The sequence below is a fragment of the Netta rufina genome, assembly GCF_964035555.1.
Source record: "Netta rufina genome assembly, chromosome: Z".
In the NCBI taxonomy this organism is placed as follows: domain Eukaryota; kingdom Metazoa; phylum Chordata; class Aves; order Anseriformes; family Anatidae; genus Netta; species Netta rufina.
This window is the reverse complement of record NC_140126.1, coordinates 64,457,389-64,571,090: the sequence shown is the minus strand read 5'-3', so window position 1 is coordinate 64,571,090 and position 113,702 is coordinate 64,457,389. Positions and strand designations below refer to the sequence as shown.

The 113,702-nt window shown below is 41.7% G+C and overlaps 1 protein-coding gene across 3 annotated transcripts; it reads right to left on the bottom strand.

The window, feature by feature from the left end:
- Positions 1-7,323: 7,323 nt before the first annotated feature.
- Positions 7,324-96,556, bottom strand: DGKQ (diacylglycerol kinase theta). 3 transcript variants are annotated; one of them, XM_084305471.1, is made up of 23 exons: positions 96,326-96,556; positions 74,770-74,849; positions 66,942-67,041; positions 62,633-62,718; positions 61,774-61,899; positions 60,253-60,406; positions 56,757-56,825; positions 44,995-45,095; positions 43,268-43,491; positions 42,348-42,438; positions 40,520-40,574; positions 40,133-40,194; positions 39,724-39,874; positions 38,846-38,884; positions 37,569-37,684; positions 29,481-29,632; positions 27,966-28,114; positions 26,601-26,782; positions 24,640-24,740; positions 19,435-19,581; positions 18,324-18,435; positions 16,344-16,496; positions 7,324-15,184 (listed from the first exon to the last, which is right to left on the bottom strand). In XM_084305471.1, the coding sequence occupies exons 1-23, from the start codon at positions 96,525-96,527 to the stop codon at positions 15,086-15,088; spliced, it is 2,751 nt and encodes a 916-aa protein (XP_084161597.1). In that variant the 5' UTR covers positions 96,528-96,556; the 3' UTR covers positions 7,324-15,085. The 3 variants fall into 3 exon arrangements, with proteins under 3 accessions (XP_084161597.1, XP_084161598.1, XP_084161599.1); XM_084305472.1 differs by lacking the exon at positions 38,846-38,884; XM_084305473.1 differs by lacking the exon at positions 61,774-61,899.
- Positions 96,557-113,702: the final 17,146 nt, after the last annotated feature.

The window sequence follows — 113,702 nt, the reverse complement described above, 5'->3', positions numbered from 1 at the left end:
TAGCCCTGGAATTCTCCGGTGTTTGTAATCAAGAAAAGGAATGGAAAATTGAGACTTTTATATGATCCGAGAGAAATTAATGAAGTCATGGAAGATATGAGAGCACTTCAACCAGGATTACCAACTCCAACTATGCTCCTCCAGTCATGGACATTAATAGTAATAGACTTTAAGGGTTGTTTGTTAAACACTTGCCAGAATTCGGAAAACTTTGCCATGTTTCTGTTTCAATTGATACCTTTTCTGATTGTACATATGTATAGGTGTACTTGGGTTTAGTATGTAAAAGCAATGTTCTGTATGTTTAGGAAGTTCGATGTTCGCGTGTGTGTGTTTGTACAGACTCCCCGTGCACCCAGCACTGTTTACTTGCCTTTTATAAATATTACTAAATTCAGATTGAGTTGTATCTTCATTTATAACAGTACGATGATTCAGCAATCACAATATAAATTCACATTACACTTCACAGACTACTGCAATTCCAGTGTGTTGTCAAATTGCAGTGTAACTGTAAATCTCATTATTCATCTCCAGAATATGCATTTGGTCACATTACTGACTGGCCCTAATTGCAAAGAAGACATATGCGGGTTGCCACCAATTCAAGCCTGGAGTTCACTTTTTATAAGTCCTTTGTTCATTGTTTTTGAGGTATTTTGAAGTACTTGCTATTATACTTGCTAAATTGTACCCTATTATACTTGTTAAATTACTATCATAAGGCGAAGAGAGAGAATCTGTGCTGCTAAAGACAACTAACAGTCCCACAGGTGACAAGTGGGTGAGCATATTTTTTCCTTCCTCACCCTCTGGGTCTGAAGGAGTGAACTGTGCATACCTGCAGCTTGAGGCCGTAGCCACTGCAGAGCAAGGTCGTTCTTGCAGGGTGTGTATCTCAGCTCCTTGGGCTTCATGGTGCTTGTAGTGCAACTTCACCAGCTCCCAGGCAAAGGCAGAGTCACCGCAGGCAAAGTCGCTTCCTGAGAGATGACAGGGCTCTACAGAAAAGTAAAACAATAAGCTGAATACTGGCTGCAGTTACCTGTGTAATGAATAAATAAATATTGATTAGTCATAGCATCATAGCATTTAGCATTTATTACATACACAAGCCACATTATGTATCTGTATATGTATACATTATGCGTACACACAGCAGTATGCACACCCCCTAAAACTAGTGTTGCTCTGCTCTAAGTCTGCATTTCTTGAAGTCAGAGACAGCCAGTTACACAACTGGTTTTTATGGTTAGCTGATTCCAACTGTCTAAAACAAAGGCACCCTCTGGTTCCCTCTGGTATTGAGATGTGTTTGGCTGTTTTTCCAGCAATTGCGGTCAATCACTCCATTATTCTCCCTGAAGCCTCGAGGACATTCAGCCTCTCTGTATCTCCTCAGCGCATTCCTCCCCTGCCTGTGTGTGGTGGGTGATGAAGGGGTTCCTGAATCGGTCATGATCCTCTGGCTGTGGTGGGAACTGAGTGCCTCTTTGGAGCTCACCAGGTACTGGCAGCTTTTGTGAAGCTTGTCCTGATGAATGTGTGGAGATACAGCCGAGACAGGCAGCCCATTGCTGGGGACATACAGCGTCTTCTTGCCAAGGTGCACCAAGCAGCTCCTCCAGGAGCTTATCAGCTTTTTGGTCCTTGCACAGCCTGGAGGCCTACAAACATGTGTGGCTGCTGTGCTCCTGGCAAGCATGAAGGAAACCCCTCAACCTCACCAAGCCTGGCTGCTGCCACAGAGGTGGCTGCATCTCAGTGCCAGCCCTGGTCCATTTTAGACTGGTAGCCCTCAAGTCCCTGGGCATAAGGAGCTTCCCAGCACCGCGGCTGCCAAGGAGGAGGAGAACAAGCAGCCCCCTAGGTTTATTTCCACCACAGCAATACATGGTCATGGCTCCAGCACTGGGAAGGAGTCTGGGAGCAAAGCCATAGTGCTAGGGAGATGGTCAGAAAGCAGACAGGAGCAGGCAGAGGAGACAAAGAAAAGGGCAGAAGAAGAGGTCAGGACACTTGCAAGTCACAAAATAGCCAAAGAGGCTTTGAAAGTTGTGAGAGAGGCCAGCAGGTCCCAAAGCTGCAGAAAGACTTCATCGGGAGCAGCTAAAGGAACAAATGCAGGAATTGTTTGTCTGGAAGAAACAGTACTCAAACCAAGACTAGAAGCTGGGGGGTGAGGGAACACACTGATGGGTATGGGACACTCAGGGCGTGGGGTCAGGGACAGCAGACTTAGACACAAAGGGAAGGGTGAAGGAGCATCCATTGCTTTGATTCCCCAGGCAGTAAGAAAGAAAACACTTATTTCTCAGAGACTTCATTGTACTGTGCTCCTCAAAACGTCTGTGGACGGGAACAGGGCTGAACGAGGTGTGTGCAGCATGAAGCTTGTCTCTACCCTTATCAGTCCAGCCAGGCCTTTCTCTCTGTTGTGCAACCTGTTCAAAGTCCAGATAAAACGTTATGGAAAGATGGGAACAGAATCATTCTCAATGTGTTTCTTAAATGAGAAACAATCGTTTTCTGTTCTACTTTTTGGCATGTCTACACAGCTGTGACAGTGAAGGCCTGGGTGTGGAACAAAAACTTACCAACCTGTGCCCAGGTAGTGCTTTGCTGTGAGATGACCACACGATGGAGAGGTACCCAGGCAGACTGCTGAGGATTCCTGCAGCACACAAACTGGAAGGCCGGAGAAGCAGTTCAGGAAGCTGCTCGTAGATGTTTCTCAGCTCTTGGTTAGCAAGCCCTGGAGCTGGGAAGGTTTACCTTCAGCCTGACTGTGCCCTGACGGCTGGGATTGTGCAGGGTGAGCAGAAGCGGCTTCATGAGCTCCCTCGCTCTGCTCAACCCGGGCAGCATGTCTGTTTGTGTGAGTCCCCCAGCTATGCAGCGTGGTCTTGCTGCAGACCGAGCATAATGCGAGGAGCAAAGACATCCACATGTCTGCCTACAAGCTTTTAATTAACACTTGGTGAGTTCCTTGGCCCTGTGCAGGTAGCAGAGGAGCAGTGGAGCCCTGCAGGAGGCCTCATCATGTGGGTAATTTCAAGCACTTATTACACAGGCGGCTCTGTGTTTGCCCACAACTTTTAAAGGCTCGAGCCTTCCCAATAAACACACAGAAATCAATAAATGTACAACAGGTCCAGGTGGGGTTTGGCTTGTGCTGGCTGAGGCTGGCCCTGGGCCAGGCAGAGGAAGTGAAGGGACGTGTCCCTGGCAGAGCTGCATTTCTGGGCCTGACGGGCAGAGACCCAGACCAAATGACCTTCACAGCCTGGTGATCGGCTGTGCCACCACCACCACCACCACCTCATGCCAACACCACCGCCTCAGATGGGGCACTTCCACCAGCGCCTCCTCTGCCTCTTCAGGGCATGCACTGCCCTGTGGGTGTGTGCAGGTGTGTACACATATAGACGTGTACCCGAACACACACAGACTGCTCACGGAGTGGGCACACAACAGGACACAGCTGGGTGTCTTCGCCGCCCAGCACCTGAGGCAAGCCCGGCCATTTTGTGGGCGGCAGCTGCCATTTTGTCCAGTGCCACAAGGCCGCCTCCGGCACCAGGAAGTGCTGTGGTAGGAAAGCACACAGCATGTGCACACCGTGCGTGCTCGGATAGGAACATGCCTGTAACGGAGGGCATACCTGTGTAAAAATACATTTGTTTTATTTACTTATCCATAGGTGCAGTAGTTAGATACGTGTATAAACCCACATTTACGGAGAAGGACACATTGAATACGTATAAACGTGAAGGCATAGGTTTAAAGTGGATGAGATTCTTTAGCCAGAGATAATGGAATGAATAATTACATATTCATAAAAAAAGTAATTAAATAAAAGCAGAAGAGGGCCTGTGTGTAGGTGATGGCTGACGCCGAATGCCAACACTACTGGCTCTCTGTGGGGACAGCATCCCCTGCACCCCTTGCCTGGGTGAGCTGGGGCAGCGCTGGCACCCCATGAGCCGGAGGAGCCGTTCTGCTGGGCTGGCACTCCCCACACGAGCATCCGCGGCGCGGGCGGCTTAGGGAGCTGCTGGGCCGTCGTTTCTCTTTGTGCGCTGCTCGCTGACGGTGCAGGGCAGCGTTTGCCATCCCCATTGTGGCCCCGATTGTGCCACTAATCCTCCGCAGGCCCCGGGGCTGGTCAGCAGCCTGGCTGGCGCGGCCGTGAGCGGCACGGGGCAGAGCGATGGCCTAATCCCACCGTGGCACCGCTCCCTGGGGACAATGTTGGGCTCAGAGCACCTCACTTTCCAGCAAGACCCACGGGTAATGCACGCTTCAGCAGCAGGAGGCTCTTTGGGGAGCTCTGCTGTGGGAAAAGGCTCAGCTTTCTCTCTCCACCAAGCACGGCACCAACACTCAGTTTCTCCTCCAGGTGGGAACAGCAGCTGCTGGCCCGTGCTCTCCACGCTGCACATGGGGTGGCACCAGCTCTGCTCCCAGCACTGGTGATGGGTGTCCAGGATCAACAACACGTCCTGGTGCAGGGAATCGCCCCATAGGAAGGACAGGGACAGGGACAGGCACCATGGGGAAGGCAGCGTGAGGGACTATCAAAAAAAGCTGTGGAGTTGCCCAGGAGAACCTGCACCCTCATCACCTCCCTTTCTGCCTTTTTATTTCCTTCCCCAAAATGTTGGTTGTTTTGGAGGAGGAGGACTTTAGAAAAATAAGTAAATAAATAAATAAAATAAATAGATTAAGTTACACACCCACAGACCGAATAGTTACGTTATAGGCATTTTTGCATAACTACAGTCCACCATTGCTCTTACAGTGTTTTCGACCAGCAGCAGTGGCTCACCCGGTGGGCCAGGCAGGGTTTCCCGAAAGCCTCCAATAAACCACTGTAAGGTCTGGCTATCCTCAGTCGGAAAGCAAGAGGGCAGCAAGCTCCAGTGTAACAGCAAGCGCAGTTAGCTGGGCAGCCAGCTCACAAAGCTGTGCCCAGCACAAGAGCGGCTTTGTTTATGCCTAAGAAAGAATTGTCAGAATTAAGGTCCGTGCTTTGGTGTCACGGTACTTCATTGACACTCCTTCGTTTTGTGCCAGCACTCAGCTGAACACTTGGCAGACAGCTGGCAAGTAGTTATAATTAACAGAAACTAACCCCGTCGGCAGGCAGGTGCAACTGAGACTTTGGACAGGTTATAGCAGGCTGGGGTTTAAAGTTTATGACCAGATCTGCTGACACACCACGGTTACAAATTTAAAGACACTGAAAAAAAAAAAAATCCACATCGTGTTCACCTAAAACCTGAGGAAGCCTGAAAAACTGTTAGCTCTTTGAAAAGGAGAGCAAGTACAGCAAGCCACTGTACAGAGCTCTCCCTAGGACTGAGAAGGGGAGAGGAATGGCTAACGCGGATTTGTGAGTAGGGTGGAGATACCAGGAGGAGACAAAGGCTGATGGAGAGAAGGGCCAAGCTGTCCCATTTTGCTGGTGAGGTGTGGGAGCATGGCCTTCACTGTGAGCTGGTTTGTGGCTTGTGGCTGGGTTAATTCTTCCAGGTTGGCCAGCTTGAAGCAGGAGCAGCAAGCTCCACATCTGATGTCCTTGCTGCTGGGGATGTTTGTGCCTCCGGAGCTGCTGTGGTTGCTTGCGTGGGCTTTGGGGATTGCAGGAGGGAGGAAAGCTGCTTGGAGCCAGGAGGTGCTGGTCTCCAGCCAGTTTGCAAGTGAGCAGAGGAGTGACCAGCACGCCCAGAAACCTTGGCTCTGAGCAGGCTCTTCAGCAGCAGGCACAGACTGAGCAGCACTGTCCTCACAGCAGTGCCAGCACTTGCCACGACAGCCCTGGAGGCACAGAGCTGGTCCATGCCCCGTGCTGCCCTGGGGTGAGGGGCTGTCCTTGCGCAGTTCCTCAGCACAGGTTTTCTGACCCCCACTCTACTCTCCCCTCTTTTTATTCACTGGAAAGGAGTCCATGGCAAAAACACCCACAAATGACAGTGAATTTCTGGGTCACCTGGAAGCTCCTCCACTCACATTTCTTTCCTGCCCCTCCTCTAGCCCTTTGCCACTCTGGTTTGGGTTTGGGTGAAGGTTCAGAGACCTCCCTGCATGTGGCTGGCACTGAGCATTGCCCTCAGCTCCTGGGAGATATCTGCAGGTGTGATGCCAGAGCCTCTAGCAGTGCTTTGCTGAGGAGGAGGAGCACATTCTCATCACTGCCTGCTTCTTCCCCATTACTGGAGGGTTAAATTGATGTCTCTTTCTTTTCCAGGGCTATGCACAAGGATGGATTTTGGGTCGTGGCTCCTGAAGAAAGTTCACCAGCTCACTGCATGTTGGCCACAAGCCCACCTGCAGCATTTGGAAGGACGGCCCCACACTGAGCACCCACAGAGAGCTCCCTGGTCCTCGAGGTACATGTGTTCTACCTGCTGGACACCCCAGCTAGCTCCCACAATTGCATATTTGAAATAAGTGCTGGGTTGCAGCTGTAAACATACGTGTAAAAGCTGAAGTGGATAGAATTTGAAAATCAATGTTTTAGTGTGCCACACCACCACTTGAACCTGAATAATTGGAAGATGTGTCTTTGCTTTTCCCAGTAGAAGAGACAGGAGCATTTCCCTTCCATTGTTAAAGCAAGCTGGTAGGCATGCAGCTTGATTATGTCATGAGAATGTCTTTCTTTCTTTTTTCTTTTTTTTTATTTATTTTTATTTTTTTAATTCTTTTTTTCCCCCACAGTATTCTGTTTGCTTGTCATCTTTTCCCGGGACAGTAGTCCTGAATCAAGTTATACTATACATGCTTTTTAGATGTGATTGTAGCTACTTTGAAGCTTCTTGGCTTGCACGAACAAGGTGCACCCTGAGACGCTAGGGCAAGCACAATCCCCCCCCTATTTTTCAATAAATTGGGAAGAAACAATTCCCTCGTGCCAGGGAAAGGGCTGATGGAGCAGGGACCTCCGAAGTGGAGATGCCAACGTGATGGACACCACGAGAGGCAGGCCAGGAGCTGCAGGGAAGGCTGGGGCTGTCCCGCCACAGTGCTTCCCTTAGAAGTAACAGCTCCAGAAGTGCTCGACCCTTGCTGAGTGTGTGCATGTAGCAGTGTGGGCATCATTGTAGCAACTAAAACCTAAGAAAGGAACCAGGCTGCTACAACGCAGCCACCCTCCCGACACCCAGCCTGGAGCACGACCCGGCCTCACACAGCGAGGCTGCAGAATGCTTAACCCAAGCAGCGCCCGCTGGAAACCAGGCACGTTTCCCTCCTGCCAAGTGTACTTCACCATCTTCAAAGAAGCACAGCTACTCCACAGACAACCAGGGTGGAACAGATACTGTATTTTTTCACAGACAAATCCTAGTTATAGATCTCTGGAACTTGTAAATAATACTTAGAATACAGAATTTCAAATCAGTGCAAAATGTACAGTCAAATTAAACACAAACATATTGCCAAATATATACAGAATTGTTCTCCAAACACAACCCAAGGACAAACAGATGTTTAAATATACGAGGAAGGTCCATCTTCTATAAATTACTTTTTTTTTTTTTTTTTTTTTTTTAACCAATTAGTAGATTAGGTATGCTATTTGTAGACAAATTACCACAGCATAGTGATTTGCAAGGCAGACACTGAGAAACAAGTTACATCATCAAAACCCTGTTTCTTGAACCAATGCACAAGTAAATGTGAAAATGCATTACTAGTTTGAGGCACACAATGTGGAAGGCTTTCGAGCACTTGAATGCTTATGCTTACACTTTGTTTTCTCAGTATTATTAGGCAGGTGCACAAAGAATAGGCACGAGACAACAGCTAAACTGTTTGGTGGTCAGCTTACCTTAGCTTGATGGGCCAAGTTGATTTATTAACAATGTATTAGAAGATTCACAAAAACGCTGTAAAACATCTTAGAGTATCTTGATATTAAAACACTCATTGAAAAACTGCTTGAAGTTGGCTTATTTAACCAGAGGTGAAAACCACAGTTACTTAAGCTGTAGTTTGAGAAGAGTTAACACGTGATGAGTGGTTTATAAGTAGGAGGGACACTGAAATCTACACTACATGACAACCTCTGTGATGCTTTGCATTCAAAGCAGAGATACTCCTATTAATTAGAACTTGCAGCTTATTCAAGGTATTGATTGCTACTATCTACACCATTGATAATTAAACTATCTCAAGGATTACTTGCTTTTGGCATGTTCAGAAAGCTGGAGTTATACAGCTATTGCTATGATACAGATCCCCACAATTTTCTTTTAAAATAGCAGTGAAGGCATCATAAGCACCTAAAAGTACACAATAAATACTCAGTAATTCTTCAAGCACCTCTTGCTACCCAATTTGGCAAGGTCAGCAGCACAAAGAAAGGGATGCCACGGCAAGGCAAGCTGTAACTGTTTGACACAGGGACGGGCCTGATTTATGCCTTATTTCCTTCAGAAAGCAAAAGGACCAAATTGTGGCATATCCTGTGGACAGCGAGAGATGTCTCGAAGGGCCAGACAGTCACCAGACATGTAGCATTCCTGCTGTCAAGCACAAGGGCAGGCTCTCTACTCCTTATCTGACAGTGGTTTGTATCGGGAAAAGTTCAGCCTTCGATAGCTGGTGTTTACGTTTGGAGTTGCTGCCAGAAGTGTGATACGGGATACACACAACGTACATGAAGCCACATCTTCCGAAATCAAGTCTTCTCCTAAATAACACACTTGAGCCACAGTGACATGTTAAAAGGGTGTGTTGCGAGAAGAGCTCAGAGGAGTAACTACACCAGTAAGTGTCCTACTAAAAATACTTTGCTTTGGGATACATCTTTGATATCTACATACATTTATTTCAAGACTTCAGAACAACCTTTTAACAACACTGAATTGCTTATAAAACACTCTGATAAATTATCTTCACAAAAAATAAAGTCAATCTTTTCGAAAACACATTCAGTAACAACACCTGTGTCAGTACAAAGTCTGCCCTACGAATCAATGGCAGAAAAGTCATAATCCACATTTAAATTTTTCTACAGGGACATAGCTAGGAGGCTAAACCGGAAGGCAACTATTTTATTAATTGTCATGGGAAGCAGAAACAGCGCTTCCAGAATGCAGGAAGGGAATGCACTGTTTCAACTGACATGTACAGGTTTACAATCAATAGTCACTGTCCTGTAAACATTGAAACTGCTGGTCTAACTGCGTGTTAAGACTAATACATTGCATTTGTTTCACTGCATTCCATACTTACAATGGCTACTCTGTTCAAGAATACAGTAAGTAGCAAAGGAACAAAGGCTTTGAGCTGGACTTCTCCTACAAGCCAGGTGTCAAGTCAGTAAATGTTGACATTATAAATAAACTTTAACATTACTCTAAAGCATTATAAAATCAGACTAAGAAGCCTAAATCTTAGAATAGCAGCCAATTCGTAATTGTTTAAAAATATATGTGAACTTTCAGTCAGTCAGATATAAATACATACTGCGATGTGGGGAAGACACCACCTCCCATTCCCAAGCAGAGCTTTTGAAAACACAGTATCAGAGCTGGGGATCAAGGAACACTGCAAGTCAGAGAAACTCTTGAAACGTTAAACAGTTGCATTCTACAAACTTGTGTTCATCATTACCTGAAAGTGCATTTTTATATCTGTAGAATCATCCCCATATTTACAAAAAAAGTACAAACACTGCAATTTTGCCACACCCTAAAACTATCCAACCTGCTTTTACTGTTAAGTGCAAAAAGTCTGTGAAGTGATACATGCACTGATGAATACAAGGTCAAGGGCTGAAAATGGAGGCAGTGCTGCCACCACGAATCCCAGGCATGTCAGTAGTTGCTGAATGTTTGCCGCACAGCTGCAAAAATGGCTGAAGTAGAAGCTGAAGCAGAAATCAATGAACAGCTTAAAGGCCAATAGCTAGAGTGGAGTTTTAGACCAGGATCTCCATTCCCTGCCCTCTGCACAACCTCACCAGCCTTTTTTTTTTTTTTTTTTCTTTAACCAGCTCACTCACGCCTTTGTTACCAGTGTCAGTATAAAGGTTGGGCCCAAAGGGCAGGAAGGCAGCCTAGCAGGAGAGGAAAATGCAGAGTTCACGCCAAGGCAGCAAGGGAGAGGTACGTGGTGCAGATCGAGAGACACCTATCTCCTGGCAGCTTCCTCAAGGGCACAACGCCAGCGCACCCTCAAGTTTCAGTGCTGGAGCACGGGTAGGTGGCCATGCAACACACACCGTACCTGCACACACAGTCAGAGCACACTACAAAACACCCATGCAGCTGCATCTGTTCTGTCTCCAACGTAAGTCCTTTTTAGGTGTTGCAGAAGTTCATCTTACATTCTCCTCCCTCAGAACGAGGCTTCATTTGGAAATGAGGTGGTTACATGCCAGCAGGCTGCTGCAAGGTAACGCGCACGCCTGGCTGCTCAGCGATTCCACAGAGCTGATAATCAGACCATTATTGACACAGTACATTATTTGCTCTTTAAAGAACTGTAATCTGCACAATACTTTGAAGAGGGTAACTGTGAAGATTAATGAGCAATTGTCTGGAACAGTTCATTTAGTTTTGTTCCTTATCTAAGTCTTGAAGTTGACTATGCTGCAGCTTCTAGTTTTTAGAACATTGCAACAGGCATTGCCATTGATTTTAAACACACTAAGACTTGATTAAAACCTAGAAAAAGTAAGAGGGGCTCAAAGTGTACACATGCAGATACTATAAACACAGTTGTGCTTTGACTATATTGCTATCATGTCGGGAAGTACACATCCCTCAGAAATGTGGGCTGAGAGCCTCGGTGGGACCAGCAAGAAAGCAAGCCCTGCCTTCTGACCACGACTGGTGAGAGAAAGATCCAGAAGTGAGTGCTCTTTGCAAAAGCCACAAAACCACACACCATTTCCTTTCATGGAAATACAAGGAAGACTATTTTAAGGGTGTGTGCATATACACGCATATGCATATATGTACACACACAGATACGAATGTATAGAAATAAAGTGTTTTTGGTAATATAACCCAGTTTCATACAAAAATCAATGCAATGAAAGCATCAGCAATTTAAACTACTCCAATCAAGTCTAAAAGTCACGGGAGAAAAAACAGAAAGTTTTCTGAAGTAGTGTTTTTATCTCAGGGATAAGCTTTTGAACTTAGGTTTAAATTCAAGACAGAGGTGATGTATTCACCCATCAAAGCAGATTTTAACCAACTGACCACCTTCTTCCTTGTTTGTGACAGTGGGGTATTTGAAATGAACCTTGGCTTTCAGGACCCCTCTTCTCCCCATGCTAGGAAAGTGTAGTAAGACGCCAAATAAAAAGCCAGGAGCTCATCAGGAAAGAGGCTAGTGCTGCTCTGTGTGCCTGCCACCGTCTGCAGGTGAGCTGAGAAGGCAGGGCAGGATGAAGGTGATAGCAGCGAGCCTGCGTCTTGCCCTGTCAGTGGGTTATGCTTTCTGATTCTGTGTCCCAGATGTTGATTAACAGCTGTCTGTTCAGAACTGAGCCTCCTTCCCAGTACTTTTCTTACTGCCTTATTTAAAGCACTTGGCCGTGTGAACACCAGCTACCCACACAGTGCTCCTCTCTCCACTCAGTGCTGAGAATCATCTATCAGCCCGCAGTGATGTCAAGTATACTGCATTGTTTTATGTTCAACGTGAAGGCTAAATCAAAATGTTTCCTAATAACTGCGGGGAGTTTTATCACCTCTCTTCAAGGAAATCTCACTCCTGTGGAAGAAAATACTAGGCCTTTGCAGATAATCAGTGTGAGAAAAATGCCAGAAAAACAAACAAACAAGCAAAAAAACAAACACCAAAAAAACAGGTATGATCCCCTTGATATACTGGCCTCTACAGTACCAAGAAACTGGAATGTCTTGATAGAGACATTCAACAGAGAGTTTCTTCTTTTAAAAACTTTACAAGAGCTTTCCTATCTCCGCCACCCAGGAATCTGTTTTGTCTTCAAAACGTACTAAAAATCACTCTATGATGTGGAGAGACCTTAAATGCCAAGTGTGTTTTTCTTAAGATGTATTTTCATTCCAGTGTGGCACTCATCTACTCAAACAACATGTGGGAGTCAGTTTATGGAAAAAGGGAAAGAGAATAGAAAACTAAAAGCCTCCATATCTTCCACTAGGATCTCCTTGGACAGTTGCAAGGAGAATGTGTTTATATTTCTGTGTTGCCTTACTAACACACTGCTACCCTGAGACAGGCTCCTACAGCGCTCCAGGTATGGAAAATCCCCATGGAAGGAAGGGCATGTCACAGTGAGGGGCCCTGTGATTAAAATACTCTGGCCCAAGAGTTTCATGTGATTTGAGAGAACAGATTCTGAGCAACAGAGACAGACAGCCAGGCCTTTAACGAGCCAAGAACATGAACACTGTCAGTTACATGCTGCAGGATGATGTCTGTCTGAAAAACAGAGTCAGACAGGCTTATTTACTCGGGCTGTAGAAGATAGCCAGTACCAACAAGCTTGAAAGTTTATGCATGTTATCTGTAATAAAGAGTTAGCAGTTTTCCTCTCCATCTTTGAGTCAGCAACCATACAGGAGACCACTCAGTTTTTCAACTACCCCAAGGACAAAAAGCAGTTTCTCTGGCTTTCTGGACAACTACAAACAGCGATGTATTTAAGATTTCTTCTCTAATTTGTGAGCTTCATCCTGAGAAGGCATAGCCTGAAATACAGCACACCCTTCCTCCTTGCAACGCTGGTACCAGGATGCCAGAGGAGCTCCAGTTAATCCTTGCTGCCCAGGTTCTGAAGCTGAGACAATGCCATGGTTAATGACCAGGTGAGTGTCCACACTACCTCCTCCTGTACTGTCCATGCTACTTCCTTCACAGCACGAATCTAGTTTGCATGGTGAATAATGGTAAGTTGTAGTCCATGTGGTAGTACATGAAGATAATTCCTAAAAATTAGACTTACAATTGAAATAACAAGCTCCAGTGGAAAGAGGAGTCCTCCAAATGCATGTCTACAACAACAGTAGGCACCTGTTAACAGAAGGAATCACTGGGCAGCAAGGAGAGACTGCAGGCAGCTGCCCTTTTTCCATCTCTGTTACGTCTCTGTTTATAGCCTTAGCTGCGTAGCTCTGTCTGATGCTACAGATGAATGTTTTATAGTACCCACATTCACACCCATGTCTGTACCGTAACTGGAAAATATAAAGCACAGGTAATGACCAGATGTTGCTGGAGATGGCACAGTGCTCAGAGTACAGACTGATGTCAACAAACCCAGCAAGAACTATCTAACCACATAATGGTCTCCAACACAGGACAATGGCTTTTGCATGTTTCAAAGGTATAGTGAAGTTTCCTGAAGCAGCTGGAGATGTTTTTCTAGACATGCTAACAAGAGGAACCTTCCTGAAGCTGCCACTTGAGTGACAAATCCACGTCATTCACAGCCAGGTTCGTTACTACCATGCAACAGAGGACAAGTTATCACCCTGGCTAGCTAAGTGGACTCTGATCCATGCCAGCAGAGCTGAAGTAGCTCCAGGGAGCCAATGCACACACGTGGCAAAAACACACAGCCAACTGTGCTCAGAGGGCATCCCGTTATGATGTTGACCTGCAGTGAAAGGTTAGTCACTGGAGGACCAAAGCAAGACAAAACCAGCACTGATGTCAGTAAAGATGTCAGATGTCAGTGAAGACCAACATGACCGCAGCCACGGGGAGCAGATGCATGTAGCACATTACAGGACCACCACATCAGCCCTAGTGCCAGTCTCCAGCAGGTAGCTTGAAAACTACTGGATCCCTGTGTCTTCAGCAGGTGGGTAAGCACAGAGAAGTGATCTCAGTCTCACAGGAGACGAGAGAGGAAACCTCTGAGGAGCAAACACACATCCCAGTGAGATGAAATAGTCAGCTGGGTCCACAGCTGCTAGCACCACCCACAGGAGACCCAAGAAGGCTGGCTAGATCAGTGAGTTTTCATGACTGCTATCACATCCCCAGTTTTCTGAAGCCTACAGAACATTAGATGCATGGTACAACATCTCCTCAGTCTTCTCAGCGAAGTTACTCTTCAGTATGTCAGTTCAGCTCTACTGTATCACTGTGCAAATTCACTTTACTGAACACTAAATGGTACCTGTTTTACACTAATTAGTGACAATTCTTTTAGTCTTTGAACTTGCTGTTAAGTAACAGTCCAACTCTGACAAATACCGAAAATGAGATAACACAAGTAAAGGCAAGCAAAGCCTGGTGTCAAAGATAATGGTCTCAGCAATAGAAAACAGTCAGTATAATGTAATACTGCCTCAGGTATTTTTGTTCATTTTTTAGAGTGGTAGCTGCTGAAATTCAAATGTTCTTTAAAACAGGCTATTATCAACTTCAGTTGACAACTTGCTCTAAAAGCTGTTTCCCCTTCACTCACACAGTCTAAATGCTGTAGAAATAAACTCTCTGAAATATTTTGACTCAACTGTTCTAGTACTTTCTTTCTTCCCAGTGCACGGGGCTCCTTTTATAGAAATCATCTCTCCTGTGTTTTGTATTTTTTCTCTTCTACGGTAGTACTGTTTCAGCTATGTTATTTGGACTTATCCAAGGAGTTCTCAGCAGCTCATGTCTTTGCCTTTTTTTGGTTTGGAGGTTACTATGAGCATTAATTTAAAACAACACATTTTCATTTATGGAAAGATACACCAAAACTTATCTATGGAATGATTTTCTTAAAGAAAAAGCTGGGAGGAGGGGAAGAGTCTCTGCGAACACAGATGCAGAAATCTCGGCATCTTGGAATCTCTGTTTGGCCTCAGTTCCATATATATTAAAAACTGGGAAACGATTTATGGAAAAGCAACCCAAAGTAAACATCTCAAATGAGGCAAGTGGTACATAATAGTTATTTGTAACAATGAGGCACTATCTTTCAAAGACCACGCAGAACCCAGTACTGTTAAAATGCAATGAAAGGCACGCTCCTAAGCAACCCTTCTTCACCAGCTGTCTGCACCCAGTTTTACTGAACCATCTCAGTATCTACAGTAGTTGTGCTGCTTCGCTTCCGAGCACAGGTCTCCACTTAGCGTCCTCCTTCAGATACTGCCATGCTATCCACTCTCATCTCTTTCAGGCTTCCAGTTTTTTTCTGTTTCTGCTTGGACTTTTTCAACATATGTACCTAAAACGGAAAGTTTTTGAAGAAGGTGAGTGAGAATTCAAATATCTGTAGTCAGATATACATAAGCAGACCTAAGGCAACTAATACATGAGCAAAATGTTGGAACTGCAACTGAAACACATTGAAATACACTACTGGCTGAAGCAGCTATCCTTGTAAAGTGCTAGGATTAACTGATTTTTACATAAATATATATATATGCATGTAGGTACATGCATATAGAAGTGTAAGAATGTGTGTGCATATATATGAATGTACACACATATACATACACATACATACGGGTAACGCTATCAGTCACTAGCCTTAAAGACAGAAATGTTTCTTACTGGAAGGACAACTTAGGTTTGTTCTTTCTTTCTCTCTTTTTAACAATATCCTGCAGGAAAAGAACAAAGTTTAACATATTCCCAAACATCTGAGGTATGACCCTCTTTTCTCATTTTTCATCTGTGATGGCTATTTTTCTGGTAGCCCTCCTTGTAGGGATATGTCTTGTCCATAGCAACAAACTGCTGTGAGTTAAAAAGGTGTCCTTAAGGTAGCAGATGAATCTGTAGACTTGTGCACACCAGAGTCAACCATTGCAAAACATTTATTTCACAATTTCAATATCAAAAGTTAATTCTTAAGCAGCTGATGGTCTTTTTTTCTGTATATACACTGAAAGACCAAGGAAAAACAGACATCAGTTATCTCCACAGACTCTTTTTTTCCCCTCGGAGTTTCCTCCTCCAGTATTCACTTTTTTCCTTTGCTGCTTTCTGACAGATCGTCCCTCTTCCAGCACAGCCAGCAGGCTGTTTGGTCCCTTACACACTGCAGTGCTACCATGGGCTCCATAACTGTGATCTGTTTCAGAGCAAGCAATACTGCCTGGAGATCTCAATACAGGAGTGCAAATTAAGTCACTTGGCTGAAGCTCAGGACTATCGAGGATGACTTTCTTAAACACAAGCCTCATCTGACCCAGTGGAGAGGGTCCTCAAACCATTCTCTGAATAAAAGGCTGTGTATTTATCCAGCAGTTACGACACTGTGCTGACTAGCTCCTTTGAGGTTAAGCATCAGAACACAACTGATGAGCAAGATAATATATTACTATCCACTGGAGAAACAAAGATTTGTCAGATTTCTGAGACAAACCTACAGTCATTACCTTTGGTCCAGCAGCAGAAATAATAATCTGTCCTGGGGCCTGAATCCAGGGCTCTCCATCAACTTGAACTGGAATTGGCTTTAGGAGCGTTACACGAAAATACGAGCCCTGGGCTATGCGGATGCCTGATCGAAAACCACCTTGGACTTGACCCTGTTAGGAAGTAAAAGCCTGGATTATCAAACATGCCAGTGAACAAAGAAGCACAAATACTAGCTGCCCTTAAACTGGGTGGATACAGTTTTTTTCTTACCTGATGTCTTAAGTTTCAAGCTAAAGAACTGCCTAGGCAAAATCTGCATAGGATGCTTTTACTGATGCAAAATTAATCATTTAATTAGTGCATGAAGCATAACATCCCCTTGCAAGCTGCCAGAGGCGAAATAATTTACACAGTGGAATCACTTGTACATTCATTTTGGGAAAGGAGAATGCATTCACAAAGTCATGTTTGCTTCTACTTCCCTCCTCCATAAAATAGTAAACACTTTTTCAAAACAACTAACTATACACACAGACTCTGGTGCACGTGAAATGCCAAAATCTAAAAGCACATTATCATAAATCAGGGAGACAGAGATTTACAATATCCAACTCCATATTCATCTTCAGCTAGTAGGATCAGCGTTAACCACAAAAAAAAAAAAAAAAGATGCAAAGGCAACTCTGCTGCTAAAAATTGTCTTGGGGAACATGTGCACATATCAAACATACAGGTAAAAATCTTAATACAAAATCACAAGAGCATCAGTTTGTTAATGTTTATATTCTGAAGCAGTATGTTCATTCCTTGGTGCTTCTAACAAAACAAAACTTTCAAGGATCTCTACGAAACTACTTCTCCTAGTGGAAAAATTTATGTTTATCTTCCTTAAAAGAACTAAATTGCAAAACCGTGAAGTTGGCTGACACCAAAGGTTGAGCTGCACAAACAATTTTAAGTACCCACCTTTCCATTTTTGGTGGTTGTATGGATTTGTTGTCTCTAGTTACCTGACCACATATACTTTTTCAGCACAGATTTCTTAAAACAGTGAAACAAATACGAAGAAAAGACAAAAATAACGCATCATTCCACAGGACTGCATTGCTAACAGCAGGCCATTTAAAAAATACGTACTACATGGAAGAATGAAAGCTACACTGATTGAGCGATAATATTCCTTGCATAACTGGTATACAATCTGCTTCGTGTAGCATTTGGATTAAGTATCAGATTCTAAGAGACAGGTATTGGAATGCCTGTGGCAGATAATTATAAAGATACCTCTCTAAAAAGCATCTCTGCCCTGGTTGCTTTGAAGTATGTCCAGATTTTGTGTGCACATACTAAGTGAAGAGTGGGCATTCTTATGACATTAAAATGAAATATTGCTTTCATCTTATGAACTATTTGGTTTTGACGCCATGATAAAGGGTAGTTATGCATTCATGTATTTGTGTTCCATATCTATGTATATTTATGCACCATATATGCATGTGTGTTTAAGGCCTTAGTTCAAAGCCTGCATCAAGCATTTTCCCATGCTCTTTTAATGAGTACTTCACAATTCTCATACTTCCCATCCTAGCACAGATTTCTTCAGTTTCCTTTCCATCTACTGTCACGTGGCACCTAAATATGGATCTTCAAAGCAGGCTAATACACAGGCTACAAGGGGCGCTGGGGGCTGTGGAAGGGCATACCAGTTACAGCTAAACTCCTGAACATTTATTCACTCACAGACAGCTGATGTTGCTCATGAACTCTCTTTACGATCTGCAACCATTTTTGCATGAAAAAAACAAGAGCTTGATCAAACAGTGGTGTAACTCTAGCACTGCTGCCTATTTTTAGGCACTTGCAATGGTGCAAGTGGACTTGCAAAGTACTGTTTATTACGAAAATAAACGAGTCTGAGAAAATGTATTTACCAGGGAGGCTCATTCAACTCGTTCACGGAAATGCATTCCTCTGTTCTCGCTTGGTTGCTAACTTACCATGTGAACAACGCCAGTCACACCAACAACTTCCAGCAGGCCATCATCGATGCGTGGTTTCTCAAAGCGGTCATCGCTGTCAGAGCCCCAGAGATCGGCTCCAGACCCCCAGCTGTGCAGAGAACACACCACAGTGACCACCCCGCCAGGGATGTCTGGTCTGTCAGACTTCAAAAGCTGGGCGCTCTGCTCCCCACCAGTGAGAGGGAGACAGCTGAGCTCTCCTGCACCGCGAGAGCGAGAAAAGCTTTTCTAAAATCTGAAAGACTTCTGATCAGATCTTTGAGGAGTGAAAGAAGGATTGATATAAGTACTTCCCGTTTGAAAGAACTCAGTAGTTAAGCAGGTGTTCCTGCACTTCAATCGCTTCAACTGCTTCTGACAATTTAACACGGCATTGCTTTTCATGCAGTATTGACCTTCCTTACTCAAATCACTTGCTTATTCTTTTGGTGCACAGACTGCTCAGTGCTAATCCTGATCTTTTCTTCTCCACAATTCTCAGGTAGCTTAAGGTTAAGAGTCTATTTGAAGAAGGTAGTATGGCAACGCTAATGACCTGCTGTTACTGAACAAACAACAAAAAAAGTCACTCATCACCAGCAAATTCAAGGAAGGCAGGTTTCTGAAAGAACTGCCATTCTTTCTCACAGAACAGCAATTTCACCTCCCTGCTGGTGTCAGTACAGCCCCAGCGCCCACAACAGCTTCCTGAGCTGCAGGTTTTCCACAGCTCCCTGGGTAATAGCATCACCAACTCCACACGTACCTTTGATGAGGATATCATTCCAAATTACTGTTAGGACACAGGATAAGAAATAGCAAATGTACAGGGGCTTGCACCGGGAGAACGAGGTAGTACCTACCACCTTTTTCGGAGTGAGATTGTGACTTTCAAAGGATAAGAAAAGCAATGTTAAAATGGTATTAAGAGCCAGGCTCCTTAGGCACAGTTGCAAACCCACAGTGTGGCAATAATCAAAAATACCCAGGAACAGTCACCTATCAGCCCAGACCATTTAATTTCAGGAGTGATGCTTAAGCACCAAGCAGTTTTCCCATGCACACATCCAAACATGCATCTACAGAAGATCCCTCCTCTCATTTTTACCTGGGTATATTAATAAAAATGAGTCCTTCTATACTTGGCAACTCCACCTCTCGCTGATCCACCTGAAGCTTTATGTCTTTGTGAAGATTTCTGGTATGACTTATCTTCTGCAGCCCAACTTTCACATAAACTCCTTTGTTGTGAAACCTAGGAGCAGACAAGCATCACGTAACTAAAAGGCAAGCCCCAGAACAGTACTGTTTTGTACTACAGTACTACATTGAACATGTGCTAGCATAGCATTGTCCTCTAGTGGGTATGTTTAAAGAGCTTTTCAATTTTTTATTGCAGAAACAAAGCATAAGCCACAAACTACTTCATATACTTTTTACTTAGAAGAACTGTGCTGCCAAGGCATGGGGAGATGCAGAGATGTGGAGAAGCAATACCTCTTTGAAAAATAAACTTCTGTGCTGAAAAACTGTATTACTGATTAAGATGTAGGAGACGTCACAAAACATTTTTAACTGATTTATCATGCAATGGTAGAATAATTAAGGCAGAAAACCCTCCCGAGTCTGGGCTTTACATACTGCTAGTTCATTTAACCATACTCAGCTGTAGAAATTAAAAACATGATTAGTAGTTTTTGACAGAGCTCTAACACACCTAATTTTAGAGTAAAGAAAATATTAGGAAGATTTTACGGCATCCCTTGAAACGTTAAAGCATTTGAAGAGTTACGTAAACAAATGCCAGTTAAATGCAGATATTCTTTTCTTTTGTAACGGTAACCTTTGGATACATGGCCTTCAGGACAACCTTAAAAGAAAAAGCATGAATTTTGACTATTTGGCCCTATTAACACATGGGTGTCATTGGAATCCAGCTCTGCAGAATGTCCCTAGCATTATGCCTGAATGATGCAGACATTCTAGTGGGGAAGACAGCCAACTTAGCATGTGGGTTACAGTCAATTCTCCAGACAGAGACTGTTCAGTTCTTTTAAGTTATTACATTGGGAATGATTTATCCTACGTGCCAACAGTTTTAAACAGCACTGAATTAATGATAGGCGAGGGATAACCATTTAATATATGCTTCCACTCCAGACAAGACCAAGAGATGCGTCTATGCTAAGCCTGATTTGAATGCATTACAAGCAACTGAAAAATAAAACAGGTAGGAAACAAAATACTTTAAGTATCCTCAAGAAGTACAAACTTTAGTTGCATGAAGTGAGAAGCCTTGAGAAACTAGCAGAGTATGACACAGTGACAGAAGTGCAGACACTGTTCCGAATTACAAGAGTTCTAAGAAAGATTTGGCCTCTGAGGTCCACAGGATACATTGGGCAGGGCACCCTGTGACACATAACGAAGTGTAAAAACTGTCAGAGATCAAATACTATTACTCTTATTTTTGCACACGTATTCCATTTCAGCTATGGATCCTATTAGGACATCGAGACCAGAAAAGAACAAACTGATTTCTGTAATGTTATTATGCCAATACCTACTTAATGGTTGTGAAGGCGACTGGAAGATTTTGCAATTAAAACAGCTCGTTGAGCTTGGAAGGGTGAACTCTGAACGTACACTACTAGACAGAGGCACCACCCTTCTTGGTGCATCTACGTGTCGGGCATGGCACGATTTGGTGGGAAAGTCCAGGTGGAAGTTGTCAGCCCATTGCTAGCAGTAGCAAAAAACATACCAACTTGCCCACTTGGTAGAAAAATGAATAATTTCCTAAAGCAAACCCTTGTTTACATACATTGTACTGACAGTAGTCTTAGGCAGGAATCACAGAACTAGTATTTGAAGCAGTCTCCAACACCTTATTTGTGCTGAGGGACTTTGAGTTTTCGATTTGGAGGCAAGGCTCACGTTGCAGTCACTGCTGTGAATGACTGACGGGGATGACAAGAGGAGGGAAGGGCTTTATATGCAGGTCATCCATCCCCATGGAGCCCGTGAGTCTCTGCAGCAGCTCAGCCGCAACACTTGCACCATGATGTCATCCCAGAATTATTTGGAAGGTTCTCTAGAGCACGGATATCAAAGTAACATCCTACTACTCAGACCAGTGTGCGGACTTGACCTACACAGCCCAGGAATCACCCATCAGTTCGTTTTTCTACAAACGATGCACTACAAATATAGCCAACATACTACTTAATGCCCCACTGGCCAAACCCATAAAGCTACACCCTACCAGAAAGGCATTCAAAAGCTTGGACTGACACTGCAGTTTAGCTAATTGAGTAAGTCAGAACAGATAAAGTTAAAAGGTGATCCTATATAGGACCAGTTTTATGGACTAGGAAGGTAAACAGCTGTTTTCAAGCATCGCAATCCTGTGTTTGTTCTTGAAAGACCAAACTGAAAAACACCCTTTTCTTTTAACAAGCCCATGACTAAGTCTCCATAGACTCAGGGAGACACCAAACCATCAACTATGCTGTAAGTTGAACCGTCTCTGTGGTTGTTGCCCAAGCAGCAAGAATCTCTTGTGGTCAGAGAAAGCAAGACCCATCCATAAGCACTCTCCAGGCTTTCACAAAATCCAAATAAAGAAACCAGGTTTCAGGAGGCACTAAGAAGCCAAGTGAGCTGATGCAAAAAGCCAGATTCTTTACAGCTCCTGCCACTGCTGCATACGCAGGAGGGTAAGTTTGGGGAACTCTTTTATTTACAGGTGCTGGATAAGAACTCTGTGTGCCAGCAGGCATTTTTAGATGAACTGCTTTTTCCCATGATCATTAATAAACTACTAGGAAACATCTCTTGAAAGGGAGTTGCAATTCTGAATTGCATCACAGAGTATGGAAAGCAGATCAAAGAAAACAAGGTGAGCACTTTTCGTCTAGTCTTGCAATTTAATAATCCTACCTAGGGGATGTCACCACTGCAAAAGCCAATAATCAGCCTCTGTTTGGGTGATTTTATTAAGGTTTGTTCCCTACTGACAGGGAACAAACTTTACTAGGCTCACTTTCAACACGCCCAACACAGAAAAAACTAATTTAGACACACCAGCTGTTGCAGCACTTTAAAATCCAGAACTGACAAATCAAACAATCAATACTTTCAAACCTTCCCCCACCAAGAGGAGTTTTGTATCCTCAAAAGACAATTTTAAAATTGCATTAAATTGTGCAAAGTATTTTCTCTGCCTAATCTTACAGCCATGAGAATGCCTGTCACAGAAACATCCTGCCAATTTTGGATGACACAAAGGAATGTGATCTCTTCCCTAACAGGCAATTCTAAAGACTGTTCCAGGATCCCACAACAACTGAGGAATAAAGGCAGATGCCCTGATCTTTAGCTTTATATTGTAAAAAATAAAAATCATAATGCCTGGCACTCAACAATGAGAAGCCACCACTGCCAAAACATACACTGCTTCTGCCTGCTCTGTGGTGCAAGTTTGGTGTTGATCTCCCTGCAGGGAAGTCATCACTTTGCTGTGATCTGCTAGCCCAAGGTAAGGAGTCCTGAGCCTGCAAAGACACTCTACAGCGTGAGGACAGAAAGCACACAGATTTCAGGACATTTACCAGCCTAAGGTCTTAAATCAGAAGCACACACAAGCCTGTTTTCCTCCAATGGACTCTGCAACATGCAGACTTTGTTGCCACCACCTGAAACTTCCCATTCCGCATACAAGAGCAGCCTGTCCATATGCCAGCTGCTGTTGCATTTAGCATTAAATAGCCATGCTTCTTAGTTAATTTATTGAAAAAAAAAATGCTAATTTGGCTAGCAAGTGTGCACTTGCATATCCTGGGAAAGGGGAAAGCCAACAGTTTTAACATGGCTCTCTGAAAGGCCCCGATTTCATAGGCACTGTTGGGCTGCACAACCTGTTTGTCCCCTGCAAAACCATACCTGAGTATCAATTCAGAATTCATATCTCTTTCCCATATCTTGACTCACAGAAACATACAGCCCTTCAGATTTGAAAAAATAAAAATAAAAAAATCACCCCCTCTTTCCTGCACAAAAACACTACGCTTGCACCATAACAATATACCTGCAGAAGGTCTGCAAGAACGATACCGAGTCATTGCTCATCACACTGCTGATGCTGCACGTTATGGGCTGGTAAAGATTTGAGAGATTAAAAGCACATAGGGAAACAAATGTCCAAGCATAACTCTTAAATACTCAGTCAATAAGTAAAGGACACATCTTCTAAAGTGCTGTAGCCTTGCAAAGTCAGAGTAGTCTATTTCAAAGGAATGAGTATAACTCTGATTTACTTATGTTCACTGCAAAAATAAATCCAGAACAATTTAATGGACTAAAACAGGCACTGCTGTATGCAAACTTATCACCCATGCTGTTTTTAATCCATTGGACTGAAAATAAAAAACAGTGCCTGTTGTCCTAATAGTAATTTACATACCATAAACAGTATTTTATGCAATTTTTAGAAAGTGTATGAGCAACATCTACACTGATAGACAGGCGAGGTTTCACTTTATTACACTCATACCTGGCCAGAAAATATTCTTAATAGTTGGGATTGCAATACTGTGTAGTTGTAATAGCTTGTTCTGGCAACCAAGGGACAACTTAGAGGACATTTATTCACAAATGTAGGGGAATAAAGAGCAGTCAAGAACAGTTTCTACAAAGAGCTATTCTTTAATTAAACAAATGTGTTTTTTCTTTTTCCTCATCATTTTCAGTGATTAATGAAAAAAAAAAAAGAAGTACTCTTATTGATTGATCTGCATGCCAGAATGAGGGAGGTTTCTCTTCACACCTTTTTTATCACTCTGTTTCACTTGAGATGCAGAGACTTTTTCCTAAATCACTATTACCAGCATGCAGATGCTAACACACCACTAAGCAAGGGTTGGAAACGTATGATGTGTTTATTATTCACGTACCAGCACTGCCTCCCCTCCTGTTATAAGCTTTGAATAACAGATATTTCCACTTTCTTGAAATTTCACTGAATTGGACATTGAAATTTTTGTATACTGAATAATAATGACAGGGCTTACAAAAACTGCTCTGATGCTCTCTCTCTTGGGGAAAAAAAAAAAAGGAATAGAAAGAAAAAAGAAAAGCCAAACAAATTCTGCATCTAAGAGTTCATGGGTATTTTAATTCCTCCCTGTGTCTGCTTTACCTCAGGCAATGTTATTTGTGAATACCTGTAGCAAGATTATCAGCCTTAGTGTAAGTTGGAAGTTATATTGTACTACAGCACTTATCCCTCACCTCTGTTTTCCCCCAGGATTACCTGCTATTAAATTTCCCTGGTTCTTCTTCTCTAGCATGATGGAAGTCCAAGCTCAACTCTGCATCAATGCCAAGACCACAGTAATTGTTCATCTGTACAATCTGTCAAAAAAAAAAAAAAAAAAAAAGTTGTATTATTTGCTCAAGGCTTACATTTATAAATAAAGAGGTTCCAAAACCTTTCAACAAAAGCAAGAGTTGCAGATAATTCTTCCAAGTCATTTACATCTTGACAGATTTAGGAAAATATTTTCCAGAAACACTGCACTAAAAATAAAGCTGTACAAAGAATTGTTGATACATGTAGTTATTAATTCCAAACTGTCAGAAACTTAAAAATTTAATCTTAATTGCTAGAAACAGGTATAATAAGGGCAGAAATAAAAGTAAATGCAGAAACAAAGACAACCCAACTTCTCCAAGTGATTCTATGCAATAACTAAAAGACTTGCTGAAGGGTAACACCACTACTATTTTTGGCATCAAGAAGGGAATTATCATGATGTCATTGGGAAGATCCCGTTCCTGAACTTCATCTTATGTTAGATGACCTTGACTTCACCTTTCAACTGCATTTTAAATAGCTCTACATGTGGCAACTTTTTACAGATTTCTATTCTTTCTCCTACTGATTCTTCCTTTGCCTGCCAGCTCATTCCACAGCTTTTCTATCCTCGCCTGTGATTCTCTCACCTTTCATCTTTAAAAACCACATTAGGCACTCAGGGCAAAATCTACCCCCGTGCTGTGGGTTAACCTGGCATGCAGCTCAGCACCACGCAGCCATTTGCTCAACCCACGCCCAGTGGGATGGGGGAGAGAATCAGAAGAAAACAAGATTCCCTTTTTGTATTTATATTTATTGCTGAGCATGATGCCACGTGGTACGGGACATCCTGGTGGTCCATTTGGGCCAGCTGTCCTGGATGTGTCCCCTCACAGCCCCTGGTGCACGCCCAGCCTCCTCGCTGGTGGGACAGCACGAGGACCTGGAAAGGGCTTTGCTCTGTGTAAGCACTGCTCTGCAACAACTAAAAACATCAGTGTGTTATCAGCATCGTTCTCATCCTAAACACAGCACCATACCAGCTAATAGGAGGAAAATTAACTTGGTCCCAGACAAAAGCAGGACAACCCACCTCCACCAAGTTAAAAATATCTAGAAGCAGAGCAACTTAAATTCTCCCACTGACACAACGCCTACGGTTTTCCAGCAACTGGACTAAAATCTTTGACGTGAGCTACCATTATTACAATTTTCTACTTTACTTTTGCCATATATTTTCTATCCAATTTCTTGGTTTTGTCTGATAAAATAAACAGAACTAGTGTACACAGAAAGCTCTGAAGTCACCACCTACAAACAACATTTTTATTTTCCTGCACAGAAATAAGTAATACAAACCAAGGGAAAGGCTGTTTCACTCCAAAAATGTAAAACAGATGCTGCAAATATAGATACCCAATGGCAATAAGTTGATAGAAGGATTTACTTCCTGTATGTTTTTGCTATTTATAGTCACTTAATCTGTAACAGGAAAGATCAAAAGTAGTCTCTTTAATTTTATTTATTTATTTATTTATTTTTGGTCAACACTCCAGTTTCATTAGTCTTCTGGAAGGCATTTGGCTTTCTTTGGAAAGTTTTTCTTACTTGAGAAATATGTATTCTCCTAAGCAAAGCAAATAGGTATGCTCCTGCTTCATGTATCTTTCCATTGATCTTCTCTCAGATACTTTTTGCCAGCCAATGAAGAAACGTGCTCTGCAACCAACCAGTCCTACCCAAATTGAAGCACTAGATCCAGACACAAGGTATGTTCACCACAGATTAGCTCAGCAAGGCCCAAGCACTAGATAGGAGAGCAATAAAAGATTAAATGGTGCTAATACCTATCTTCTTCATCACTCTCAACAGAACCACAGTTCTTAAAAGTCGAACCTGAACAGTGCTCAGCTCACCTTTGGAGGCTCGGGTTCTGCTACACCATTCTCCGCACCATCAGCAGGTTCTTCAGCATCCAAAAGGATAGTCCAGCGATCCATAAGAACGTCGTCTGCCTCATCCACGGAAATCAAAATAGAGTAGGGGTCCTCCCCACTGTAGCCAGCTCCCCAGCGTAAGACTCTCCCTAAGTCATTACCTGGGTAATAATGAAGAACCCCAAAATATGACTGCATTTTGTAAGTTAGCTAAAAGCATCAAAAAGTGTATTAGCCCTGTTCGACAAGATGGGAGGGGACCTGGGCAACCTGATCTAGTGGGTGGCATCCTTATCCATTGCAGGGGGGCTTTGAAGTGGGTCATCTTTAAGGTCCTTTCCAGCCCAAGCTGTTCTATGATTCTACAAAATAAGTTATTAAAGTAGTACAATTGGACTGAAAAGTTAACAAGCATAAAAAAAAATCTATTTGTGGTGGTTGCATATGTGCTTTGTGTCACAAACAGACATGTTGTCTCATCTGAAAAAAATCATAAAAAGCAATGGAAAAAATGGAAAAATGTTATGGAGTTGGGAAGCTGGGCAAAGTGGACTTTACTGGTCTACAGCAAGTGCTGGTGCAGCTGTGATCGCCAAGGGTACAATATTTTGCCCTCTCCAACTCCTGCCCACTCAGACACATCCATAGCAATAGCCCTGCTGCTCATTTTTCAGTCAAACTGTGACCAACATTTTGTTGATGAGCTGATACTACATTTGATATCCAGTACCTGCCAGAACTGAGTCATGGCATCCTCACTGCAAAACCCTGTAGTTTGTCAGGTGGATACATGAAGACAAACCTTCTGGAGGGCAAGCAGGCACAAAGCCTCACACAGAGATCCAGCAGGACTTCCAGCACTGGACCAGTCCACAGACTGCAAGCAGACCTGTCAGCAGTGTGCTAGCACTGGGAGTTCATCTACCCACTGATCCAAGAACACCTCTGTCATAAGCCACCACCAAAAAGGACAACGTCTTAAGAGACAAAATGAAGGAGCTATATTCTGAAGACTATGTGCACTTACTCATGTGGTAGGAGGCTGGGTATGAGAGATCAGATCTTTCACCCACTACATTAGAAAACAAGCATTTAAAGGTCATGGCTCAAGAGCTGCTAAATTCAATCCCAATTTAGCATTAAAATAAAAGCTAAACGCAGTTCTGAGCTACTTGGGAAGGCTCTTTGCTGTGTTCTCTGCCCCCAAGTCCATGTTACTATGTTCATTATTTAGAGATTATGCCAAAGAGTCACTCTTCCCAGCAATTATTCCTTCCAAATTCAACATAGCACAGCCATGGACAGTGAGAAGTCTGGGACTTCAGCACTTGCCCTGATTCTCACCTGTTCCTAAAGGTAAGATGGCAACAGAGGGCTCTGAGCACACCAGCTTGTGTCTGATCTCCTCCAGCGCACCAAGAACCCAACCCACGGTGCCATCGCCTCCACACACCAGCACTCGGAAAGAAGGGACTTTGGAGAATGTGTGAAACCTCCATTGAGAAACAAAGAAAAGGGGAAAAGAAGCATTACAATGTAGTACAGCAAAGTCTCTTCATACGTTATTTAAGGTAAGACATAGTTACTGGATTTTTTCCGCCTTCACCATCTGTCTCAGGATCAACTTCAATGAAGTGAGTGGAAATACAGACACTTTTAGATAAATCTGTTTTCAAGTAGTAAAAACCACAATCTTCTATTATTTTCTAAGGTGGAGATCAATTGTTAATCACTTCCTTCCTCAACAAAGACAGAGAGACCTAACTGTTTATAGTTTCCGTTTGAAGATCTATTACTCTCTTAATCTTTGTAGAGATTTTGATTTCACTTAGTGATTTCTATATTGTAAGTGTGGTATTTTGATAAGACTTCTTGTTCATAGTACTATTTCGTTCACTGTCACCCTTTATGGCTTTTCATCCTACATACCAAAACATCCTGCAAAGGAATTTTTACTCACATTTCACGAGGAGCAAAAAGCAAGTGGAAGCAATTTGCCGTAAAGCTGCGGAAATATTTTATGGGTAAAGCAAAATGAGCCAATTATCAAAATTACAGCCTCAACTACATTAGAAAGACATCAAAATTACACAGCTCTGACAAAAAAAAGTTTGTGCAGCTTGTTTTACTTGCTTCCTGCATAAGCTGCATTTCCCTATGAAGGCTTTTGTTTGGAAGGTCTTGTCACAACAGTTCTTTGTTAAAGCAGCACTGAAGTAATGAGGGTACTCTGACTAGGCTGCAAACATTGCTTTCAGTTTTATGAAGCTGGTGACAAAATGGTGTTGATAAAATCAAGTAATTGGTTACTGCCTCCCTTACAAGCACATTATGTTCTGTTCCTTGTATTGAGAAATGCTGCAGCTGTGATCAGGCAGGCCCTGCTAATTCTGTAATTGTGGCCAAGTTTCAAGAGTCAAGATAGAAAATTTTATTATAATTGCCTCTTAGTTTCCATGAAACGTTAGAGTAAATAAAAGCAAAAAATGAGCATTCTTGTAAGGCAAGATGTTTCTATTTTGGTCCCCATTTGATTATAAAATCTTTTTATATTTAACGATTATTAGACCTGCATTATTGTAAAGTATGCATGACTTTCCCAGGATTTGACTCTACTAAACTTGACACAAGCATACACACCAGGAACTACTCTGTTTTCTTTAGAGAACTTAAAAGCTTAAGTCTGCTAAGTAAGAACCAGTTGGAAGGTCTGATCCACCACTTTGGTCTCCAGGCACAAAACATATAAAATTTGTATCTTCATAATAAGAGAATCTGATCCTTCCTTAGAACAAAACAAAACAAAAACACCCCTAACAAAATAACATCAAGAAAAATGTTAAAAATACTACAACTTACCCAGGCAGAGGGCCACCATTGGTAAGTTCAAAGACCTGATGTGGATTTAGCAGCTTTCTAAAACTGTACAGCAGATCCCGGCCTTTTAGACCACCGCTTTTTGGATTCACAAACACAAGAAGAGGCCAGCAGTTCTGTGGTATCTTGGAAGCCTGAATGAAGAAAAGGAAGGATTAGCCAAAACCATGACTAGGCAGGAAAATTACTACTGCATCTCAAAAGTATTTCCTGAAATTTCCTTGATGCTTAGTAAAAAAAAAAAATCCAGATTCAATAAATAAAAAGATTCAACACCCAGACAATCGACAAGGCCAGCTGCTGATTTTGTCTTCCTGGGAAAATGAAGTTTCCTTATCCCACTCCTACTACACAGTCTGGCCTAATGTTAAAAATGAAGTCACTATCAGTAGTCCTTCCTATACATTTTCAGTAAAAAAGTTTACAGAATCACAGAATGGCCAAGACTATGGAAGGGACCTCTGGAGATCACCCAGTCCAACCCCGCTGCCAAGCAGGATCACCCAAAGCACGTTCCTCAGGATGGCATCCAGGTGGGTTTTGGGTATCTCCAGAGGAGACACCACAACTTCTCTGTACAACCTGTCCCAGTGCTCTGTCACCCTCACAGTACAGAAGTGCCCCCTCCTATTCAGATGGAACCTCCTGGGCTTCAGTTTGTGCCTGTTGCCTCTTGTCCTGTTGCTGGGCACAACTGAAGGGCCTATTTCCATCCTCTTGACACTCTCCCTTCAGATATTTATAGACATTGATGTGATCTTCTCTCCATCTTCTCTTTCCAGGCTACACAGGCTCAGCTCTCTCAGCCTGTCCTTATACAACAAGTGCTCCAGTCCCCTGATCATCTTCTTAGCCCTCCTCCAGACTCGCTCCAGTAGCTCCATGCCCCTCTTGAACGGGAGAGCCCAGAACTGGACACAAGACCCCAGGCGTGGCCTCACCAGGGCTGAGTAGGTGATGGAGCTTTATGATGAAGAATAGTGTGAAGGATAAAGTAATTTTCAGAATCCTGTAGGATTCAAATATTTTCCTTGCAGAGAGAGAACTCTTTCCACAAGTAATCAAAACATTTGTCTTAGGATTTGCGGTTGTCTTAGAATACATCTTAATTTACAAGGAGAAAACACTTCAAAATGAGGGAGCATTAAGAGGCTGAAAGCTTCTTTTAAAAAATACTTGTTTGAATGAGAAAGGCTTGGTGCCTGTATCCTCACTGTGCTGCAGTCACCACTGAAGGGCTCTCCAAGCACAAGAGTGCCGTGGGCATCCTGCTGCCCTTCCAGGAGCCACTCTGAGGGAAGTCCCACCAGGGGTCCCCTGGGACAGCCAACTCACCGCAGGGGCACGGTCAGCAGAAATATCCCCCCAGACTGGTCTTCAACTGGACCTTCAACCATCCTGTAACACGATGTGTATATGACTCTAGGCAGACCACAAAGCTCTAAGGCACCTTTTATTCATCCTGCCACAGAGTTTAGGGTTTTTACTGGTCTGCAAGGCAGGTACAGCTTAAAAAAAGTCATTTGGCCATCTTGACAAGTGTGCTTCGAAACAGAAACGTTTGCCACAGTCCCTAAGTAATGGTAATTTGTATTTACAAATTGGACTGCATTCAGAGAACAGCAATTTGTCACGCGGCTGACAGGATGGATTCAGGGAAAAGAACAACTGTGCTAAATATAAGGCAATTTAGACAAGAATGATTCAGGGGGTGGTGAAGCAGCAGCATGACAGCAGCTTACAAACATGCGAAGAGATACCAGCAGCTACAGAGGGGAGGAGACAGTGCCTCAGCTGATGGCTGTACATAACCACCAGGGGTGCGAACCAAGTCTCAGGACGGAGAAATCGGGGCATGTAATCGAGTAACTGGGGAAGCAAACTGGCATCCAGTGTTGAGATACCTCACGTCACTGTCCACGTGTGAGCTGGCGTGGACACTGGAAAACAGTAGCTTGGGGTGTCCTAGTATTCATGAGATTTTCTCAAATTGTGCTTTCCTGAAAGGGCTGTGCACTGACCCTCTGTGTTAAGATACCTGAAGCTGCATAAAAGTCTCTCCTCTGTGTCACTGCCTGCCTGAGAAATATCCTCCTTCATCAGCCATGACTGGCAAGCAAAAAACACCAAGAGGAATGCTGAGCAGGTAAGAGGGCTGATGGAGGAGAAATACGTCTCTCTTCTTGCCCCTTCCTTCCTCCTGGTTTAGACACAGCTAAGCAGAGACATCCGGTTTGAATATGTTTATGTTTACTCCAAAGAATCCAGTCAAGCTAGGACTATTTTTGCTGACAGAGAGCCAGGAGAGCCCCAGCAGTTTCTAGCTGCTGGTGGAACAAAGAAACTGCCAAGACAAAGGTGGCACTACAGACCATGCAAGCACAGACAACCCTCAACCATGCTAGGACAAGGACAGGCAACCTCAGAGGAAAGCTCTCCTGAGGAAGTGCCCTCATGCTGTACCGTGGAGGCTGCTAAGCCAAAACGCCCCTTGCCTCCACATTCTGGCTTTGCTGGAAGAGGGGAAGCACTTCCTCAAGCGTGTGCAACGTACAAACAGGGTGATATGTTCATTTCTGTTATGTGCCTACGAAGGATATTTGTAGCCAGCAGCGGAAGTCTAAGCAAAACAATGCATGCCACTGTCACCAAAAGGAAGTACCTCTTGAATTATAAGGTCAGCAGCTCAAGGATCCACACATCCCAAAGAGAGGGGCGGACTTCCTCCCCTCAAGCCATCACAGCCATTAATAAAAATAGCAAGGGAAGCTCTGGCTCTTCTGTACAGCCCTCCTTGTTACTCCATCAGCTAACGCACTGTCATCTGCCACATCCCGTTACGAATACTCCTTTGAAAATCCTGCCAGCAACCAGAGGCGGAGCAGCGCCGAAAGGAAACGCTGCTTCCCACTGGGTTACTGTTCCCTTCCTACGCTCCTTCTTCCAGCTTCTGCTTTGCCCTGCATTACCATTTCCCATCTCCTCCTCTTCAAAGCTTCTTTTTTACTACTTAAATTTGATCCCCAGTCATTTTAACTTTCTGAACAATACAGGCTATCTGAGACCTCAGGCTTGGTTCAGTGCCCAGGTACTTGTGGGATTTTATAAAACAAGGAGGCTGGGGGAAGAAGATGAATGAAAAAATAGGAAAAATAAATCAGCTCTGCAGCTCAAAGTAAATAAAAACTGTAACAATAAAAGAATGAGAGAAAAGAAACCAGACCAAAGCTTATGCCAAACAAATACCCTACTGGAATGCAGACAAGTGTTTGATTACCTTCTCTTTCTTAGGAAATCAATTCTTTAAAAAATATTGGTTGTAGACATTTAAAGTGACACTTTAATCACATGTTTATATTACTCCCTCTTACAGACAAGTTCTACATATTGGTTCTAAACCCAAGCAACTAAAATAATTCACAAAGAACCTCAGGGAACCATGCTGATTTTTGAGACATGGTAAATCTCAAGGCAGTCAAAAGCACAGCTGTGTTTTGCAAAGTGTGTAAGATTTTACCCAATCAAGTATATGTTGCGGCAAATATATTTTTACAGTTTCCATAAAACTGCCATCTAAATTTCCTAGTTGCAAAGTGTCAATACCATATAAATAATAATAATAAAAAAAAAAGTGAAACATTTACCCTGAGTGCTACTAAGAGTCTCAACCAGCTGCAAAGGATGCCTGGAATTAAAAAAAATATCTGCACGTAGTGTAAACTGAATAGTCCTACCACTAAAAAAACATCTTTGCTCAAGTATCTTCTAATATAAATCCCTTAATTATAATCATTTAGGACTGAAAGAACACATGTAGACTAAACAAAGTATCCTAGAAAGGGCAGAAGCCCTCGCAAGTGTGCTTACCCTTACATTTAACTTGCTTCTCACCCACTCGTGGTTAAAAGCAGCAAAATCCCTTGAAAGGACCAATCTCTAAGAAAACAATCACTTTTTGTTAGGGGTTAAAAACTGCAGGAGATCAAGCTTCCAGGCTGGTACAGCAGAGCAGGGCTGCTCTGGTGCTGTCTAAAAGGCTTGGGCCCCTCTGCTAGATGGCTGCAGTACAGCACCCTGATGCTGCGGAGTTTCTCCTGGTCCCTTAATAAAGCCCTGCGGGGACACTCTGAGAAGGGGAGGTGTGACTCACTGCCCAAGGACTCCCTGCCCCCTTTGGTCCTGACTTCCACACTCAGCTGGAGAAGCGAGATCTGCGGAGGGGCTTTGTGTTGGCTGGAGTTCAGGAAGGAATTTACTGCGTGTTTCTCAGAGCCAGCTAGCGGAGGACGTGTGATTTAGGCACTCTGACAGTCACTGTGCATTGCTTAATTTGTCAGGATTAGCTCAACGTGGCTGCGGGCTGGGGCAGGATATTTATTGCGCACGCTAATCCCCTCTCTGTTGCGCGCGCTGTGTAATCACATCTAATGACAACAGAGAACAAGGCGTTCTGTGCCACGGGCCCGCCAGCACGACAATTACGGCGTATCTTCCAGGGTGGTGAGCTGTTTCCAGGAACGACGGAAATCTCTAAGCAACACGTAAATTTAACATTTACAAGCAGGCTGTCTGCAGCATCTCCCATGTGCAAGCGCTCGTGACTCCCCTGTACAAGACTCCCCCAGCCTGGCTGTAAAGGAGGCACTGCACCAGACGAAGAATGACGTGTAAGGTCTGTCAACACAACTGGAGCATCAGCTCTGTCCACACAGCAGGACCTCCAGGAACTACTTCTTGACTTCTGGGGGACTGGGGAGGTGGCAGAAGGGTGGAAAGTAACCTTTCACAGTGTTTTGGCTAAGACGGTGATTAAACTATCATGCTCTTAAGCAGACACATGTCTGTGAAGAATTAGTACAAATGATTGAAACAGGAGGTTTCATCCACTTGTGTAAATCCCAAGTTTCTTTCTAATTCTTTTAAGGAACCCAAATATGGGTATTATGTTTAGTGAGATCAACAGAAATGAACCCTTTCCCTCCTCCCCCAGCTAGGTTTCCTCCCCCCATGCTAGGTTTTCATCAGAGCACGTTCCACTGATAGGTGGGATTAGAGGTCCAGCCACAAAGACTTGCCCCTGCTGTGCTGGCATTAGCTTGCTACAGCTGTTTGATGACCTCCTTGCCTGCAAATGCTACATGAACTGTTCTGCCATTCTGGTGAGTTAGCTTTCAAATCAGTGCTTCAGTGCTGTGCTGCCTTTCACCCTTCCATGCTGCCCAAGACTGGAACCGAGTACCCCTTAAACACATTAGCAGATCAACTTTATAAGACTGTATTTTTTCACACTGTAACAAAAAGAGAGTATTTCCATTTACTTAAATATTGTGAAACAAAACCATTATTTTATTAAGCTCTCGCAGGCCCAAAATAATAAAACACTTATTATTGACTTTCTAATAAGCAGTTATCAAACTGCTTCTGTGTTCAGTGTTCTGTGTACAGAATCAAACTGATTCTGTATTAAAATTTTTCAGAAAAGATACGAAGAGGGCTAATTGCTTCTGGCAGATGTGACCATGCCAGAATAGAACCAGGCCGACTCTTTTGAAGGTGTACCAAAACCAGAGCAAATAAATCACACATTGGGAAAATGACAGACTAACAAAACACAGAGCAGATGCTAACCACTAATTCACTTCTACGCTTTTATTGATTTCAAGAAGGGTTCTTTTGCTTTGCTTGTTTGTTTGAAGTTGAATAAATCATTAGCCAAAACACCATGGCCTTTGATTTATAAGCAGTTCCCCTTCTATGGCTGCACATTATTACTTCATACACAATTTCTTTGTATTTCTGCCACAAGAGGAATGCCAAAAGAGTGCAAGTTTAATATTGTGCTTACTTCTTGTACAAGTATTTCCTGTAGCTGCATTTAAATGATCACATACATACTATATAAACAAAAGCTAATAGTATCACAAGATAACAGAATTAATCTAGGTTGGAAAGGACCTCAGAAGATCATCCAGTCCAACAGCTACCAAAGCAGCATCAACAATTACTCATCAGTTTACTCTGGGTAATTAGTGAACAGCAGAAGCTGTGTGGCCTAGACACAGGCAAACCACAATTGAAATATTAGTCATATTAACTCTTGGCTCATTTTAGTGAGATATAAGCTGAAATGGAAAGAAAATGTATGTGCACATGTACAGCCTCTTTCTCCTCTTATATGTTATAAATTCATCCAATCAGTCTCCTGAAATGGAATTTCTAAGAAGTATCTTGCATCAGATAAAAGACAGCATTATCCACATTTGGCTGGCATCAAAAAGCTCACATCAAACATATGTAATGTCAGAAAACCCAGACGTATCAGCAGCAGAGCGGATATATTCAACTTCACATACCAATACACCACATCTAGGCTCATAACATATTTATCTAAACAACCACCAAAAGCAAGTATCCAAAACCATTCCCATCTTTGTTCTGCATTCTGTTCATTCTATCTCTGATAAAAAGTGTTGAAACCTAGATGGGAGGGGCAATTAGTTTCTAATGATCTCACAAAAACGTAATACCCATGCATGTACACGATGGTTTGCAATCCTGCAAGCTAAATGCAAGCACTGCCACTAGTATCTGCTTATATATAAAAAAAAATTCCCATCAGAAAACTTTGACAAGCATAGGACTCTTTAAATAAAAAAGCTGGCATTAGTTGCAAGTATGCAACTAATGGCCTTACTCACGCTATTGAACTTGACATCCTCCCACCTGAAGTTGTCTCACAGTTCTCACTAATAATGTATTTTGTGAAGCTTTCATACTTCTATGCCGTTCTAAAGAACAAGTCAAATCAAGATTCTCAGTTCATTTGCTATAATAAAACTCCAGAAAGACAGTAACTGCAAGATACACAAGTCAATAGAAAGTAATTATGGCTACCCTGTCTTCTGGACAGAACCTACATCATCCTGGTTCAAAAACATTTTATTCAATCAACCATTTCCCTCTTCGCACCTTGAATCTGCCTTATTAACATGAAGCCTATTATAAACCTAAGTGATTCACAGCAAAGTGGTTTGTAGCCATGAAAAGTAATAAATTAGAACCAAGCCTGAAACTGTGAAAGGACACTTGCACAGTCTAATGTCTGCATGAGGTGCAGATTTCAACAAAATGATTGATTTTTACCAGTCAAGGAAAAAAGAAGTATTTTTCACAGCAGTGAAGTCAAGGCAAGTGCTTTACTCAAACTCTTGCAGACTCAGAAGTGATTAAGGTCCACTGTGTAACACTGCTCTCCCCATGGAAGGTGCATCTTCTCCTTCTTCCCTATCAGCCTCATACCCTTTAATCCAAGAATGAAAATTCACCCCACACTCAACTTCACGAAGTTCTTTAATGACCAATTTATTCTTCTTATTATTGTTAACGTAGCATCCTGAAGTATGGCAAAAGCATCTGGCAGATGTCAGATGTTTTAACCAGGTCATCACAGTTATATTAAAACCAATGAAGCTGCACATCTCAACTATGTCAGTCATTTCACCCCACTAGGGTACCTGCATGTCTTTCACAGAATCACACACTGGTTGAGGTTGCCAAGGACCTCTGCAGGTCCTTTGGTCCAACCCCCTGCTTAAGCAGGGACAGCTGGGGTAGGCTGCCCAGGACCATGTCCAGGCAGCTTTAGAAGACCTCCAAAGCTGGAAACTCCACAGCCTCTCTGACCAACCTGTGCCAGTGCTCCATCACCCACATGGAAATGAATTGCTTCCTGATATACCTGATATTCAGTTTCTGCCCATTGCCTCTTGTCCTGTCCCTTGGCATCACTGGAAAGAGCCTGGCTATACTCTCTGCACCCTTTCTTGAGTGTTACACTCACACTTCTTCACAACTCAATTACAACAGAGCAAGTGACTTAAGTCACAGTAGTATATCAGGTACATTAAGCACAAGCTCTCAATTACTATTTCTTCATCACACTACTTACATAAACTCACTGTATGCCTTCCTTGAGCAACATGCATTTTTTATTCATTTCCAGAAAAAAAAAATGTTGATGGTAGTGTTTTTTCTGTTAGATTAAATTTTAAGTTCAACCTCATCTCTTACCATAACTTCAGGAATCACCACAGCATTCAGAGGCTTGTCATTGACAGTTGTGTCTTTAACTAGCATATATATTCTTTCAGCTTCAGAAAAACATGAAATTTCGAGTACAACAGCACCTGTAAAGATGTGTTAGAATGACTTTTTGTATTTTCTATTAATAGAAAATCAACAATATTGAATCACAGCAAACATTTACTTAGGATATCTTTCATTTAACGTTACTCTACAACACTCGCGGTTGTTGGTTATCAATGAATTGGGCATTTTGCTTTGTTTTTAAGCCTTTCTTCATACCCCAAACACACCCCAGATTTTTGTTAAAAGTCTCAAGTATATAACTAACTTCAACAGAAAACTAACACAGATGTAAAGACTTCCTTTGGACTTCAGAAATATCATCTCTTTCCATACACTTTATCATACCTAACTGGCTGTTCTCAAGGTATACAAGTGACAAAGCTATCAAATTTCATTTTCTATCTCATTACTAAAAATTTAATAGTTCAATTCACTGGCAATATCTCAACACGAATTACTACATACAAGGATCTGATCTGAGAATCATTTTAAAATCTTTAAGTCAATTTAGGTCCCGTATTGGAAGATGGGGATGGGAAGGGGAAGGGAACACCTGAATATAAACAAGAGAAATCTCAGGCATTTATTTGTAAGCTGTACCAAATGCAGACCCACACCTGTGAAGCATTAGTGCAGCGGACAGAGGTGACTCTCAGCAGCCCTACAGCTTCTCTGCCCTCAGTGAAATATCATTCATACAGCAAAAGCAAAGCAACAGCTCAAAAACCAGTCAGAAGATTCAAAGGAAGAATGCAGAGAGGAGTATACTGATTTTCTTCAGATTTTCAGCCACAGAACCCCAGCTCAGTAGAGTGCTAGAAACAGTGACCACAAAGCAGTCCCACCAAGTTCAAGAGCAGCACCAAATTTTTGTGTTTCAGAGTCAAAATTAGGAGAGAGCATTTGAAGGGCTTTAAAGAGTTCTGCGGTGTTAGCACTATTCAGCTGAAGTGCAATTTCAAACCTCACTTCTCTGACAGATTATCATCACTTTCTTGTATAGGTGGCACGAAGCCAACCTTTTATTAATAAGGTAACACTAATCCCCTGCTCTTCATAAATACATTGGGTTATGTTTTATCTAAATGGCTTTTTGCTTATGCAGTAAGATTCACATACTCTGAGCTTAGAACCTCTAGTACTAGACTGTAGTTTTGAAAATAGACATTGTTTGCAGTACTTAAAATCTTATTGCTTACCTTGTGCTTGATAAACATGACTCACAGATACTACATTTGCTGCAAAGGGTAAAAATATAAACACATAAAACCTTGGGTACATTTAGAGTAAATATTTAAAATATTTTTAAAAGTTACGTAAATATAATATAAATAAATATTAAAAGTTATACAAATATAGGGAGAACCTCCAGCTAACACTTTCCCTCTTCTAAGTTTACTTTGCAAGTTAGAAAAGCTAAACTGATTTTCATAAAAGGTGGCTGTGTATCCTTCCTGGCATTTAGTTTAATTCCTCTTGAAGTTACATAAAAAATTGGGAAAAATACCTCGTTTCCCAAAACAAAAAGGATGACACATTCCTGACATTGTTTATATAACACGTTTGTTGAAAGAGTATTATGAAAAATCAATTACACTTTGAAAAAGGAAAATAAATTCTTTTCACTGAGTGCTTGCCCATATGTGCACGCATACATAGCTCTTATTTCTCTGTGACCTGGAACAGAGCACATGGACAGTATGGACAATAGCTCAAGCAAAAAGTTCAGATATTAATAAAGGTAAAGATCATTCATGCATATGGAATTAAATTGCACTGCCATAATTTGAATGGTGTAAGGTATGCTCAGTTTAAAAAGGTTTTTCCACTAAAAATATTGTATAGTCACATGTAACTCCGGTACTGTAACATCACCATTTGAATAATAAGCTGTTACATCTATTGTGCAGCCACCAACATGCTAAAATGAACAAAAAGGCTCCCATGAGAGTAGATGAGAGACTGATTCTTCAAAAGACATCAAAAACATTGTGAAAGAAACAATAAGAAGCTACAGATGCTACTACATTTAATTATGTACAGCTGAATAGATCTCAAAGCGCACCTGTTTACTTACTTTTGATAGCTAATTCATCCTTGAGAATATTTGTGTATTCTTCAGGAGAAAGCTGAGGTGGAAGGCCACCAATAAATAAATTTACTCGTACAATGGACTTGCTGTTTTCCACTACGTAAAATCTTGTTTGATTCATCTGACGTATCGAAGTCTACCAAAATAATAATAAAAAATGACATGACATTTGGCAAAAAGATATTATGAAACAAAATCCCAAATAGTTCTGAACTTAGCTATCGCGTCGTCTATGCCTAGAGAATATCACAAATAGAAACAAACTTCAGTCCAAGCACTTGGCTTCTCTACAGATAAGCCAGCTGGGGGTGTAACCGAATACTTATTTTTTCTGTAAGAAGGGGAACTCCCAACTTGCTATAAAAAAGGGATCATGTTTCTCTTTCATGTTTACCTTTCTTATGTCCTTGAGTCTGTTAAGAATCAGTTCCTGACTGTCCAAGACCATGCGCTGAACTAGAGATGGAAAGAACATTAACCGTGTTTGAAAGCAGTATAAGTTATTATCAGGCTCAATTAAATTAAAACAAAACAAAACAAAAATCAGCACAACGAAAACACATACATGCCAAGATGTTAGGGAAAATTCACAACTCTTACATGTCTATCATTAAGGACCATGCAGACCCATTATTCAAAGGAAGATCATGAAGTTGCTTTGCACAATCTGAATTTGTCTACAGCTGTTTAAGACCTCCCTCCCTTTAAAAAAAATTACAATGAAACTAAGTGCTAGAAGATCACTTACACACATGCCTTTGGTCAGTGCTCCTTCACTTACCTTGCTTACTGCCCATAAGCACTTCTACCAGTTTGAAATTCTGGAGGCACTCCGTCTGCCAAAAGATGGAACATGTAAATGTAGTTTCTAAATGAGATACTGTTTTGCCAGATGTTTACATTGATATTACGGTATCCATTGCACAAACAAAGCATGGTCAATTAAACATTTTAAAATCCATCCCAATGTTCTTCCTCTACCCACTCCTCCCAAGTCAGGAATAATCTTTATTTTACACATTCAGCTTCCCACATGTGGTGTCAGGCTCCCGTGCCCTTAATTACACAGGTCTCCTAGCAGCCCTGTGGAGAAATGATGCCCACAAAGCACGGTTAACTTTACCCCCCTTCAGTGACCAGCAGCTCAGCTAGGCTATTTCCACAGTGCTCTTCCACAGCCAGCATGTAGGATGGGGGATGAACCTGATCTTTGAGAAGATCAGCCAGGAACCAGGCTCACCAGGCCTCACCTCCTGGGGCATTCCACCAGCACTGATGGAAGGAAACCCTCCTTGTGTGCCACTGTTATTTCTCTAAATTGTACTGCTACACCACAGGGAACATCCAATTCCTTGGTAGTCAGAAAAGAAAAGCCAGAGGTTCAATCACTTGCTAGTATAACTGCAATCCTGCAAACGTGACACTCAGGACTGAGGAAGTCTTAATTTTAGGCCTTGAGATTCAAAAGAAAAATTGCTTTGCATGGATGTTAAAAGCAAGTGTGGTTTTAAAGGTGTCAACTGCCAACATTTGCTTTACCTGGAATTTGATGAGAGCTATTTGGAGGATCTTTAGAATAGATAAATTCTGAATATTAAAAAAGAGATTTCCTGCACACGCATATGTCTCTCACAACTGTAAAATAGCTTCCCAAATACAGGGATATAAAGAACTTTTCCAAACAGGGTACCTAGCTTTCTTGTTCAACGGTTTCTTTTTTTTTCAGATGAGACAAAGTTTCAGATGAGAATTTCCAAGTTTTGTTAAAAGCTCCAAAGTACTTGAGAAAAAGGGCTGAAACCAAATCCTAGAACCATCCCACGATGCAAAACGAGCTGCATGCACTACAGTGTATACATGAAGACCACAGTTACCTGCTCCAAACAGCTAGCCACATGCATGCTTCTAAGTGCCCTGTAAGCAACTGCAGAAGGTGGTCACCCTCTGTGAGCATGGCTGTTCCCTGGAAGGAAACAGCTGATCCACTGGTCTATTCACAAACTCAAACTCCTGAACAAAATGCACGCACTACAGTTTTACGCCTCCACAGCTGTGTGTCTGATTCAGACTGCTAGTGCCTTGGCACACTTAAAAATTCTACTAACATGTTTCCTAAAAGTCATGCTATCTTGGCACCAGCTATATGACAGACAGGAAGACTAAAAAGAGATCACATTCCACAGAAAACATGTATCTACAAGATTACAAGTTGTATCTAATTGTTTTACAACAAGGCTGGAAGGAGTGCAGATGGTAAACCATGCAAATGCCATTCAGTCTCAAGTTTTTCTTTGCATATAACCATGTTTTAAGCTATGCAAGACATAGACAACCAGAAAACATACACTGCATACTAAGAATCACTGTGCTCTTACAAGTAAATTCGCTTGACCCAGAAAGACTGATGGTAACTTTCAGTAGAGAGCACCTAGGTCCACCAACAAGACCACAGAAAGTTTTATAGCAGTCACAAAAGACTATCAGGAATTAGCAATCTCAATACTAACATCAAACGGACAGATAGTATTTTTTCTACAGAGGAAAACATGCACATCCCACTTCAGGGTCACTCAGGTAGTATGTGGACATGCGTATTATCTTGTGCTTACCTGCCTTCCAAGTAAGGGGAGCACTTCTTTGATCACACTCTGTGTAGTGCTTTCCTTATTTACTCGTAGAGAAATGTATGCCATTCCCACCCTAGACAGAAAAGATATTTTTTTTTTTTAGGACAATCATTTGACCTAACCCTTTTTTATCTAAATGGAAAATTCACTGTCAGTTAGGAAGAAATCTGTATTATCTGAAGAAACATGCTCACTGAGTCTAATGGCAAATTCAGTATTAGCCACACCAGACAAAGCACAAGACACAAGACAAGTTCTCAAGAAATTGGTCATTAAAACTGCAGCACTGCAAATGAGTTTCTTACTATCCACACACAACTAAAACCAGGTAAAGTTTGGCAATGTAGGTACATTAGTAAAATGACCAAGTGTCTACATTTTATCCCACGGCTTTTAAGAAATGAATAGGTCATCAGACAGTCTTGTTTTGACTGCTAAGTATGCTTAAAATGTATATTCCCTTAGTGGTAAATGGAACAGATTTTTTTCCTTTAATTCTACTTCTACTTTCACATCAGAAGTTGCACTAAATTCTTCCTATTTAATAATTCTTCCAAGAATGTCAAGCTTTCAATTGACATGTATCTGTCATCATTTATTTACATATACAGTTAAAATAAACTTGCATCTTTTTGGCCAAATGTACAAAAATAGAACTGCACATGTTGCACGTGTTGTATGCATGTTAAGAAAACCGTGAGCAGGTTTCCACATGCTGAAATGAATAATATGCATACTGCTCATTCAGAAAAATAAACAAAAGTATCCTCTAGTACAGAAGAAAAAACAACATTCTCCATTACACTTGTGAGATTTTAATGACTGAAACACACTAAGCTAAACTACAGAGGACAAATGTAGCTAAGCAGGATAACCTTGTAAGAGAGGAGGAAAGCACTCACTTCAGCCAGGCAGGATAAATTCTGATCACTTCTTCATCCTTTGGTTTGGCTCTGATGATCCAAGCTTCAGGAACGGATTCTCGGAATACTGAGCCTGAGTTGCTGTCCTCTGCAGCATCGTTCCTGTTGATAACGTCATCAGACAGCAGCGCCTGCTGCGTAAAGGTCTGCAGCTCATACTCCTGCTGGTCATCATTTATGTAGTATGCCCTCAAAGCAGCCTCCTACAACACAGAAAGATAAATTAACATTTTCTTGAAAAGACACCAGTAATACCTGTGTAGCCGCAGACACTTATAAATATACTACTTACAGAATCAACCTTTACAACATGTTTTAAGCACAGAACAGTAGGGAAAAAACAACAACCATGTTGTAAAAATAATTTTTAGTAGAAGTTATAAAAAATTATCAATAGAAAACAGTAATTTGAACACTATATTTTTGTCTAGTGATAGTCATTTTAAATTCATGTCAAAAGTAAAAATTCAGCACCAATACAACTGACACACAGTGCATGCAAAATTTACTCCAAAAGGAAATTGGTAAATGACACTTGATTATGCTCAATTCTGAACACATTATCTTCTTGAACTAAGGGGTTACTGAAAACTAGTGAGCCTCTCAACCACAAGGCTGCCCTGAACCCACACATCTGCGAAGAGTAAGTTATGGTGATGTCCTTGGGAGATGCAAGCAGTCAGAGGAATATTACATCCATTAGTGACCCATGCCTGCAGCAATTCTGCATATACAGACTCTGCAGTGAATACAGCCCACTAAGTCACTTACAAAAAGTGGTACTAATCTGCCCTGGTATTGTATGCAGCAGTCTGATGAAACATGCTTTAAAGACAAGTAGTAGTCCTAAATAAAAGTGTTTTCAGCACCGTATTCAATTTTCCTTGGACACCACTGACATACAAAACATTAAAAGCCATTTTCAAAATCCCTGCTGATTTTGAGCACACCAGCAAGGTAACAATCTTTATGAGCTGTGAGTTTAAATCATCAAAATTTTGAGTTAATATATTCTCCAGACTCGTGTGCCAAGCTCTTTATTGATGGAGTCCTCACCATCCTACTGTGCACCTCCCCATACTCCCTCTGGGCTTCATTCTGCACAACGTGGGGTCTCTACCCAGTTATGCCCAGCCCAGTAAATCAAAATCTGCACAGAACATGTAGTTTCGGATTGAGTCATGTTTCCATCCAAGATGAAGTGCTGAAACAGCTAGAGAGTGGCCATTATGTAATCAATAATTCATTGCTTTCACAACCAAATGGAGGTAAGTGCGGCATGCTCCAGTCTTCAAAGCTGATTAATTGCAGTGCAGAAGTGGTGGCTATCCAGCATGAACTTCAAACTACTAATGAGGACTTCAAACTACAGAAGAGGAATGAAATATAAGGAGCTGGTTATCCAGTACTCCTCATATCGGTAAAATCACATTTCAGTGTCACACCAGGAAAGTGAATGACTGCTGAACATACCATTTTCTGCTGCACATACTGTGTGCCCCAAAAGCTACATATATCTAAATAACAATATCTACAAATATTCTAAAATAAGAGCACGACACGAAGTTAAATTGCATTATTTTATACCACTTACAAATTTTGTTGTTGTTCAGTTACATTTGTAGAAATAAGCTTTTGACTATTGCAATATAAAATTATTTGCCCCTTTATGACACTGTAATATTGACCTTCACCAGGTATCTTACCACAACTTCTTCATTTTTTGTAATCCTTGGAATTGAAATCAGTCGAAATTGATTGCGTTTCACTGCATCATTCCCATCAAATATCTTTAATGTTTGTTTACCTGAATGAAAACAATTATTGTATTTCAATAACACACCCCTCAAATCATAAAGCTACCTGATCAGGAAGTGTACAATGGAACTATTAAAAACCTACTTTTAACCCACTGATTTGTTTCTTCATAACAAGCCCCGAGGCTAAACCTTTTTGTTTTGTCATTGTTGATTTAAAACAGGTGCACATTTATGGAGGAATCAAAGAAGAGTATTTTAAGTAATCATAGCTTTATGTGGGGTTTTGTTATGTGACTATAGTGTTTACGTCATCACTTCTTCATCCTCACCATTCAAGACTGCCTTTATTACTGAACAGTTCAACAACTAAAACCAAGCCATCACCTTCAGGAACAGCTCACAAAGCACTGCACGTTCTGAGAGCATCTTTCTGAAGAAAGTCTTTAAAATAGCTGGTCCAGGCAACAGGATAAAATTAAGGAACAGTAGAAAAGCTAGAAGAAAGCAGCTGCAGCAAATGAAGAATAACACTTTGCTGTTACAGTGTGTAATCTCATAATAAAGTTGTTATAAACAGCTCATAAACAATCCTGCAGTCATCATAAAGTGATAAAATGGGTAGGAGCTGATGACTTGCAGACTTAAAATGCTTGAAGGCTTAACAGAAAACCACAGAGACCAGCTGTAATGTACACACAACCGGTTAATCAGGCAGTCTGTTAATGCTTGTTGTAAGGGAGGTGTGCATCGCATGCTGGAGTCCAGTTTCATCTTTCACTTTCAGTTTGGAAATATTGCGTAGTACAGCTGAAGGTACTGAAAACGTCTTGCTCTCAAATAGTATTGGCATTTAGATTTGAAGAACCATGCTATCAAATTATCCTTTGTCATATAAGGATTAAAAAGGAGCTGGAACTGGAAGAACAAAAAAAAAAACAACAAAAAAACTTAAAACCACCACACACCTAAGCGATGACTGGAGAAAACTGGCTAGAATCCCAGGCAGAACGAAGCATGTTGTTGGATACCTGCGTGCTGCAGTGACAGCACTCTTAGGAAACACTGCAGAGAATTAACTGCTTTGAAAAGGCACTTCAGTGACACCCTGCTGCCCTTCTGGAGCCACCTGAAACTCAGATACACTGTGTCTAATGCACCTATTCCTGTTTCAGTGTTTATTGTCACTTCCCAAGGAGACACGTCACAGAATTAAAGCTTCATCCAAAATTATGTTTGAAGACAGCATTTTTTAAACAAGACCCTTACCCTCGAAAATAAAAAAATCCTGTTATCTTCATTCTTGCTGGTTTTACTTCCAATTATTTTGAAATGCAACAGCTAGACTTTAAACTTATCTCTGTTTAGGTTTCTCCATTTATCATGGCCTTTCTTCATTAACAATTCTACTAGGCATGGCACAGTAAACGAGCAAGGATGTTCTCATTAGGCAATATAATGATCTAATTGCACAGCAAAGCAATAACCACTACAGTCTCCCATTGCACTCTGAACTCATCTTAGCCTCTCCTAGGACGAAAGTGACAATGGTGATCAGTGAGTGTTTCAGCAGCAGCCCTTACCCACTAACAGGAGAAGAACGGGTGGGACTGCTCCAGGAGCAATCCTCCACTCTTTGGGGGGATTTGGGCAGTACTTTGGTATAGCACTTTACTCTTTGTTCATGTCATTGCACAACATTTGAGGTCCACCACAAGCTGAGACTGCAGCACAGAGCATGCACAAGCCTGCTGCAAGGGCACACAGACACCCAGCCTCTTTTCCTGGCTCTGGGAGCTTCTGTTCTGCGAAGAGGCTGGCTGCCTCCTCCTTTAATCCACTTAGGGACAGTGGGGCAGGAAAGTGACACACATGTCGATAAACATCACAAGAAATGTATTCAACAAATGCTGCTATGAAGTGGAAAGCATATAACACAAATTGATCTCAGAGCACTACGTTAGCTTTTTTAATCAAAGGATTTTTGTGAGATGGTTATTGCCTGCACCGCATATCGCTAATTGATGCTGAACAAACCGGTTGTGCTGGGAAACAAATAATATTAATTGTCCCCTGTTCCCCTAACTGCAAACACTGATTTATCCTTCTCGAATACATGAAAGATGAATGCTGATGATTATTCCTTCACGTGATAAGATACATACTCTTAATTTCCACACAGAATGAGGGTTAAATTTGATATACAGAAAACACTGAAAGGGGAGGCTATTTGAAAGACTGCACCTGAAACAAATGGGTGATTGAATCATTTCAAGGAACTCTTCTTTGTGTGGTTTCATGTCCAGTTACAAGAAGTATACAATTTCACCTTCTAAGGAAATTTTATGACCTCTCCTGAGATAACTAGGCCTCTCTGAAAAGAGGAATTTGAGGACTGCTTTGCTCTGCTGCAAATGAACTAATCCACCCAATCTCTTTTGCATCTGAATTCTTTCTAACTTAAGAGAATCATTTTGATCATTTGTACTTAACTTAAAAGTCACTGTGACATGGAAACAAGGGAGTAAAATGCTAAAAATAACCTGCAAAAAAATTACTGACAGGAAAAACCTGAAATGTACCAACGATGTGAAAACAAGCACTTATCAAACTGTACATGAACAAGAAATATTTTATGTTAAGACCCTAAAAACAGAGCAGGGCTGAAACTGATCCATCCCACCAAGAGCTTCTGGGTTAGGAGCAGTGGGCCAGACAATGTATGGGTGACATGGTGGTGGTTGTCAAAGCTTGTGGTCACGAAGAAGTAGGAGATGAAGTAGCAACACCTTCAAGCACCTGCAAGAAGCCTCACGTTAGCCGGTGCAGCTCCTCACAGAGGGTAATGATACCTTCCTGAGACAAGCAATGAGCTTATGTGAGGTGATGTTTTGCTAGACCTGATGCTTATAAACCAGGAAGAAATGTTTGGTTATATAAAGGCTGTGGACAGCCTTGGCTACAATGACCATAAGACGGTAGAGTTCAGGATCATGAAAGGAAGGGAAAAAAGCAAAGGGAAGTATCATAATGAAGAACTTCAGGAAAGCAGACTTCGGCTTGCCCTGGAATCTGTTTAGAAATATCCCATGGGATACAGTCCTGGAGAGAAGAGTGGTCCAGGAGGGGTAGCCAGTTTTCAAGGATCACTTCCTCTGATTTCAAGCTTTCTGTACCCACAAATAGGAAAAATAAGCAAAGGTGGCAGAAAGCATGCACGGATTAATGAGGAACTCCTGATAAAACTTGGCTGTGAAAAGGAAGCACACAAGAGAGAGATGAAGAATAGTGTTGGAATGAATATAGAGACTGTCCATACAGGGATTTGGTTAGGAAAGCCAAAGCCCATATGGAGATAGGTCTAGTGAAGGACAGTAAGACAAGAAAAAAATCATCAGGAAAAGGATGACTGGAGAAAATGTGGGCCTGCAGAGGATTTGGAACAAGGACCTGGTCATAAGGGCCATGAAGAAGGCTGAGGCACTGACTGCCTTCTTTGTCTTGGTTTTCACTGGTAAGACTGGCCATCAGCCACCCCAAGGCTCCTGAGACCAGTGGGAAAGTCCAGGGCAAGGAAGCCTTAGTGGAGGAGGTTTACGTTAGGGAACACCTAAACAGGCCATGCAGAATGCCGTGGGTCTGATACAATGCTGAGAGCATGAAGTCCAGCTGTAGGCCTGTACAATGGAGCACCCTACCAGTGATATGGGGGATTGATAGCATTTAACCTCTTCACTGACTTTTTTTTAAGCCTCAATATGAGGCACATTTAAGTATGATCAACTCATACTTCCAAACTATCCTTGACAGTCTATTGCCATCACACTGAGACATTCACAACTTTTTAATAGTCAAAATCTGATCCTCTCCTTTAAACCCTGCTGGATTACTGTCAGAAGAAGCGAAATTCTTTTAAGAACAGATTTCTGTCAGAGAGATCTCCATGGTGACTGTAGCATGGACAAATTGTAACCAAAAGACATTGTGTCCTGGGTGACCTTCTCTTGGGCTAATATGATTTGAGAAAAGACAGCAAACACATGTTACTGAAGCACAACCAATGTTCCGAGTACGAACTTTCATAACATTATCAAGATCTCTACTGTTTTCTCTAGCAATCCAGAGGATAGACAAACATCTGAGAATAAAAACATTCATCCAAATTTTAGTACTTGTTTTCATTCAAACTGCCTTTGGAGACTGCTTGTTAGACTCTAGCTGTCCTGAAAGAATCCTTAGCAATTTCATCTGAAGATTTTTTATGAGCTTTCCACTTAAGATCAGACAAATGTTTCATAGGGTTGGATTGACTCAAACTATTTTGCTAAGATGAATGTGGATCTCAAGTACATTCCTTAGCCAAACATGCCCTATACTCAATCTTGCTTTCCATAAGGTAATGCAGTTACCTTTCACACAAAGTAACTTCAATTTATGAAGTGAAAAGTCATATTCAACTTCTTTTGTTACTGCCATCCTTGATGGAGTGCCTTGTACTACAACTTGATGAAAGTTGGCTTTCTTGCACCTGAGCTTCTGGGAACAGATAACAGAAAGCTAAACAGCCAGTTACTTGATCACGGCTAGTCACCTGGAAAAACACTTCCTGACTCATTCAAGTGTACATCCACAACATGAAAGTTAAGGTGTGTCTTCTGTCAGTCTGATATGTTGAACTAACCTCTGAAAAGAAGCTCAACTATAATAACTTCTACCATTAAAGCTCCTTCTCTCTCCTGCTCCGATTTTTGAATATTAGAGAATGATCAAGTTATAGAAGTGAGGTCTACCTCTCATATTTTGTAGCACATAAAAAGTATTGGTAATATGCAATGGATGCATAAATCAAATTTTGGTATTTTAAGGAGTTATTGCCTGTGTTACAAATACTGATATTTCACTTCAGAATGCCTCTCCCTTTGAACTTTTACCTTTTCCTATTGTGCTAGACTACACAATATTGGGACTTCCCTTTAAAAAAACATTATTATTTTTTTTCCTATTCTTATGGGTTAGCCCCAGTAGGCAGCTTAGTACCTCAGAGCCACTCACTATGGAAAATAGAAAATTATCTCCATCCCAGCCAACGCCAGGACACTAATCACAGGACTCTGAGCAGGAAAGAAAAAAATAAAAAAATCTGTCTTCATGATTACACTTTTCAAGGTGAAGACAACTACAAAAAGGTCAACTACAGACATAAGTTACCAAACTACAAAATGACTGAAGAGGCTAATTTCCTGGGAAAAAAAAGATAAATAGCATTTCATGATTCATGCACTTCGACCTAAAAAATCCTCATATACAGGACACTGCTTCTGAAAAGGTTTGTGTGTGGCTTGTGGCAGAGAGGATGAAACGAAGTAGACAGAGTTTTTGCTGTTCAAGAAAAATAGAGGCCTACACCAAACATATGTTCGAGTTTAACCTTAAAAGAAATAAATGTTAGCTATGCTGCTTACAGAGAACAATTCTTCCAAAGAGAACTTGTGTTATTCACAGGCTTTCTGCTCTCCTTTTATACTCAGAGCTACTTCAAATTATAAAAGTCTGGACTGGCAGATTTTGCTTACCACAGCCTTCAAGGCAGCAGTAAAACAGGTAGGAGTTGCGTGTTTTCTTTGCTTTTATTAGTCTTTAGAAGACTGTTGTGGAAGTCCCAAATTCTTTCTTCCTCTGGATTCTCCTCTTCCAGGAGAGCCATTTACAGGTTTGTCATTTCCCTGAAGAGGTTTTCATGATCAAGTCAAATATTGCTAGTTCCAAGACAGTTTTGGAGCACAAAACGATGCTGGCAGCCATGCTTGTTTGTTCATGAATCCCTTTTAGGGAGAATTTTAGAATTTCAGCAAGCATCTGCTGTACGTAACAAAACCTATTCTGGTTTTACCCGTTTCCCACTCTAGATTTAGGTCTCCAAATCCATTTAAACCACCTTTTAGAGGAACATGTGACCTGCATAGTTATCTGTAAGCAGTAAGTTCAGCAATGTAACTTTAGAGGAAAAATCCATACATGCCACATATGCTGTCTTTGCTCTTTCCTGAAATGATGTATTCTTGCCTGCAAAATTACAGTGAAGGTTTCCTCCACACTGTTAGCAGATTTGGGACAGGATATAAGCAAGCATTAAGCGAGTAACTTATACCTAATGAAACAACATTATATCTCACTTCCCCAGAACAGAAGGAAAAGACTCACGGAACACAGGCCCAAAAACCTCTGCAGTAAGCTACCTGAGCAGAGCATTAGCAGAACACGGGGTGTGGACAGACATGCTGTGAAAAACATGTTTGCTGACAATACTGTAGGCCCCTATTCCCTGAGTCAGTTTCCTTTGAAACCTCCTGTAGAGAGGGTTTCCTCTTGACGGGTGCCTCTCACATTTAGTGCTCAGCTTTCTCTCCTCTTTTCTCCTGCGGAGGATGTGCGCTCACTGGAGCAGATGGTTCACGTGCAGTCAGAGGGTGCTGAAAGCCATCCAGATGGCAGAGAGACTCCCAGGTCAGGAGTATGCCCTTCATCTTCACATTGCCAGGTTGCATCCCTGGGCTACAACACATGTGCTGCCAGAAAGTACCCTGAGCCCTTGATACGCCTACTGAAATGCATTTGCACACATTTCCAGTGGGCTGCTATGGAGAAACTATACCCAAGCATCAAGACTAGCAAAATATTAAAGCAGAGAGAATGCAAAATCACAGGAAAAAACTCTCAAAAAACCATAAATCTCCATGTCATTCTTAGATATCTATAGTTACATTATTAATCTGCTAAGCCTTGTCTTATTCTCTGAAGACATGGAATAAATTAACACTGGCTAATAATATTAGCTAATATGTCTCCTCCATACCCTTCTGGCAACAATGCCAGAAAACCTCAGAGAGATGTTTCAATCATCCCTCTTAAAGATATTTGCCAGAAAACATTTTTACATTGTAAAATTACATTTACAGTAAGTGGATTAAGAAAAGGTGCTTGACTTCCCTAAAAAATGCATCTAGAGTAGGAAATGTTTTGACAACCTATTAGCATGAGACATCAAGGGCGAGAGGAAAAGGGATGCATTGAGCAAGAGAGAGACAAGATGATTGAGAGAGAACTGAACCAAACCAAACAGGCAGTAACACTAGGGAGTAAATGTTACTGGAGAGGGAAGGGAAGTGGGAGATGGGATATCAGTGATGGACAATTTAGAAAAAGAAAATACAACACATAATTCATTAATAAGTGAGAACAGTAGTAGCCTCTAACAAGTGTCAGAAAAGGCAGACAAAGAAGGTTGAGCAGGAGGCTATGCACTGCAGGGGGAAAGTGAAACGATACAAATATAGCACATGATTTTTCAGAACACTTATTTTTCTTTTCCAGGTAGTTACAAGCAATTCAGCCAAGATAGGGAAACACACAACCTTTTCTACCATTCAAGACTCTAGTTCAAAATATCTTTAAATGCAGGCTAATTAAGCTATCTTGGGGAAAAAAGATTTTATCATGACGTCAGCATGACTGCAATTCAACTAAATGAATACCTCCTGAAGTACCACTGAACATAATCTTCAGGAAAGAAGTGTAGGACATTTAGAGACAACAGCCATCAAGCACTACCTGTGATGGAAAAGCTTTCAAGTAAATAAAAGCTCCCTGGGCCTCACTACACAGTAGCCAAGTGTCCTCATCCTTTATTGATTACTGGCAAGCAATTAGGGTAGAATCTGATGTCTGTTCACGTTCCCAGATCCCTGAATATCGGCACTCAAATAAGAGCCTGCAATGACTCATTTTTATTTTATTTCAGGAGTTACTGAGATAGCTCCTCAGGGATTCATTTGTTGCATGTATACGACAAATCAAGGTTTTTGTTTTTATTTATCCACTATGTCTTCACATTGCTATGAAATTAGAGGAGTGATTTTTACTTGATGACCCTTGTGGGTCCCTTCCAACCTGGGATATGCTGTGATTCTGTGATTTTTACATTTGCTCTTTTGACTTCTCAGGCCTGACAGAACACATTTGTGGTTGCCTCTTAGCTGAGACCAATGAATTCTGTTTCCAGGAAACCGAGAGTGATCTGTGCTGGTTGAAAGCAAATTCAACATCCCACCTCAGAAAGGACAGACAATGCACACTTTTGAAATTCACCTCTTAGAAGCACTTTTAATCCCTTCTCTTATCCCTGTTTTATCAGTTATACGTTCACAGAATGACCAACACAATTACTTTAGTTTGAAAATGGACTTTGGGCTGAACTCTTTCCCCAAGCAATACAACTAACTACGCTAATAAGAGCATCCACATAATGTTTATCTTACTACTCCTGTGACATTCAGTTCTCCTCAAGTTAATTGCTCACTGTGTAGACAAGCTCTTGGAAGCTGGCTCATGCTCCCAGGCACAAGGATTTACAGTCCTTTTTCAAACCTGCTCACACGTTTTTTTCAGCAAATCTCTACATCTGTTAAACCTATCACCTCAAAGTGTAGGTTTGTTTTTATGGTCCTTTTATGCTTTTGGCTTTGGTATCTCAGTAGGCTATGTTTCACGCCCGACTTAATGTATTTAAGTCCTGAAACCTAGTATTTATGTCTTCTAACTTTTCACTCAACAATCCTATTACAAGAGCTAAGAAACAAAGGGGAATGCAGGCCACCAACTCACAATTTTCTTCTAGTATTAATCTAAAGACTTTGCACCCTTTCTTACTGTTTTCTTGCCTAAGGAAAAAGCATGCCTTTACAGGCCAATACTATTCAATATGTTTAGACTTATTTCCAAAGTTTCTGAAAAGCAGGTATCTGTAAAATGTGGAGAGCTGGAATTAAGAAAAACTACAGCACTGCAGAACCCAATTCAGTTCAGACACTCCTGAAGGAGAGCACAGTAACATCCCTAAAGCTATGGCAAATACAGAGTCAATACACAGAGGCTAATGAATGGCTAACTCCCGATCCACATTAGACAACTACTATCATGTATTTTCTAGGAACAGGTGGAAGGTGCCCGGCACACAACTCCCACACCTCTGTGATGTTTAACTCGATAGTTTATGACTCCCGACACACAGAGGAGCACAGAAGCACAACGGCAGGCGGGGGAGCCCCAATAACTTTCTCAGAGAAGCCCTGTATTGCCCTGATACAAGGGATGTCAGTCCCACAGGCCAGGAGTGGCACCCACCAGGTCAGTCTGCAGGGGAAGCAATGTGGGTGTCACCTCACTGACCAACGGGGTCACTGCTTAGGGGTGTGGAGATCTTTATGGGATGCATGGGAATAGCACTCTGGGATTGTACAAGAGCTGTTATGGAGTATTTAGGGGAATATTAAGAACCAAAGGTGGCATGGGGAGGAATAGGTATGTGAAAATAGAGAGATAAGGACATAAAAGGGGCTGGTCATACATGGAGGTTGCAGGTTGGTGCACTTCACACCCTGCACGGGATCAGCACATACTGTCCTGTCTTCTCATTAAAGGCTGTTTCTAACTTTTGCTGGGTGTGTTACGCTCTTCTGCATGTGTACATATGTGCCTCTGAAAATAGCAACTGGAGTGGGACTGCAGGTCACTGTGACCCACACGTCCACAGTGCCAAAAACTGGACTGACAGTGGGTGTACAAGCACCAGCAAACCTCTAGCTGGATTGACGTGCCTGCACGGTGAGTGGCCTGGGAGCCATGTGCATGTGTTTTTCTGTGGATGAGGCACCTGGAGATGATGACTACTGGAGGGACTAGGACAACCAGAGAAACTACAGGAGAGTCTGAGGGTGCAATGAGACTTGGAGTTCGTGTGTGTGTATGTGTGCATATATGCATGTACACAGATACCTAAACACACACACACGTGTATGTGTATACCCATATGCATGTAATATATGTATTCCCACATACACATGCACAAGTACACTCACACAAATATATATATCCCCACTAACAGATCTTCACCCTGCTCAGCCAGAGAGAAAAACAGGCTGAGCAACGAGTGTGCCTGATGTTGATCTGAGTGTCCATACGTATCTGTACATATGTAGTTGTTTCAAACGCATGTGTACACGTGGGTGTCTGCACATGCAGGTGCATGCTTGCTTATGTATAGCTTGTGGCTAGACCTGGGAACATGGAGCCACAGCAGCCTTACCTCTGCTGGGTACCAGATTTGGAGACCTCTAACACAACTTAACGAAAGCTTTCAAACATTTCATTTTTTTTTCCTGAATGCTTTGTTTTTAAAGAGTTAGAATCATTCCCTACCTAATGAGCTTTCTAATCATAGCAAAGACACTAGACTACACACTGACATCTGGTTTGTGAAAACGTATTAAGAGGAAGCAATTTCTTCTCTATTTAAAACATGAATAATGATTCCTTACATTTGCCTTGAAAATGTACCATCTATTGCTGCTTTCTCCAGTCCACAGAGGGATGTTGTACATGAAAAAAAGGACATGTTCAAGATTATATTGGGTTCCCAGTTTTCACATTTTTTTCCTTCTTTTGGGAAGGTTGTCTAAAGCTGAACTGTCCTGTACTAGTAGTTTTGAACAAACCAGCTGGAACGTCTGGATACTTAGTTTGTTCCCATTGACAGCCATGAGTAAGAGAAATAACCTTAGATGGCAAAGAACAACAGTCTTGACATTCAACCACTTATGTCATTTAAAACACAAGAGAATGCTGAAGGCTCATAGATAAAATGCAGTTAATCAGAGTTTGGTCCCATAATAAGGGAGTGTGGTTGTTCATCATAACTTCTTTATTAGTCATCAAGAGATTCCAGCTTCAAATTTTTAAAAGTGAAATAAGAGCACACTTGAGATCACTTCCATAACTCAGTTAACTGACTTAGACTTTTTTTTTTTTTTAATCCAAGCAACATTTTCAGAATTAGCTCATTGATTTTATAAGAACTTTAAACTAAAAAAAAAATAAATCATGGCTTGATTTGGAATTTCTGTTTTTACAGCAATCCATGCAAACACTTCAGGTAGCAAGTACTATGTTTTTCTAGTTACTAATAAGAATACAGCGAGTGGAATGCCCCAAGTTGTAGTCAGCTTCATCTTCTGAAAAATAAGAGTTTGGCTAATACCACTCCTGGAAAGATCCACAAGTACGAGACTTTAACTGCATAAGTTGCTGCCAGCCTGCATCAATCCTGACACAAAGGAATGCATTCATTTCTACTATGGCTGATGAAAACTAAAAATTCACCTGGTATCTTCAGCATGATTTGGATCCAGCTATCTTAAAGGAAAAAGGCTCTGAAATGATTTGCTGTCTGCCCTTTAAATTGGTTGCTATGTATGGATTTTTAAGATCATTCTTTCTTTCTTCAATTACCACGTTGAGAGAAATGGCTAGTTGAGATTTATGCAGCATGCTCTTTTCCAATGTAACTTAGCGCTAAAGTACTGACTAGCAGAAAGAAAGTTTGGAAAATCTTACTTTTCCAATTGATTTGACCAGGTAATGAACAGATTGTCATTCATGGCAATTTACCAGTAGAAAATAGAGATGCGATGATAAGACCCTGGATATTTGCTAAACCCAAATTTTGGACTCCAAACTAATATCTAGCATTAGAAGAAGGTCAATTTATTATTACTTTTTTTATACCTATATATATAAGGTAAAGCTAACTAAGATTATATGAGTAAAGACTGGAATGGGAATATTCACCACTTAATACTTACTAAAATTCTACTTACTTGAATCTGTTGAAATTTGGACATCTTTTGCTGACACCTGTGTTGACCCATCAACATCATCATCTTCATCTGTGGAAAAAAATGATTTTAGGGAAAGATTCTCTTTTATCTAACCTTTAAAAAAAAGTAGTTGCTGTGTAAGAATGGTTTCCATGGAAGAGTAATACAAAAAAATTCTAGTCAGACAAAAGAAGCACATTTTCTTCTAGCTATTTTAGAATAAAAATCTGTACTATAAAATTGTTAAAAAAAACAACACTGCATTGTCACATAACTATGGTGAAGGCATACATGAAAAGCTTCCGCTATCAACTTTAATATCACGACCCAGTGCATTTAATCTCTTTCTCAAGTTGTGACGTCTGCCTATTACCAAATTATACACGGTTTCCATGAATAAATTTCAAACCTATTGCTACTGCAGTAGCAGCTTTCCAGTAAAAAGTATGGGTATTACGCACATAATTTCTATAAATGAAAAACAGATTTGCAGACAAATGAAGAGAAACAAATAACTGCGCTCCAGAAGTGACCTCTGAAGGCAGCTCATATCTCTCACTAAAAGCTATAAATTAATGTCAGCTGATAACAGAGCATGTACAATCACATATAAAACTCAGAAAAGATGAAAAAAAGGTACTAAAATTTAAATTTGCTTCTCTGAAGACAACATCCTGACAACATTATCATTCCCAAGATAAGATCCATAAAGGAAGACCTTTATAAAGGAAGAGCAAATCCAAAAAGATGAGATATTTTTATTCTCTAAGGTCAGCAGTGTGCCACAAAAGCCAACCCAATGTATGGATGATATCATGATATTCATACTCCCACCCATTGAAATTGTCAGTCAGTTTTGACTGGGATGCAGACAGAGCTCCCAGAAGCCATAAGCCAGGCTACAATTTTATAAAAACTATGTCTTGCATGTGGGGGACAAGGCACACAAAACCAAGAAACAAAGAAAGAAGAAAAAAATTAAAGCCCTAAGATCTTCAGATCAAAAAACGTATTAGGGAAGTTAGAACTCTAATGGAGAAAAACCTTCCAAGAAGCAAAGAGGAGTAGTTAATAGGAGTCCTAAACTGGAGACCAGGTTTCTTACCAAACATTTATGTAATGCTTCAATAGACTGCAAAAAACATCAATAATAATGCTTTTGTGTTATATTTTTCAAACATACATATATATATATAAATATATATCATAGAATCATAGAATATCCTGAGTTGGAAGGGACCCTTAAGGATCATCAAGTCCAACTCTTGACACCGCACAGGTCTACCCAAAAGTTCAGACATAAATCACCTCAGTAAAAATCAAATTGAAAAACAATGTAAATACAAAAATAAGAAATAAAATAATTCATTGTTACTTCCAATATTTCCCTTTTTCTAAGCTTAGATGAAAAGGAACTGACCTCTTTCTTTTATGATTCTTTCTCACTCAGTCTGGATACCAGGGAAAGTACCACAAACAGCATCGTGAGACTGTGCATGTGAAGTTCTAAGAGTCCCCTTGAAATATGCTAAGACAAGAGCTCTGCAGGACAGGCATGCAATGGCATGTTTGAAACTTAAATTTCAAATGGAAGTTCACATTGTATTACACGCCCTTTCTCCTCCTGTCCCAGCACATGATACCATTATGATGTTACGCTCTTTCCTCCTTCAAAAAGCCCTCATCTCGTACGAGTTGCTTGTGTGTGTGCTTCCCCCTACTCTCAAAGAAGAGGCAGTTCCTGTAGTCAAACAGAGAATATTCTGATTTACATTTGCACTCTGGGGGGACCCATCATATCAGATCCTGCCTGATAGTCCCCACACTGAAAAGTAGTGGAAAGGAACCCTCACAGATGCATTCAGGTGAGCAAAGACCACAGTTTCTCTCTCACCATTTGATTCAGCATTGGGCTTGAGATGACTAGGTCTCTGAGGGCATACCAACAACTGACCAAGCCATCCACATAGCATTATTTCAGAAGAGCACAGGAGTACCTCCCCTACCCCTTTAGTCTGTCCCGGACCAGATTAGATCAGCTAATGACTGATCTTCATTGCATTCTTTCATTTCAAAGTACAAGGCATACATTTTTATTAAAGGAATGCAAAAAAAATTACTCCACAAAATGTGAATGTGTGTAAAACAAACTGGTACAGTTAGCATGTACCATATGTCCTGACATTGAAATCTTTCTTTTCAATCATTTGAAAAATGAAGGAAGAGACTAGAAGGCGCAGCTATAACCTTGGATTCTTTCACTCATGGTGGTCTGTATTCATTCTATTTAGAGGTAACTTAAAGAAAAAAAAAGTCCAAGTCCAACAAACTAAAAGAGCATGCTGCTGTTTAAAAGATAAACTTGGTTAACATCACAGATACACCAAAAGGGACTGTTAAAAAGGTTTGTGATTAACTTTTGTTAATAATAACACATCTTTACCTTCATTAAAGCTTTTGGGAAACTTGTTGAATACCTAACAATAAGCCTGAATCAAGATTCATAAGGAATCTCCCAGCAAATCCAAGTTCATCTGGATTGCATATTTCTGCTATTTCTTACGCTGGAAGCATAAAAGACTGCATCACCTTCAAGTATGTACTATACCTCACTTTCCCCTGAGGAACAATTTATTAGAAAGAAAAATAACTTACTGAAAAAAAAAAAAACACAGGCCAATGAACAAGCTCACAACATAAAGATTTCCTCCAGCCCTGCAGGCCTTTATAGTTCTGTACACCTAGCTTATGTAGGCTTAGGGCCATGCAGTTTATGTTGTAGCAGGACTGCTGCCATAGATTCTGCATATGCAAACACATGGCTCCTAGCAAATAACTGCCTCTGTGTGCACCAAAAGTTCAAAGCAGAAAGTTTAAGAACAACCTGTCAGGTTGAAAAAAGAACAGTTGCAAACATTTGGCTTTCAAGACCAATATTTTACCTACCTCATATTTACTTTGGTATTATTGTTAAGTACCAAAAGAAAAGCTTTACAAGAACGTAATTTAAGTATCAAACAAAAAATACTTTGGTAGTTCAAAAGAATTCTCTTTATCCTAAAGAGCTATTAAACAAACATACACTCTAGATGGCAGCAGAACATTATCCTGCTAAATATATGATTTCCTTTCAGCACAGAAATCTTACAAGGGCAGAACCCTCTCACCAAGTCAAAGAGGTAATTGAAAATATTTGCATATATCCAAGCCATATAAAAAACGTGTATTAGCAAGTGCTCGTCACAACAACAACACTAATCTACCACAAAAGTTTTTGCATTTTAGGTTTTTACTTTCTGCATGCTTATTATTGAAAGAACACTCTTCCAGTTGCTCAGTCTGCACTTAGAACCTGTATCCTGTGCCCTGATTTAGCAAAAAGTTATAGTATTGTCACAAAAGCCAGTGAAAATTAGCAATCATACACTCCAGTAAATTATAACACTGAGTTAAACACACTCATCAATTAGTTGCATTCAATTTTGAAAGCTTTTACCTGATTCTGCTTGCAAATTTTCTGATATTCGAAAACAATGCAGTTTGCTGAAGTTGCGAGAAAATAATTGCACGCAGCTTGGAGGAAGAATCATATTCCTTAATCTTCCAAAAGTACATTCTGGTGTGACAATTATGTAGCAAGCAGCATGAGCCTATAAATAGAAGCATCAATTAAGCACTTTGTGAAACACAGAGAAAGCAACTGTGTTTATAACAAAACATGTACTGGAACTGCAAAAGACAGGCTAGGACGTACAGACCTTTCATAAATCACTTTCATGAAATCAGTGATACATTTTTTCATTCTAGATTTTAATCTGCTCCATTAATTTTTAAAACAAACAATAATGGGAAGTCTTAACACATGAAGAAACTTCAAGTATTATAAATCGTCTCAATTAAATACTAAAGATTTTGAGCAGATATCTGGAGAAGATTACCATTTTGATCTCAAGCCCTGGATCTTCTGATCTATATGAATATTTATTGGGGTAGATGGGAAATGTAGGCAGGTTAGACTGACAAACTTTTAAATAGAAAAAAAAAATTTAGAACTTCTTACACTTGCTTGCAAGCCCCTGCTTGCAGATTCTGAGATAAGATGTTTGGAGTTTTATTTCAAGACTTGACTGGTTTGTTTCTGCCTCTGTATTTGTCCTAGATCTATCTTCACTGAATATGCATGCCTTTATAACTGTGGCCATGTAGCACGTTATAGTTGTTAGGCTGTTTTCAAAGACAGCTCCTGCCACCTCAGGAATTATGAATCAGATTACAAATACAAAAAACACTATTTTTACGATATAAAAAAATTAAATGATTCAAATCATATCTGAAATACACAAGACTTTCATTTTAAACAATTATTACATAGTGTGCCTCATCTAGAATTACGTGGCAAATTAATGATTTAATTTACCAGACAAACGTCTCTGCTTGCACCCCATCTGGCACTACTTTGGTCTGTAACTATATTTCAGCAAGAGGTAGTATTCAGTGGATGGACCAATTCTTATCTATGCAGAAGACTGGCTTTCATAAGGATCACTGAAAGTTACCATCATGCTGCACAAGTCATGGGAAAGACAGAAACCAATATTCACTACTAACACAAAATTACAGGTTGAGACTATTCTACACCGAAAGAGGAATATGCATGCTAGAATGGCAAGGTGAGCCTTTGACTTTTCAGAATTCATGTGATTTAAAAGAACTTTGGATTTTGCACAGCAAAATTAACTGCAAGCTTATAAGCTGCAATATTTAAGGATTAGTCTCTATTAAATTTAAATTCCATTGATTTCACATAAAGTTTAACTGAGATTTTGCAAATTGCTTATTCTGGTGATTAATGGGGAAAAAAAGAATTCACACATTTCCTATTTAATTAATGAATGAATATATACACTGACAAATATTTGTGTATATATATATAGATATATACACACACACACACATATATTTCTTATGTATATATATATATATGGTTCCCACAAATACACCCAACAGCACAACATACCAGAATGCCACACCATTCACATCTCATGCCAGACAGCACCTCAGAAGAGCCACAGGTTTTTTTGCAAACTTCGCAACGAGCACCTGAAGGAAGGTTTCCCTCCCTCCAGTGGTGATGGTAAGTATCCTGGTAGAACACATCACAACTTAGCATTACACCAGACAACAGGTACAGAAGTATCTTCAACCTAACTTTAAAATGAGCAATTCAAACAGCTCTGAGAAAACGGCAACACAGACCAGGCCATTAAATATTTTCTTAATAAAAATAAAACCCTGAACAATCCTACATCTCACGAGAAGACCTTACCAAATGGCCCAAAAATTTAGTACATAATGCTTCATCTTTGGAGTCCACCAAAACCAATTATTCTTAAAAAAAATCCTGAAAGATCAATATTATACATATACTTTACACTGAGAACCTGGGAAGTCTTGCCTCAGACAGACTGTAGGAAGACTAAGGGATGTGACGGTGTTTACCAGGGATGCACGGCATCCAACAGCTCAAAAAAAAAAAAATCCATATCAGCTTCTGCAATGCAAGTGTTTAGAAAGATGATGGATTTTGTTTTTTTCTTTTTTAATTAGTGTGTTGTAAACATTGCACAGACTTCTCAGCAAGACTTCTATAAACCTCAAAAATAGAGATGTTTATCAGAATTTATGTTCATCTCACTATCTGCAGTACATTCTAAAGCCACAAAAATGTCTTTCCACAAAGCAGCAGCAAAAGTGCTTTGATAATTGTCAGCACGTGGAAAAAAAAAAAAAAAAAAAAAGGTCAGAAAAAGGTCTTCTCCCCTGCCTCTAGCCTACAAGGTGTGACCGCTTTCTGCTGCAGATGTGCTCACACTTACCTGGTCCTGGTGCCCATCCTGGTGACACTGCCGGCAGTCACTACAAGCAAACAGGATACAATCTGTGTGGACGTGTAGCTCACAAACTAAAAGATGAAAACAAGAAAACTTCTTTAAGTCAAAATCCATTGGTTTCTGCTGCTCTTCCCTCTCTCCCTTCCTCCAGGACTTCTTCCATTACCTTTCTGCATGGCATTTTCTTCCCTTCATGCTCTTTTTTGTTCAGCAAAGACAGACAATAAAAGAAGTTTATCAGCACAACCTTGTGTGTAGCTCAATTTCCTTTGTGTTAAACTAATGCAGCAAATTCAAGGAAAGGCTGAGCTAATTTTGCTCATAGCTACCTGCTGTATTTCCTCCAGTACAGTAAGCTGAAACTGTAACAACTGTTTAGCTTATTACAGCTTTGTCTCACTACTTCATGGGAACAGCTGCCTACTCTAACATTATCACTTCTGAAGTCTACTTTGATTTAATCAAAACCAAAAAACTGAACGGTAGAAGTATTAACAGAGGAAAGTTTTCCTTCTGTATCCAAACATCAAGCCTTGAGCGCAAGATAATGTTCTTCACGAACTCGGACTTGTCTGTGCCATTGTTGCACACTGTAAATTACCATATCATTGTCAGGAAAAGGAAAACAATACTTTTTTTTTTTTTTCAGAGCATTCTCCCAAGTAAGCTTCACACTGTCTACCTGTGAGATACTTTACCTGGAAGAAGTTTCAGTGGAGACTGTTGAGCATTTTGTGTTATTTATTTATCGATTTTGGATAAAGTACCTTCATTTCTTAAAAACTGACTTGAAATATCAGATATCAAGAAAAATATAACTAAAAGACCTCAACACTCAGCTTTATTATTGAAATAGTTCAGAAAGTTCTCTAAGAAACTCAAACAGATGTATGAAAAAATACATTAAAGTCAGAGGCAGGAGTCAGATTCTCCAACTATTTTTTTTTTTCTCCTGTTCTGCTCAAACGGGTTATTGCTCCAAGGATGTCACAATAATCTGAAGACTTTAACCTGAAGATGGGAAGGTGCTAATCACGAATGCTATCCATGCTACCTGAAAGCATTCTGAAAACAGTATAAAATCATCTAGAGCATAACAACTCGTTTTGAAATCACTCTCCAAGATCTAGAAAAAAGTGACCACACGAACACTGTTTTAACTCTAATTATGCAGAAAAACACGATCTACCACCACATCAAAGCACAGACTGTCCTAAGGGTTTGCTATCTCAACCACAGATGTTCATGTACAGTTTCTCATACAGTGGATCTTTACCAAGCTCAAGAATCTTACATGCAGCTGTGGCAAGGTCTGTCCTCAGCTCATACTTCTCCTCAAACCATACTCATAGAAGAAACAGGAATATTTTACAGTTTTGTAGATTGAGCTACTAGGCAAGCTAGATGCTTTGAGTTATACCGTCAATAATAGTGAAAGTTTCTGTAGACCAAATTATAGTTTCAAGAAATTACCAAAAAGATTTTTTTTTTTTTTTAATCACTGTCTGCAAACACAAACACACACTGCCCTTTAACATACTGTGTAAGAATACAAAAGGTTTTTCTCTCCCTCCCACCCCGAGCTTTTCTTTCCCTTACCCTCCTGCTGCTACTAACAGGTACCCCAATTCATAATTAGAACAAAAATGTGTGCGTGTGAAGAGCAGGAGTGTCACAGGAGTTAAACCCTTAAGATAGCTATCCCACTCGCTGGAAAGATAAAGTTGTCAGAATGTAAAGATCAATTCAAATCAGAGTGTCTCCAAAAAAAATTAAAAATCTACGCAGTTCTTTAACTCATAAAAGAATGAAGGTTTTCTGTTCAAGTTAATAGGGAATGTGTTGTGAATTCCTTTCTATTTGCCAAAAAACTTGATTTATTTCAGATATATAACTTGGCAGCACAGCCTTTAAAATGTTAAATGCACTCCTCAAAAAATGAAAATCTATCCATTACGTAAAAGTTCACAAATAATTTTCTGCTCCTGGTTGATGCTTAAAAAGAAAGTTTTAAAAAGGATCTAGCACTAAAAAATGCTTGGGTTAGTCCATTTTTTCCCTCTTTCCCTCCCCCCCCCCCCCCCCCCCCCCCCAGTCCTTCTTGGAAAGAAAAGAAAGAGGAACATTCAACATCCTGAGTTCAGGTTCAACTGTTACTCATGAATTCTACAGCAAAAACTGCAATCCAAAGCAACTAATAATCATCAGCAGAGTTTGGATTACAAGTATTACATTTCTTGCCATCCAAGCATATGTATTTATATCACAAGGTGTTACAATGCATGTATGCTCATTTCTGAGAACAGATGCCCCACAAGCATCCACAGTGTGTAGCACTTACCTAAAAACTTTTCTTTCAACTAGTATTTTATTGTAAGATATGGAGACCAAACCAAGTTATGTAAATTATTTTAAAAGTACATCTAATTATGTCAATCACTTAGAACAGGTAATTTCATCTTAGCTCTGCTTTCCATCTTAGTTATAGCAAATATTCCAAGAAAAGTTCTTTAATCTCAATGTCAGAATACCAACACACAATATTTTACATTAAGCATAATTGTTAGAAGTATGCAAAAGGACAAGTCTAATGCCTACCTTTGAATTTAAAACTTTACAGCTTAAACCAGCTGATTTCTAAAACAAATTCTACAAATATTTTAGAAAAGCAGAGGAAGGCTCTCTTACATTTCATTAACCTCAACTGTGCTTTATAAACTACATTTTTTAAAAGTATCAAAGAAACAAGCTTAGAGTTATTAGTATTCAGAACACAGAATAGTAAAGTCACACCACACAAAACAAAAAATCCATTTAATCCATATTAGGAACACAACTCAGAACCTTCAATGAACCAGGAAAAGCATCTGGGCATTTCTATTACCTAATTATAACACGTGACTTCATGTGTTTCTTGTTTAAAAACATTTCTTGTTTAGAAATGTCTGAAAAAATAAATATCCACTTGCAATGGGTTCAAAGCTGATAAAATATAACAATTAAGATAGTAAGAACAAAAAGTCAAAATTTAGAAAGCTTTAACTAAAATAGACCACTAAACCATGGCCATTTTCAAGAATTAAGAAGACATAGCTAGTGAAAATTTTCTCTCTCTTTTTTTTTTTTTTTTTTTTTTTTATGTTTACTTCATGCCACACTGAGTTCTGAAACTTATTAAGACAAGTCACTGGAAAAAACTCTGTGATATCTGTATGTCTTTGACCATCCCACTGAAGCAGCCAATTCACATGGTAACTGTATTAAATGACAGATTCCAATCAGTTGGTGAGATAAATTTTAGATTCATTATGCAACTCACCAGAAAAAAAGCAGAAGCAAAAACACTGCACCGTTTTAAGTCCAAATACTCTGATGAGAGAAACATTTACCCTACACATACACCTAAGCAACCACATCAAATGAGACATTATCTTTAGCATAACTGCAATTCTGAAAGCAGTTCTGAATTGGTTCTTCTCTCATTAGACTCCTTTGCCTCCTTCACTTTTTTTTTTGTTTTGTTTTTAAACAGCTCGCTGGCAACATTTATTTAAAATACTAAATTCCACTGAACCTTACAACAACAACAAACCAAGTGCTACTAGAAATTTAGGACAAGACAGTCAAGGGAGAATTAAGGAGCTGCCTCACAACAAAATCAGTGAAGTATTTGTGCCAACATATATTTCAAATTAATGGAACCTGAAATAGTGTTTGGGTGATTTATTTAATCATTGTTGTTTTTCTTTCTTTCTTTCATTTTTTTTCCCAGAGAATGTATGTTAGAACACTCTAAACAGTACTATTTTGACAAATAATGTTTTAAAGTATCTTTCCACCTAATGCACCTCCATCCCCGTTACAAGCAACAGACGTCTGAGTCTAGTGACACAGAGAGAAGTTATATTCAAGCTGTATTTCTATTCTTTTGTAGAGATGGGAAGGTTTTAGGTACATGAACACCTGGTATCTCCCGTAACAACAGCTTCCACTGGAAACAGAAAAAAAAATAATACTTCAACAGAGTGAGTCTTTGTCGGAACGGCTTCTCATTCTTTACACATCTCAGGCATGGGCTCAGAGCACACCATGAACACGACAGACCTGTGGTGCCTTAACTTGAGGTACACATTTCCACTGTCAGTGAGTGGATAACACAATACGGAAATCTTTCAGACACAGTAAAGGCGTTGTGGCACATATGTACCTACACACCCAAGATACGCACCGTAAGAAAAGCATATGCTACTGGATAACATACAGATGGCTACGCAAGTAGGGCTTTGTAAGTTACCTTCACATCGAAAAGCAGGTGACTCTAGTGACTTTCTGCACACAGTGCAAAACTTTCTTTTGTAATGTCCTGGAGGCCCAAAACAGTGTGCAACTGGAACCTGCCAAAGAAGAACATGTGAAACATTATCAGCTGCAGCTTTCCAAATGGCAGTTACAGCTCATAGAAACTGCTGTATCATGCAGGATAGGATAGCATATACGATGTGAACTCAAGTAAGCCTTAGAACAAATATTTTAAATACCTATTTTTTTTTATAGATATACACATATACATGATATATATATTTTTAAGTGCTAGTCAGCTTCCCAATGATTCACAGTACCGTGAATGCAAAGGTTTCCTTTGGGTTCATTGCCATGCAATGTATCTGGAACCTCTGCTCCTCTCTCAAGTGTTCTTAAATGAATCAAGGACCATTAAACAGTAACAGCCATATATTATATATACACCCTCACACAACATGCCCTAAAGACACATTCAGGACAGTTTCTAGAAGTGTGATGCCGCCACAGTCCAGTATCCTCCACAAGTTTTTCACCTATTCTCCAAATATAACTCTGCCAACTGGCTGGATGGTAAAGAGATTAATCTCCAAACTACATCTGTACTGCTGTTCCTGGTGACTCTGTGTTGAAAAGATGTGTTTCAATATCCCCTTGGTAAGAGCTGTACCAACAGTTTTGGCAAGTTTATTTCTTGTATGATCTTTCCTTATCCTAAAAAGATAGGTGTTTTCTTGATTAATATCAAAGATACATTAATATCTTGATTATTAAATGGTAACATTTTAAGGTGGAGGCAAAAGGGAACAATGGAGGAAAGAAGAAAAATTAAGAAGAAATACATTTGAGCTTTATACTTCTTCTAGAGACCACTCTTCCTAAAAGATGCACAGCTCTGTCAAGACTGACATCCACATTAGAAGGAAGAAGCGTAACTGCATCTTTAAAATGCCAGAACCCAAATAACTTCCATAAAATTATGCTGTGATTAAGGCTAATAACTTTTTTAATCTTTCAAATTTCACATTTTGTATCTCACAAGCCCTTTGGACAAACATATCAGATTTATCTTCTGTTTCTTGCATCACAAAAAAAAATCAACCAACCAAGCAACCAAAAACTTGTGAAGGCTAAAACATGGTTTATTTAAGCATGAAATTAAATTAATCATTCCCAGAAAAAGATTAGGAAATAGAGACATAAGGTACACATAGTTCGAGACACTTTCTTTTCCTCCTAGATCCGTGAGTAAACAGTCCTCCGAGGTTATTGAGAAGGGTATGAAAATTTTCCTTGTAGATTAGGGTTTTCTTATGAACCACCAGTGGCAAATCTGACACGTGCTGGCCACACAAAATTGGAGGACCTAAAATGTCCCTTTTGGTTATAAAATTCTAGTTCCCACCCACATTTCTGCCTTTGAAAGCATAGGCACAGTTACACTAAACAATCCTGTACTTTGAGTATGTTCAACGAAATAAGCAAGATAAAGTTTTTCCAGATGTAACATGAGGGGAAAAGAAGACTGCTCGAAGTTTAATCAATAGATTTATCAAGAGAGACTTTCTTTAGCTCTGGAGTGCTCAGTAACCTGCTTTGGACACCCCGCATGGACTTGCAATCCCTTCAACAACTGGTGTTTGAAATACAGAGACCTTTTCTCTCCCTGGCCTTGAGTCTGGCTATTTTATCTTCGAACTGGCATAGAAATGCAGGCTTTTCATTATTGTCATAGTGTTTAATAAGCAAGAGAAGTTCTGCTGAAGAAAAAGGACACTCCATAGATCAAAGCAGAGTTTTGTGTAAAGCAGTGATTAATCTGGAAAGACTGCAGAATAGGACTTTGACTGGAGACAAACTTATCCATGGTCTGACCATACTTATCTAGAAGACTCAAGGGAAAGCGACAAAGTCTAAATCCTGCAGTTATTCAAACCCTGGTGACAATCTTCTAAAGACTCAAGTCAGTGCCAAAGATAAAAGAACAACATACTGATTGAAACACTGGATGTGGAAAAAATAAATAAATAAAAATAAATCAATTCCTTCAATTTCTTACTTTTGGGAACAAGGGAAAGCAGCTTTGTTTATTACAAGCAGTCCTTCTAACTTGCTTTAGAAATTACAGGTACAAAACTGCTGCAGAGCCTGGTGGGAAATGGGATGGGAGTAACATGGAAGAGAAAATGGAAAAGAGCAAGTACAACATAACGAGCTCATCAATCACAGGCTATTTTTCCGAGCAATTTACCACATTTCTTTTGTTGTTGAACGAGTTCCAAGCACCCAATATATAAACAAATCAAAACTCTTAGACTTGGAAAGCCAGCGAATCAACATGTCAGAATATGAAATGTTATCTATTATTCTTTAATTTATATCCACCTGTATAAGTACAGCAAGCTACAGACACACAAGGGGGCTTAAAGAGAGAAAGTTAATAATTGATGAGAGTTAAAAACTTCTTTTCCAATTCAATTCCTTAAATTACTTTATGCAAACCACAAAAATCGATTCCCAGAGAAAGATACAGAAAATTTCTGCTAGTAATACCATTAAATGACATTTAGTATCGATCAGAAGTCCATCAACAGAAAGTATAATGTTAACACTCTGGCATAAGCTCCAGAATGACCTTGTACTGATGTACAAGATGTTCCTAGTCTCCATTTTGTTTCCTGCCATCTGTTAAGAAATCCAAAGCATTAGTGTTACACATTTCTATAAAAGCTCATTTCAGCTTGCAGTAAGATTCGGTTCTACAGAAATCTAAAGCTTACAGATTCTAACCCCCTTCAGTGCAATCTGTGTGAGTGCTTAGCACAAGACCATGCAATCACATCACACAGAAAGAACAGCAACAAATGCATCATCAGCAACAAATTACTCCAAACTTTGGAAGAAAAACACGGGAAATAACTTTAAAAATTGTTCCTCATTCTGAAATGCCACGGAGTGTCAAGCACACGGTGAACAGCAGATCATCAGTTTAATGTGTTTTTCCACTGAAGTGCAATCACAATGTACAGAGCAGCCCAGCTGCCACCCGAACCATCTCACAGACCTGCCTCAGGCCAGGTCAAGTACTACTTGTCTGCAATCTTCCAGATACCTCAGTAGGGGAAGAACACAAATGCCTATTCTTTACCCAGCTGCAGATGCTATTCCACCACCTGAGGCAAAAAGATTTTAGCCTGAATCTTGAAAAAAAATGCCCCCCAGCTAGTCACAGATCCTTCATGGACAGATCTTTCATTTGCTTGAAGCCTCTCCGCTTCATTAATGAAAGGTCTTTATTTCTGCAACACAAGTACTCTGCATTTTGCACTGTATTTCTACTTTTTCCTTTTATGGACAAAGCCAGTCAATTGCTCTTTGTGTCCAAACTGAAGATCTTCCTTTGTGCACCCCATGTATCAGTCGGTGTTACAAAGGAACTTTAAGTACACACTCCACTTGCAAGGTTTGAAATCGGGTGTGAATGCAAAGAGAAGCAGTATCATAGGACAGCAGAGGAAAGAAATTTCAATATTCAGAATTAGTTATCAAAATGTTAATTGGTGCTAATGCAAGGAAAGAATGCACACATCAATTGCCTTCTGAAACAGTGCAGCTGGGGGCCAAGTGTTGGAATTTAGGGACAGACCTACCTGCTAAGATCAGATCAGCCTGAGTCCAGCAATTTCTATGACAGGCACCCTGTTAAAAAGCCCACATACCACTATAGCGAAGCCTATAGCCAAATAAAAGGGGAAGAAGAAAGAGAACAAAGAACTTTCCCCCAAAATGGTTTTCATAATGCATGAAAGAGGAAAAATATTAAGCACACATTTTTTTGCTTTCAAATTCATGTTACACATCTAACTCTTGGCTTCCTCCCCAGAAAAGCACTTACATACAAGAGGGACAGGACAAAAAGTCCCTTGACAGATGCACATGAAATATACAATAATTTTAAGATGAGACTTAACAGTAGTAAGGCAACCAGCTTATTTACAAACACTGCATTTCAGCAGGTCTTCTACAGCTCTCTGGTAATGAGAAGCAGTAGAAGAAGCTCACCGAGAATCCACTGAAGCATTTTTCCCCATGTAAAAGACATAACACCTGCAACTAGTATATAGGAATGACTCTCCAAAATTGTGTTCTGATTTTTTTTTTCTCTTCTGCTCTCTTGAAGCAATCACAGAAAAATCCATCTGACAGTTGAATGAGACTGCGAGAATTTATAATTCCAAGGCAAGTGAAGCGGTAACCAAGCTTTGATGATCTCCATCTCCCATTTTGTCAGGGCTTCCCACTGCTTCTTGGGTAGGGAGAAAGAGGTAAGGAGGGAAAAGAAACAGGAGAGAGGTTGTGTCCCAGTGCAGTATCCTTTCAGCTGCAGAAGAATTAGGTGCTGCTGCTGCACGTCTACTAACTGCCCAAATCAGAATAGATTATCAGAAGTGTTGGCGTATTTACCCTAACCTGCGTGACCTTTCCTCTCTGCTACTTTCAATTTTTCTGTCAGATCATGAGAAATACAGGAACTGACCCACACAGCCAACTGCACACATGTGAACGCAGCACCCAGACAGAGAGGCTCGGGTCAGCAAACAGGAGCAACAACGCCTGCTGCTCCCAGCAGAGACCTCTGTGAGCTCCACAACCTCATTCAGTATCACAACCTCTAAAAGCAGCAGCTATCCAAGCTCAGAACCACAAAGCCACATTTTATTTTTAGCATAAAAACCTTCACAAGAAGCTGATGGCCTCAACCAGCATGTTTCCACTCCAGACAACCTGGCTTTAAGAACAAAGGCACTTAGGGACATTTTGCAAACAGTTTATCAACCCTTCTTGAAGTGGAAACGTTTAGAAAACATTACAGCAATGCCCAACACAAAAACAAATTGAGGAAAAACAAGTATCATAAATGTCCAACTTCACTAAAACTACTTGTATTATACTCTCGTTTATATTTAGTGTTCGAAGTACAGCTATATACAACCACCCCTCACTTACATGGCAAATTTAAGAGGCAAAAATTTGTGACTCATTGTTACCTAACAAAGGAAAAGAAAACCTTGCATTTCACATGCAGTCAAACAGATTTTGTTTTCATTGTTATTTTGTCTTTTGTTTGGACTTTTTTTTTTTTTAAACACATGCCTCAGAGTAGGCAAATACCTATGGGAATGTAGGGAGGAGTGTGTTTAAACTTAGATAAGTTGCAGAGACCTCAGCAGTGGAACAAATCTTGCAAACCATAAAAAAAACAGGCTTGCTCAGAAGACCAATCTGTGAAGTTTCATTTTGAAACATCATGACCTGGATCCAGTCTGGAACACCGAGTGCAGGTGAGAATGATTAGTAATAGCGCAGGAAAACTCCTTAGGGCAGCCTAAAGAGCAAACTCATTAAGAATTATCTGAGACTGGATGTAGCCATGGCATGCTTGCAACCGTGTGGGCCTTTACTTGACCCTAGGAAGGAAACCCTACTCTCAGGAATGAAAGTTTCCATGAAATGTCTGCTGAAAAATGATTCTCTGACAGTTTGGCTTAGTACTCAATGACATACAGTCTGATGAGCTTTAGCGATTGCCCTCTTCTCTAGATGAAATCCAGGGGATTAAAAAAAAATAAAAAAATCTGATTTCTGTAACACACTGAATATTAACATGCTAGAAGGAAGTATCAGAAAAAAATCCTACCTGTGATCCCTCCTACACTGGACCTTTTAATAAAAAGATACACTCAAGTTATCTGAAAGCACCCAGAGATTAAGAAAATAAACTCTGCACACATTCTATAAATGACCATCATTCACTTTTTGCTCTGTTTTGTTTTTGAAGCAAGTGCCAAATTCAACATTTACTTCGACAGAACTTGCATGCAAAACAACATCTCCCATATGTCAGACTTCACTTCCACAGAAGACCAGGATTAATGCAACCTGGATGACTATGTCAAGGATGACAAGCCTGTCTAGAAAGAATAGCGCAATGCTGTGTTTTTGAAACATAATCATTACAACTTAACATGGATAAGGCAGACGACTTCACAGCTAAATTTGGCAACGCTGAACAGCAAACAGTCTTGAGAGCAGACAACAGCACTCCTAAGTTCCACTGCACAGTAAGATTACTCAGATTTGATGTGTAAACGAAGAACAATTAGATCAAATGTATGTGTTGGGGCAAGTAGGGAACAGGAACTGGCAAGGGAACAAAACAAACCCCTAAACTGATGCCCATGACTGGTGAAAGTAGGACCATTAATGTATTTCAGTGCATGATGTTCAACATGCAAAAGCACAGCAACAAGTACTATTCTGAACAATAAATTATATGTAGAGCAAATTTACAAAAGAAGAAGTCAAAAATGTTCAGAAGTTTGGCTCTGAACTTAATGAATACTTCTAAATTAGATGTGTACTATGCCCCTAACGATCCCTCTGCTGTGTGACTCATCATTCCTTTTCCCATGCCACAATTGACTGCCAGCATACTGGAACAGTAAAGATGCTAATTCTTAGTAATAACATTTCTCACCACCTACATGTCCCTTCACTGGGGTTGGAAGAATAATAGCAATATTTCTTATTCTTTCACTGGCGACATTCTGTGCATCAGCCAACTTTTTCCCAATCTAAATTACACCTCCCAAGATGAAAGTACGTGGGGAAGATGAAGTATGTAGCAAAGGCTGAACAGCAGCAGCATCTAGACAAAGCACATCAAATAAAAACGAGTGGGTAATGTCTCTGTCTGCTTCCTGTAACTCTAGTTACGTGCTGTTTTAGACCTTCTCCTACCATCCCCTACATAGGCTTCCACGACTTAAAGGAACCCGTAAAGCTTCTTTGAATGCAAAAAAGCCCCCCTTGCAGGTTCCCAGATCTATACAGTGAGTATCTCATAAACATGGTTTTAGTCAGTGAGGTCTGTAAGGCTCACCATTTTCTCATTTTGATTTCACAGCAGTCTCATTTGACTTTTGCATAATGCTCTGTACGGTATTTGTAGTGTCTTCCTACTTATCTAGAAAGCTTCTCACCCCTTTTTTCCCTCCAGGTGGATAACACACAGTTTTCTCCTCAATTTAGCTTCTTAATACCATAGTTGCAACACATTACCATCTTCAAAATCAATCCCTCTCTTTCACCTAAAGTCATGGGGCAGAAAAGGTCACAGGGCATCTGAAGAGAGTATACTTTATTAATAACCAAAATACATACATTTGAACTCTTACCATCAGTTGGAAGCCCTGTCTTTAGATTTTATTTTATTTTTTTATTTTTTTACTTATTTTTTTAAGTCCTATGCTTTTAATGCAACACCTTTATTCTCTGGACACAATAAGCAAGCAAATTCTCAAGAGCAGTAATCAATAGAAGCCAAACACAGCCCCTTCACTAGTCAGAAAAGCTTTAGCATTTTTCCAGTAAGGTGTAATTACTGCTGAAAAAAATGGTGGTAGTCAGAGTTCTTCAAGTATGATACATGGTATAGTTTCCTGAGAGCACTGATTTCAATCAGTCACCCCATTCCATTACTGTGAGACTTCCAGGTAATGACACAATTAAAAATGTCTAGTAATATATAAAGAATGCAAATAGCCACTCTTTGAAGACAGACTGTCTACAGCTGCCCATATCAGGGACGTTTCAAAGGAAATGTATATTTTTTTCTCTGAGCAGCCATAAAAGCTTAAGTGATGACTAACACGATTGATATAAGCATTTCAATATTAACAAGCTGTACTACACCGTATTATCTAGCGATAAATCTGTGCCGTTGTGCCATGAAAGAGACATGACAGTGTGTGCTTACTCACCCTTACAAGGCTGGGAGCAATACATGAACAAGGTATCTTGACATTCTTGAGGCACTTTTCATGAGACATGAAGTTGCAAACTGTGGAAATCAAACAAAGAACTGTAAGCAAGTCTTTCACAAAGAAGGGACATTTTGGTGGAAAAAAAAAAAGAAAGAAGAAAACAACAACAAAAAATAATCACATTGAGTGAAATACGGTTGGGAAAACATCTTCTTAATCACATTTGCTCTCCACTAGATATGGTATCTACACGACTGTTATATGTCTCCAGCCAGTTTTGTTACCAAGATGTTGGTGATAGAAAATAAAGGAGGAGAGCTTATCTGAATGCATTGCAGGCCAGCAGCAAGTCATTCCCCCCTAGACTCACTCTCTCTAAGTGCCCAAATGAGCTCTTAATTTTTCAGAAGAGATTTTAAGCAGCCTGTGGTCCAAAAGATCTCTTTGATGTTGCCAGAGTAGATGGACGTGTTTAAAAGGGATTTTTTCTAAAAGCTAGTGCATGTGACAGGAATAAATAGGAAGACAGCATTCACACTCACCGAGCGTAATGGATGAAGAGACAAAACTAAAAGCAGTTACATGCAGCTTTGAAAGTCGAGAGCAATTAATTATTTTATTTATGTATTTATTTATTTATTACTGTGTCAGTATCAGGTTTAGGATTTCACCCAAGCTTTATTAAATGCATTTTGACCAAGACAGTGTTTGATGACTCGTTTTTCATGGGGATGCTACTTTCCACAGCTCCGTGCCGCGGGTTTGCAGGTTTAGTTTGCACACAGGGAACAAGGGATTCTTTATCTCGTTCCCACCACCTCGCACCAACGAACTAATACGCCATGCAGGTATGGCTTTAGAGTCATCCACCTTTCAGAATTACTCTCTTCCAGGTCAAGCACGAAGCCTTAAGCGTACAAGCTCTGGCCTCAGTCCCTCATGTGGAAGCACCTTTCCAGAGCTTCTGGCAGAAGATCCCTCACGAGTTGCAGTGATCTTGGTACACATGAAGTTTTTGCACGTCCCTGGTTTTCAGAAGCATGCTGCACGCTTCCTAAGCTTCATGAGCAACTGCAGAAAACCCACATCAAGCTTCCCATCTGCAGCCCATGTGCAGGACTCACGTTGCTGTTACTGGTAGTATGTGCTCATGCCATCACAGGCAGACCATTTTCTTCTCCTCCCCCTTCTCCAGCTCATTTACTTGTGATTTCACAACACCACCTTCTCCCGTGTCAACACAACAATTTAAATGCAGGCCCACTCCTTTCTGTGGCTTACTGTCAGCCCACAGAAAGCAACCTTTCCTTTCAGTGGCATGGAAAGGAAGATGACCCCACTCATATAAGCGCTCCTTTTAATATGTGTGGTAGGCTGACATTTGCTTTTCATCTGTCTGGAAGTCACGGAGGAAAAAAAAAACCACTGCAAGTCATTGCTGTGCTATTCGCCATCCATGGCTGAACACAGAGTGACCACTACGGAAATGAAATGCAAAGCAGGAACAGAGCAGATTGAGGCCTTCTGTTTGGTGCTATCAGGTGTTACATCTACCTCTATGGCTGATAATATTCCTGACTCCATGGGGCAGATAAGCAGCAGGAACAGCCAACGAAGGGGTGATAAAGGAGATTCTCAGAGCTGAAAATGCAGACACCCAACGTATGTAAATGTCACGTGAAGGAGCATACAGCACATCAGCACAGATGAAACCGAGGAGAATCTAGTAATTGTAGATGCATCTCCTGCTCCAAAAAAGCAGGACAGACCCAGAATGGTGAATTCTTACGAATTCACTTAGATTGGATGTAGATGTAGGCTGTAGACATGGACGTAGACAGGTGAAACCGAGTCTCCCCTCAGGTCTCCACAACATTTCCACTCAGGCTTGCAGGAAGGCAGCTGGTTGCTGTGCAGACAGGTCTGAAGAGGCTGCAGGAAAAAAGCTAGCTGCCCACTTCCCACCAGTCTGGGTTTTACCACGCACGCTACCACCAGAAAACATTTGCCCCAACCACTCGTTTAGGAAGCCTCTTCACTATTTTGCGGGTGGTCCCTGAAGTTTAAGCTGAACCTGTCTAGGTGCAGGGGGCTGGCAGGAGCAAGCTGACAGAGGTTGTTAGGTCCCCAGCCTGCAAAAGGTGACAACATGAAGCTTCAGACACCTACAGGCTGCTCTCAAGAGCTTCACAAAGGGGTGAGAGAGAGTCAAGGAGGAAACTTCAGTGACTAAAGAAATTAATTAAAATGGCAGCTTTCTCCTGCATTTTCCTGGTTCTCAACTAGTCAGACCACAAAGGGAAGAACAGAGCAACGCACTGTAGATGGCTCCCACAAACGTTTTGATCTGGAAGAAGCAGCAGACAACATGCTTGTCATGTGCATTGAGTCCAGCAGAGAGGACAGCCCTAGCTAAGTGTCGTTTCCCTGTCCCACAGGGGCCAACACAAGCACATTTAGCACTTGTAGCTCTAAAAGTAGAGCTACCAAATTGCTCTCCAAGGAAGACTGAGGAATGCCAATACAAAGACCAAAGCAAGTTTGCCCCTCTCCTCGAAGTGTGACAGACTTAACACAAGACTCACTCCGGACCTACCGACATGTGTGTTCGTAACCCAGGAGCATCCATCTCATTTCAGTGGGCACACAGTTTGAGCTTAACAAAACTGCAGTTCTTCCTCCAAACACACCCTCCAATGCTTTCCCGGAGCAGGGCTTACCTAAATATTTCCCAGATTGCCACCTGCGCTCATCCTGACATCCTCCTCTGCCTCTGGTCCATACACCCCACAATTCAGGCGCACCAGCATCACAAGCAGCAACCACGCTCTCTCCTCCTCCCAGCAATCCCCTCCTGCTGTCTGCGCGATCTGATCCTCTTCGTGCTGCAGGGAGCTCTCTCCATGCACGCCCTGCATGCGCAGGAGACCTGCAGCAAGCTCCAGAACTTCACAAGAAACACCACAACATCTCTGTCGCATGGACAGCACTGGGAAAATATCATCTCCTATCGTGAAGAGACAACACGACCTCTCAGTATTGCCTGGGTGAGTTGGCAGATAGCAATTTTGTTCAGTTCTGCATGAACGCCAGAGCTCACTAGCTTGCACTGTGCTCACCTGCACAAATTGCCACTCTCAGCAAGCACCTGCCAGAGTTTCTTCTAACCTTTTAACTACAGTTAGCGATCGCTGAACGACCCAGTTGACTAAATGGCTTTTTTTTGTTTGTTTGTTTGTTTTTAAAACAAACATTAGCTCAGCCACAAATGGACTAGTAACTCAGAATTGTTTTCCCAGCTATCAGTGTACATTAAGTTTTTCATTTCTGGAAAAACATAAGAGCAACACATTAAAGCACATACTCAACTCATTAATGTGAATATAAATAAAACTAAATGAAAAGCAATAATTCACTGGGGCATCTTGTTAAATTTAAGACTTGGAAGAAATCCCTGTCTCAGAGGGTTTACAGGACAGGATTGCCTGACATGTGAAAGGAGAGCACAAATGAAAACTCTCTGCATTTCTCTACAAAAAAACCTAAAAGGCTACATAGGCATTTGTGCGTGTCACCTTCAAGCACTCCACCTTACATTCATCAGCCCCTGGCAATACGACGGTGGACTGAAATTAAATCACTCAAAACAAAGATTCCCCTGCAGTCCTCAGCAGCCACCGTCCCTTTTAAACTCTCAGCTCACTACTGCCCTTTCAGAGGGGGTGGCAGGCAACTGGAGCAGCATCCACATCCACATCTCTACCAAGGCACCACAGCCCAGATCCCACCTGCAGCCTTGTCCAAGTTCATTGCTTCCCTTTATCGCTTCTGTCTGCTGCTCAAAAGCAGGCCTGCCCTCAGTCTGGTTTTATTTCAGCATTTCACATGTGGTGAATGCCAACTTTCAGTTCCAGGCAGGTCCTTTCCGTGTTCGCTAGCCGTGGCTACATCTATCTGCTGGTAAAATGTTCAGAAAAAAAACAACAAAGAAAAGGTTGTGGTTACAGCCAACAACTGACTCTGGCACCAGACCACCCTTTGGGTAGGCAGGGGAGCATTGCCAGCATTTCCTTGAATGTATGGAAACCGCAGGATGAAAAAAAAAACAGGGTGGTTCTACTAGATTAAATCTTGTGCAGCTTTTACCCGACATCGGTTGCCTGCAAGTGTTACAGATGATAGCTCTCCAAACATACATCATCCTGAAAGGGTCATCTGTAAAAAAGATGAAGCAGTAGATGGGGAAATAGAGGTGAAATCCTCAATGAGTATCTGAAGTGCAACTTTAGAAGTACTCCTACTGCCTTGAATTGGAATACACAGCAGTTTTAGGCTTAAATTTGAATGTATTCATCTTAAAAACTGAGCACATTTAGAAATAGCTTCCTGTATTAGATGCAGGTTGTACAATTATGTTTTCCCCATCTCTAACCTTACTGCACTTCCTCTCTTTATCATAAAACACCGCAACCCAGGACTCTTTCTCCTCCTTCGTGCCACAACCTTCAGCTCGTTAAGGCTTTCTATGCATCAGACAAAACTCATCCGCAATAAATTTTTTGCTTTTCCAGCTGAAGAAATCCCAGCAGCTACCAGCAGCAGCACTGCTGCCAAGCGAAGTCGGCTGAAAAGAAGCAGGACCTTGATGAGAGCTTGCACCTGCCTCCAGGCTGCAAACACCACGGCGGTGGGCACCACGAATACGGGTCTGCTGCTGCTTGGGGCTGGGTGGACTCGCTGGAAAGGCAGCGTGTGTGCATCTTCCCTTCCACGCTGCCATGCACGTGGCCCTGCAGACCCACCTCTCCGAGGCATCGAGTCAAGCAGCAGTCTCTTGGCAGCACGAAGAATATGTGGTTCAGTTTCAAGCCCTCTGCTTCACAGGAAATGTTTTAAATGCAGCAGGTACTACAGAAAGAATGAGCGCTCATGCCGTTTCCTCCAAAGAGGTAATTTACTCCAGCGGGGGAAATTTTTTTGATTCTTTTTCAATAATTTCAGTATTTTTCATTTTCATTAACCGCAGTAGAGAGCACTAATGTTAAGAGTGGAGCAGGCTTTCAGAGAAAGTACACCTAACACAGCCTGAAGAGCTAGGGTCACTCTCATATGCTGTAAATAAATCAGCGTGACTCCCTGAAGCTCACTGAAGCACAACGACTTGCAGAAGCCAAGATTCTTTTCCTTCAAGTCAATACAGCAGATTATAAATTAGAACACGTAGCATACATCTCATTTTCATCAAGACAAAGAATGAATGAGAGGTAAATTATACCCTCAGCTACATTGCCAGGCTTCCTGTCAACGTTACTGGTGAGAAGAGATATCCATCAGTACTTCTAGCAACGTAAATATTCCTCTTAACTAGACATAATTATTACAAATCTTTGCTCTGTACATCAGCAACTTAAATAAGGCATCAACAACGCAGAGCAAGAGGGAGTATTTGAGTTTGCCTGTGCTGCATCAAGCCAACACTGCAACCTACTCTCCGGCTACAGGCATTTCCTCTCCCCAAAGACAGAACTACGAGGAGTTCTTCAGAATTATGAAACGTTCGCCAGCTCCACTCTGAGAATGCTACAAATTCTGTGATCAACAGAAGAATCTTGGCATTTATCAAAACAAATCCCTGTGGGAATGTAGAGGTCTTACATGGTTTTCTCCCAAAAAAGGCACCTACTCAGGAAGGAAGAGTCGAGGACGTTCCTGAACACAAAGGATGATGGAAGCATTAGGATTTAAATCCTCCTCTCAGAGCTGCAAACTGAAACCCAGCTCATGAAGAAAGGCAGAAGAGCAGTAACAAGTCTGCCCCAGTTGGTTTCAAACATCCAGGCTATGGTTTAAACAGCGTTTTATTTCTGTAGCACATACCTACATTGCTCAAAATTGTTTTTTGCAGAAGTATGTACTATTTTGGGCATGAACCTCAGTACGTTCCAGAGTTAACTGTAATGAAATTATGTAGGTAATACATTAATTTTTACAGAAATCCAGGCAGCAAACGACCTCAAGAGCTCAGCTAATCTTGCATTCCTGACAGGCATCAGCCAAACATGCTCCAGAAATCCACCCAGGAGAGACAATCCACAGCCTCACCCTGTATCCTTCCAAGCCCTTGCTGTTAGGAGCCCAGTGCTTGATGTGCAAAAGCTGAATCTCCCTCATTAAAAGGCATGTCTAGCATTTCTTGCCCTGTTTGCTACAACCATGAAGAACCATGTATCTTCCTTTCTCTTTGCAACTGTTTTTACAGCTAGCTACGACAGCAAGGCAAGGTGGTGGTGGTTATTTCAACCTTCAAAGGGGCTTATTTTGGGCATGTACTGACAGTGGAACAGAAAGCAGAGCAGAAAACACAAAGTGGCAAATCTTATCTGGTCTTTCAGGTGGTTATTTCTTACCTCTCCCCTCCCAGAAGAAAAAAGACAGTGCTCAGCAAGTTGAAAAACATCTCTGTTATTAAGAACACTTGCCATCACTGCTAGAATTCAAGAAAGAAAGAAAGAAAGAAAGAAAAAAAAAAAGACAGCAAGTGTTTATTCAGTTCAGCCACTTTCCCCAACTTGACCCTAAAACACAGAAGGGCCCCCTGGACTTCTGGCGGATCACTAAACCAAACTATTTCAGCCCAGGACCTGGAAAGGTTTCCAAAACAACACTTCTATTTGTCAGCATTTGTAAGATGGTGTAGCTTTTGCTCCAGCCCTGCAGGGCTCCACGTCTCAGCACAGTAGCAGTGGTTTCTGAAGAGGCTGTTCGGAGCAGCTGGGGAAGAAAGACGGGTCCAGAGTAGCCGAAAATGGAAGTCAGCTTGTTCAGATCAGTTCAATAAAAATACACAGGCACACAATGGCAAGGATGTTCTGCGCAGAAGGTGTTGCTGCTGCTGAGTACTTGAAGGCTGGGAGGAGGAAGTGCAACTGCCTGTAGATGGACGGAGCACAAACAAACAAGGAATCTAGCAACGCCGTGGAGCAAACCAGAGCTTCAAAGCCGTTGTGCAAGCCAACTCAAACAGTCTCTACTTTCCAAACAATGAATCAGTGGGACTTAAAGGGCATGTGAGCACCAAGACAACTCAGGCCAAGTCACCCTAACACAATCAAAACAGTTTTATTTTGGTCAGAATTGGGAAGGTTATTTCCTCCTCCCCTCCTGCTCTTCCAGAGCATGCTCATGATGTGACACAGGCCAAAACACAAGCTAAGCTTACCGCGTCTCTGCCATGTAGGGGCCTTTTCGCTCACCCCTGCAGTTGTCCTTGGTCCTGCGAGCAGGCTGTTTTGCTCAGCAGGACTGCCTTTGTGTTCACTGAAGAGATCCATTGATAATTAGAAGACAATAGCTTTGAGGAAATGCCCAGAGGCTAAGCACTCACAGATTGGAGAAAAATACATTTTTTAAAATCTCTCTTTTTTTTTAAAATGAATATAAAACACATCGTTATCAGGTAGATTATACAAACAGCAGCACTCAAGCTAATGGATGAGAGGGTCTTTTCATCACTAACTTGAAAGCACTGTTCTCTTTTCACAGGAAGCTTGCAGGACTAAATTTTACATTTGCTACACAGCTTTGAGCTCCTTTTCCATTGTAACAGCTTGCCAACACAGACACATTTAGCTTTTGTGTTTAGGACTGTGACCACAGGGCAGTCTGAATACTGTGACTATTCACTGAGAGGAATGCTGGACGCAGCCATGCTCCTTGCCAGCTCGTTTCCCAATTCAGCAGAAACACGCGAAGACCTGTGTGCGATATTGGTGTGCTCTCTCAGGCAAGGCATAACCTAGGATAAGTTTAGAAGTCTGTTGTGCAATGCTTGCTAAATGTCACCAGAGAAGCTGTCACCAGAAGCTGTGGCCGGCCCAGGACGCCTCACACAATGGCAGAGCAGGGATGGAAAAATCTCTGAAAGCTTTAAGAAGTCAGGCGTTAAAACACCTTCCTCTCTCACTGCAGTGTCTTACAGTTCATTTTTACCACGTTGTGGATTCCATTTCTCTGCAAATCCACTGAGATTTGGAAACCTGTTGAGATTTTCTCATCATTTACTGAGCATCTTACTGATCAGTCATACATGCCAGGTCCTTTCTGGGACTCTCGTCTTACTCACTAACCATCCATGCTTATCCCTGCTTTAAAAAGAGCTACAAGGATATGCTCCATCTGACCAAAACGCAGTTTCCCCCTGCACAGTGGGGATAGCGTGGTATTTTACGCTTCTAAAACTGCCTGCATGACTGCAAGCTCTATATATAGGTACAGATACCCAAAAGAAATGTTTTCAAAACATCTGAGCTCTGTAATTTCAAGGCAGCGCACTTGAATCCCTATTCATTTGTATTTCAGATGTCGCTGTTAGGAAACAACACAGAAACCAGTCAAGTGAAAACAAGACAAGCCACTGAATAACGAGGCAGAGTCAAATGAATTCAGTGATATACTTGGACTGTCAATCATGAAAGCACTGATTTGGTGACGTAGGCCTGACTGACTTGTGGCAACCTTACAGAGCCCCTGTGCTGCACCAAGGACCTCTCTCTTTCTCTCATCAGCAGGCTGCGAATAGTCCAGGGTCAACAACAAGCCTCATTTTGTTTCTCCGTCCTCCCTGGCACGGTAAGCCCTGAACTGACAAATGAACAGGTCCTCACCTGTCAGAAAAGCACCCTCACCGTCCTCCATCCCCTGTCTTCACCCAGAGCAGGCTCCCCAAACCCTGCTGTGCAGGCAAAGCCAGAGCACCTGCAGCTGCAGGGGCAACGAAGCCACCCACGCTTGGCGTTTTGCTCCACCAGGGTTTTGCACGTTGGGAGCAAGAAACAGTGGCACAAGCAGGCTGTACCACCATGGTAAAAGTGCCATTTCTACCTGGTCAAGAGGCTGTCCCCAGGTCATACCCACATCCAGCAGAAGTCCTAGACACCCTACATATAACAAGAAGAAAGTCTTCAGCCAACACGGTGAGGTCCTCTCCTTCCATGCTGTAAGATATGTCCAGTAACAATACAGTCTGGCTGAGTACAGGCCTCAATAAACAAAAAAGGTTAAGTTTTGCATATACTTTACTTTCTCCTCTCAACAGAAAGCTGGGTCAGACTTCCCACCTCTGAAATAATTTGGGCACAGGATTTCAAAGGCACGTGGTTTCTGCTTAGAACAAGTCCCTGGCATTACGAGATTTTTTTCTTCCTTCGACAGATGGCTAGTGCTTAACTCACATTTACACCCAGAACGCATCAACACCTTCCTTTTCCTTCAGTTTTAGCCCACAGACAGGACCATGGTGTCTTGGGACAAGATGCTGGCTCACTGCTAGAAAACAAGAAATTTCCAAGAGGGCAATTTTCCAATAAGTTTTCCAGCACTGGGAGAGAACTTGGCAAATTAACCTCTCGACAGTTTCCCCAGAAGATCCTCAGAGGAGGAGGCATCCTGTTCACAACGTGGAGTTGTACAGGGAGCCTGGAGGGATGCAGTTCCTCCCCTTCCGTCCAGTGAATTCATTTTTCCACTGAAGTGGCTCTTGCATGGGAATTGACACCCGCGATGCCACAGCAACAGGCCTCTGGGGTGGCTGTACCTCCCAGCCCAACAAAGAGGAACCACAGCCTCCCATTCTCAGGCTCCGAACCACGGACATCTGCCTGTCTGAGGGACAACAATTAAGCACTCCAGTAGCTTCCATACAGGCTAGAGGATGAAGGCTGCCCATATAAACCAGATGCCAGCCAAAAATGGCACGGCTTTCCCCTCTTTGCCTTCCCAAGGTAAATACAGTTTAGAGTTCACATAAACCTGCAAAGGCCTTGAGCCCAGTGCAGTGGTGTGGACACCACACTCAGCACCTAGAGCATGTCCTGGTCGTACGGATCAGCATCTGTCAGAACCCCCCCGAGGTCCTGTACCTGCAGGGAAGGAAGGGGTGTACCTCCTCATGCTCCTGGAAGGCACAGCAGGGATCTTTTGGTGACAGCCAACTCAGAATTTCAGCAAGATGCCATGGGGATAAGAAGAAAATCACACATCACCTGCCATTACGGACAACCCCCTTGAAAAGCACTTAAATAACACTCTTTTCCCTGGCTTTATCTAAAGCTGAAGCCTCTTTTGTCCTCTAGTGTACAACTGCCCACGCTATTAACTGAACTGTGGATTAAAAAAACAAGGGCTACAGCAGAGAAATGCCAGCTCTGCAGCGGCTGTAAGCAAAGAGGGAAGGCAGGGGCAGAGAAACGTGTAGCAGGTAAAAACAGGAGAGCTCAGAGGGAGACTCAGCCAGTCCCAAGGAGGACGTGCACACCAGTGTCATGAATACTAAAGACATGGTACTTAACACCCTGCAGCAGTTGTCTGCAACAGCTTCTCCAATTTACTGCTTTCAAATCCAGGCTTTACAAAGAGAAACTTTGTCAATTGTTTACCATCCTTCTCCAGCTGACTCGGGGTTACTGGGCAAAACAAAGAGCTATAGCTGGCAGTATTCAGAACAAAACAGCACAACACCAACCACAAGGTGGTCCCACCCCGGCCCTCGGTTTTAAGGAAACTCCACTAAAACTATTTGACATTCGCTCTAAGCATCCTCACAACCAAATCTTCGTCGTGCCTGGGCAACCGAGCTAAATATTGTAAGTTTCCAGCCCTCAAATACCATGCACAGTTCCCTGCATCGCTCCTGCGGGTTGCCTGCCCAGCACAGCGTGCACAACTTCACACACCGCAGTGTCAATGTCACACGTCAGTAACTAGCTTCTGAAAACCCAGGTAAACAACACAGAGGTCTCCTGCACTGAAAAAACAGCCCTGTTAACACTTTTGCAAGTTTAGACACACACACCAAAACATCTCCTCACACAAAGGAGAAACAACAAAATCATATCTTTGGGTTTAAAAAAAAAAATAATTTGAGTTAAATCAGCAGGGCAAACTGTAACAGAATTTAAGGCACAGTAGGACTTCATATGCCATGATGGTATTTTGTCAGAAAACGATGGTGTTGAAACAATTGCCTGGAATCCCTCACAAAACGCCAAGATTTGGTGATGCTCTGAATGTTACAGTATGGGGAAAGGTCTTAATGCAGTCCTGAGACCACAGGGTGCATCACTGGGGGTACGGAGGTACAGTGCACGCATATTGCACGCACACAGAGACCAAATCAATTTGCTCAGCGCCCTGGAGGAAAGAAAGCAAAATTTCCCTCCAAAACACACCTAAGTCTTCGAATGCATTAAGGAAAGAACAGCAGCATTTCATATAAAACAAAGTTCCTCCACTCAGTGACACAACCAGCATGCCGGAGGGCTGGATTCCCTAGTAGGTGCAGCTCCTTTCACTGCCCCTTTCAGAAAGTGAATACAGAACATGAAAATGCAGTAAAAAAAAAAAATAATAAAATTGAAGAGACTAGAATAAAAAACACAGTTATTCTTAACTACAATAGCACCCACCTACCTCCACTGAAGTTATAATTTTAAAAGAAACACCACGTACAGCTTAAATGTCGGCCAAATTATTAGTATTTTTTAACCCAAGGTAAGTGCTCTTGCTCTTTTAACACGGTAATTTCAACATTATTTAGCACATCTCAACACTTCACATCACCATGAAACACAACAAAACAAGGGAGGAAAGAAAAAGAGCAGTTGCCATGGTAACCCCTACCTCTCATTCCTGTAGTGCTCTGTTTCCAAAGTGCAGCACAGACAGAAGTGTACAAAACTACAGGACTCCAGTGAAAAACGGAGCTAGAAACACGAATTTAAAAATAAATAAATCCAAAGAAACAAGCTCCTGGGCCAGCTGGATAAGTACACTCAATGCTTTCTTTAGCTTGTTTGTTACAAGGGTATTGACATGATCCGGAAACTAAAGGTAAATGATTCATACAAGGCAGACCAGAGGAAAAAATAAAACACACTATTTAAAGAAAGGCTCCCAAATTGAACTTGTTAATCTTTGTGCCACTTTTTGGAATCACCGTTCCTATCTTACTACAAATTTCAAATATTTTAAAAAGATTCCTGTCAAGAAAGAGTGGTGATTTCAATTCTACCACACTGGCTTGAGTCACTGATGAGACTGAGGCCTATACTTATCTTGAATTTAAGGAACGGTCTCTCCTTCACATGAATAAGTTCATATATAATTCATAGAAGCTGAACATTAACATCTAACTGGAGAACAGAAGCCTGCAATGTCAAAATGTTATATACAACACCTACAACTACACCAGATCTTTCAACATGCAATAGCTCGGTTCTCGAACCAATAAAATTCATAGTCTACCCCTGGGGTACTGAATTAGTGTGATATATCTCCATTATCCTTCCAGACTCGGGGGAAGGAAGAGGAGGAGGACTTACTTTTAAAATAATCTACTTGCTCCTACTGAAGAATAATGCTTGAATGAAAAATACAGTGGCTTCAAGAAACCTCAAGGCACTTGCCAAAAAAGGAGCTATATTGGATAGAAGAAAATACAGGAGGGATAGAATAAAGGAGGTCTGAACCAGCATAGACATGAGGATACTTAACTGTCTTGAAGAGCATTTTTAACATTACAGTATTTTTACCTGCTACTTCAGCCTATTTCTGACCAAGGATTTGGCTGGGGAGGTCTGATGGACACAGTTTCTACTGGGAAAATGAGGCAGTGGTTAACTTCTTTTCATCATCATTAAAACGAGAAACTACAGTTAAAGGAGTCAATGGCACAGAAACCAAAGCAAGAATTGCTTCACTTGGTATTGTTCACACAGGAAAGCCATCTTCACACAAGAGAAAAAAAACAACAACAAAAGGAAACCATAAGAGGAGTAGATGCTGTGTTTCAATTCAAAAGCTCTTTTCTCAAAACTTACAGCTCTTAGGATTTATATTACAATGAAAGCCTGTCTCCTCCCTGCAATGGCACAAACAGCATATTCCCTCCCTGTGCCTCCCACAGGGTATCCAATATTTCACTTTTCTGGAAGGTTGTGCCTCTCTTCCTCCGCTAACTTTGGGTCATACACTTGGTTTCTCAATCAGCATCTGCTATTGGCACAGTTAAGTCCCCACGATCCAGGTGTCAAACGTAACTGTGAGTGCCATTTCCTCAAGCTGTAACTCCATCCCCTTCTGTGATAAAGTGTTGTAATTACTTTCTGAAGGGCTGTTGTTGACACCAATGACAGATCCTCAGGAGTGGGTGGAGATGTGCTGCACACAACTCATGCATTTAGGCCAGCAACAACGATCCCAGTATGGTCCTACAGCACCAGTACATGCAATGGCCTCTGTTGCCTCCCAGAATTTCTGCATCAGCTTGCAGAAGCATCTAGAGAGCATTAAATTCCCTAAATATTTGTGAATATCCATGAAGTCTGAAATCCCCCGTTCCATTCCTCTATATCAACACTGTTTTCAGAAGTGCATAACATGAACAAGCTGTTTTTCTTAGGTCGTGCTACTCAACTCACACCTTTGCTTCACATTTGAAGACTATTTTTGTAGCAGATACAGTCCAGGAATGCTAACTCTAAGCACTTTCCCCTGCAAATTTGTGTTTGTAATGATTTACACTTTGGCATCTTAAGTAAGCTCCAAAGAAAATCTTTCATCTCACAAGAGGCATTTTCGATCCTGAAAGAAAGAAGACCAACAGTCTCAGAGAGGGCTAGAATCAGAGAGACATAAAATGGTTTGGGTTGGAAGGGACCTTAAAGACCGTCCAGTTCCAGTCCCCCTGCCACAGGCAGGTATGCCACCCACTACATCAGGTTGCCCAGGGCCTCATCCAACCTGGTCAGGGACACCTCCAGGGATGGGGCATTCTCTAGGCAACCTGGTCCACTCCCTCACCACCCTGTTAAATAATTTCTTCCTAATACCTAATCTAAACCTACTACCTCTCAGCTTAAAGCCATCACTCCTTGCCCTACCACTGCACCCCGTGACACAGAGTCCCCCTCCAGCTTTCCTGTAGGCCCCTTTAGGTACTGCCAGGCCACTGCAGGGCCTCCCCAGGGCCTTCTCTCTTCCAGGCTGAACAACCCCAGCTCCTTCAGCCTGTCTCCACAGGAGAGGTGCTCCAGCCCTCTGACCATTCCCATGGCCCTCCTCTGGACTCATTCTAACACTTCCATGTCCTTTTTGTGCTGGGGGCCCCAGCGCTGAGCACAGCACTCCAGGCGGGGTCTCAGAAGGGCAGAGCAGAGGGCAAAAATCCCCTCCCTTACCCTGTTGGCCACGCTGTTTCTGGTGCAGCCCTGGATGTGGTTGGCTTTCTGGGCTGCAAGCACGAGCTGTTGGCTCGTGTCTAGCTTCTCATCAACCAGCACCCCCAAGTCTTTCTCCTCAGGGCTCTCAGTCATTTCCGCCCAGCCTGTATTTGTGTTTGGGATTGCCCTGGCCCAGATGCAGGACCTTGAACATCACCTTGTTGAACCTCATGATGTTCACACAGGCCCACCTCTCAGGCCTGTCCAGGTCCTCCTGGATGGCATCCCTTCCTTCCAATGTGTCACCTGCACCACACTGCTTGTTGCCATCAGCAAACCTGCTGAGGGTGCACCCGATCCCACTGAGCCTTTCCATTCTATACCCAGACACTTCCCACATGCCCTCCTCATACGTGGAGGAATCTTAGCAATTTCCTTGTATTCTTCTGTCTTCTTCTGAAGCTCCCGAAAGATTTCAGCACTGAGGAAGTATTCTCCTTCAAAACACTTCAGGGACTGGTTAGTGGAGCACTTCCATACTCACTGCTTAACAGAGCGTACCAGTTCTTATCTCCACATGCTACGGAGAAAGTACTGCAGAAAAAGGACAGTGTCATTTCCTGAATTACATCATGACAAGCCAAGGCATTCAAACATGACACATTCTGCCAAGTCAAAAATGCAAAGAGGAACAGAGATTTTTTTGCTACCTAATCTCACACAAACTGGAAGTCCTATTTCCTTACCAGTGTAATCCAATACAACCCTACAGAACAACATGCTCCTCCTACTTTAACACCAGAAGCTCAAATCATTCAGTTTCTCCCAAGCACCTGCTTTTAGCAAAGTATTCAGAATGCCTCCAGCAATCTTCTGTATGTGAAACCTCCGGGGACTGATTAAGCTGGCCAACTCAAGTCAATTTTATTTTTATCATTTTGAGTTGCTTCACATCTTAAACTACCTTGTTTTTACAAAGCAAGTGGCATGAACTTTATATCATACATGTGGTATTTAAAAAACCACCAAGCAGGTAAACAGTATCAGCATACTGTACAATCCTAATCCTGCTTCCACATACATCATTCAGACTAAATCGTTTAAATAGGAAAAAAAAAAAAAAAAAAAAGAAACAAAGACATACAGAAAAATACAAACATGCTCTTTTATATCTATAGTCACATATACATGGGAATATGCATACATGAAGATGTATTATGCAAACACATGCATTCTTTCAGATTCAAGAGAATAAAAATATTTAAATTAACATAGAAAGTGAAATTAGGGGTCAATTCTACTCTAGTGAGTACCAGACTTGATGGGACTTCCACAAGTGATGCATCAGTGGGCAACAATACAATTTAAAGGGAAGAATATTGTATGCACACCTAGAAAAAAAAGAAAAAAGAAGTATGCTTCCAGCAAATTCCCTATCACATAGTGATAATGCAAAGATTAGTTTTTGCTCTTTGCTTGGGTGTGTTTCCTCACAGCCTCCTCTCACAACTTAAAGGCACCATCAAGCAAAAAGACTGGAAAAAAAAAAAAAAAAAGAGAGAGAAAAGATCAAGAAGTGATCAAAAGACATCATTTTGTTGTTTAGCAGGGCTGTATGCTAGACACACATCCTGTTCTTTCCACACACTGCAGCTGAGTCAAAGTAAATACACGAAGGTAACTTACTCATCTGGTTTCAATAGGCGTTGCAAAAGCAGTTTCTCCAAAGGGCTTTACCCAAGCAGGCAAGGACTTTGAGCCCGCTCAGGATGGACCTTATGGGCAACAAGTGGCCCAGAAAAATGACAATTTGAAGTGATGAAACGCAGCATTAAAAACAACTCTGGGAGACAGGCAATATGACCAAAATGCAGAAGTCATCTGGGGACAACCTGAGTCAAATATAAGTCAGGAAAATGCTGCCACCTGAGAAAAAAGCTCCAAAGGCAGGAAGAGAATCAGACTTCTGAAAGGACAGTAAGCAGAAAAAAAAAAAAAAAACACAACTCTGTAGATAAGTTCTAAAGCGTACATAATAAAAGAGGAGAAAACAGACAAGCTAGGAGGAGCCTCCCCCAAAAGAGCTCACTGAAAACGATGCAGGAAAATTCCTTATCCTTGGACTTGGAAATCAGAACAAGAGAGAGGGAAGAAAGAAAAAAGGCAACACTAGAAACATCTGTTACAAGCTTCCAAGAAGAGAATGAAAGCTAAAACCACTGCATGTCATCTTGCACCGGACAATAAGCAGGAGACCCTATCTCCAGACCAGCATCTGTGCTTAGGCTACTCAACGCCCATTACACATAACATGTCCCTTGTTGCAAGGAAACTGCCCATGCAACACGGTTGCTTAGTGGGATTATTTCATGTAGGAAACCCCAGGATACTATGCCTAGTGCTACCACAGGTTATTTTAGGAAAACACTGACATAAAAGCAAAATCACTACTTAAAAAAAAAAAAAAAAAGTGCTGATGACTAAACCCACAGGAGCACAGAGTAATCACACAGAGCGATGTGCGTCACTGGGGGAGATGTGCTACATGCCACTTTAATACAAACTCCTACGTCTAGAAACAGGGAATGCACACCACCAACACGGGAGAGAGGAAAGGGGATACCACAGTGCACTGACTCCCAGAAAGGAACTGGACCTGAGCCGAGGGGCATGCACACAAATATCTTGGAAAGCAGGAGCAGAAGAGCACCTTTGTAGCCACAAAGTACTGACCTCACCTCCGCCTGAAACAGTCTATCCAGCTTCTTTAAGAAAATGCTGTTAAGGGACTCAAGTACAGCGCTTGGAAAGCGCTTTACAGGGAAAGCCTTAGAGTTCAATGTGCTTTGTTTATCAGAAAAAAATAACTAGTCAGGCATTCATCTCCCACATAACTGCAAGAATGAATAGAAGGCTTTTAGACCCTTTACACAGTACAGCAAGAACTATGGTCCGTGGGAAACTCACCAGAGGAAGACTGAAAAAATTTCTTGCAAGAGGAAAGGAACCAGAGGGTATAAGGCTAGAAGGTGGCTGAGGAATACCTGAACATTTAAAAAATATGTAATACTAGATGAAAGATTGCCTGGAAAGAAAACCTGCAGAGAACAAGCTACTCCACAACATGATGGATTGATGAGCACCTTCTTTATTGCTTTTGTCATTTATCACCAAGTCAGACCGAGGCAGTGACAGAGATGATATATAAACGTGCTGTGGGAAGCCTGGTATTGGATTACTGGCTTTAACACTTTCTGCAGCAAGTTATTTCCTACCTAATTTAGTTCCTGGACTCAAATGTGGGTCTACTCCATCAACACAAAATATAGCTTCTGGCTACACGAGCTGTGCTCATCCTTGCAAAGTTCCCTATACGTTCCTTCGCATCACTGATGGTGACAATGATATTTTTTCTCTGAAGCACTGTCAGAGGGAGAAGGTGAAAAGAGAAGAAATTCTCTTCAGTGCAAAATGGTTTGTCCTCAAAATGCAGACTGGTAAATAAATGGCATCTTTCCGTCTGTCAGTCAATGTTCCCAGCTTTTTTCCCAACATGTGTTTTAACTTGACCAGAGCTGAGCTAAGTTTCTGTCTCAGGGTTTCTTTTGGAGCTTTATTTTTATTTGTTTGTTTTGGGGGTTTTGTCTTATTTTTATTTTTTGACATAGTTTGTGTTTGTTCCTCAGATGGATTTGGAGCTACATGGCTCAATGTAAGCTTTAAATGAAGCAGTCACATCTACACAGCAACACTTCAACCACAAACTCACATCACACCTCGACATCAAACACGTATTGTCGCACTGAAAGGCCTCACCACTGACATGGAACATGCAGCAGAACAAAGAAAGCTAGTACTGAAAATTAAAACTGATTGTGGGATAGAAGCGAGATTTTACTGTGGTTTTACCTCCTTGCAGCTTTTATTTTTAGTTTAAAATGCAACAAAGCAAGCCAAGCTCACTGGATGACAGAATAATTTGTTTTTCTTTTGAACTGCAAGCATTAAGACCTTCTGGGGAATCTCATAGATCAGTCACTTTCCTCAAAACTAAGCTGAACCAAACCAGCAGGGTCAAGGATGTTCCAGCTGCCTGACCCAAGCACAGAATTAACCAGAAAGGATGAGAGTTCAAGGGGATCGCTCCTCTTCCCTGTGCTCCCTGCTGCTATTTCCACGTCTCTGAAGAGAGAAACTGCCTATGGGTCCAAGATTTAAACTAAACCAGGATCACATGTGCATCTCCAGATCACTGCAGAGATGCTGTCCGAACACCTCCATGTTCTCCTGCACCAGCAAGACACAACATGGCTTGCCCATGTCTGGGACGTGCATATCTGAATCACAGCAGCTTCGCCTAAAAACAATCCTTTATGGCTATGTTTTTTAAGGGAGGGGTTAATGACAAACTTAACTCCAGTTCACCATTTGCATTGCATTCTGCAAAAGTTGAAGTGCTGTCAGATAGCAGCGGAACCAGCTTAGGAGAAACAGGAATTTCTGTGCCTTGGAGTAAGTTTGGAGGTTCTGCTTAGAATACAAAGCCTTAAAACATAAGCAACAAAACAGAAAAAAAAGGATGATATTTCCCTAAGTATTACTTCACTTATTGCCTTCATATCCAGACAAGCACCTTATGTGCTTGAATGACATTCTCCTAGTAGAAGGGGGTACAAAAAAATACAAAAAAGACCCTAATCGTGTCTTCCAATAAATGCTCCAGTAAAAGATATAAAAATAACCTAAAAATGACTGAATAATTCTGTTTAATTTGCCAACCAACTTGCTTATTACCTAAATCCCAAATGTTTTACCTTTGGCTAAAATAAATCAACTTAATTTCACATTAGAAGGATTTATAGCACTAGAAGAATTTGTAGCCTCCAGAACATACAGGTCATAGAATCATCCATAATTCTTCCTACACTTTTTTTTTGTTTGTTTTTTAAATCTGATATATAAAAATAAAAAAGAAAAAGCATTGTGAAAAGAGTATTTATTGGTAGATAGATATAAATCCAAAACTTCAAATTCAGTATTTGCTAAAAAAAGCAAAACAAAACAAAACACAATTTTCTGAGTGTATGAAATTAAATTCCACGACCCATAAGAACTCAACTGTCTTTGTTTCATATGTAGACTTTACGTACTGAATAGATTTATATATTGAACTTATAGGATGCACACATACACGTACAGAAAACCAGCCACTTACACGCTTCCTCCCTGAGAAGCCTGAGGAAATTCAAAACCCACTCAAAACTGAAATGACCAGGCTTTGGAAAGCAAGACGAATACAAGAGAGTCATTGTTCTTGTTGCAATCGAAACATCACTTATTCTTTCACATACACATACTTATCAAAGGAAGTGACAGCTACAGTGTAAAGTGGCAAGAAAAATAAAGAGTCATTTAGAAAGGGTTTATGGAAAACAAATGTGAAGAAAAAAAAAAAGGGCAAACATCTGCAGGCCTGTTTGACTGAGATTAAACTAAGTACGTGCACAAAAGCATAAGACAGTAACATCTTCAGACACAACTTAGTCTGCATGGTAAGACTACCAGCTTCCATCTAAAACATCACTTACAAAAATACCTATGCAGCTCCAGCAGGACAGCTGCAGTTCTCCCCAGATTTGTCTCCCTTCTTGTGCAAAGTTCTGGCGACACAGCACCACAGGCCCTGCACTGGAGAGGTGTGCTGCACCTTAAAACAGAGGGGTTAGATGCAGGATGCTCTGTGCCTTACGTGAAGATTATCGGAGCATCTCTCCTATGTATTTTTCAGAGTCTGCATGAAGAAAAGGAAAGAAGCACTCATCTTGGCCCACACAGCCAGGAATGTGCTAAGCATTCATTATGCTTTCCTGTATTTTTGTAAACAGCCACATAACCCATGTGGGCATGTGTCAGTCCATGCTGAGCAGTTTGGTAGGCTTACCAAAGAACTCCATTGACCAGAAAATTCACATACGCAAGATGTCATTTTCACAGGGCCAAAAGCACGACTGCAATTAAAACTCAAATCCAGGCCATTTAGGCCACACAACTGCTCAAAGCAATGACTGGCAAGCTCTCTGCCCCCAGCCCCTTTACTTTGGAGGAGTCTTATCTGCAGCTTGCTCAATTCTCTTCAAAGTCCGGAAACTTTCAGTTTGGTCCAGACCGGTTTTATCAAGACACAAGGAGCATCAGGTGACTGAGCACCTGAAAACAGAGGATTTGTAGGAGAAGCTGTTGCAAATCCAGAAAGCCAGAAAAAGGCCACGGAGTAGCTACATTTTGAAGCCTGCATGCCGTTCATCGGAAGGAGCCCAGCTAAGTAAGAGATCAGCTCAGCTGCAATTACACCTGTAATCCCAGCCTCTCTGGGGAGGAGGAGATAGCTATTACCCACCAAGTTTTTCAGTCTGCTGCAAACATTTGCCTTCACTAAAAGCAGGGTGGGTTATTTTCGATTTTTTGATCAACGTGGCACCCTTTTATTACTTTCTAAAGAACAACGATCAAATTCCACTAGTTAGAGCGAATGTGGCAGGGAGGTAATTATTAAACAGAATTCACTTCAAACACTGCTGGAGAAAGCGCATTAGCGTCCATTAAATAACCCAGAAAGAGCAGGCTGCCTAACGAGGCACCGCGACCTGTCACAAGCAGCCCCAGTCAGCAGATAACACGCCAGGTACTGCTGAAACCCGTCGTTCAGCAGCGAGTTACCAGGAAAGAGAAACACGGCGAGGAGCGCAGCCGGCTGAAAACAGCAGGAATAAAGCAAAAATGAATAAGAAAACACATTTTTTTTTTGACATAAGGATGGACACACGTGCGCCCCGTGATATCGCACTCCGTGCTATGTGGAGATGCGCATAGCCGGTGATGTTATAGGTATTTCCCTAACATTTTTCTCTCTCCCCGGGTGTTTTTCTCTCTCCCTGGCCACCTCTCGCACTGGCTCGTTTGGGCTGGAGCCTTCAGACCGGGGTTTTTTGGAGGCACCACCAGAGCCGAGGTGGCTGGGCAGCACCTCCCCAGGGCACAAACCCCTCGGAGGAGCCACCCCGGAGGGCGAAAGCGCTCCGGACAGCCTCCCGAACTAGGCAAACACCCCGGCTTCCAGCCGGAGGAAGCCGGAGGGTATTTTTAAGGCTGTATTTTGGTAAAAAAAGCGGGCCGGGCTGCGATAACGCCGCTGCTGCGGGGCACCGGGAGGTGCCCGCGGGGGTGCCGGGTGCCTCTCAGCAGCGCACTCCCGGGACGGGGCAGCGCTGAAACCGCTCCGAGCACCCCCAAAATCCTCCCCCACACCCCCCCCCCCCCCCACAGCCCCAGCCCCTTACCCTCGCACTGGTAGCCGGCCAGCCCCCAGATGAAGTCGGTGCAGTAGTGGCAGAAGGTGGGCTTGGTCAGGGTCACCCTGCGGAAGCCGTGACCCGGCGGCACGGCGGACGGCGCCCAGCCGCGGCACCGCCCGCCCAGCACCGGGCTGGAGCCCGGGCTGCCACCGCCACCACCGCGCACCGAGCGGCTCCCGTCCGCCATGCCCCGGCTCCTCCAACCCGGCACCGGCCGCCGACCGCCCTCGCTTCCGCCCCAAGCGGCGGCGGTGCCGCTGTCGGTGTCGGCATGGGGCGGGCGGAGGCGGCGCCCCGCTGAGGGGCCTCTCCCTCCGGCGCCGCGCCGCCGCCTGCCGGCCGCCAGCCGCTGTGGGCCTACCCTCGGGGCCAAGCCAGCCCCTGGTTTGTCAGAATCACCTTTATTGGAAAATAAAAATCCTTCACCCCCCCCCCCCAAAAAAAAAAAAATAAGAACACAACACGTTGAGAAACTGCAGCAGCGAGGCGGAGGAGCCCTGCCCGCGGGGAGGCCTCGCTGTGTGGCACGAAGCTGAGAGATGCTCATTAAAAAGAGTTCCAGCGTCTCGCTGCCCCATGGCGCAGGACGGGTGCTGTGACCCGCACCCAGCACCGCTTGGAGAGGTGCAGCGTTTCTGGTGGTGCGTTTGGGTGGAAGGGAAGGCTTGCCCTGGGTTGTCCTGCCTTCGACTCTCAAGAACTCTGCCTTTATGAGGAAAAAAAATCAGTGCCTAGCGATCCCTTTAGCACTTAATCCTTTATAACACGTTTTTGTTGTCCACTTCATCTTCTTAGTACTTCTTATTCCAGTTTTGAAAACTGCACACCAGGATGTTTCCATCCCACCAGTCGTCCCTGCCTCTGAAATACTTCCATGTCTTTGTTATTAAATTAAACAAAGAACCGTAGCAGGAATATGCTGGGACGAGAAAGGAAGCTATGCAGTTGGGTTTTGTATACCTGTAGTGGGTTTATGCGGCAAGGCTTTGGTAGCAGGGGGCCATGGGGGTGGCTTCTGTGAGAAGGATCCCGAAGCTGCCCCATGTTAGATAAGGGCCCTGCTGCTGACCAGAGCCAAGCCAGTAAGTGATGTTGTTTGCACCTCTGTGAGAGCAGATTTAAGAAAGGGGAGAAAAAAAAAACTGCGGTGGAAGAGCAGCAGGGGGAGAGGGGTGAGAGCCAGCCCTGCAGCCCCCACGGGCAGTGCAGCAGGAGGGCAGGAGGTGCTGCAGGCGGGCAGCAGCAGTTCCATTGTGGCCTGTGCAGGGAGAGGCCCCTGGTGGAGCAGGCTGTCCCCCTGCAGCCCATGGGTCCCACATGGAGCAGATCTCCACACTGCAGCCCCCCCATGGGTGGAGGAGACCCCGTGGAGCAGGTGGACCTGCACTAAAAGAGGCTGCAGAAAACTCTTTCAGTTGAAGACGTGTGCGTGCTAAATACAAAGAATGAAATAAAGACCACAATGCCTGGTGCTATCTTCCAAAAACTCATCCTCAGTATGTTCTGTGTGAAGATCATAGAACAAGGAACACATTTCTGGGCACATGAAGGAGAAGACAATGATCAGGAAGAGCTGGCACAGGTTTCCCAAGGAGCAATGATACCTGACCAGACTGGTTTTCTTCCAGGACAAAACAAGTAGGAGGGGAGAGCAGTGAAACCTTGGCTTCAGCAAGGCTTATGACATGGTCTGCCACAATATTCTTATATCCTTATATCAACAGTTAGGGTCAACAACATCCTTGGCTATATGAACAGGAGCACAGCCAGTAGACCTAGAGCAGGGATTATACCCATCTCCTCAGCACTTACCAGACTGTGTCAGGAGTATTGTATCCACGTTTGGCCCCCGGTACAGGAAGAAAGCACAAAGACAAATTGAAGCAAGTTCAGTGGAGAGCCACCGGGATGGCTAGGAGCTGGAGTACTTACCATGTGAGTGGAAGCTGAAGGAGCAGGACTTAGCCTGCAGAAGAGACAGCTTCAGGGGGACCTTATGGCAGCTCCCTATTATCTGCAGAGAGGTTTTTGAGAAGATGGAGCAAGGTTCTTTATAGTGGTGTGTGCCGGGAGGACAAGAGGCAGTGGTCATGACTTCAAACAAGAGCCCTTCAAGCTGGATATAAGTGGAAAGTACCTTTCCACTGCAAAGGCACTCAAGCAGAGAAGCAAGTTATCTAGAGAGCTTATGCCCTCTCTGTCTCAAACTTCTCAAGACAAGACTGGATACACCGTGAGCAGCCTGGTCTGTCCTCGCTTGTGAGGTCAGATAATAGACTAGCTGACCTGAGATGTGTTCCCATCTTAACTTTCACATGATCTTATTTTTCAGAATGTTACACTCAGACATTTCAACTGTGAATGAACCTCAATACACATACAAGCACTCTCGCTTTTAGAGACATGTCTGGGTTGTCAGTTGATACACGCTGATGTAGTTCCTCAAGTTTTATCTCTGTGTACAGTGGCTGAGAGTGTAGATGTTCACACAGGCCACCAGAATGCAGGGAGACTACAGGTACATTTAAATTCCTGTTGAACATGGAGAAAGGGGAACTAAGACTAACAGAGTCTGTTTGCCCTTACATCTGTGTGCCTCAACTCCCACATACTGCATTTCAGTGCTTTAAAACAATTCAAGTTTGACATATCAGAAAGTTTATCTTTGACAGCAATTCCAAGATGCATGACAAAAGTTTCAATTAGATTAGACTTGGCAGTGGTTTTGTAGATGGAGTTCAGTGCTCTTTGCCAGATTTGTTCTTTGGGACTTGCCTCCTTGCTCAGGAGAGGAAACCCCTTCCCTATTTGCTTAGCCCATGTCATTGTACTCTTATCTACCTAAAAAGACCCCTTCTCCTGCTTTTCTTCAAGAATGCATCTATAAAGCATCTCACTTCAGCTGCTCTGTTAACCTGCCCTACCTTAATTTTCCAAATAGACTGTCCTCTTTAGCAGTCATTCTTTTGTATGGATCAAAGGACAGAGGCCCAGGAAAGCTGAAGCTTCTGTTTACAACTCTTTCCTACAATCAGGGAAATACGCTGAGCTGCCTCATGAGGACAGTTGAGAATTTGGCCTTGTTTCAAAAGCTTGAGGAAGTAATTAATACATATTTTTATACAAATGTGAAAATGCATTCAATGAACAGTAATTCAGATACATTACTGCATTAGCTGCCAGTGCGGGATTTTCACAGGGTTTCCTTGAAGTTACCTGTGAAATGGTAGTTTGTATTGCTAAGGTGTAAACGACCATCTAAGATTTTGGCTATTTTTTCATGTCTCAGATGCATATTTATGTGCTGTAACACAACACAAAGGCATTTGTGATCTATATTTGTTGTGCTTTAACTTCCATTTTTTCTCTGAGCAACCAGTCTAATAATTCAAAACAACCTAAACCATCTGATTGTCTTCAGACACGCCTGTTTCCACCTCCACTGCCAGCAGCCATGGAATATGGCAGGATTTGAAGGACAGCCATTCTTCCCGTTTCACATGTGCATAACAAGGACCTAGTCCTTGACAGCTGAGAAGAGCAAAGTTAGAAATTATTACCAGAGGTGTCACATTGATAAATATGATAGCTCTCTAGAGGTGTCTGATAACACTTCCTGACTCAGAGCTTGGTCATCTTAACTGCAAGGTTTCTACCACCTTTATGTCTGCACTCAGGATCCTCATCCAAAAAGAGACGAATGATAAGATAGCTGGAAGCAATTCCAGCTTTTTTTTTTTTTTTTTTTTTTTGCTATCAAGGTGTCCTTTATAAGCAGGTCATACTCTGATCTTTATAAAAAAGTAGTAGCTAAACTCTTTTTGGAGATGAAACAGCAGTTTGCCTGAGACAAAGAAGACAGAGTCCTCTTTGCAGCTAACATGACTGTCTGCCTGTCTGCACTCACAACTGCAAGAATGTGTGCAGCTAAAAGGATAAGGGCAGTGTTACCTGTTTCAAGGGCAGTTACCTGTTCTGGAAGAGTCAAAACAAAAACCTTGCCAGACCAAAGAAACAGTTTCTTTGAGGTGGCTGGATCATAGCAAACCTTGGAAAATGGATGCTGTTGCTCAAGGTCACAGTTATAATCACGGTCCTAGTACTGTTTGTCTCCTGCAGTTCTGCTAGGACAGAATTATCACCGGTTTTAAGCACCAGTGCATTCTTGGCTGGCAGCTCATTTAGGTGAAACTGTACTAGGTCGGCCAGGTCGGGCTATCTGAGGAAGGTAATTCTCCAGAAATTGTTGGCAACAGCATATTCAGATGCAACAGTCAAAGCACATTAGGGGAAAAAAATGTTTTAGTTAACTAACAAATTCTGTATTCCCATGGATAATCATCCTTCAGCATTTATAGTTTTTAGTATTTTGTGGAATTCCAGCAAGCCTTCCATTAAGGACCAACATTCCCACATACTCTAGCATGGACTATAGATGAATAGATGAAGAAGTAGTTTCTACCTTTGTGCTCTAACAGTAAAATCAAGAGCTCATAGTGATCACAGTATTGCCTTTCTTAAATATTCCTCAGTGGCTCTTAGAGTCTCCTTCTCTCTCTCTCTCTCTCTCCCAATCCCTCTATGAATATGTAAAATGATGCAGCATCCATCATCCCTCAATGAACTATTTCAAGAATATACATACAAAAGATCTACATATCTACATAAATCTTCAATTTGCAGTAAATACAAGGGTTGTATATTCACCCAGGAATTGATGCCTCACAGCCTGACAACTGAAAGATGGAATAAACACAGTTATACCACTTCTTAGGTTTACCTTTGCTTTTGAGTAAAGAAGAGCCACAAACAGATGAAGAGAGGTAAAATTGTAAAAGCATCCATTTGCTATGTCTTGACAAGATTAGCAACAAAGGTCAAAATGTAATGCCTCTGCAACCATCATTTAATCAGTTTTATAGTCAAGTAAACATTTTGTGTTTTTGGCTTGCTACAAACTCATTAAACTCCAGTGACACAACTCTAGAGCAGGCAATTCAGCAAAATCCTAATTTTTCCAAGCCTCTTGGCTCAGTAAAGGTGTATTCTGTAAATTGTTCAAGCTTTACACCTTGATCTTCTGAACTTTCTGTAATCTCCTTGAACTCTGCATGTCTGGGGAGAGGAAATTTTGACAAGTAGAAGGCATGTGGTACAACTGTAAAGTGCAAGTTCGGGTACATTACTCCCATTTTATGAATAAGATTAAGTAAGTGTGATGTGCTCTTAATATCACACCATATTTTTATAAGTAATAAATTATATCGATGTTTCCTTGACAATGCAATGAAATCCAGTTACTCACCACTTTCATTTCATTTAAAACACAGAGTTTTGCATATACCTTGCTGTTGGCAGCCAGTTGGAAGGAAGGGCTTGGATTTTTTTGGTTTGGTTTGGTTTGCTTTACTTTGTTTTCATTTAAATAAGCATATAAATATTTGGAGTTTGAGGGATAACTTAGTAGTAACGGCTCATGTGTCATCTTCCTGGCCAGGGGAAGTTTCAGATTTGCAGCTTTTCCACTTCTCTGTACTTTCACAGAGTGACAGAGTCACAGAGTGGTTGAGGTAGGGAGGGGACCTCTGGAGAGCATCCAGTCCAACCCCCTGCCAAGCAGTGTCACCCAGAGCACGTTGCACAAGATCACATCCAGGGGGGTTTTGAATATCTCCAGAGAAGGAGACTGCACAGCCTGTCTGGGCAGCCTGTCCCAGTGCTCTGTCACCCTCACAGTGAAGAAGTGTTTGCTTATATTCAGCCAGAACTTCTGTGTTTCAGTCTGTGCCTGTTGTCTCTTGTCCTGTCACTGGGCACCACTGAAGAAAGACCCGCTCCAGGCTTCCTCTATTGTCTCCAGGGTCTGGGATTCCTGGGAGCTGATTTTAGCAGTAGAGACTGAAGCAAAGAAGGCATTCAGCACCTCTGCCTTCTCTGTATCCTTCATCACCAGGGCACCTCCCCATTCAGCAGCGGGCCCAACATTTTCCCCTGTCTTCCTTTTGCTGCTGATGGATGTGAAGAAGCTCCTCTTGTTGTTCTTGCCATCCCTTGCCAGATTTAAATCCAAATGGGCTTTGGGCTTCCTTGTCACATCCCTGCATACATTGACAGCGTCCCTCCCAAATGGCCTGTCCCTTTTCCCACATGCTGTATACTTTCTTCTTCTGTTTAAGATTTGCTGGGAGCTCCCTGCTCATCCATGTTGATCTTCTGCCCCCTTTGCTGGCCTTCTTAACCCAAGGGATACATTGATCTTGAGCTTGGAGGAAGCGATGCTTGAATACTAACCACCTGTTTGGACCCCCCCTTCCTTCTAGGGCCCTAACCCATGGGATTCTTCCAAGCAGATCCCTGAAGAAGCCAGAGTTTGCTCCCATGAAGTCCAGAGTCACAATCATACTTTCTGCCCTGCTTCCCCCTCGCAAGAACCTGAGCTCCACAATATCATGGTCACTGCAGCCAAGGCTGCCCCTGACCTTCACACCTGGAACCTCCTGGACTGATTGTGCCAGGCTGTGTGGTCTTTGCAGCAGAGGTCAGGGTGGTTGAAGTCCCCCATGGGAACCAGGGCTTGTGATTTCAGTTGGCGACGGCTAAACCAAAAGCGAATCCTGATGTTCATTTAAATGGGATACCAATTCTAATATTGTCCGTGGACACTGGCACTTTCTATCCCCATGCACCTCACCAGGCCTCAAATGTGAGATTTACAAAAATCTGACAGCTGAACAGACTGGAGAAGTACTAGGTCATGTTTGTGCTCTCTATGGTTTGCAATGGAAAGCAAAAGGGACATGAGCTTCTCAGACCCACACTGGAAAGGACTATCAGTATGTCCCTAGCATCTACTTAGTTTCCTTTTTGTTTTGTAGTAGCTGTATGTCTTACTTCCTGACAAGAGTGCCTTTAAGATAATTATACTGACCACACGAGAAATAAATCACAAGCACAACTGTTTGGCTGAAAGCTTCAGCTGCCCGTAAGTAGGAGAAGCAAAAGCACAGGTATGGAAAGCCAACAAAAAGTTCTGGCTCAGTTTCAAGTAACACTAGTAAGATAGATGATATGGCTTTCAATTTTTGATTTGATTCTTTATAGAGACAAATTAAGAGATTACAGCTTTTCAGGTAAAGGTCAACAGGTCAACATAAATAACACGTAAGACTACCCAAGCTTTTTTTTTTTTTTTTTTTTTTTTAATAAAGGAAATTAAAATGTCTGTCCTCTTGAACACCAGAACATTAATTATGAGGCATATACTTCATAAGATACAGCACCCCACACACGGTACAGAGACTTAGGTCAGGAGAAAGTGCTATTTCCTTCAGCTGACATGCATCCATCTACTGTGGGGGAAAAAACTGCAGAGACAGCATCAATTAATACAGCTTCATTAAAAAAAAAAAAAAAAATCACTATAGTTAACATTGTTAAGGAGTCTAACAAAAAGGTAGAGGCATTTATTGCAGGCAGACTGGACTGCAGAAGTCACACCATATTATAACATTTACACTTCTTGCTGTCTCAGGAGCACCCCTGGCTCTGCTAACAGAACTGAGACTTCTAAATAATGAGCTATCTCAGAGCTGATAGAAAAAAACATGTAGCAACATAGAAAGGTTAAAAGTCTGAAGCTTTATGCCCAGTCCTCTAGCACATGTGATGATACAGCAAGCAAGGCATTTTTGCTCCAAAAACACTGACTTTTAACATTTAATAGCTTATTTCCAGCTCTGTTTGGAACACATACTAATACAAATAACTTCCTGAGAAAGACTATACAGGATTTGCTCAGAGTTAAGCAATCACTTTTCTGGGAAACAAAAAAAAAATATTAATAAAAAATAACCTAGCATTAAATTTATTTATTGTAAAGGATTGTTAGTTGAATTTATTTAAATGTATTTTGACCCTGGACCTAGGGAACACGTAAGCAGTTCCTATGAATGGAGTAGCTAACAGTGCATTTTGAACTGCAAAATAAGCAGAAACACCCACGTGGAATAACAGCTTGCTGTTTCTGTTTGGTGAGAGTTGTGAATCCAATAGGATCTGGAAAATAAAAATGTTTTGCTTTGAACATAATTTTGCTGAGATCAGTTGTAAGGATTCTGTGTAGGCAATAATGGTCCTTTCTTTTCTAAATTATAAAACACTCTAGACTGTCCAGCATGAGTATACATTGTGCTGGCATATTAATTTCTTATCTTAAAGATACTCCATCAAAGATTCACCCACTCAATAACTGAAACAGAGTTATTCAGTTATATAGTTATTATAGACCCTCTTCCCACTTTTTTGTCCTTCTTGTGCATCCTCTTCCAAGATCCTCAATTGAGTCTCACTAAAATGGTTTCTGCACAGTGTGGTCCAGGGCTGATTCATAGTAAGATGCGTACTGTGACTGCTCTCAAGAGCTTGTGTTTATTTCATTGAAAATTTTAGGATAGGAGAGCTTTCTGGAGGTCTGAGGCTCGCAACAGGGACAACCTTAAAGTTAGATCCAACTCCAGTATTAGAGCAATTCCATGTTTTCTCAAAACAGGGCCGTTAACCTGCTCTGTCACTCTGTCATGCTGACAGAATGTTACAATGTGTGACTCAATCCATAGTTTTGAGAAGAGTGGAAATTTTCTGATCTATGCTGGAGGTAAAATGATTAAAAACCTACTTGTGTGCTCTGTAATGCAACTGGGAAGGGCCATGTAGGATCACGTAGTTAAAATGCAAACTTTGCTTAAGCGTAATAACACCAAGTCCATCAGCGTCCAGGAAAATTTAGCATTTTGAGGTGCCAAGAATACTGTTGGAGTGGTGTGAAACACTCCAGCGCCAGGATCTGGCTATGGGGTAGTTCACCCATACGATGCTGGGGTGGCAGCTGCTTTTGGGATGAGCACTGCCACCTGGGCTCCTGTCGGATCTGCTGGCAGTTTGCCTACTGGGAGGGATAGCATAGGGGAAAGGACCTCTCTGGGTTGGTCTCTGCCCCTTGCAGAGAGACAGGCTGGAGGAAATGTGCACCCAACATCTAAGTATGGTCCACGGCTGAGTTAGCAGGGACCTGGGACTTGGCTGCCTTCGAGTAGAGGCATGCATTGCAGTGTGGGCACAGGCACCAGCACCTCCAGCACCTTGCTGCCAAAGCTGCAACACCTGGCAAGGGAGCCAAGGACTACTGCAATGACCCAAGGTGCTGCTCCTGGCAAGACCTCTGGCTTTGATGGACTCCTAGGTTTCATGTCAGCCTCTTCCCCCTCCATGAGCACTGCTCAGAAGATAACAGAGTCAGTTCAACTTGAGTGTTTCTGTAAGCAGGACTCAGCCTCAGAAAGACTTCAATCCCCAGACAGTTGCTTCCAGATAGAGTTTGTTAGGAAGCAGATCCTACTCACTAGTGTTAGGTTGCTCAATATGCTTAGTTACTTTTGTCTAAATAAAGAGTATCTGCAGAGAGGCTTAACCCACATACAGTAAAATCAGTAAAAAAAGTTTTCCTGAAACTTAAGTCCTCTTGTTTTTTTTTTTTTTCTAACCCCTTTTCACGGTCACATTCCAAAACACTCATGCTATGTTCTGTTCTTCACTAAACAAGTAGAATAACTCTACTTTTTTAAAAAATAAAGCAGCATATTACCTCTTTCTGGAAGGCTTCTCTCCAGATGTCTGCTCAGAACAGGGGAGTATAAAGATATTTATGCTTATTTCTGAAAACTCGAGAGGTTCAAATTACCAGCTGTTTGTCTGCATCACTGCAATTATTCCTTAACAAGTGTTTCAAAGATCAAAGGCACGTTGAATAGTTGCTGAGGTTTGGCAATTTAATCCTAAATTAGTTACATATGAAAAAAAATAAAAAAAGCCTCCAACACCTACTTCCATTGTGTTAGCATTATGATCAGGTTGAGAAGTCAGACTTCAGGGTGGGATTTTAGGGTGACTGCTGCTGGCCTAGGGGTGTAGCCAGAAGTGAAAGAATGTGAAATAACAGGGTGTAATTTTAAAGCACAGCAGATAATTAGCTTCCACCTCAGTGCTTACTCCAGAACTAAGGTTCTGCAGCTTAAGTTTTCTTTAGAAAAGCAACAAGCTAAGTACTGCCAGTGTGATTTTTAGCTTGGAACAATATCATCCAGATGGGACTCTGGTCTGGAACAGAACCTTTTGAGTCATTATCCTTCTAAAAACACATTTACAAACTCTCCAATATGAAGTGCTTTCAGGAAATGGATATTTAAAAGAGGCTTAGCCTCAATAAATATTGAAAGCACCACAGAATTAAATCTGGGTATGCAGGAACTGCCTACACAGAGAACATGATCAAAATAACTTATTACCATCTAGTAAATAGCACACAATAGATTTTCAGTGGTTTTGGTCAGTTAACATACTGCATACAAAACCAAAAGCACAACAACAACAACAAAACAAACAAAAAACACAATGGGATTTCACTGATGGAAATGAAACATTCAGAGCCTGGTAGCTTTCAAATTAACATTTCGTAGCAAGTCCCATTGGGTAGATTGCATTTGGCACAATCACAGCTTTTGATTAAGGTCTGTGGTAAATGAGGCAGTCTGTTCACAGAAGGAGAGATCAACAGTGGAGGTACTATTTGCACACAGAGCAGCAGTACAGGATTACTCACTGAAAGCATCTAAATGTTGTGCTAAGAAACGGGATAAAAAGAAACACCAAACTCGGTCTTCTTCAGTACATCATTCTTTGCTGCTATGTCTTCTGGGTTAGTGCAACCACTGAAAGCATTCTTATGAAGGATTGGTTATATGGAAAAGTCTTGACTTCTTGCAGAAGGGCAAAAATGGCAATATTTTAAAACAAAATTGTATTACAATGCCTGGTGTGAGATATGGTTTAGCTCTATGCTCCCATTTTTGCTTGGGGGTCAGGGTATATCCCTTCATCCTGACTCTGCCATATCATGAGCAGTCTGGTTAGGAAGCCTTGGAAGAAACTTAACAGAAGATTCCTGAATTATGACAGTTGTGTACATTCAGAAAGTTAACTTTCTGCAGGTATATTGAGGAATGTAAAAGCAAAGTACTAGTACAGAGATTTGGGAAAAAAAATAGGCAATATATTTCCCTTTTTGTTGAAAAGTAGTTAGGAACTGTTAATCGGTCATATTCAGACATGAAGAGTAAAATGTCATGGATAAATATAGCCTACCATTAGGGTGCAGCAGAGGAATTTCTGATGCTTTTCTCTGCATCTCTAACGCTCTGAGAGCAAAACAAGCATATGTAGACAGTACAAAATACAGGCCTCTTTTCAGAAGCACATTTTCTATTGTTTTCTATAATGTGCCGGCTGTTTTTTAGAGCTACGATCGTTTGCTTCTGGTACAGGTGCAAAACAGTTAATTTCAAAATGACAGAAGACCGCTACCAGTTGGGGAAATGATTAGAGCTTACATCAGAAGTTCTTTTCACATGAATATGGAAGAGGAAAATAAAGGGAGAAAAAGAAAGATAGTTTGAAAAAAAAAGATGAATTTCAGGTGGAAAACATTTTTTTTTTTTTATCACCCTTCATACTTTAGAGAGATTAGCGAGATTTATTCCCAGATGTTTCCTTGTTCTCCTCCTCTTCCGTCTCCACGTATATAGGAAGAAGAAAAAAAAGTCTTAGCTCTTAGCATTTGCACTGATCCTGGCTCTGCTTCTGTCTGCCCTGGTTTGGCATAACCTTCTGCTGTGTCTAAGTTGTCTGATAGTAAAAATGATACTTTATGAGTGAGTGCTATATATGCACTGAAATTAATGCCAGCAGGCATGATTTTAAATGCAGCATTTAAAGCATTATCCACAGTGACCAGTGGACACTGAGGACAGAGGACAAATGTTAATACAGAGATGTGTCCAGATGTTTTTTCCCCTCAGAAATTAGTAGCCAGGCATACAGAAAGAATAGCATCCTTTCCACATACCAAAATCTTGTGCTGTTTGAGGAGTGCTTGTATGCCGAAATACTGGGAAAGACAAAAAGACTTTTTCCTCCTGATTTATACCTCGAGCGCTGTTCACCTCCCTGAGGCTTACAATAACTTTTGCACTTTGCTTTACACATTGAGCCCCTTACTGCAGGGCAAAAATGTTGTCTGAGCAGTCTATGAAAGTGAAAAGTGACAGCATGCCTTGCCTGGCCTAACTCCCACCAGCTCCACTGAAGGCAGTGCAACTGCAGCAGTGTGGGTCTGTCTGATCGAGCCTGACTCCAGACTTCAAGCTCTCAACCAGTGCAAAAATTGTTCAATAATTCTTGAGTGAACTACTCTGAACATTTTCCATTTATGGCTAGTATAACTATAAATGGCTAGTGTATTTACGGCTAGTATAGCACTTGCAGTTTATCTAAAACTTTATACCTTTTTCTTTGATGATAGTGCTATTTATTTATGGATGGTTTCCTGCTCATTTTGCTACCAGTAACTGTCATTCATTTCTTCTTTTTTGCCCTGTTTTTCTCTTTTTCTAACCTGCTTTTATTCTCAAAGCATTCCTTGTGACTTGTTCTCGCATTCTTCCTTTGAAGTATCATTACCTGATGCTTGTTTTTCGTACAGTCTTATTGCAATAGACTTTGGAATTACCTTAACTCAATTGCAAACGATTCTGAAGTCACCCTTGTGTCCTACATAAGAGCTTCACACTTTATATCAAACTGCTTTTACGTGCCTTCTACCAGTGGCAGCTTTAAAACCTCCAGTTTATTTAGAGCACTGCAGCAGTGACACTTAATTCATCTGACAGATTTATATTAATCCTTCCCGGCAAAGTGGAAATTATTCTGAAATTGGAGGTGATGGCATCACTTCTACTTGTAGTGATTATCTCAGTTACACCCAATTCAGCGTAACAATGACAATTAGCTCCGTATCTTATCTCACAAAACGCTTCATGGCACTCACAAGGCAGAATCAGCAATTCAGCTGGTTTCAGCAATACAGAAGGAAACGTTTAATGAAAAGCCTAGGTGCCCAGCAACATGGGATAGCAGAGTGGTCAGTACAGTACTTGAGACCTCACCGATTTCAGCTGCATTGCTACAGCTACAGACACAAATGCTCCTTCTTTTCCCTAACTTTGGGAGTAACTCATGTTTCAAAACCATTGTTTCTTGGGAGGAAAAGGCATATTATTTAAGTATTTATTATTATTATTATTTTTAAGTTAGTGTGTTTATATTCACTTGTGAAAATGGCACATTTGTATCTAACCCACACTTAGGCTAAATCCACACAATTATTCAGCTCTTGTAAGCAGTTTGCTAAATACCAGTTGGTTCTAACCAAGAATTGGTGTGTATGTGCATGTCATTTATAAGTCCAAAATACAAAGCTGTTCCCACATGGCAGCAGAAATGTAAATTAAAGCATGAAGAGTGCTATTGTTTCTCCTTCCTATTCTTACAAGAAATGTCACAGTTATCAAAGTGGAGTAACTCCCAAATTTTGAGCTAGGAAAAAAGAAAACTGTATTCAAATGATTTAGAAAAGAGAGAACTCAGTGGAATAGGCCCCAGCAGAAGTATAAAGCCAATCTATTCTAGATAGAATATTAATTAAATTGTAAAGATTTCTGCATATCCAAAAATTATTTCCCCAGGAAAGGCTCCAGTAACCCAGAACTCCACTCACACATCAGTAAACTCAGTTGTTGTTCAGTAAACTCAGTTGTTGGTTGTTTTTTTTTTTTTTTTTGTTTTTCCAGTCATGCAAGCTGTAAGTCCTTGGACAGAATAATTTTCCTTCTGTTTTAAAGTATAACAGCAGAAGTGATTGTTATTTTTACACAAGTGCAAGGCGTTTCAGGAACCCTGACAAAATTTCAGAAACAGTATTTCTGCAAACATCTGCATCTAATGTATCTGTTTGGAGGGGATGGAGATAAGATTAGTGTGACATACGTCATTCCCACATTCTCAAATGTCCTGAAGCCAAACATCCCAAGTAAAGCCTATCGTTACAAGACTTGCCCAAAGTGCTGAACTTTAGCAGAACACAAGATGCCTGAGATTAAACTCATACTGAGGGATCCATCCTGTAAACACATTTCTGTGCATGCTTGACCACGTAGCTGCAAATAATCAACAACAACAACAACATTTATGAAAATACAAACATCCGTCCAGATTTAGCAGCAAGTTCCACTACAAACCACTGAGTCTACAGAGAATTAGGGCTAAGGCAGTGCCAATTTGTAGAGGTGCCATGTTCCAAAACAGGACAATTTAATCAGTTTGCTGGTGGTGAAAAAGAAAGAATAAGAATAAGAAGAAAAAAGCTATCACAAGAGCAAACCTGGCCTTTTACTTTTTACTTTTTACTTTTACTGGCAAGAGGGTAGACTAGCTTAATAAGATTTATATCTCTGGGATGATTCGATGGTTGAATGGCATTTATCTATCTACACGTAGCAGCTACTTGGACAGAATGGTGTTGGAAGGAAAATGTCAGGTTTGGGGGATAAAATAAGTTCTTTGTGTCCAGGCAACTACAAATAACTGGGAGGGGAGGGGAGGGGAGGGGAGGATCGTGCTGTAGTGCTTGCTCAGTTTACCAGTGACCAAAGGCATGGCAGTGAGGAGTATGAAACCACTGCTTTTCAGGCAAAACTACAAAACCTAGCCAGGGTTAAAGCCCAGCTACACAGGGAAATACACTGGTGCCCAACAAAGAGTTCTGCATTGCCTGCAGGGTGTTTCATCGCTCTTAATAGGGCCGGGAACTGCCCTTGTACTTCCACAGAACACACAGGTTTTCTTTCTGATGCTTTTTACATCGACTACAAGCTCATCAGGAATTTTCCACTTCTGAAGAAATTCTGCAAAAGTAGTATGTAGGGCCTGGTTTTGACAGCACAGCGCTGGCAGTCAGGAGACAGCAATTTTACTTGTCTCAATCTCAATTTGCACCTTGATTTTGGGTACATTAACCCCTTTCTCACCTCCATTTTCTTCAGCTCATCTGCCAGGGCTGGACAAGTGCTTTGATATTGTTGCAAGAGTGCTGGGAGTGGAAGGGGTGGGGAGCTTCTTCGTCAGACCACACGTGTGAACTTCAGCTGGGAAGTGAAATCAGAACCTGAACTCCAGGCCAGTGCCCTCTCGCTGGCAGCGAGACACCAAGCCTCCGCTAAGCCTCATTTAGCCAGCAGATGGCAGAAGTTAAATCTTTGTTCTGGTACTGAAGCCAAACCGCGATATTCAATCAGCCTTTGCTGCAGCTACGCGAATTGGAGAGTCATTTAAAGAAAGGCATTAAAAAAACAGCGTTAAAACCAGAGGCAAATCATAATGTATTTATCAAAATATGCTGACCCTGCAAAATAACCTGCAAAATCCCCCCTCAGCAGCTCCTAAACTCTGATTCACAGATGGCTTCTTGGAGTGCAACACTTCTAGTGAGCGCCAGGTTCATTGGAAAATGCACATTATAGCCCACAGAACATAATATGAAATATGATGTGCCCGTAGGTGCTGTCTGGGGGACACACAGTGCTCCAGAGCAAACCTCACTGGGCCATTTCATTACACCACGGAAAGCCAGGAACAGCTGGAGGACACATGGAGATTGTGCTACTGACGGACACTTCTTTGGGATGACTGCTTTGAAAGGAAAACACTGGGTCCTCCAGGCTGGCAGCCCGAAATTACCATCTCCCTCACCCCAGCCTTAGCCTAGTTTTAGACAGGTGACAGCAGCCACAGGATTGTTGCAGCCTCAGTGAGCAGCTGAGTCTGTGTGGGGGATTAGCACCGTGCACGATTCTGCTAAGTGCTGTACACTAAGGCTTTATAGGATATAATGACCTGAAAACTTCTGCGTGGGAATCCCACATATTTGTAAGTTCTTGCTGGGATAAGAATGGGTGAAATGTGTTTATAGATGTAACAATAAGTCATGGAATCATAGAATGATCTGGACTGGAAGGAGAACACCATCTAATTCCAACCCCCCTGCCATGGGCAGGGACATCTCCCACCAGACCAGGTTGCTCAAAGCCCCATCCAGCCTGGACTTGAGCACCTCCAGGGATGGGGCATCCACAGCTAGGAACTGAACAAACATGACACGCTCCCTGGGTTTCTAGGACACTGCTTGGTGAACAACTTCAGAGATCACTCTAGAATCAGTTTGAAGTTACACCAAGCATCTTGCAACTGGATTTCCCCAACAATGAGAAAAGGGCAAAGAACTTACATACAGTTCCTCATCTCCTCATCTGCTGTGAAATGATTTCACACAAAAAAAACACCTAAAAAACAGGAAGTCATGGGAACTGGGACGCCCAGGATTGCAGCAAGAAAAGCATGTTACTCCTATTCATGTCTATCTTCAGTGCAAGAATTGAAGAATGTAAGTTTTTGGTTTGTTTGTTTTTGTTTCTTTTGTTTGTTTGTTTACTTTTTTTTTTTTCCTTACTTTAGCCCTCATTCACCACAGTGCATGATTGCCCACAACAAATGTCGGAGGTCTTTGCAATCTGATCTTAAAACCCAGAACACATTTCAGTAAATATCTTCCTTATAAACAATGGTTCTAACCTACTACTCATTTGCCAGCAATCTTGGGAGAGAGACAATCCTGACAGCAATCATCTGACACATCAGACACATTATTATCAGCCTAGTCCTATTGAGGGGAATGACAACTTCAAACACCCTGTACTGCAAATGCCAACCTGTGATAACCTTCAGAGAGTATTATCATAAATCCTTAAAGGAAGAGCCTATCTTCCAATCCCAACACAGCCTCTGTGTCCTTAGATACAAGCAGCTGATGCTGCAGCAGTGCTGCCTTTTCCTGTGTTAAGAAAGCCTCCCTCCCACAGCAGGACCTTGGGTGCCATCCCTCCAGACAGAACAGAAATTACAAGCCTTGCAGATATTCACTGACAGAAGTTAAAGCTGACAAATGGATTTTCCATTTCTGTTGCTGACCTGCTATTTTACTAGTCTTTGCTTTTCACAGAAGAGTTCTTAGGCCTATCAGATTTTGCAGCAATTGCATTGGCATGAAGGATTCTGTTCATGATTCAAAACTCAGTGACATACACAGGTCTTGGAAATCTGTTTTGTTGGGAGCAACAACAAAAATCACAATTTCTTTGAAAGGAAGTGGCCCAAAGAGTTATTCCCAGACTTTATCCCACTAAGAGGAAGGTACTGAAATTATGTCATTGCTATTTATTAAACATGTAAAAAAAAAACAACAACAACAACAAAAACAACTTCTGCAACATCTAAAACTCTAAGGAAATCACTGAGAGGTTTTAGAAATTCTCCAGCTTCTCTTACTACCAGAATCATCATTATTTTGTGGTGTCCCGAA

What these genes read in the sequence shown, in the direction of transcription:
- DGKQ (XM_084305471.1), bottom strand. Translation starts at nt 96,527, where the DNA reads ATGGCGGACGGGAGCCGCTCGGTGCGCGGTGGTGGCGGTGGCAGCCCG. An exon ending in AGGATGGGCACCAGGACCAG is followed by an intron (nt 61,900 to 62,632) that starts GTAAGTGTGAGC and finishes GTGTTCTACCAG; the next exon opens with GATACTTACCATCACCACTG. An exon ending in GTGAATGGTGTGGCATTCTG is followed by an intron (nt 60,407 to 61,773) that starts GTATGTTGTGCT and finishes TTCTATTTATAG; the next exon opens with GCTCATGCTGCTTGCTACAT.